Here is a 144179-nt window from a genome sequence, read left to right on the forward strand (position 1 = left end):
ACACTCTGATACACAGTCTTGAAGCTTTAGTGAGAACACAACTAGACAAATCCAATACAATATTCAAGTTGTGCAGAAGATGTTTAAGTGTATTTGATGGTCAAAAAATGGTGAATGGGGTTCAGGAAGTGAATGCAGAAATTGCCAAAAACAAGTTAATTGAACATTTAAAATACTGTGGCAACTATAAACCTGTTCATATGGTGATGCCCAATCCAAGAGAAAATGCAGAATTTAAAAAGTTTGAAGCCTTGTTGGAACACCCAGCATATATTGTCTGTGATTTTGAATCAAACCTCAAACCTCTTGCATTCTGCAATCCAGATCCAGAAGAATCTTCAATTACACCATACCAGTTACATGAACCTTCCAGCTTTTATTATGTGATTGTACAGGATGGTGTTGTTAGTAAAGAATATTCATACATGGGAGCAGATGCCATCAAAATATTTGCACATAGAATAGAAAATGAGTGCCGTGACATAGCATCTAACATCTTATTAAAATCAAAACCCATGTTGCCTTTAACAGAGAAACAGATTGAAGATTTCAACAATGCAGAAAAATGCCCGGTATGTAATTCTGAATTTTCAGATACAAATATCAAGGTGAAACACCATTCTCATACAGATGGTAAATTCAAAATGGCCCTGTGTAATAGCTGTAATATTAAGATCAAGAGACCAAGATTTGTCCCAATATTTTGCCATGGAGCATCCAATTATGATTTTCATCATCTGATCAGATATGAGGGGTTTGACAAGCAGAATTTAAATATTTTAGCTGAAAATGATGAGAAATATATTGCTATTAGCAAAATAATTAAAGTTAATGGTGTTCCTATTCACATAAGATTTCTTGATTCTTACAGAATTTTATCTGCTAGCCTGGCTACACTGGCCACTCAATTATCTGATGATCAATTCAAAATTACATGTGCTTTGTTTCCAAATCAGGACCTGAAATTAATTAGGAGGAAGGGTGTATATCCATATGATTATGTTACAGATTTTTCTAAATTTGATGAGTGTTCTCTGCCACCAAAAGAACAGTTTTACAGCAAAATCAGAGCATCTGGAATCACTGATGATGATTATCACCATGCCCAATTGATGTGGAACAATTTAAAATGCCAGACATTTGGTGATTATCACATGGCTTATTTAAAACTTGATGTGACCCTCTTAGCTGATATATTGCAGGCATTCAGAAAATCTTCCATGCAAAATTATGAACTGGACCCAGTGTATTTTTACAGTGTCCCGGGCCTAGCATGGTCTGCAATGTTTTTAAACACCAAAAAGCAATTGGATCTGATCCAAGATCAAGATATGTATCTGTTTATGGAGCAATGTATAAGAGGAGGCATGGTGCAATGTTCTCAGAGATATGCCAGAGCAAATAACAAATATATTTCTGGTTATGATCCAGCACGGCCATCAAATTATATACTGTATGTAGATGCCAACAGCCTCTATGGCTATGCTATGATGCAAAAACTGCCATATGCAGGGCTTGAATGGGTTGAAGATTTTAATATTGAGGATCTTCAGGACTTTGATGACAGTAATTATGGCCTATTCTTAGAGGTTGATCTGACAATTCCAGATAATTTACATAACAAATTTTCTGATCTGCCCCCAATTCCTGAGGTTCAGTGCTCACCTGGCTCTAAACAGAAGAAATTGATGATGACACTGGAGCCAAAACAGGGTTATGTCATATATTAGAAGAACCTCCAGTTCCTGATGCATCATGGTGTTCAAGTGACCAAACTTGGCAAAGTTTTGAGGTTCAGGCACTCAAGATGGTTGAAACCATACATTAATACAAATACAGAGCTTCGAACATCTGCAAAGAGCCAATTTGATAAGGCCTTGTTTAAATTGATGGTCAATTCTGTATATGGCAAAACAATTGAAAATGTCAGAAAACATACCGATGTTAAAATAATTACTGACCCCAGCCTGAGCAAAAAATTGGTTGCAAAGCCTAATTTCAATTATAGAAAAATTTATGATGAAAATATGGCACTTTTCAACATGAAAAAAACAAAGATTAAGTTTGATAAACCTATTTATGTAGGGGCTACAATATTGGAATTGGCCAAATTACACATGTTAATATTGTATTATGATGTGTTGAAACCTTTTTATAAGGATCGTGTAAAATTGATGTACATGGACACGGATAGTTTTGTTCTTGATATTAAAACAGAAGATGTTTATCAAGATATAGCACAGCCTGAATTGTTTAAATACTTTGATACCAGTGAACATACAGAGATTCAACAGCACAACAAAAAGGTGCCCGGCAAGTTAAAAGATGAGACACTTGGTGATGTTATTGTGGCATTTGCTGGGTTAAGAGCCAAGATGTACAGTTTTAAAACATGTAGTGGTGTTGCTGCCAAAAAGGCCAAGGGCATTGGCAAAGTAACTGTGGAAAAAGAGCTTGAATTTGAAGATTATGAAAATTGCCTCAAATCATGTAGCACAATCAAAACATCAGAATCCAGAATTCAGAGTGTGGATCACTTATTGACTAGCAATATTGTAAGAAAAATGGCTCTGGACCCACATGATGATAAGAGATGCATTTTATCATGTGGCATTCATACTTTACCATGGGGTCATTGTGATTTGAAAAATGGCAAACAATGCCCAAGCACAGAGCATGATTTGAAATAAATAAACATGCCTATGAACTTATTTGGGTTCAAAAAACGGGCTATTATGGAGCTGCCAACACCACAAGCCTCTCCTGATATAATATCTAAACTGAGTGGCTTGTTAATTATTCATCTGAACAGCATACTTACAGATATTGATGATGAAACAGGCAAAATATTGTACATATTTAACAATAATTTAAATCATTACCAATTACCTGTAGGTGGGCAATTGCAATTTATTACAACTCCTGAGGGTGACGTTAAAATTTCAGTAGGGAGAAATATTTACAGAATTAAGCACTCAAACATGGTTTCTGGCACTGTTTATACTGTTTCTGCTGGTGACTGCTTATATATTGAAGTCCCTGGATCTTATGACAAGCTTATACCCTTTTTTATAGAATTAAGAATCAGATACTCTATAATAAATAACCACTAAACAAAATGCCTAATGATATTTTTGGCCATACAAGACATGAAGATCACAGTGATGAGATTCTGATGCTTGATGTCAGAGTCAAGAAATTAAGAAGTGATTTACAAGCTTTACAAACTACACTCAATGCCAGTCTTCAATTAGAAATTACAAATTTGCAATCACAATGCATGGACCCTCTTCTTAAAATTGATTCTGAACTCAAATTGCTGCTTCAGAAATATACTGACCTGGCCACATTGGATAATTTTCAAAGTTTAGAAGAGGCTGTAGCAGCTCTTCAAGCCAAATTTAAGACCCAGGCTAACAACTCTGAGCAATTGAAACAACAATTGGAAGAGCAAATAAATAATGTCCAGGCACAGCTCCAAACAATTGTCAAAAGCATAAAATCACAAGAAGATTTTGATCTAGTGATTTCCACTCTAAAGGAACAGATTCAGTCACTCCAAATACCTAATCTGGACCCTCTGAACAATGCCATAGCCGAGGTTAAAGAAAAAATTGAGACACTTGAAAATTTTATGAACAATTTGCCATCTTCTGATGCTTTGAATGCAATAACTCGGAGTGTAGCAAATATTAAGCTGCAACTTGAAGCATATGAAGATTTTGGAAAAATTCAAAGTTCCATAACCCATCTTGAAGGTACAATAGCAGCAGTGCAAAGTGATTTGGCAAATGTACTAGAATCCCGATTGCCTGGGATTGTAGATACCCTTGTCAGTGTCCAGCACCAAATCACAAAGCTTGAAAACCTCAACACTGAATCTGAACTATCTCATTTTCATCACTTGATAGATGATATCCAAACAAAATTTGAAATTTTACAATAATCAACACCCTCTCAGGCAGATATAGCCCTGTTCCAAAATGTTATGCAAAATGTGGCTGATGCTTCTGAATTAAATAATGTGAAATTGGCACTTGAATTTTTGCAAAATACAGTATCAAATTTGCCCACATCACAGGAACTTAAAAATATTAAGAGAGCAGTGAATAGGATATTGAAATCAGAAGATATCAAGAATATCCAGGCAGAGATCAAACATCTCACTCAGGCAGTGGCCACTCTACCAACCAATCAACATATTAATGAATTGCATGCCCTATTTGAGGATATTAGAAGGCAGGTCCATGATCTTACAGCTCAAAATTCAAAATTGGCAGTTGTTGAAAATTTGCAACAAATTGTAGCTAATATCAAGCAACAGCTAGGAACCATGGAATCCAATCAAGCAAATGCTCTGTCTGTTTTTGCCACCCAGCTCCAAGAAATTGTGCAACAATACAAAAAACTTGTTGTGGACATAAAAATCAAGCCGGGCCATGATGATGTTGTTAGAACCATCAATGAGCATCTTGAATCTGTAACAAGCAGATTGCTCACAGCAGAAAAGGAAATAACAGGCATAATTGAAAATCCTAAACATACAGTAATTCTTGAATTGTACAGCATCCCCAACAAAGAATATGATTCTCCATTTACACCAGGTGGCAAAATATATATGCTGTCCCCTGCACAATTTTATTACCAATTTTTTGTTGGGGGCACATTGAGACCAATCAAGATCAAATATTGGCTGCAACCACAGGCACACCACTACCCCACCTTATCAATAACAAATGCTGATAACAAAGTGAAAATCACCAGTGTAGAGTTAGAGGATTTTACAGATCCCAATACATTAGAAACAGCCTATGCTGAAGATGATGGCTCTTTGGAATTTAAAATACATATTGGAGACAAATTATATTTAGAAAATCCTGCAGTCTCAGCTGCTGAACACCCCATAGTTGCAATATTCTTGTTTACATATTATGTCTAGAAAAATTATTGTTGATGAATTGCACAGACAGGCCAGACATAATTTTAAGAGACTCCCAGTAGTCACAAAGGGCATAGATGATTTATGGCAAAGCGACTTGATTGAAATGGCAAGTGGACAGTTGAAAAACTTAGACAAAATCAACAAGGGCTACAAGTATCTACTCACTGTAATAGACACATTTTCAAAATTTGCCTGGGCTGTGCCACTCAAATCCAAGACTGGAAAATGTGTTACAGAAGCCCTCAGGACAATCATCAATCAGAGTGGAAGATCCCCGCGCTATTTGCAAACAGATAATGGCAAAGAATTTTATAATTCAGTGTTTCAACAATTTATTAAAAGCCAGGCAATAAAACATTATTCGAGTTACAGTGACCTCAAGGCCTCAATTGTAGAGAGATTCAACAGAACCTTAAAAAATCTTATGTATAAACAATTTACACTCCAAGGTAATTATAAATGGATTAATATTCTTCCAGAACTTCTACATAAATATAACAACTCGGTCCATTCCACAATCAACATGAAACCCTCTGAAGTAACTCCATCTGATGAGCAAAAATTGATCAGCACTGTTTATTATCCTAGATACCAGCCAACAACAAGAAAGGCCAAATACAAGGTGGGAGATCAAGTAAGAATCAGCAAATATAAGCACTTATTCAAAAGAGGCTTTACAAGAAACTGGAGCACTGAATTATTTACAGTGGTTCAAGTTAAACCCGGGACCCTTAACACATATATAATAAAGGATCACCGAGGAGAAATTCTCAAAGGCAGGTTCTATGAACAAGAGCTCAGCAAAACTAAACAGCCTGACACATATCTCATAGAAAAAATCATCCGCAGAAAAGGCAACAAGTTACTTGTCAAATGGCTAGGACTTCCAGAACACAGCTGGATCGATGCAAACAAAATAATAATATGAGCACCTGGGATGTTATAAAGAGGCTGCCAGAACCTGAACAACAAAATAAGAGAAATGGAAAATTGCTGCCTGAAAATATTAGGTGTCTTATTGTTGGGCCATCTGCTTGTGGTAAAACTACACTAATGGTTGATAATTTTTTATTGGCACACAACTGGTTAGACTGGAAAAACAGGCACTTGTATATCTTCTCTAAGAGCTTGGAACAATTAAAATATCAGCAGCTGATGAAGCTATATGATGGATTGGATATAGTCACTTTTGAACCAGATGTTAAGCCACTTCATGAATGTCTCGATAATTCTGTTGTTGTGTTTGATGACATTATATTGGATAATCAAAACAAGGTTAGAAATTTTTTTACACAGGGCCGACACAAAAATATTGATTGCTTCTACCTGGCACAGACTTTTTCAAAAATACCCAAGCAACTGATCCGAGACAACAGCAATTTTATATGTGTGTTTCATCAAGATCATACCAACCTCAAGCACATACATGATGAATATGTAGGTGGGGACTTGAGCTACAATGATTTTTCCAAGTTTTGCAGCAAGTGCTGGAACCAGGACAGTTATGGGTTTGTCACAATTGATATGACAAGAACACCTAATACTGGCAAATACAGAAATAAAATTAACAATTTTCTAGACATTGAAACATATATAAATAACCATGAAAAGGCCAATAATTGATGATCTTAAATTAAGAGATTATCTTGTAAAAAGATTTAAGGGATGGAAATCAGAGAACCGAGGAATTTATGAAAAACACAAACAAACAGAACAGCCCATAATTGATGCTATTAGTGAATTAGGTAAAAATATCAAAACTGTTACAGAGCAAAATCAAAATTTGATCACAGAGCTTGTACCTGTAGCTGCAAGGAACATATTAGATTATCCATTCACCCCACTTTCCAGTATTCATACACCTAGTCCTATTGCTCCTAGAAGAATTGAAGCCAGTCAGGATCCTATTGAATTGGGTCTTCTTGCTCAAAAATATTTAACCACACCTAAAGACAATAAAGATGAGGTTTTTGGCTTATATGCTGACACAGAGCGGGATGGTAGCATCATACATAGAATTGGCAATTTCAGAGTAACATTTATGGGGGATGATCTGATTGTTTATTCAGAATCTCATCTTGGAGAAAAAGGTGCTTTTGTTAAGTACCCCGGAACACCTGGATTGTGGGAACTGATGACTAGGAAAATGCCTGGCAGCTATACAGATCAAGATTATGAATATTACAAAGAAATATTAATAAAATCAGATGCTCTATACCAGAACAATGATCCCACACAAAAAAGGGTTAAGTCAAGCAGTGGGGCAAAATACAATAATTTAATCAAGCCCATATGGTCACAAATCAAGACTGGCAGTGGAATCAAACAATACAACACCCTGCCTAAAGAATTTGTGTGGGTTGATGATGTCAGGAAACTTGTAGATAGGTTATTGGTGATAGCTGGGGAGGAAAATGCTGGGAACCACAATTTTTACAATGAAAAGGTTGGAATTATGGACATGATAAGCACAAAATTGTCTAATTTTATAGTGAATGACACTAAGGGGATTGGATATCTTATAAAAATTATTAATACTCTACCCCCCAAATTTTGGAATATTTCTGAGGGTCGGGGCCTTGTTAATGACATTATAAACAAGCTGCCATTTGAACTACACATTCCAGGCTATCAGTATTGTGGTCCCGGCACAAAATTGGACCATAGATTAAACAGAGGGGATCCTGGTGTTAATCCCCTAGATGCTGCTTGTAGAGACCATGACATAGCATACAACACACATTCTGATCTTGACAAGAGACATGTTGCAGACAAGAAATTAGAAGAGGCTGCATTTGGCAGATTTGTAAGCAAAGATGCATCTTTGAGTGAAAAAATAGCAGCATTGGGAACCACCATAGCTATGAGCACCAAACAAAAATTGGGGTGGGGGTTGTGAATATATATATAATAAACCTACAATAAAGGCCAAGGGTGTTATGTATCAAATACCTTATGCAGGTCTCAAATCTCTTAAAACTATTGACAGTCTTTTGACCAAAAAGCAGCGCAAGAAAAAAAATTCTTGTATTGCAAAGGGGCATGGTATGAAATTGTTGCTTAGCACCCCCCAATTAAAAAAATTACAGCAATCAAGAAAAAAAATCACATATGGGGGGATTTATATTTACTACCCCTGCCATCTTAGCTGCTCTCGGGGCTGTTGGGAGCTTGGCTGGGGGATCAGCTGCAATAGCAAAAACAGTAATAGATGCCAAGAAAAATAGGGCAGAATTAGATGAATTGAAGCGCCATAACCTGGCCATTGAGAAACAAGGGAAAGGTGTTAAGAGAGCCATGAATAAGTTTAAAAAAAACAAGAGCCGCTTACAAACCAAGATATTGAAGCTTTAATCAAGCCACTGGGCATCAAACATTTTAGAGGTGTGTACATGTCTGATTCTCTACCAGAACAACCACTCAACAAAGAGTGTGGCATTGTTAATTTGGATAAGTACAAAAATCAGGGCACTCACTGGATCTGTTATCTTAAATATTTAAAAAATGAGGCATTTGTGTTTGATTCATTTGGAGGTGTTCCACCTGAAAATTTAATAAAATATCTAAATTCAGCTAATCTTTATTACAATAATGCCCGTGTTCAAAACTTCAAAGATGTTAATTGCGGACATTTGTGTTTATCTGTTCTTAGATATATGTCTCAAATAAATAAACCATCAATTGAAGATTTTCAAAAAGCCTTGTGGTATCTGAAACATCATGGGGGTATTTCATCTCACCAGCCAAAATTCAATATTGAAACTCAAATTGCATGATGACATAGTGTATCCCAAAACAATAGCTCTCAGAGCATTTTATGGCATGTACCTAATCCCCAATATTACACACCACAACAACACAATTGCAGTTGGGGATGAAAAAATTGTCATCACTCCAGGGCAGTATAATCTATCCACTCTAAATGCTCAATTACCCAGAGGTGTAGTGTTAAGTCAAAATTCTGTCACTCACAGAGTAGAAATTGTATCTGCCACAGAAACAGTGGATCTGGACACTATAGGAGAGCTGTTAGGCTTTGAGAACAACACAAAACTTGAACCAGGCATCAAACACACTGCTATGAATATACCTAAATTCTTAGCCATAGAGACTCTAAATATTCACTGTAATGTGGCTGAGGGTATGATCACCAAATCAAATGGCATAGGCACTCACAAACAAACCGGCATCATTGCAACATTCAAACCTAATTCTGAATTTATGGAGCCAATCATCTACAATCCATCCCCAACATTATATTTTCCTGTGTGTCATAATAGAATAGATAATATTGAATTGATGGTCACTAATGAAAAAGAAGAATTAGTTGATTTTGCTGGAGCCACAACAACTGCTATCATAGAGATTAACATTTAAATAAAAATACATACAAGAAAAAAATGGAAAAAATTGAGAGTTATGAGCTTCAATCATTCCCTCCAAACAGGAGGACATTTGCAAATTTAAATCAACCCAACACAGAGATTGAGGTTGATCTTGATGTGGGGGATGGATTTATACACCCTCACAGAGCAGATTTATACATCAAATTTGATGTTGTAAAGCTCGATGGTACAGATTATCCGGCAAATTCAAATATAAGACTTGTAGACAATTTTGTGCCACATCTATTCTCTGAAATTGAGATCAGAAAGCATGGCGTTGTTATAAACAGAGTGGATTATCCCGGCATTACCTCCACAGCTTTGGCCACATTAAAATTATCCAAAACCGAGGCTTCTTACTACAAAATAGGTGGATTTGAGGCTGGTGAGAAAATATTATCTAAGAACCACACAGTGCTGTTCCCGATGCGCCTTTTGCCAGGATTCTTCTCAGATTACAAAGAAATTATGTGGAAGGGTGGGTTAAGAATCACATTTAGAAGAGCTGCAAATGATAATAATGCTTTGATGAGGTACAGTGCATTAAACCCTACAGGGGAAGCTCTGCCCAATACCCTACCTGATGCAGGCAAATGCATTATTCAGACTATGGAGTTAAGAATCCCTGTTGTTGAATACGAGGCCAGTTATGCTCTTAAATACAAAGCAGATATAATAAAAAATCCACAAATTGCTCTACAATTTTATACATATCAATGTGTACAGAAGCCCGCATCTGGTTCTTATTATGAATTTGATGCTACAAATTCATTCTCCAGTATTCAATATGACATGCCTGATTTTGTAGTGGTACTGTTTCAGACTGGAAGACACAACAATCAGGAAAAAAATTCAAGTAAATTTGATAACTGCAACATCAAGAACATATATCTTAAAAATGGCAGAAATGAGGTCTTTCCTAGAGAAAATTATAATTTAGACATGTCCAAGAATGATTTCCTCAAATTATATGGGGCATTTACATCATTCAAACGGGTCACTACTGGCAATACTGACATGTATTACACACCAGATGAATTCAAAGCACAGAGACCCATGTTTGTAATTAACACTTCAAAAAGGAAACAAGTTGTGGTGAATGACAGAACAAATATTAAAATTATCTGTGAATTCCATGAGGCTTTACCTGATGACACCATATGTAGTGTTATTCTCATAGGTGAAAAATCATATGTTTATGATGTAAGAAATGAGAGGGTCACAGAGCAATTCTAGAGGTCCGATTCAAACACAGAGGCCCTTTGATTATAAAACAATAATACCAACACTTTGCTGTCAGGAAATATATTACTTACCCAAATTTTATAGCACCTCTGCTCGTGGCAGAAAAGCTTTTATATATATTACCTACCCAAATAACACAGCACATCTGCCAAAAGCTTAAATACAGAAATATGCAATGTTTTGTAAATTACAGACTTGGGATTATATTATTGCAACAAGACCAAACCTAAATACAATTCAGTTTGCACGACAAATATCCAAGAAGCCAATACTAGGAATTTCCTCAATATGATGGATGGTAAGTAATTTTCCCTGAAAAGGGGGCACAGTGTAGATAATAATTTCTCTTTGAGTCCCATGATAAATAACATGTAATTTCCCTCTGAAAAAGCATAGTGCAGGTTAAGCCAACAGATATAATCACCCAGGCATTTACTAATTTCTCTTTGATGATGGATAATATGTTATTTCTCTCTGAAAAGACACAGTGTAGATTTTATCTGCTGGCATTAATTTCCCGGGCAAGCATGATTTATTGCTGGCCGAAACATGGGACTGATCAAAAGATTGGAAAAAACATAGAAGCAATTAATTATGTTTGTTCGCCCCTCTCTTATTGTATTGATCAGGCAATTTTGCCTGCATAGCTGAGCTGATATTTTCTTACCCAGACAATAGCAATAACAAAACTCTGGTGATTCCCAATAGAGAATAATTTTGCTCTGTTGTACAACAGAGAATTGCATTGTTTTAATATTAGATAAGCAAATTGAGCCTGGTGCCCAATTGAACTTAAACCAGAAGTAAATATGTATGGGTGGGTGTAGGTTTTTGGCTTAATTTCAGGTGTATCCAAAACAATATCAAGAAGAGCATATTTTTAACAGAATTATAGACAACAATCTCACAGAAGTGCCTTTTGTAAGTGTAGACAAATCAATCTGAGGAGGCTCTTCCTTTCACAGAAAATTCCCGAGGGCATTTTTACAAAAATCTTGGATTAGGCAGGGTTCCACACTAGAGCAAAAAGCTCATATGCTCATGTTGAGCTAGTTTTAAGTGTAAACAAATCTGCTTGAGGGGAGCTCTTCCTTTCTCGGGTTTATAATATTGTAAATACAACTACTAATTTACAGTCATTATTCTACTCCCTTGTCCTCCCTTCCTCAGATGCGAGAAATGAAGACGAATGCTTCCATTTGGTTGTTCGTTTCTCGTCTCCCGTTATCCTGGGTTATCAAGGTCCTTCTTTTACTTCCTTCGGTTCTGGGAGGGATGCAGGTAGAATATCGCAGTTACTGAACAGCGATGATTCTACTTCTTTGTCCTCCCTTCCTCAGATGCAAAATTTGAAGACGAATGCTTCCATTTGGTTGTTTCATTCTTCTCTCCTTTTATCCTATGTTATCAATGTTCTACTTCAACATCCTTCCGTGCTAGGATGGAGGCAGTTAGAATATCGCAGTTATTTAAGAGCGATTATTCTACTCCCTTCTCCCTCCTTCCTCCCTCAGCTGCGAAGTTTCACGAAGAACTCCTCCATTTTGTTGAACCATTTTTTTTCCTTTGTTCAGGGTTGTCAACATCTTTGAGCAACTTCCGTATGTTCCGTGACGGATGCAGATAGAATATCGCAGTACCTTAACAGCGATTATTCTACTCCCTTGTCCTCCTCTCTCTCAGATACGAAACTTTACTCCGAATGTCTCCCGTTTGTTGTTCCTTTCTTTTTTCCCTTTATCCTGGATTTCAATCTCCTTCTTCTACTTCCTTCGTTTCTAGGATGGATGCAGGTAGAATATCGCAGTTACTTAACAGCGATTATTCTAAAGTCTTGTCCCTCCCTCAGGTACGCAATGAACGAGGCATTGATCATTTGTTATTTCTTCCTGCTTCTCCTTTGTCTGTGTTACCTTCTGTTCCTGTTTATGAACCATATCTAAATGACATCCTCCTCAGTCCATGCAACTACAAAGAACAGATTTTATTTCTTTGTAGAGATCAGATCAACTTTTTTTCAGGTTTTTACAAATTGAAGTTCATACATGGTGTATAATATCCATTAGATGTTGAAGCTGTACATAATTAGCAGTTTATAATATTTATCCAATATGGAGGTATTCGATGTTCATTATTATAATATATCGTTTTACTATATGGGTGTATGTTTGAGCTAGTTGTGTTAAACAGATAAGATTTAGTTAAACTTCATGTTGTGTTACGATTTTGCACTTGGGCTCGATCGTATAATAAGATCAGTATATTCAATGAGGTCGATTTTCATATAACCTAACTCAAATACAGAGGCTTATTTATTTTAACTTTATTTCGTACAGACATGCGTTTTCTTTTCTTATTTCTGTTTTTCTTGGATTTTATTTCATATATTGAATCTCATCGAGTCTAATATCTGTCCCGTGCTTGTAGATCACTTGTTAGTGCCATTCATTGTGGAGTTTATAGAGGTGGGATCGTCCTAAGATATTTAATAAATGCTGATGTACAGATTAGGTATGGCGTTTCTGAGAAATTAATAAGCTTTATACTTTTGTGTAATTAATTTCTACATGTGCGTTGAATGTCAAGGAATTGTCCTTAATAGGGGAAAGGTATTCCGAAACTGTTCACACCTCCTCCAACCAATGTCATTTGTCACCTACTAAAGATGGTTTTCCTTTGCACTAAACGGAAACTATTTTCTGTAGAAGATGATGACGAAAGTGTAAGCTCCATCCTATTTGGGACACACGTAAGTCTACCTACCTACTTTTAGATTGATTGATTTAGTTTATTTTACTTCGCGGTTTGAGCCTCTTGGCTAATTTGCGAAGATGGGGATGAGTGATGAAATGATGAAATTGATGAATGGACATTCACAAACAATCAAGCCCGAGCGGGATTCAAACCCGGGACCCTTGGCGTCGCAGCGGGATGTACTAACCACTCGTCCACAGGCACCTACTTTTAGAAACTTACCTTTTATACCTGGTTTCTCCATCGACTCTTGAAGCTTTTCAACTTCAACATGTCTGACGTTTGGGAAAGCTTCATTCGCATTCAGACAACAGAATCACCATCAGTACTTCACTCCTAGACAATTGCATCTCTATCGTCGCCTCACTTTGGATTTGTCCGAGTTTTTATACTTTGCATAGGAATCGCGTGTTACCGTGTCATGTATGAATCCAACATTTGCACATGGGAAGTTCTTGATCTCCGCTCCACAGGCTCTCACCTGTGGATTCACCTGAGGCCGAGTGCCATTACTGCTCGACTAAGGATCTCGCCTCTGGAGCAGGGACAGCGTAAAAGATGGGCACACTCCGACCCAAAAATTATTGTGCCCCGCCTGTACAAATCCATGGAAAACAATAGGGGTGTGTGCAGTAACGGCGATTGGGTGCCAAAACTGAGGGGCAGTGGAAAAGGCTTAGCATTAAGAGGTCATAGTGCGGGAGCAAAAGAGTTAGAAAAGGGGTTAACTGTCCCCAAGCCCCCTAATCGCCGAAACAGAATCCAGAAAAGTCAGGCCTCCCCGATGGCTGCAACGATGCGTGCCCCGCGCTGTGGTCTCCATAGCTCGTTTAATTGGTACTTTCGAACTGTACTAGGTGACGTCACTACCGTCAAGACCATACTTCAAGTCTGCTCTTTATACCTCTTGAACACAGCCTATATTTTTCGTAAATTTCCTTCTTAACCTAAAATTAGACCAGGATTTCCCTACACCAAAGGAAACTTCCCTTCATGTAGCAGGTCAGAAAGTAGAAGGAACAAGCGAGTTCTCCCGTCAACGCTGTTGGCTGCTATGGACCAAGCAGGTCGGCTCCCTTATCCAACCGGGGAGGAAACCTGGTCCCCAAAATGATGCGATGGAGAACGACCAGTGGCGTACTTAAACCAGTCTGTAAGTTCATTAAATAATTTACTTGTACTTAAATTCTGCTTTAGAAGCTTATTTTAATAGTTTGCGTGATATAAATGAGAAATTACCCATATATTAAAACGAAATATATATAAAATTACAGGCTGAGTCAAAAGTCAGGTTATATAGGAAGTTTTCCTTGTCTCTTTAATTGTCCGTGAATGGTTGAATATCCAGTTACCTGGTGCATGGGTCCGTCGCCGTGGTCCCGTTCGGTGGCCACCCCGATCTCCAGAGCAATGGATTTTGTCCTTTGGGCTCATTTAAAGTCGCTCGTCTACTCAGTTAAGATTCAGAACATCCAGCATCTGAAGAAACGCACTGTGTAATGTGCAGACATGATTATGCCGGACGTTCTGCAACAGATTCTGAAGAACAGGAAACGTAGCGTGAACAAATGCATTCACGTTCAAGGTTTAAGCATTGAAGATATATTATAAATCCCTATGTAACCTGACTTTTGACTCACACTATATAACAAAAAAGTTAGTTTGCCGGCGGAAAACGTGGTAACATGAAAATTATGGCACTTATTCGAAGTTAATTCTTGAAATTAGTTCAAAGAATCACTTATAGTCGACACGCTAGCTATGTTAACGACCGGCTGGCTTTGAAGTCGACGGAACGCGCCCTTCAGCTCCAACAATCACATTCAACGCACAGTGTTGCCACACATCTACTCTCCACATCTACTCTACGCCACCTTGTCCCTCCGCGCACAACCGCCTTCCCACGGTCTCCATATTGAAGTTGAAAAGTACGGCAACAGCGTATCAGCAGTCCTGTGATTGAGACTCCACGTGCAGTAGACGAGCAGAATGACAGCTGCGCCCATTGGCTGAAGGTTGAGTGTCATTGGACGAAAACAACTCGCCCGCTATTTATCCCCACCCACGTTTGTGGCGGCGGGTTTCTTTAGTTTTTCGACGTTAACGAAGTAAGCGCGTGGACTATACCGCCTTCAGCCTATTGAATTGAACTTGTGTCCGGCAACACCCCGGTACATCTTCACATCTATCAAATTAGGAGCGCCAATCTGCTGGACACAATCTTACCTTGATATGTCTTGCGAAAATTCACTGTGCATTTCTCCCGTCATAAGGACATTTTGTTCCGTTGTTCACATGAGTATCTCTCTAGCACCTTATTAACATCTTCGTCCATCGTGCTGGACAATTTCTATGGCAATCTTCACAGTTTTTACTTGTTCGTAACTATTCCCTTGTTTAAAGACAATTGTCGTGGTTGCCAACGATTGTTGTCAACCTGGTATCATGACGCCCATTATTGAACACTGCAAGTAAGAAGGAATAATTTTAATTGACTCAAACCATGGTTTACAAAAGAGAAAAGTACAAGGAATGTGATACTATTACTAAATCGCATTAGGTCAGGACATAACAATTGTGCAAAACCCTAATTGTATGTGTGGCAATATGTAAGATAAACACCATGATATAGTATTTTGAGTTTGTTTTTAAGTCACTTTGTGTAGAGAAAAGCTAATCGGAACTGGACTTGCAGTTAAAGTGGGATCCGAACCGCTATGTGTCTCCACCGGGTATCGAACCAGGAATGTTATATTTAAGTGTGGCAGGTATATACAGAAAAGAGAGATATTTTACAAAAGACTAATAAACTGTGTAATTCCTCTCCCACTGTGATTCGAATCATTAATATATTAACCTAACTTTACAATGGGATATATAAATTGTTATCCGTTTTTAGAAAAAGTGGACTTTTAGTACAACAAAAGCAGGGGCGCTTTAATGCCCGGCGTCACTCTCGGGAGCACCAAAATCATATTTCTGATTATATAAGCTTGGCTATTTTTTGTTAAAAGAGTTGGATTTATGAAGACAAAAAACATGTGAAGTGACTGTTTCATAATATAAGTATATTACGAAAACATGTAGCAATATGAGCTAAGAGACTGCTGTTATTTTAAAGGACTCCCGCATAGCCAAATGGTTGGCACTCTCGCCTTTTGTACGACGAGCGGTCCCGGATTCGATTCCAAGTGCGAGATCAAAAAAAATCAGCGTTGATGTAGCGCCGTGAAGACAATTGGGGAACTACTTGAAAAGAAGTATCGTGCTCCGATCTCCAAAGCCAGAAAGCAGCGGCGATGGGACTAGAATCGCTGACCACGCCTCACCCAAAGAAGAAGCCGCTCTGGCAGGCACTTGCCCTTAGAGACCTGTTACGCTATGGAGTATTTTTTTATGTGGGTATTAAATAAATACATCTACATACAATATACATATTCTTTAATATTAATACATACATTAAAAATAACGCTACCATATTTTCTAGTTATACATGTATAAATAACATTGTCATAATTTTCATTGGGGGGTGGTGGATAATGGCCTAAAATGACATACTTTTTGTAGAACAGCTAAAAATCAGACAACACTGCAAGTTAGAAATCTGATTTTATAGTAGCCAATTGATTGATTGATTGATTTGGTGTTTAAGTCCACTTTATGCACAGTAAGGCTAATTGGGACTGGACCTACAGTTTAAAGTGGGATCCGAACCAATATGTGCCTCCACGGGGTATCGAACCCGGCACCCCTTGATTACAAGGCGACGACGCTACCACTGCACCATCGGGGAGGCCTATTGTAGCCAATTGTTACATCCTTGCTACAATATAAAAATAAATACACACCAACAAATGCAACAGAAATTGTAAAGAAAGTACCACAATATTACTTTCATAGGTACTCGTAGATAAGTTTATTGACATTTAAATGACTAGTGACGGCGATTAGGGAGGCGCACAATGCTAAACCTTATAACCCAAAGGAAAGTAAACTGTCTTCGGCCCCCCTTCAGTTTTGGCCCCTTGCCCCTAAATTTAAAACACAATTGCTGCCATTGACAATGACATATGAGATTACTCAAAAAAATAACATCGTTTAAAGAACCAACAAACAAGGGAGTTACATGTCACAATTTGTTACCAGAAGACCATGGATTACATATCACAGTCTGGCCAAATGAAAGTTCCTTTCTCATCCTTAATAGTGAGTTCCACACACTCTACGTGAACATAAGAGTAAGAAATGTCACATTTGCGCATGCCTTTCAAAATATCTTCCCCATGTTGATTCTACCTTACATAGAGTTCGTTTTTCCTTCGTTAATAAAAAGGACATTAGACTACACTCTGAACTAAGTTCTCTTTGGGAATGGGACAACACAGACTTTACATATACTTTTGCTTGCCGATACAGATATTTGTTAACTCTACATAGTGGGCCAAAAGTGTGGAACCACCCAAATAAAACCCAAACAGGCTGACACACATTAATGCAATGTCCCGACACATGATGTAGAGGAGGGGGAAAACCTTCCAGACCATGCAACCAAGATGGCCGCCATCTTTAAAACCGCCATCTTGAATAGAATCATATTTTCTTAAATGGGAAGTGGGTCATGTGAAATATGAAATTAGGTTAGAATTTCACGAGAAAAACAGTGGTGTGTTCAGTTTTACCATAACTTACTCATTCTCATGCTATTGTTAATTTTATGGACCTTGATGAAACAAAGATTCAAAGTTACATTTCAACCATTGAAACGTCTGGACTAAAGAGATAAGTGTTACATAAGATGTTCAAAGTGGTGGCCACCATGTTCGAGTGTTAAGGCGATCCTCCGTGCCCATTCCTCGTGAACCTTTACCAACACTTCCTGCGGAATGCTGCCACACGCTTCAACAATTCGCTGTTTCAGGTGATCAAGGTCCTGGATTTTTACAGTATACACAAGTGCCTTGACGTGACCGCACAGATATAAATCGAAAGGCATTAGATTCGGGGAACGTGGTGGCCATTCCACTGCACCACTACGGCCTATCCATCTGTGGGGAAACTGCACATCACAGTATTCTCTGGCAACACAAAGTAATGTGCTGGTGCACCATCGTGCTGGAAGAATTCGGGAAATGATCCATGCTCAGGCAACAACGACGGTACGACATATTAGTCCAACAGCCTCCGATAACGTTATGTTGTTAAAGTGCCATCAATGAAAAATTGTCCCACAATACGGGTACCCCACACACCACACCATACCATCACTTTTACTGATCCATGCACCTGTGATGGCTCCATCCAGTGAGGGTTTGTGTCTGACCAGTACCGGAGGTTTTGTTTATCGACCTCGCCATTGACGTAGAAATTTGCTTCATCACTAAAGAGTACCTTATGTGGGAAACGAGGGTTTCTGTGAGGCTGCTGTGTCGCCCATTCTGCAAATTCCATCTGGCGGTCTGGGTTCTCCTCCGTCAGATGTTGCAGAAGTTGGAGTTAGTACGGGTGCCACTTATGAGTAGTCAAAATCATGGTTGTTAAAGGTCCAGCAACCCGTAAATTCTGATGGGTTCTATTGGGTTCCGCTGCAGGACCAGAACCTTTTTTCTCGCACAATTTAAATTCGGTCCAAGTTGCGCATTGTAACATTGAAAAAAGGTTCCTGGACCGTATTTAAATTGATGTGGGAAAAAGGTTCCTGGACCTAATTGAAATACTTTACAGATAAAAAGATTTTTTACGGTCCAGATCCCATTTACGCTTGCTGATTATCTCTCCTGGACCGGAATTGAATTTATTTAAAATTCCTGGACCTTTAACAACCCTGGTCAAAGTGCAACGTATGGACGTACGACTCACTCCAGTTTCAAGAGATAGACGACTGGTGCTCCGCTGCGGACTCTTGCTGAATGATGCCAAAACAGCGGTGGTTGTTGCTTCATCTGTAGCCCTTTGTTTGTCTGCGACTGACCCAGTCGCACGGAATTTTGTCACACGTTTCACAACCACACTGTGTGTAATGGGTGTTCTTTGTGGATGGCGCTGGTTGAAATCCGCTCCGATAACACGGGTGCTTCGTTCACCTGATATGAAGACGATCTCAATGCGTTCGGCTGTTGATAATGCAATGATCATGCTCTGAACCTGTAACTACAAGAAGTGAGCAATAACATGAGAATGAGTAAAGTTATGTTAAAACTAAACACACCACTGTTTTTCTCGTGAAATTCTAGCCTAATTTCATATGTCACATGACCCCCTTCCCATTTAAGAAAATATAAAATATGATGCTATTCAATATGGCGGCTTTCAAGATGGCGGCCATCTTGATTGCATGGTCTGGAAGGTTTTCCCCTCCTCTACATCATGTGTCGGGACATTGCATTCGTGTGTGTCAGCCTGTTTGTGGTTTATTTGGGTGGTTCCACACTTTTGGCCCACCCTGTATAAACTATAAGGATGCATTATTATTACTCACTTTACAAATGAGTTAATTCAACCAGAAATATGTGTACCTTGTTTTTCATTACGTAAAATGGTTTATTGTTACTTCGTTATGATATTCTCATTTCTCCGTTTTTCTTCGCCTCAATAAGAAAGACTAATTTACCATAATGTGGTATTGTTTCCAATATAAAGAAATAGAAAGTTCGTGTTATGAACCGTGAAGGAAAGAATTAGACCAATCACTTGCATCGCCATACTAGGTAAGTTGGTTGTTGAATCGTGAGTTGCTTGAACGCGGAGTAAAGAATAGTTCTGAAGAAGACGGGATTATAATCTCCCACCCAGCTACATTCCTCTACTCTCGAAATAACTCATGGCAATTCCTATATTTCAGAAAGGTTCTTACTGCGGAATGTGTTGGAGACCATGGGCGTAACTTGGGACCTAATTTTGAGGGTGCAGAATTAAACTTGGGACCTAACTTTGAGGATGCAGAATTAAACTTGGACCTAATTTTGAGGGTGCAGAATTAAACTTGGGACCTAATTTTGAGGGTGCAGAATTAAACTTGGATCTAATTTTGAGTGTGCAGAATTAAACGGGCCTAATTTTGAGGGTACAGAATTAAACTTGGACCTAATTTTGAGGGTGCAGAATTAAACTTGGGACCTAATTTTGAGGGTGCAGAATTAAACTTGGATCTAATTTTGAGTGTGCAGAATTAAACTTGGACCTAATTTTGAGGGTACAGAATTAAACTTGGACCTAATTTTGAGGGTGCAGAATTAAACTTTGGCCTAATTTTGAGGGTGCAGAATTAAACTTGGGACCTAATTTTGAGGGTACAGAATTAAACTTGGACCTAATTTTGAGGGTGCAGAATTAAACGGGCCTAATTTTTAGGGTGCAGAATTAAACTTGGACCTAATTTTGAGGGTGCAGAATTAAACTTGGACCTAATTTTGAGGGTGCAGAATTAAACTTGGACCTAATTTTGAGGGTGTAAACGGGCCTAATTTTTAAGGTGCAGAATTAAACTTGGATCTAATTTTGAGGGTGCAGAATTAAACTTGGGACCTAATTTTGAGGGTGCAGAATTAAACTTGGACCTAATTTTGAGGGTACAGAATTAAACTTGGACCTAATTTTGAGGGTGCAGAATTAAACTTTGGCCTAATTTTGAGGGTACAGAATCAGACTTGGGACCTAGTTTTGGGGGGGCAGAATCAGATTTCGGGCGTAATTTTGAAGGGGTAGAATCATACCTGGGGCTTAAGTTTGGGAAAGAGATTCGAAACGTTTCCATCCAATAAAAACAGCATCCAGGATTATTTCCTAAATAACTGTGACGTTTGCGAAATTACAAATATTACTCTTTTTTACTTTGCTCCTCAGATCCCCTAACTTGTAAATTTGAATAAACCTGAAAAACTTGGGGATCAAGCGGGGGGCGCTTGCCCCCGCCAAGTTACGCCTATGTTGGAGACAAATGGTACGACGGGGAGCAGGGGCGGTGCCAGGAGGGTGCTAAGGCTTGCTTGCACACCCCTTTTCATCACCTATATTGATTCGAAACACTATTAACTTGCAACGTCATACTTCCATCAAACATATGGCGTCATTTTTAAAGTAGAATGTTAGATATTAAAATCAGACATCTATCATTGTATGCAACAGGCAAACTATTAATCCTAATCTGAAAAACAAGCCGCATTTACTTTCCTGTACTGGGAACAATTTCTACAGAGAATAAGCGTCTGTTGTCTTTTTTCGTCAGCAATATTGTTAAGAATTGTTTCTTCTTTTAAGACACAATATATGTCATTTGGCTTACCTTGAACAAGCTTCGTTCGTTTAAAATTACAAAACATGTAGTTGTGGTGGTGAAAGCAAGCAAGAATGAAGCAACATGAATGAACATACACAATGAACCCATTTTGGTCGGAACTCGAACTCTGAACCTTGTTCGGCAAGAAATACAAATATCCATAAGGCATGAGTGTTTCATTGGAAATATTCTTCTACTTCCGTCATTTTATCACTAATATATTTCTTTAATATACAATAATAAATCACAAACTTCCTAAAATAAATGAAGGGGCAGGGGGAAAAACAATGAATGTTTATTCGAGACGATTTGCCAGGAAATGAAAAACAAGTATTTCTATTCATAAATATGCCATTATATGTCAAAATAATTATTTTAAGTATCTTTTTACTCCCACAGATGTAGTTAACCATAGGAAAATGTTGCTGGAGAATCAGAGGAAACCAAAAAAGAGTAATAAGCAAAATTATGCCGAAAAATGTGGTTTTAATTCTACATTGCAGGTGTGCACTAATGAACAAAGACAAAATGAGAGTAACACTACAACATTAAAAAGAGTGATGTTTGTTATTTATCAAACTATCATCAAAATGAAAAAGTTGGATCAATCTTGGCGGTAGCTCACAAACTATCCCTCATCATCAACTAAGTAGTCCACGTAGAGATCCTCATCATTTTCTACCGTAGCATTGGTGGTTATCATGGTCTCGTAAAACTATTGAGCCTCTGGGTTGGTGAAAAATCGCTTCAAATCCTGGAGATCCTTGTACTTGGGCAAAGGAATGGGCAGCGGTCCATCGTACAGGTTTCTCAACATGGTTCTAGGTGAAGTATAGGTCCCTTTGTTGTTTTCTCGCTTCGGTGGTTGCCACATGACATCAGCGCGCAAGTAAGTGCCAAGATAGGTATTGCGGTAGAAAATTTTGGTAGGGTTTTCAGCCCGTATCTCCAAACAACGCACTGGCCTGTTAGGAAATCGACATTTTGGCAGGTAAATTGGCTTCAAGAACTCAGTCCACGTCTTGAAGAGCTCCTTCGTGCAGTTTACCACAGCAAATGGCGTTGGTTTGTGTCTGCTGCTCCTTATTACATCTCTCCATTCGTCCGGCAACTCAACATAGGACTGTTGATTTATGTAGTTCATGTTTTTATCGCACTCTAAGTAGGAGTGGCCCCTATTGGAAAAAACATGTTGATGGCATCGAAACGACGTTTTTCTGTCACGAGATGGTGGAGGTATCGAATGACAGTATAACTTAGTTAGTTCTTGTTCTGGCCGGCACAAGAATCACGAAAGATGACCACGCGACGAACTTTTTCCGGCAAAAAGTTGTGCACAAAACTGTCGACCATAGAGCACACATCATCTGACCCTTTATGAGCAACGGTCTCGTCGTACGTGAAGAAAACTGAATCACCAGAGGTAAGCATGTGAATATTGAAGCTGTAGAAGCTCAACTGACGTTTATAATACACATCATTGGTGCTAACGTTGGGGGTCGGTAAATTTTTCTGAAAATCCATGGTATCTGCAGCTATGGTGTCATCCTTCCTACTCTTCTTTTTGTATAACTTCTTGAAGAAATAAAACTTCTGAGCTTTCAGTAAATGAAGTTTGTGTTCTGTTTCCAGTCTTGAGAGTTCTGTTCTCTTTTTGATTTTTCAGAGTCATTGATGCCAGCTTCAACCACAGCTTTTTGCGACTTGTACGAGTCACTTCCTCTGTTGAGATGGGAACGTGACGTCAATGCGAACAGATTATGACATATTTATAAACATATATACAAGTTCCAACCACAACTGTACCAATCTAATTAAAGTTCTCTGTGACATCTTGCACATAATTTGAAATAACAAACATTTAAAAATCTTAATATCTCAACAAATATTAAGCAAACTTTCAGGTTCGTCACAAATAGTTCACAATAGAACTGATCACAACACTGCACGATTCAACACAAGCACAACGAATGACTGGAATAACCTTCCCGTAGCGCTAACCCGTTTCAGTGAGGCACACATTATTTAACAGAAAACACTCATCGTTCTTCCCCCGACGCTCGGACTTTCATCGTTTTTCCCCCCTTGTTCCGTATGTTTGATTGCGTTTTTCAGGCACTTCTCACCGTTTTCCCAAGCAAGGCCGTTCACATTCTTATAGTACAGCTTCTGAGCTATCAGATGGCGCTGCGATCTCAAAATGGGCGAAAAATCGACATTCATCGTTTTTCCCCCTGGCTTTTCATATATTTTTGAAAGTTTGATCAGCAACCAATTTTACAAGCAATATTTTTCGCATGACCTGAGAACACGCACACAGCAGAACCCTTTCATTTATCTTGCACGTGAGCAGCAGGGATAAGAATGATCATTGAAAATGATTGTTGAAAATAAATCTTGAAATTCTATTTTACATTGTAGGAAAGTTGAATATTGTCCCTTTATATTGTTATCTTGGTAAAAAATCCATTGGTCTTGCATAAGTTTATTTACTGGGTGTTCTTGTGTTTCCCAGCACTTGAAAACAAATTTATTTGTAATCCATTTGCATCTATACTTAAAAGGTTTCTCTATGGATTCTAAATAAACTCCAACATTGGGAGCTGAATTCATGAGTCCCAATGATCTCCTCAAGACTTTCCTTTCTAAACTATCTAACTTACATAGAATTCTTTCTGTAGAATTTCCATATATGTTGCATCCATAGGTAACACTTTACTATACCGGAGACGGATTTCTTCAAATTTACAGGAGAAAGTACTCACGCAAATAATTTTCTGTAGCGTTGTTGATGTTCGGGAATGTAGTTTTTATCCATTTTAATGCGAATGCATGTGGTTTTCTACGAAAATCTATTTCCGACGCACTATTACTGTTGCCGCCATTTGCTTTCTGTATGAGAGCACAATACGCGCTATTGCTGCTGCTACAACATGACGTGTCGAGGATGCGTCGTGAAGTTGTTGCCGGGTGTGGAAGATGCCGTAGAATTTGTAATTCCGATGTTGTCCGTATATGCTAAATAGAACGAAAGGTGTGCTAATGTAACCTAACCTAACAGGCCTAACCTAACCTAGTAGGCATACCTCGTCCCCGTGATTGTTCTTGGGGCTATCGTATGTAAGAAATAGACTTTATTTTCGTTAGAAATCCATTATTTCACCTAAAGAAATGTTCTGCAACGCAGAATAGTACGTTAGCAATGTAAAAAATTGCGAAATAAATCATTGATAGGTGTCTCTGGTATAGTAAAGTAGTACCCATCCATATTCTAACTTAGGCCTAAAAAAGTTTTTGTAAAGAACAGCATTATTCTTGGGTGAGCACCCCAATTAGTATTTGCTAAAATCTTTAGCATGCTGAAAATTTTTTCACCTTTAGCTTGTAAATAGCATATATGATCCATCCACATCAATTTTCTATCAAAATTAATTCCTAAATATTTTATTTTATTTTGAAATGGAATACCAGCAATTTGTGTCAACGTATTTGGAAATTTATGTTCACTTTTGTTATTAAAACATACAGCTGCTGACTTGTTCTGTGATATGATAAAGTTCTCCTCTAGCCAACATTTCACTTCATAAAAAATATTTTCTATTTTCTGAATACCTTCATATGGATTAAAAAATGATCCTAATATACACAAATCGTCTGCATACTGAATTATTTTTATTGTACAATTATGAAATTGAAACATTCCTCTCACATATATATTAAATAATAATGGACTGAGTGGGCTTCCCTGAGGCAATCCTTGTGAAGTGGTACGGGGCCCACTAAGTGTATCCTGAAACCAAAACAATATCTTCCTATTTATCATCAAATTCCATATTATCTTCATAATTATTTTCGGAGTATTTGTCTGATTTAACATATCAATTAATATATGAGGATTAACGCTATCATATGCACCTTGTATATCTATAAAGTGAGCAAACGTATATTGTTTCTTATACATTGCATTTTGAACATGCAATGTTAATGTTGCTAATGCATCAATACAACCCTTGTTTATCCTAAAACCAAACTGATTTGGATAAAAATATTGTTCTTTCTCAAAATACCACTCTAATCTTTTTAGTAATAATCTTTCAAATATCTTTTCAATTGTAGGAGCCAACGTAATAGGTCGATATGATTCAGCTTCGTTTGGATCTTTATTTGGTTTAAGTATAGGTAGTATCACATGTGTTTTCCAGTTTTGTGGTACATTTCCACTCCTCAGAATATTATTATAAATATTTACAAGTACATTTAATGCATTATCCGATTGATGTCCTATTATTTCATATGTTATTCCATCGTATCCTGGGGCAGTTGTTTTTATATTATTTAGGGTATCTCTTAATTCTTGCAATGTTATTTCCGAATAAAATTCATCACTGGAATTTATATTATTTAAAATCTCGGTTTTTTTTATTTCTTACATAACAAGGCGTAAACTTGCTTTCTAAATTTTCTTGCCAAATTGTTGTTATAGATGAAACTCTAGTTTTATGTCCTTTCCTAAGATAATTTATTTTTTTCCAAATTGTTTTTGTTTTAACAGATGGTGATAATGATTCACAGAATTCTTCCCATGCTTGCCTTTTGCTTTATTAAATATACGTTTTGCTTTAGCTATTGCTTGTTTTAAATTTATCCAATTATTTGGCAAAGGTTGTTCAGCAAATATTTCAGACAATCTTATTCTTTCTTCTTTTGCATCTTGACACTCACCATTCCACCAACTTATAGTAGGAAAGTTGCTTTTATTATTAATTTTCTTCCGTTTAGCTACAATATCCATTGCATACGTTATTAATTGCAAATAACGTTGACACGTTATATTTTGTTCCTGTTTAATATCTTCCATTGAGATATAAGAGTCCAAAATTACAGAATATAATTCCCAATCGATGTTTTTAACCTGCCACCTTCTAAATGGTAATGAATATATTTTAGGTACTGAGTGTGCATCATTTAACAGTGTAATGAAAATTGGCAAATGATCACTACCCCAATTCACAAAATCTACTTCCAAAAACAATTTATTTATTATATTATTTGACACAATAGTTAAATCTATGGCTGTTGGTGATTTACCATTCCATGGATAATGAGTAGTTGACCCATCGTTCATGAAATGTAATGATCGATCATCAACCCAGTCCAAAATACTACATCCAAATGCATCTCTATAGTTACAACCCCATGCTTCATGATGAGCATTCATATCACCTGTGATAATGACATTATCCTGGGCATAATATAATAATTCATTAAAGTGTGTTACTTTAATATGTTGAGATTTATAACTCGATGGAATATAAATTGATACTATTGTACACTCTAATGTGTTCATCTTAATTTTCACTGCTATTAATTCTACATTAAATAATTTTATCAACCCTAATGATTCTGGTAATGTTACTATCTTAAATTTTATACTTTCATGTATATATAAACCTACACCTCTTGTGTCTTTAGTATGTAAATTAGATATTAACTCGTAATGAGGCATTTGATAATATTGATGCTGTCTACCACGAAATTCGGACAAACTCAATATACCTGGATGATGCTCATCTATAATTTGTAATACTTCTAATCTTCTAGCTGTAAATGAATTTATATTCCATTGCACTATAAAAGACATACCTATTTTTCCTCTTTTACAAGTTTAGCTTTCTGATAATATTGCAATTATCTTTCCTATAATTTGTTGCATTGAAATTAAGATCTTCTGTTTCTTCCTGGAATCATTTAAATCACGGACTGATTCAATCATGTCTGGTAAAAGGTCCAACAATGACTGGTATATTTTCTTTTGTCTACAAGAAACTGATTTACGATCTGAATATCTTCTGCAATTTTTATTGTCCATATTTTGTTCTTGCTTACTAAAAGGGGGTTCTCAAATATACTGGATATTTGTATTTTATTTGTTCTTTTTCTGTGTCTGATGAGGATTAAGAATCTACATTCACATCCTTTTTGTTTTCCCGTGGAAGTTGTACAATACGTCTTGTAGCCGTCTTCATAATCTTCTTTGGAGGTGATGTAACAACTTTGTTGTATTGTACTCTCCTTTGCATGTTTCACTCATTTCGCAGTTTCCTTCGTGATAATCTTGGCCACATTTATAACACAATTTTTTACCCTTGCACTGTTGACCTGTGTGGGCAAATCTGAAACATCTATTATATTGCAACACTGGTTTCACACGTGGCACTACCACAACTATTTGTTTTCCAACTGCTATGTATTGTGGTAAAACTGTCCCCTTAAAAGTCACACATAAAACTTGAGTAGGTTCAAGCTTAAATGACCCATCATTCCGCCACATTTTCTTCTATATTCTTTCCATCTTAGTCACTTGCACTGGGCTTTCTATACTGCTTTCCAAATACTGCATTTCAAACTCTGTGGGTATTCCAAATACAAGGCCTTCCTTCTCCACTAAAGATTTAGGAATTCTGGCATTTACTCCTAACTTGTCTAATAACACTTTATTTTTCACAAAATTATTAGCTTCTTGTGACGAGTTGAATAACGCTCGAACTCTATTTCGTCCACTTTGATCTACATACTTTACTTTCACATTATTATCCATCAACATATATCCAACTTTAACTGGATGCAAATTTCCTAACTGTTGGTTTCTACTTTCTATTATCACTAAATAGGGTTCGTTGGCACCTGTGTCATATTGGTATATTTTGTCTTCATGATTGGAAGTGTGTTCCATCCTAGAACTTTTGTTACCCATTTCATTTTGTGTTGTATTGTTCTTTCTTTTATTCGGCCCATTTACTTTGTGTGAAGTGTCCATAACATCATTTCCATCGTTTTCTTCATGTTTTGAATCAGATGATATATCGCACTATTTCCGTCCTCAACAATTCCCTTTTGATCCATTATGATAAATAAATGAGAAAGTTAAAGCACATATCTATACAATCCAAAGGGATATTGAACGTTTGAAATTGTAATTGATTTGATTATTATCAAGCAACGTTTGTCCTTTTCTTTCACAATAGATTATAATCTAAACACTACTTAGTCTTACTACACAAGTCCTTCAATTAAATTCAAACACCACTCGATTCAATCTAGCGAACAATCTTGCTTATTGAACCAATACGCCATATTTTTTTCTACATGAAGTAACAAACATTTTAAAAATCTTAACTTCTTACAAATATGCCTGATCAGCCACCACCTGTTTTTTTCCAAATTGTCTCGATGATATTAACTGTCGAGCCATAACGCCAGTGGCGTGCCCAGGGGGTGAGGGTTGGTGGTGCTGCTAACTTCCCTTTTCTTTCTTTTCCCTTCTTGTAGCATTTATGCCAGCAGAGTAAAGTTCTGTGATATTTCAATCACTACCAGTGGCGTGCCCAGGATTTTCGAAAGGGAGGGGTTACGTATACTTTTTCTTGGTAGTCAGCCCTCAGTTTGTCATATTTTCCAACCTTTGACGTTCTTTTTTTAGGAATACTGGCAAAGGGGGGGTTTATAACCCTCATCAACCCCCCCCCTTGGGCACGCCACTGATCACTACAATTAGTAGGCTAAGTAAGTCAAAATCTTATCTCGCACCTGCATGCTTATTTATTTCAAAATATCAATAACAATAATAATAATAATTGTTGCATTCAGTAGCGAAACATGGTCTTACGAAGGAGGCAAGCGATGTTTGTTTTGTACAATAGCATGCCGGGAGGAAGGGAGGGGGTGAGGGATAAGTTATGTAGCCCAATTGGTCCAGTCAGTTTCATGAACAAAATAAAAATAATTAATTTGCCAAAATATTATACGATTTACTCTTGTGCTCTCTACAAATTAGATACTTTTTCTCAACCAATTTCCAGCCATCAGTTTATTGAATTTTCTTGTAAAATTTGTGAAAGATCTCACTTGAATTTCCGCGTAAATAATTTAGCAGTTGCCAACACTATGACTTAATAGTTGCTGTCAACACTGGTGACGTAATTTGAGCTGGACCAAGCTGGATGCAGGGTGCAGGCGTCCAGTTCCCGGAAAAACAAACACTCGCCCGGTATCTTTGCCCAAAGTCCTGGTGTCCACTGGGGTTGTAGCGAGTTGCAGTCTGCAAGTTCTCATTTCAGGGGCCTCACCGATGGTGGTGTAATCAAAGAGGTCCTGGGTTTGATCCCCTGTGAAGGATCATTGCACAGTGGTATCTATTCCGACGTAAACTTTAAGTCCAGTCCCGATTAACATATCGGAATATAAAATGGACTTTAAAACAATTTACTTTTTGTTTTGTTCACGAACCATCGGAAAACTGTATTACCTTTCCTATAGATCCATCAAGGCATTTGAAACCCTGACGTCGGAGCAGTGGCACTAGTGTCTTTAGTTAAAGTTACGGGGAAGCCTGTACTTCACTTATTTTCCGGCGTCCTAGATAGCTCGGTGCTATTATATATGTATGCAACCACATTATAAAATCACGGTGGTCATGGACAGTTTTATTATTTTGTAGGAAAGGGATAACATTTGTATTACGACACGGGATAGACTAGGCATCCCATGAACTGTAAATATTCCTTACAAATCTTCTGAATATTTCTACTGGAAATATTCCTTACAAATCTGAATATTTCTCTTGTACAAACGCAACAAATACAATAAGTACGTAATATGTGTGTGCAGTAATAAATACATTTTCTGAAGGCGCCTTTTCTGGCATCAGTGGTCAAAGTGGGGGATGCTGACCCCCAGTAAAAAAAGTTTCACAAAGCATACCCCCAATTAGGATAATTTGCATATTGAGCATCCTCCACCTACTATATTGTCTCCATGTTGATCCATACGAGGATATACCCCCTCGTATTTCCAAACTCGATCAAACATCCACATCCGTTTCCGGCTAGTAATTTCCCATTTCGAGTACTGTCTGCCAAGGGTGACAAGAGCCCCACAGATCATGCGGTGCGGTACTGGACTTCGGAGGGGGAGGGGGGAGTGGTCCCTTCAACAGTTGGTTTCGCAGTTCCATAACGTTAACAACATACATAATTCCTCTCCATAGACCTAACATGAAAATGAATATGACACTGTAGTAGAAGTTGTTAATTACTGAAGGGGTTCGTATTTGTTTGTCGACTGCCAAACAAATGTTTTGACCAATAAAATAATAATACAATGCTAAAAATGTACACAATATTTAGCAAAATCATCTCCACAACAAGTACAATGTTGATTGAATTGCTGGTTTTAGTCCACTTTATGCAAAGTAAGGCTAATCGGGACAGGACCTAAAGTTTAAAGTGGGATCCGAACCACTATGAGCCTCCATCGCGTATCGAACCCGAGACCCTTGATTACAAGGCGGCGACGCTCCCACTGCACCATTGGGGAGGCCCAACAAGTACAATGTCTACAGTTGTGCAAGAGTCTTCCTTCAAAGTAGGCTAAATAGAATGTAGATTCCGAGACGAATGGATTAGCAAACAAAAAGTGTCTACCTCACGATTTTTAACGTATTCATCACAGTGTAGGTAAGCGAAAAGTAACCATATTATTATTATTATTTCGTTTATTGGATTTTTCTTCCATATCAATGATGCTTCTGAATTCAAGTTAGATTTATTTATGTTCAGCTTAGTAGAAACTGCACACAAAAATGGAGACTATATTTATATAGGGTCTCCTTAATCCGTCTTGCCACTATCACTTACTTCATCTTCAAATACCGGATACAAAAGCAAAGTTCGGTGTGGGGTGAGGAATATTGGTATCGCCGTCACTGCTTCTGTTGGTTGGTGTTAACGCTTTTTGTATATTAACATTATCGACCTGTAAACACGATTTCATGGGGGATTCCTTTCCCGTGGGGGCACATTTTAGTTCAATTAGATCCAGTAGATCTATGCAGACTGCGGTAGCTCAGTCGTTAGGGCATCTGACTACCATGCGAGAAACCCGGGTTTGATCCCCGGCAGAGGGAACCAGGGTTTTTTCCACTTGTTCAAGTGTCTCCGGCGCCCATCCAGCGTCGTATAAAGTGGGTACATGGAGGAAACTCTGGGGGGCCAGGGGCGTGGTGGTGATCACATCACCCCCATCTTCGGCCATGATTAAGAAAGTGTGAGGTCCTAATTCCACACCCCCTATACGCCTTCATGGCGTGGTGCAAAGCACAGGGGAGCAGTTACTACTTACAGACTTTCCCGACTGAACTTTCACCAAGGCTTTTGCAACCCCCCCCCCCCCAATCAGAGGGTATGCGCACGCCTATGGTCATGAGCTTGTTTGGCGCATTGTTTCAATTATTGAAACTATCGTTACTTAAATCAAAGAGAAACATGCTGATGGGCAATCTGCTTTGTAATATTTATGCATTCCACTATCAAGGATAAAATTACTGTGTAATAATTATTTCAATCCAGCATCAATTCACTGCCGTGAACTGGCTCTGTCCGAAAGGTACAAAGTACAGACTTGAAGTATGGTCTCGATGGAAGTGACGTCACCTAGTACAGTTTGAAAGTACCAAGTACACAAGTGCACAGCTTGCAGCATAGATCGTTGCTGACTAGGTCATTTGATTTCCGCACTCGTTCTTCATATGTTTAAAACCACGAAGGTAGAAACTTAAATATACGTTATGAGCCACCAAGTTGTTGGTTAAAGTGGATATATATGTGTACGAACATTTGAAAATGCTATGTGATTTCTATGGTTAAAAACAAGTGATTGAAATGCGAGGAAAACAACGAGTTCTCAGTTTTAACTACTGATCATATTAGGCGCTGCATTCGAAGTGCAAGGACTTTCTCTTCCAGTCCACCACATCAAGACCGCAGTGCAAGACCATTCTGGGAAAAAGCTTGCTTTAAGTACAGTCTTGCACCTTTGGGACACGACCTCTATATTACCGGAAGAAAAAAGAATCAAATTTAAAGAGTCAAGATCATAAAACGAAATTTGTGTTCAAGAATTATATTAGAATATTAGGAAAGTTGTTTAAGAGCATTAAATATGAATTTATGTGCAATTTTCTAGAAGATTCATTCTCCTTATAAGATATGATTTTTGTTATTTAGTGTCACTGTTCTGCCACTTTTGGCTGACCGCGATGATGAGAAAACTGATGAAGAGACGCTTCATTCCCAGGCCTGGTTTCGAACCCGGGACCCCTGGCGTCGTAGCGTGCTGTGCTAACAGCTCCTGCACCGAGGTCAACTCCCGATATACGATCTTCGATTTCATATGATTTGTTGGTTTCAAGTACACTTTATGTACATATAGGCTAATCGGGACTGGACCTACAGTGTAAACCTGTCCATGTGTCAAGACCTGGTATTGAACCCGTGATACCTTGATTACAAGAGGCCGACGTTACCAATACGCCATCGGGAACGCCATGTGATCTTTACAGTTTTAAACTTACCCTGTCTGTCATTTTGATCAAGAATCTGTAAACAGAGAAATATCTATTTACCAGTTTCTTATTAATTTGCAAATATTATTACAATACTTTTTTCAATTTTCAGTATATACGAAATACGTACATACATCGTTTGAAGTGTAAATATTTAGGTGGGGAATGCCAGAAATTTGGGGATAACTGAGGGGATATTCCCGTGGTATAACCTGGTGAGAATGAAACATGTAGGGAGGGAGCTGCTTTACAAAAACTTTCCTAGCTGGGTGATAGTTTCTCACATCATCATAATTTTCATATTCAACTAATTTACTGAGGTAAGCTTTTCTTTTGTTACAGCTGAATCCAAAGACAAGAATCTGTGTTATTCAGGGACTGTGGGTGCCGCCTGTATCCTTTCAGTTTCCAGCCACAGGAAAACGAAACTTAAAGTTTCCGTATAAATGGCTCGGGCGTTGGGAGTGGCTTGCTTATTCAAAAGCTGAAAATGGTGCATTTTGTAAGTACTGTGTGGTATTCAGTGGTGAAGGTGCTGGTCGCGGATGCCAACATCTTGGCAAACTTGTCAAGACTAAATTTGACAATTGGAAAGATGCAGTGGAGGAGTTTCAAAAACATACTAACGCATCATATCACAAGTTTTCTACTTTGAAGGCAGCTGAGTTCCAGGCGGTTATTGACAGAAAACAGGAATCAATTGATGTAAGAATTGACACAGAATTGAAGAGACAAATTGAGGAAAATAGGTCTCGTGTAGCTCCTGTAATAGAAACTATTATATTGTGTGGTCGACAGGGCTTACAGAGATTCTGGACATATTAATTTGGAAACTGAGCCAACTGAAAATGAAGGGAATTTTCGTGCTTTGTTACGATTCCGAGCAAGGAGTGGCCACAATCTTCTGAAGAGCCATCTTCAACATTCAGCAAAAAATGCGACGTACATTAGTGCCAAGATACAGAATGAAATTGTTTCTGCGTGCAATCAATTAATTTTGAGACAACTAGTAAACAAAGTTAATAGTGCTAGAGGATTTAGTATACTTGCTGATGAAACTACTGACATCGGAGGTATTGAACAGTTTTCTTTATGTGTACGTTATGTTCACATGGAGACGGGGAAAGCAACTATATGCGAGGACTTCCTCCAGTTTGTACCTGTGAATGATTTATCAGGCAAAGGTTTGGCTTCAAAAATATTAAACAGTCTTGGCGATTTTGGTGTAGACTTAGCCTATGTTCGCGGACAAGGACATGATGGTGCTGCTGCAATGAGTGGCCGCTTCATTGGTGTCCAAGCACATATATCTGCTCAATACCTATTAGCTATATAAGTTATGTCCATTGTACCTCTCATAGCCTAAATTTAGCTATCAGTGATGCCTGTAACATTGGGCAAATAATAAATGCTATGGGTACAATGGGCAACGTGTGTAACTTTTTTGCTGCTTCACCAAAAAGACAGAATTTATTAATGTCGACTGTTGAGAAAGTACTGCCTGGTGGATCAAGAAAGCGTCTGAAACAACTGTGTCCAACAAGATGGGTTCAGAGGCATGATGCTGTGGTTGTATTTGTGGAACTGTTGCCAGCCATCTTCGAATCTTTAGAAGAAATATCGGCATGGCCAGATAGAGATGCAGCTACTTCGGCCAATCAGTTGCTGTGCTCCATTGAACAGACACAATTTTTGGTCGCATTGCTGTATCTAAATACAGTGTTCTCTATCAGTCTCCCTCTCAGTCGTTTTCTGCAGTCGCAAAATATGGATTTGGCGAATGCAATGACATTTGCAGAATTCGTAGAAAGTGAAGTGGAAGAGGTTCGATCAAGTACAAATGCAAAATTTAGTGAGATATTTAAAGCTGTCCAGGAAATATGTAACAAACAAGGTTTGGTAGTCAGCAGAAACACAGATGCAATATTCCTGCAGCTTCACCAGAAGATTATTTCAGGTCTGCAATTTTCATTCCATTTCTTGGCTCCTTCCTGCTTCAGTTGCGTGAACGTCTTGTTGGACAAAAAGAGCTACTGAGTAGTTTCAAGTGCTTGTTTCCGAACTCTGTGGAATGTCAGGAAATTGAGAAGAGAATTAATGGTAAAATTGGTAAAAATGTATAGCTCCGTATTGCAGTGTAATGAGATGACCGCTACAAGTGAAATGAAACTGTGGTATCGTCATCTTGCAGCAATGGAAAAACGTCCAGTAAATGCTCTTGAAGCAATTGATATGTGCAGTGAAGTAATATTTCCGTGTGTAAACACACTTTTACGCATATTATGTACAATCCCGGTAACAACAGCATCAAATGAGAGATCATTCTCAACGTTGAGGCGGTCGAAGACCTATCTTCGAAATACCATTTGCGAAGATAGATTAAATGGGTTAGCTGCTCTGAACATTCACCGGGGTATAAAAGTTACTTGTGACGACATATTGTCAGAACTCACACAGAAACCTCGACGCCTAAATTTCAGAATTTAAATTGTTGAACTGTGGTACCTTATTTATTACAGTCTTTAAGACATCAAGTAGTCTCAATATCTTTAATGTTGTAACAATGTTGAGGGTACATGTTTTTTGTTTTAAAATGGTATTCGAGCAATTAAATATAAAATATTAATAATTGAAAATATCCAAGCAGGTGCTTTTATATGATGCTTTTCTTCTTATCACAAGTGTGACTTAAAAAATAAAACATGAAGCATCCATGACAAATACATTCATTGCGTTCATTGAGGTAAAACCACAGTATATTAATTATTAAATTTATTACAATAATTATTTTTATCAAATGAGCTTTTAAAACTAAAATTTAAGTCATATTAATAATAAGTGCATATCATTGCCAGATAAAGATGACCTGTGAACTGGAAAATATGTTGGATTCATAACCCTCCCCCCCCCTTACGAAAATCCTGGGAACGCGCCTGCATAACGCCCCCTTCCAATCGCTCCGAGGGACACTTTTCTGTTTCTTTCATAAGTCACAATCACTTATTGTAACCGAATATCCCCCCCCTCCCTCTCTACACTCTGCCTGCAACGTCTACTCAATCATCAGGAAGCAGTCTTACCCGTCGTCGATCTTCAGCCGTTCAGATGTGTCCCCGCTATCTCCCGGACTCCAGTCCCGGCTTCGATGACGAACTTCTCCCGGTGACAAGACGTTTCATCAATTTCCCCCCCCCTCCCCCTCTTCGTCATAGTGCATCACCACACGTCCTAGTGCGCCCCAATACGACCTAGTAAGTCCAACTACGTCACATTGCGTCATGATACGTCATTACACGTCATGGTTTGTCCCAATGCGTCTTGTTTGTGTTTTAAGAAAGCATCATTTACAAATGGCACGTGCTCTCCCTTCTGATACTCCACCCTTGTGCGTCAGGATGAGTCACGTTGACTCTCGTCAGTCGTCAATCCTGTGAAGTGTGAAACCACAAAAAGAGTGTTCTGGATTCCAGTGTGTTTTCGCTAGATACCTTCCAAGTCTCCACAAATATAGTGCGTCCAGGTACACAGTCGTGTATCGCAAGAATCATACTGCGTTTCACATCCTCGGTGCGCCTCCGAATGTAGTGCGTCACAGTGGAGTTTCTTATACCAGTGTACGTCAAGTTATGTTTTTCACGTATACGAGTGCTTATAAGTGCGACATGCTGTGTCATCAGACTAGTCGATGGGCAGTGTCGTGCTTCTTTGTTGTTTATTGATGACACATGCGTAACTCCCACGTTGTGTTTTTTCTTCAATATGCTTTTATTATCTGTTGGATTTTCGTTTGGACAGCCACATCTATATATTTTTACATTTTTTTTAACTCACACCTTTGACACGTGGATTACGTCTGCCATAGACTGATTTTTTTTTTTTTTTACCTTCGCTACCCATGCAAATAAGCAATTCTTTTCAATATCGAATGAACACTTACTAGTTTTTCTACGGTGCATGGTGTATTATTTTTTTTTGTGCCGATTTTAATTTTTATGTCACAATGACAGGTGACGGATGTTTTAGTTCTTATTTTTGGTGGGTTTTTTTTTTGTTGTTGTTGTTGTGAATAAACATAGTAGTAGTTTACCTTTCCTTGGTCAACTCGCAACCATCGAGAGAATGGATGAGGGGAATGATGAAGTATAATGAGTGAAGTTCGAGAAGAGGCTCGTTTAATGCTCTCTTCCACTGTTCGTTAACCTGCCTCCTTCATCGATTGCCTCCAAGTTATCCCAGGAATGCGCTGCATTTCATGTTGCTTCAATACTGAAATCGTACAGGAGGTTACGAAAGTAGCCTCGCCGATAGAGGACTGGAGTAGTGTTGCCCACGGGACGAGACGGGACAGGCTTTTAAAAATTCGAGACGAGACGAGATTGATCATGTGTCCCGAGACAAACGAATATTTTCGAGACGAGACAGCATTTCACAGCATTTCCACGAGACGAGACAGGCCAAAGTCTCGTCTCGTGGGCAACACTAGACTGGAGGAGTAACAACCTCTAGTCCGGCATGAGTATAAATGCAAAGTCCGAAAGGACATCGCTCTCATTCGCTCACAGTTTTACTCTGAATCTACTTTGATAGATATACTCAGCGCGGGATAACAGAGGACAAGTTGGTCAGAGTCGAAGTTGGGACTCTGACACGATATGGACACAACATACAACTTTATCTAGCAGAAGACTCTACAAGAACTTCGGGCATTTATGATAGTGTGGAGAGAACATTCTCACGCATCTGTAATTCATATTTTCCTTCATTGACCGGGGGGAGGGGATCCCTTTTGAATTAGTTATGAACCATAAACCTCTCGCTTTATGATTTGCTACATCCCGGTGACTCTTGATCCCCGATCTTTATTTGAGTCACACTTCAATATATAAACATTATCTCATAGTATCACTAGACAGTCAGTAGAATCCCCCCCCCCCCCCAACTGGAAATTTCTTAAATACCACACTAAATGTGACTATCCCATGTTTGCTTTCAGTTGCAAAGAATAGACTGAATCAGCTTGAACTCTGTATTCCAACCATTTAAAAGGCTTGTACCACTTCTCTTTGTATTGCCAAATGTTTTCCGAGGAAAATGCGTTAATACAGGCTGTTGTGGAAGTTCATTTGGAGTTTCGGCAATATCACTAGGAAGAGATATTGAAACATTAGAATCACTTACCTACACGCCCCCTTCGATCGTGTCTTCTGAATCACTTTCAACTTCAACTTCAACTAGTGAAATACCGTCAAAATCCCATTACTCTAGCATCAGAATGACTTTTATGGAAAGCATTATCAAGTTTAGACTTTTTACTACTATCTGGTCGGATATATTAACTCGTTTACCAGACATGTTAAGTCCTCTTGATCTGCTTGCACTACACCCGACCAATTAAAATTTCATCTTCGCACAGACCCAATCACAAAAGAGCGTTGATTTACACGAATTTTCTCCAAATCAAGCCAAAAAAATATGTACGTGTATAATACGTAAATGCACACCACGAACTCCGCCAACAGCTCGCGTACACTAAATCAAAAGTTGCAAATGAACTACAGCTGTTAAAATCTATTTGTTCAATTGTAAATAAAATCCAAGAAAGAAAAAAAATATATCAAAGACACCGCTGCTCTAAGAAACACAAGAGAGCAAAACAACAATCGTCAACAATGAAAACCGATTGAAAAGCACTGCAGCATCTCCTAACCAGTGATGTGAGTAAACAACGATTGTCTATATTCTACGTGTAGACAATGTAAACTATGTAATCTACGTAAACAACGATTGTCTACATTCTACGTGTAGATAATGTAAACTATGTAATCAACGTAGACAACAAGGCGCTCTCCGTGAAAGGCACGCGCATCGTTCTAGAAGCAGCAACCAGCATCAATAGGTGGACATAGAGAGCGTGAAGTATTCCACTATCCAGAAATAAGTGTTTCAAGTATTTATTTACGTTCAACCAATTCACTAGGTATTAATTGAACTGCAACATGAACTTGTCGCGACATAACAAAAAAGAAAAAATGCGATGTCCGTAGAATGACAAGATTTGTTTAACTTTTTCCACCATTTCACACGTGGAAAAATCTGCTTTAGAGACACATGCACTTTCCTATGCAGTAATAAGACAAGAAAATATTTTTAACAAAATATTTTTAGCCTTCCCTTTTGTCAGGGTAAAAAGTAATGTCAGTTTTCACTATGGCTGCCATTTGTTTTTCTTCCGGTAGTCCCTTTCCCCTCGCTAGTGAAAATATGTGGGAGGAGCGCACGTGAGATCAGCGCACAGCAAGATTTCGCGGGACTAGCGCATAGGATCAAATGTCAAGATGAAGACAAATTGAAGTTGAGATCTGACCCCGAAACCACGTAAATATGGCATAGGAAGAACACGCACATATAAATGGAACACAAACAGCACAGAACTGTAAAATTGTCGGTACCAAACGCAAGTACTATTGTGAAGGTCGATGGCGGTTTCTGTGCTAATAGTACTGGCAGGTACACAAGTGGTACACTTGAGATATGAAGTGCACATCACTGGCAAACACATTTATTATTGTGACAGCAGTTATGAAATAAAATTATGATGCATATCGTACATCAGTGTAAAGATGAGATTTCGGAGAATTCGACTAAGAATAACCGGAGTAAGAAAATAATGCATTTCTATTCATTCCACTTCCGAGCACAGCCGAAGCCGACCCGAAGTTCAGCCGATCTGAAGTTGCCATGCTGCCGCTATGGATGGTGGGAAACCGTGGGAGACCAGCAGCCTCAGGCGATTGAACCGATGACGCGCATTGGCTGATATTTCTTTTGGAGCATTCGCTTTACTCGATTTCCTATTCCATTTATTCTTTACATTCTCATCTGTAAAGTAATTGTTATATATAGACGTATCCGAAATCTCATATTTACATTGATGTACGATGCACATCACAATTTTGTTTCTTAACTGCTGTCACAATAATTAAAGCTACCACTTCCGAACGAAAATGGTTTTGAATTGGATACGAAGAAAACTCGTTCTCTCGTTGTAAAGACTCAGTCCCAGCGCGTAGTCTGCTGTGACGTCACACTATTGGACTCTATTAACATGATGGGGGACAATTTGCCGGCTATGAAAATCAATAGAAGAAGAAGAGTAAGGTGAAGGTGAAGGTGAACGCACAGATTACAGCATTGGATTACATATGTCTATACAATAAGGGTGAACGTTTTCATGTTTTCAAAGTTATTTTTATCACGTAAAAGACATTTGTGAACTGCTAAAAAATAATTGAATTTCATGTGGCCTTCCTTCCCTACACAGTGACAGCTAGCTGACCATATCATTGGATAAACTTTGACAAATTGAACGTTTTGCGCAAATGTGAAGGTGTGTGTTTTGAAATCTCGCTTTATTTTAAGAGTACATACATGTAGAGAAATATTTTTCGTGTTAAATGCATTGCATCAACATTGGCTATATAGGTTATAATTTCTGTACATTTAATAAATATTCAAGAGTAACTTTAGGTATAATTACAGAATACCGGGAGTATCTCCGATTACTTTCAAATTTTGTATACTCACTAATTTCGACCTCAAAATCACGAATCTGCAGTTAAAAATTGGCGGTCACGTCTACAAAATGCAAAATACCGTGCATACATTACCGCTATGATTGCCAATATACTAATATCGTCACCAGTTTTGATGATGTGAACAAGTGAAGTTCGATATTCTTCACGCTGTCTACAGCGTTGCCACACTCTTATTTGGAGAGCATTGATCGTGGAAGAATGTCGGAGAACAGGAATGAGAAGATTGTTAATGTGCTACAGTTGGTAACACTTTACTATACCAGAGACGGATATCTTCAAATTTACAGGAGAAAGTACTTACGCAAATCATTTTCTGTAGCGTTGTTGATGTTCGGGAATGTAGTTTTGATCCATTTTAATGCGAATGCATGTGGTTTTGTACGAAAATCTATTTCCGACGCGCTATTGCTGCTGCTGCCACTTGCTTTCTGCACGAGAGCACAATACGCTCCGTATTGTCTGTATATGCTAAATTGAATGAAAGGAGTGCTAATGGAACCTAACCTAACAGGCCTAACCTAACCTAGTAGGCATACGTCGTCCCCGTGATGGTTCGTGGGTCTATCGTGAATTTTTGGGCTAATGTCAATGGTTTTTGGAGCTACCCATGGATGGTTTGTGCGAAATAAGGAACAACAGTAAGTACTCGTTAATGTAAGAAATAGACATTATTTTCGTTAGAAATTCATTATTTCACCTAAATAAATGTTCCGCAATGCAGAATAGTACGTTAGCAATGTAAAAAATTGCAAAATAAATCATTGATAGGTCTCTGGTATAGTAAAGTAGTACCCTACAGTTTCATAAATGGAGTATGGAAGATGATGGACGTGGCTTAATCAACAAATTAATGAATTTCGGTGTTCCGAAGGAAAGTGGTTACATGTGTCCACGGGGACATATTTTACAGTTATGCAAAGACAATGCGTCAATTGATAACTATCGATGGAAGTGTTGGAAAAAGGTTGAGTACAGTAAGAAGAAATCGCAGCCATGTAATTACTCTTTGTTTCCCTTAGGAAAGGAACATTCTTCGCGAGGTCGAAGTTGTCCTTGTTACAACGTCGGTGATGTTAGCACCGAATTGAAATGAGAAGTAAGCGACCGGAAATGCAGCTGAAGCAACGAAAGTGTGCATTTTCGTAAGACTGTGGGTATCCAATTGTTCTTTGAATATTATCTGTGATGAGACTGAGATTTCGACCACCACAGGTGTTGACTGGGCTTCCTTCTTTCGGGAGGTTGTGGAACATTCCTTTCACAAGGACCGTCAGAAGATTGGAGGTGTCGTAAAAATTGTTGAGATAGACGAATCAAAGTTTTGGAAAAGAAAGTATCATCGCGGACATCGTGTGGAGGGACAATGGGTTTTCGGAGGTATTGAAAGAGGAAGCGGACGGCGTTTTCTGGTGCCTGTGGAGAAAAGGAACGCGTAAACTTTGATATCTGTCATTAAGGAATGGAGTTTGCCTGGTACAACGATCATTTCTGACTGTTGGAAAGCATACGATCAGCTTCAGAATGAGGGTTTCAAACACCTTAAAGTAAATCACAGTATCAACTTCGTAGATGAAGAGACTGGCTCTCTCACAAACAGTATAGAGTCAACGTGGAGGAAGGCTAAAGCCACTATAAATTCTTTTGGAAAAAGGAAAATTTTTTACTCCGGTTATCTTGCAAAATAAATGTTTATGAATTTTCAAGCTAACTGGAATATTATACAATCCTACAACCTGCGAGAAGCATGAGGAACATGACGACAGTGACGCTGAGAATCTGGAGGGAGAACAGCATGTGGACTGCGGCTTTGATTAGAGGTAAGTTTGGCAACAGTGTTCGAACTTTCATTTCAGAAAAATGGCATCTTCCTTCCTCGAACATCGACAAAGCATTTGCTGTGCCTCACCAACCATTCACGGTAAGATTAGGTTAGGCAAGCATAGTTAGAATTCAGGGTAGTCATAAACATAGCTTTTGATCGCTAATCATTGCAAAAAAATGTTGCTTCCTTCATAAATCACCGGTGTTCACTTCGTTCACGGATCCCCTTATTTCTACTTATTTCGCATTTTCTAGACGTGACCGCCGATTTTTAACTGCAGATTTGTGATTAGGATGCCAAAATTAGTGAGAATGCTGAATTTGAAAGCAATTGGAGATACTCCCGGTATTCTGTAATTGCTCCTAACTTTATATCGGAATACTCAATTTTTTTAAGAAATTGCTTCCCCTGACTAGATTCATATAAACATTAATGCTTCTGGTACATAGGATGTCCCTCAGTATACAAACAAACTAATCTTTTGTTGTCACCAGTGGCTAACACTTCCTTCGAGAGAGGGGTAGGGGCACCTATAATACACCACCTTTCATATGTATGTACTTGTGTCGATGACGTGTGTGCTTAACTACAAGTGGTAACAGTTCCGAATGGTTAATGATTTTTCGCAAAGCTTTATAAGTACTAGGAAATGCTTTAGAATGCTGGAAATGATGAGAGTAAGTTCGAAGCTTAGAGAAACTAATTAACACAGTTAAATACTTCACTAAGTATTAGTTGCTGGGGTAACAGTTCCATATATCGGAGACACATTTCTTCATTTTTACAGAAGAAACTACTTACGGAAATGAATTTCTCTAAGGTTTGCAATGTTTGTGGAGGTATTAATCTTGGACATATGCAATTTTTTTCCAGGGAGTGACAAGCAAGGTATTTTTCCAAGAGGACAAACTAGGCATATTTCCCCTTAATAATGTTGTCACCTCAAAAAACACCACTTGAAATTATCACGTGCCTTCATCCCCATTATAATAATGGTTGTTTATTTTTACATGCATTACTAATTAAAGCAAGTCTAAATTTCTTGTTAAAGTATAGCTTCAGTTTTTATCTTAACCCAACTTCTGTGGATTTTTCATTGAATTAGAATTCTATTTTCATAATTTCCAACTATACATGAGTAGTGGGCGATTAAAAAAGTTAAGAAAAAGCAAGAATTTTGAATGTGCTATTTTGGTAGACACCCTGGTAAATTACTGTGACTGAAATCAACTTATATGTCTGAAATAATATATACTTTTAGGTTAACATTCATTTTCCGAGAGGGGGGGGGGGGGGTTGGCGACCATCCTTGGATGTATATACCCCTATATAATTTTATAGAAAATTTATTATTATCAAGCCGGTGAAAGTTCCAAGGAACTACGGGAAAAGGCGGTGGGGTACTTTATTTTGTTTGCAGTTGAACTATCCTGCTTCGTTCTCAGCAAATTTCTTGTTATTAATAGTGAATCATATTGGTGAATTATACAGTATGCCTTCCTCAATAATTGAAGGGAACAATACTTATGCTGGGGTGTCACCTCCTCTCCTCATCTGATAGGAAAAAAATGTATAACATATTTTGCCCATGCTACGAAGTCAGAGGTTTGTGCCATTCATATTCCATTTCATCAGTTCCTTATCATCGTACTACTTGTAAAAACACAAATGCGATGTAAAATAACCAAAATAGAAATAGATTTTGGGTAATAATTGTATTAGAATTATTATTATGTCCTGGCATAATTTCACAGTTCAAACAGCACTTTTCATGGCTGAGTGGAGCCAGTGTTGCCACAATATGAGGGCACAATTTCCCTTACCAAGGGGCAAAATTTCCCTTTTTGGACCAATTTTTCTCTTCACCTAAGGAAATTCCTGAGAAATCAATATGCCTGGCAACACTGATTCAGACACCGCTCAAAGCTCCTTACCCTTGCCCTCCCCCACACCTGCGAGAGTGATGCGGTTCTGCGCAAGCAGAAAACCATGTGGTTCCACTGTACGGGTTGATATGTGGTGAGCATGATGAACCCCCAGCCATTCTAGCTTTCCATGACCAGGTTACACTACTCGTTCGTAGCTCCCCAATTTCCTCACAATGGTGGTTGGCCACCGGTCCCATACACAGGCCGAAATTTCAGGAGAAAAGTTGTTACGCTTTGCCTAGGAGACTTTAACCTACTCTCGTACCATAGCTGGAAACCAAAGTACGAAACTTTAGATCACAAGGCCATGGTGCGAGACTAATAACCAGTGGTTGGAAGTAGCATGCTACTGTAGCTAGCTAGAAAATTTGTAGCGGCGCTACATGTTGAAAATTGTAGCTGTAGCATAGCTACAAAATGCCTGTAGTTGTAGTGAAAATTTCACTACAGCTACATTTATTCTTGGAATTCTGAGGTAAATTTTGAATGTGGCAACAGCGTCTATGAAAATTCGATACTAATGCTTACTTTTGCAGGAGGTTCATAAAGACAAGGTATATTACATGAAAATATGGATAATCTAGATTATAAATATCTTGATATCGCAGGTTAGAGATATTCACATAATTTATTTCATTAGTATCGAATAATTATAATATCCAGATAACTGACATATATGAATATATTCTAACAGCTACGCTTTCTTATGAACTGCATCGCTGTTTTTGGGGAGATAGATGCCTCGTTTGCGCCACCCCCGGAACAATTTCTGTGGATATCCATGGTGTAAGAGACAGCAAATGTCATTAATAACTGTAAAACACAGCTTGCAGTGCAAAAACAAGTGATTCATTTTCCACTACAATGACAAATCAATAGTGCCAGCAATCAATCACTCAGTACGTTAACAGCATTGATCATTCTTAGTATATAGGTTCTCACTAGCAAGAAGTTATTGTTACAAGAATGATAGACATACACTTTCTAGAATTACAATTATTATATAATATTTAATATTATTTACATATTTGTTCACAAATTAAAAAGAAATTACAATATGTTGAGAACACTCGGGTTTACACATCAGTTTTCTCAATTTTGTTTGTCATATTGTAAAAAGTACGTACGAGTTATTGACTTTTCTGCAGAGATGATAATTTTGTATGGTTAACATACAGTTCCCAAACGTATGTAGTTTTCCTACTTTTACGTCGCTTTTCTGGAACTTCGCTAATCACAACAATTAGGATAAATTGTTTATTTATTAATTCCTTTTTTTATAATCGTTTTCTGCCACTTTTGGTTAATTGTGAGAATGAGAAAAATGATGAATTATGAGCAGTGTGAGGAATGGAGAAGCAGGAGGTTCCCATCATCCTAACTTGACATATTTCCTAGTTTTTGTCTTGAATCCACTTTATGCACAGATAAGCTAATCAAGACTGCATCTGAACCACTATGTGCCTCCATCAGATATCGAACGTGGGGCCCTTTGATTAGCTACAAGGTTACAAATGTCCACTGTCTTTAGGGAAGCATTCCCAACGGGAAAGTTCTATTGTTGCTGCACTTGTTTCTCATTTACACCATAGGAGCATCCCCAGCTATTCGCAAGGTTAGAGCAAACATCTAATGAATTAGTGGAATTATGATAACAAATATCAGAATCTATTTTCCAGTAAGTACAACTATCATACTAGGGTCTTCTTTTGAATATCCATGCAGTTGTTTTTTTTATGCAGAAGTAGCGCAAAATTAGCAAGTAGCGCACATGAGTTATGTAGCAAGCTACTTTTTCATAAATGTAGCTGTAGCTAAGCTGCTTTTAAAATGTAGCATTCTGATCACTGCTAATAACTATTTAGGTAATTATAAACTTTAGAAGCATTACTATAGGGCAGAAACTTGATGCAAGCAAGAAAATTTTCAGATCTTGTTTCCTTACAAACTGATAACAAAGTTTAATTTCATAAGATGCCAATATTTTCATGTATTATTGCTTAATTTTATACAAGTCTTCCTCTTTCAATGACTGCCAGTCCCCGTGGTGGAGTGGTTAGCACATCACGTTTCAATGCCAGAGGTCTCTGGTTTGAATCCCAGCTTGGGCACGGATGTTTGTGAGTGTCCATTCATCACATCATCACTCTTTCCCATCTTCACATTTAGCCAAAAGTGGCCGAAAAGCAAAGTAATATAAAGCAACTCAATTAACACTTTCCGGTCGGGAATCGGATGTGATGCAAGCAGAGTAAAACACCCGTTCCCGGTCTCCAATTGGCTATAATACGATCACCGTATTTCCGTTGCATTTAAATTTAGTTGCTCGAACCTTATGCGATTATCGTTGCACACGCTTGGAGATAGTTCTATTTTTCGCCACCAGAGAACATCTTATGTTGGTTGGGTAAAGGCTTACCGTTATTTCGTTGTTTTTTTTTATATATATATCGTGCACAGTGCGTGTTTATGCTGATTTATCAAAAATATGAAAAATACGTAATTTTTCAATAAATATTGCAATGCGTAAATTACAAAAATGTAACATCTAATTGAGTTATCTATTAGAACAGAATCTAAGCTTTCATAAAAAAAAAAAAAAAGTAAAGTTTTCCCCTGTGCATAGCACCACGCCATGAAAGCGTATAGGGGGTGTGGGGGTAACGCCCCACACTTTCTTGATCCGGTCGTGAGTGGGGGTGATGTGATCAGCATCACGCCCCTGACCGCCTTTACCCCCCAGGGTTTCCCCCAGGTATCCATGTTATTCGACGCTTGGTGGGCGCCGGGGCCGCTTCCACCGTTAGAAAAGTTCCCGGATTTGAACCGGCCGGGGATCGAACCCGGGACCTTGAGCATGGTAGTCAGACGCGTTACCGACTGAGCCACCGCGGCCTAAGCTTTCATTTGATATATAATAAATTGTGATACCATTAATAGTGTATTTTTCTGTATTTTTTAAAAAATGCCCTAAAACGTCCATCCACAGGTAAAAGACATATGAAAACAGTCAGACCAGAAAGTGTTAATAGATCTTTCAATGACTCCTTTGCCTCAGTACCCAGAGTGATGTACACCCCCCCCCCCCCCCCACACACACCTTTTCTATGGCTGCCTAGCTGAATATTCTATAGGCCTACGATAAAATTTCAGAAAACGAAAACAAGCATTTTAACCCGTAAGGCCATACATATGGATCAAAATTACCCATCTGTTTTTTAAATATATTTTTTGATAACTTTTGATGATTGTCTGAGGCCACCCTTCTCAGTACCATCACAGTGAACCCATCATAGTTTGAGAACTGTGAATCGGCTGTTAGTTATTGGCACAGGGCTGTAGAAACACTGCCTGGTAAATTTCACCAAACACATGCTCATACATTTCAGTTTGGTATTTCAACATGTTCTCGTTTATATATTAGGTGCTTCCAGAAAGTAAGTTTCCCTGGGGTCGTGCACATAAAACATTATTTCATTCAATGATTTATTGCCACAGATACAGCACTTGTCCAGTTACTTGTCAACATAATTCTCGCCAGAGTTCAGGCACTTGTCATAGTGCGGGACCAACTTCTGTATACCTGCGTCGTAGAGGTCTGCCGCCTGGGCACCAAACCACTGTGTGACAGCCGTCTGAACCTCTTCGTCGCTGTGAAAATGTTGACCGGACAGGAATTTTTCAGGTGCAAGAACAGGTGGTAATCACTGCAAGGGAGATCCAGGCTGTACGATGGATGACCGAACACCTCCCAACCGAACCTGTCCAGAGGGCTGCAGTGCACCTAGCCATATGCGGCTTCGCATTGTTGTTCAGCAAGATCACCCTGTCACTGAGCTTACCGCGTCGCTTATTCTGAGTGGCTCGTCACAATGTCCCCAGTGTTTCACAGTAACGGTTAGTGTTTCCAGTCTCACCTCTGGGCAGAAACTCGATGAGCAGAATGCCTTGTCTGTCACAGAACACCGTGCACATCACTTTTCGCGCCGACACAGTCTGTTTGAACTTCGTCCTGCATGGAGATCCACTGTGACGCCAATGCATGGATTGCTGCTTGCTTTCTGGGGTGCTGTATGCAACCCAAGTTTCATCCCTGTGATGATCCGGTAGAGAAAATCATCATCATCATGGTAATGCTGCATAAATGTCAAAATGAATAAAATGTCATTAATCATTGAAGGTATTACTATTTACATGCTTTAAAATAAGTAAAATTCAGACTTAAGATATAATTTTTCTTCTGGGTATTTTTTACCCAGCACCTATCCTTACGTTGTGGCAGAAAGCACTCTTCTTATTGTATTTTCTTTCTCATCTTTTCTCAACTTTATCTTCGCGTAATGAAATAAAAATGTTCAAATTTAATAAAATTAGGTTAATCACTAATGTAGAGATAGCATTATTGATCGTCTGACTACCATGCTCAAGGTCCCGGGTTCGATCCCCGGCCGGTTCAAATCCGGGAACTTTTCTAACGGTGGAAGCGGCCCCGGCGCCTACCCAGCGTCGAATAACATGGGTACCTGGGGGAAACCCTGGGGGGTAAAGGCGGTCAGGGGCGTGATGCTGATCACATCACCCCCACTCACGACCGGATCAAGAAAGTGTGGGGCGTTACCCCCACACCCCCTATACGCCTTCATGGCGTGGTGCTATGCACAGGGGAACACTTTACCTTTAGGTTAATCATTGATGGTATTATTATTTTGATGCTTTGAAACAATTAAAATTAGGACATAAGAAACTATTTCCTTCTGGGCATTTTTTACCCAGCACACATCCTTAATTAAATGCCTATAGAAAAATTTAAATTTCTTAGGAGTCTGGGCCACCAAAACAAGAACCCACCTCATAATATTTTCTCCATCCCTGTGCCCATCTGAATGAAATTGTCTACAGGGCATTGACTTATTGATGTATTTAACTAAAACCATTCATCTGAAGAATTCTTACCGAAGGAACTTGAATGCTGGGAATTGTCACTCGTACCACTGAATGAGGTACTTATAGCTATGTAGAGATAGCATTATTTTGAGTACAATAATTGCAACATATCAAAGAATTGCCACTTTCACTCATCACGTGACACTTTATCTTTGTTTTCACTATGTTGGCCAGAATGTTCAGTACCTCCTGCGCTACCCCTGGGTACGTGGAGTGCTTGCCACTAGTTGTCACAGTTCAAAGGGACCTTAGGTGTTATGTGTGGAACAAGGATAGTAAGTGTGGTGTGTTCATACTTCCTGTTCTTTTTCAGTGAATGTACATTTAACAGGCTTGAGCAGGGGTAGGAAACTACAGGGTGTCCCATCGCCATGGCACCTTAATTTTTTTAATTCAGTTATATATTTTTTTTTTAATATTTTGAGTTCGCTAATGGAAATTTGCATTACCTTTTTTCATATTTTTCATATTTGTGTGTTTTCTGTATCACGTTTATCATTAAGTCAGAAAATAAAACATGCCATTTAAATATTTGCACTGTTAACCACTTGCCTTACTAACCCGAATTATCTCGGATGTGGTACTCTTCCGGCAAAATATTATCCCGAGTTATCTCGGAAACCTGAGGAGTTTGAATGTAATTTTTTTACCGGCCCGTACTAAGTCGGGCGGAACTTTCATGATGAATTGGGTAGGTGGAGTTAGTTGCAAGTCCGGCCAACAGATGTCTCGAGCGTGCACTAATTTTTGTGCCTGCCTTGAGGCACCAAGAAGTGAAGAAAGACAACAGCTTTTCTGCATTGCGTGACATTCGGTTGCTTGCAAGAATGCATTGTTCGGAAGCGTTGATTCGGTTGGAACTTTCTCGTCCTTTTGGCAGCAAAATGAGTGATATAAGCACAGACATAAGTGCATCAGAGTGTAGTGTAAGTGCTAGTGGCAGTGAAACAACGCTAACTGACTGTGATGATATTTCAGTCAAAAGTTCGCATTCTAATGTTAGTTTGACGTCTGTACGAGTGTGGCAAGAACTTGATCCTGAATAATTACTTCTTTTGTCTTTTGAAATCAATATTATATCATTTATAACATAAACAATATACCATTTTGTTCGTTGCATTATTGTTAGTAAATATCACAATTTATATCACATTTAACAGCTCCGAGTATACTCGGGTTAATAAAGGAATGCCTATTTGGAGTAGAATATTTTGATTATTTTTGATTGTTGTACCAAAAATCATTGTTAATGTAATTTTGCATGTAAAGTAGTAGTAAAATATAAAATTAAAAAAAGTGTAAAATTTTGACATCAATTTGGAAAAAAAGTCGTAAGGCAAGTGGTTAATAGTTGTAGTTTAAAACCTGCAGTGATATGGTAGAGTCGTCCATATATCAGAATGTATTGCATAGTTATTCATGCTGTTACCAGTTGAGCCTTCTTTATGAATGCCACTCCAGCATTAGAATTAATTACTTTTAATCCAATCTTAGTAATAAATAATTAATTGTTTTTAGATCACGTTTTGTAGCTTATCTTAGTTGGATTCATGAATTTCTTAGACTGTATTTGCAAATAATAATAATATGCTTGCTCTTGAGATAAAATCGCTGGTGCCTGAATTATTTTTAGTTTTGTTTACTCCTGGGCTTAAGTATTGAAGCCTACATGTGAGCCTCTTGAGTTTCTGGAGGCTGTGACCACCGTGGCTTCCCTTAGTGGCCTTGAAATTTACTGTATCGTATGAAAGTCAGACATAAATATGTTTATATCATATTGATCATTTATGTAATTTGTCACAGTAATTTTCAAAGTTTTTCAGAAGTTCAGATGCCATTTAACATGTGGCAGAGCTTGTTAAGTTGTCTTTTGTTTTCGCCACCAAAATTTCCAGCTGGTCATTTGTGCTCTTTGCGGGTGTCACTTGATCAAATTTAATTTTTATTGTCATAACTGGCTAAAAGTGTTAGTAAAGCAATGTAAAATAATAAAAATACAAATTTATTTTGCCAACCACTTAAGTCTCACTCCTATTTCTGTAATACACTGAACGATCAAATTATTAGGAAACCGAAACCTGGCGTGTAACATCTCGTGACCAATGATGTGAAACCACATAGTGATCACGTCATGAGCAGCTCAAAGACAATGTGTTGACCTCTCCTCTTCACTGCAGATGGTAACATTTGGCAGTTATGGGTAAATGTGATTACCTTGTCCGTGGGCAGATAATTGGGGCCCAGAGGTGTGGTGCCAGGATCTCAGCAGTAGCCACTCTTGTTGGCTGTTCCCTTACCACGGTATCGAGGGTGTACCAAGAGTGGATGAATCATGAACAGACACCAAGCAGAGGATCAAATTGCATCCAACCATGTGTAGTTGATCAGTGAGGAAAGCATGGGGTGTCACAACTGATATTGCAGCAACAATGTTCCACAGTGGTACATTTTATCCACCAGTACAACAGCAGGCAGGCATGTCAGATTTCCCCAATAACCATGTGACATTCCTTGCATCCACTTGGCTTCCATAGCCGTAGACCCTGTTGTCCCCACATCATCATGCCTCACATGGTAATAGGAAAGGCATCGATGGACCTTGGACTCTAAACTCACTGGACTGTTGGTAGCGTCGTCGCCTTGTAATCAAGGGGTCCCAGGTTCGATACCCGGTGGAGGCACATAGTGCTTCAGATCCCACTTTAAACTGTAGGTCCAGTCCCAGTTAGCCTTACTGTGCATAAAGTGCACTTAAAACACCAAATCAATCACTAGACTAACCACATCGAACATGTTTGGGATATACTGGAATGGGCTGTGAGAGCTGCTTCCACTCCTCTGCAAAATGTGTATCAACTAAACAAGATGCTTAAGTTGAACATGGACGATCTGAGCCACCTTGTGGAATGTGTCTCCCGACGTCTGCAAACCATAATCACCCGCAAGGGGGGGGGAGCATTATTAGGTAGGTGTTCCTAATAATATGATCGTTCAGCGTAACGTAACTGCATCAACTTTATTATAATTGAATGTGAATTTAAGTAATCAAATGAAATTGGTTTCTATTACAGAGAAATCATCATTGAGGCAATATAGGATGGACAATCAGTGTTGCATTTCAGGTATGTAAATAAGATGATAATTCAGACATTTAGGCCCCCAGTTTTAAACCATGTACCAGTAGTCGACATGCTGATGTTAAGATCAGTGTTTAGAAAGTAACTTTTAAAAAGTAACTTGGTTATACTAACTTTTAGCTGGAAATTTTTTTTCGAAACTAATTGCATGCAATAGTAGGGGGGGAAAGAGAGTTCACCAACCGAAAATGGGGCTCGGTGGGGCTCGCCTTAATGGATTTCTCTCGTAAGGCATGAGCCCCATTTTCTCGCAGTGTTGCCAGCTCACCCCAAGAATATTCCACCATGATATTTTACAGACGAAACTAACCTACGAATGGGAGTTGGCAACACTGGCAACATTAATTGCGGTTCAATATTGCCAACTCACCCTAAGAATATTTCACCATGATATTTTACAGGCGAAGCTAACCTACAAATGGGCAACACTGACTAGTGGAGGTGGCCGGGTTCTGCAATATTAATTGCGGTTCAATTTTGCCAACTCACCTTAAGAATATTCCACTATATGATATTTTACAGGCGAAGCTAACCTACGAATGGGAGTTGGCAACACTGGCAACATCAATTGCGGCTCAATATTGCCAACTCACCTTAAGAATACTTCACCATATGATATTTTACAGACAAAACTAACCTACGAATGGGAGTTGACAACACTGGCAACATCAATTGCGGTTTAATATTGCCAACTCACTCTAAGAATATTTTACCATGATATTTTACAGGCGAAGCTAACCTACGAATGGGCAACACTGACTAGTGGAGGTGGCCGGGTTCTGCAACATTAATTGCCAGTGTTGCCAACTCACCTTAAGAATATTCCACCATATGATATTTTACAGGCGAAGCTAACCTACGAATGGGAGTTGGCAATACTGATTAGTGGAGGTGCACGGGTTCAAGAACATCAATTGCCAGTGTTGCCAACTCACCCTAAGAATATTTCACCATGATATTTTACAGACGAAGCTAACCTACGAATGGGCAACACTGACTAGTGGAGGTGGCCGGGTTCTGCAACATTAATTGCCAGTGTTGCCAACTCACCTTAAGAATATTCCACCATATGATATTTTACAAGCGAAGCTAACCTACGAATGGGCAACACTGACTAGTGGAGGTGGCCGGGGTTGCGTCCGAATCAGCAGCAGATGTCACCTGCACCGTTACATCCGGGGACTCAGCTAATTTTTGTTGTCCGAATTTGCGGTAGACGTGGAGTCGGAGGGAAGAGCAGAGAGGCGCGACAGATGCACGCTTGAACTCGCTGTGATGCTGCGCTTGGCAGCCATATTCTAATTTTTATTTTGTACAGGCAACATTTACTGATTAGAGGATGTAAAACTCAGTTATATTTTTAATATTTTATCGATAATGAATGCAGAAAAATTGAAAATGATAAAATAGCGTGCTATATTTTTAATATGAGTAGTTAGGTGGAAATTATTTGTTTGTTTGCGCCCCACGCAGTGGGTGAAGTTCGGACTGTCACCTGGCGGGAAAAGTGACAGGCGTACTACAAGGAGACATGCAGATTCAAACGACTTGGACGTGACTTCGACGGCACGCGAGAGCAACGGGGAGAGAACGGGATGGAGCGCTTGCCAATCCGGACACGGCTTTTGTAAACCTCTCTCGCGGGAACGATGTGCCACACACACGTGCGCGCGCGCGTGCCTGTATTGTGACGCAAGCAAACAAATAATAATTGTTGTTTTTTAGGATGCCTGGCCCCTAACCCCGCCAGGGTGCGTGGTGCCCAACCAAAAAGGTTCTAACGGCTGCGGCTCTAAATAACCGCACCTCTGTAGGGTTTCACGTGTTTTTTTTTTTCCCCAAACTTCCATGAAACCCTACAGAGGACCTCCGTAATGCATGCAACGTGTACTAACGACTCTAGTGTTATTTTGATGTTGTAATATTTTTGGATATAGAGTTTTATTGTGAGATATAGATAAAAATAATTATGTTTATTATAATATTTTTTGATGAAGATGGTGAATGTATGTGTGTGTGTTACAAATAAAGTTGCATGCTTTTTTTTCTAGTGTGTGTGTATGTGTTTTTGATGTTTCGACAGCATCTGAAACGATAAAAAAAAGAATTTTATTGTTAATTTTCTTGTGTAAAAAACAACAACAAATTTTTTTTGTGCAAATTTTCTGATTTGTTTCTGATGCTATAGTGCAAAAACTGATGAGAAAAAAGATATTGTAACTGATAACTGATGAAATTGACATTTGTAACTGATCTTGAACTAGTGAAATTTTCGTATTGTGCTATTGAAAACTGATTGTGCTAGTACAAAAATTTCTTATTGTGCAAGAAAAAATGTTAAAAAACTTGTTAAAACTGCTCTGTGACCCTCTCGTTCTTCACGTCGTGGACGAAGGACTTCTCTGCAATCAGGATGACGCTGCACACGGTGTCCTCGGGCAAGGCTTCGTGGAACTCGCAGACGACCATGATGTTGGTTCGATCGTTGACCACCACCTGCTTTCTCTTAGATGTGTTGATGACGAACATCGGCCTGCGGGTTTTGAATTCACTGGGCGTGTAGTACATGTCCATGCTTCCCTCGGTCACGCGTTTGAAAGAGGTGTAAGCTTCGTAAAGTTTGAGATAATCGTCTTTGGTCATGTCGAGGTTGTAATTCTCGCGCGGGAACACTTCGTTGCGTCCAATTTTGAGATAAACGTTCTTGATCTTGCAGTCGTCGAACTTGCTGGAATCTTTTTCCTGGTTGTTATCGCGCCCGGTTTGAAAGAACACTACGACGAAATCTGGCATGTCGAACTGTATGTTGTTGAACTGAGTTGTCACGTCGAATTCCATGTGACTTCCCGATGCCATCTTCTGCACGCACTGGTAACCGTGAAAGTGAATCGGCACCTGCGGATTCTTCAAGATCTCTGCTTTGTACTTGAGGGCGTAGTTCGTCTCGTATTCCACGATCGGCATTCTCAATTCCATGCTCCGTATGACGCACTTGGCCGCTTCGGGTAATGTGTTGGCTATCGGCGTGCCGTCAGCGTTCAAGTTGGTGTATCGCATCAGTGCGTCGTTGTCGTTGGCCGCTCTTCGAAACGTGACGCGCAATCCCCCCTTCCACATGATCTCTTTGTAGTCCGAGAAGAATCCCGGCAGCAGACGCATGGGAAAGAGCACCGTGTGACTTCTAGTCGATATTTTGGTCCCCGCTTCGAATCCTCCCGCCTGGTAGTATGCTGCGTCCGTTTTGGATAATTTCAATGTTCCCACTGCCGTCGACGTGATGCCTGGATAATCTATTCTGTCTATGACGGTGTTGTGTTTCCTTACCTCCACCTGTGAGAACAGGTGAGGCACGAAGTTGTCCACGAGTATCAAATTTGCATTGGGTGGAAATGCGTCTCCGCTTTCCTTCTTCACCACGTCGAATTGAAGATAGAGGTCTGCTCTGTGAGGATGAACGAACCCATCCCCTACGTCCACGTCGTATTCGATCTCCCTGTTTGCTTCGTTGAGATTGGCGAACGTGCGACGGTTGGGAGGGAAAGATTGCAATTCGTAACTTTCGATTTGCTCCATTTTTACTATGCGTGTTATTTATTATACGTTGATCTCCACGATGGCAGTGGTCGTTGCACCTGCGAAATCCACCACGTCTCCTTTCTCGTTTGTCACCACCAACTCTATGTCGTCTATGCGGTTGCGGCATACTGGAAAATAGATCGGCGAAGAGGGTGTGTAGATGATCGGTTCCATGAATTCGGAACTGGGTTTGAATGTGGCTATGATGCCTGTCTGCTTGTGACTTCCTAACAATCCGTCCGAGGATTTCGTGATCATGCCTTCCGCCACGTTGCAGTGAACGTTTAGAGTTTCTATGGCTAGAAATTTAGGAATGTTGGTTGCCGTATGTTTGATGCCAGCTTCGAGTTTGGTGTCGTTCTCGAAACCTAAAAGTTCTCCCATGGTGCCCAGGTCCACGGTCTCCGTTGCCGACACGATTTCCACTCTGTGCGTGACCGAATTTTGAGAAAAGTACGTGCCTTTGGGTAACTGAGCTTGCAAAGTGGAAAGATTGTATTGGCCTGGCGTGACGACGATGTGTTCGTTTCCGACACTAATTTTATTATTGTGCTGCGTGACGTTAGGTATGAGGTACATGCTGTAGAATGCACGCAGAGCTACGGATTTAGGATAGACGATGTCGTCGTGCAGCGTGAGTTTCAGGATCGAAGATTCGCTCGTGAGATGGAACACGCCCATCGTGTTTCAGGTTCCACAATGCTTTCTGAAAATGTTCCACCGACGGGTTATTTATTTTAGACATGTATGCGAGAACAGAAAGGCATAGGTGGCCGCAGTTAACATCGGTGAAACCCTGGATGCGTTTGTCATTGTAGTAGAGGTTGGCAACACTGAGATACTTCACCAACCTGGCAGGCGGTGTGCCACCGAACGAATCGAAAACAAATGCATTGTTATCGTCAATTTTGAGGTAGCATATCCAATGTGTACCAGGATTTTTGTAACTGTCCAGGTTGACCACGCCATACTCCTTTTTCTTCACAGCAGAGGGTAGAGAATCGGACATGAAAACACCCCTGAAGTTTTTTATTCCCAACAGTTCGATTAGAGATTCAATATCGAAGTTGGACAGGGCTTCTTCTTTTTTTTATATTTTTTTAAAGCATCGAGGTTGCTTTTTTGTTTTTTGGTTATACCTTTCCCTTTCTTCTCCATGGCCAGGTTGTGACGTTTCTGTTCTTCCAACTCGGCTTTGTTCTTTTTTGAGTCGATGACGGTTTTCGCGATGGCGGCACTTCCGCCGGCCAAACTTCCAACAGCCCCCAATGCTGCCAGGATGGCTGGGATGCTGAATATGAAACCTCCGATTTTTTGCTGTTTCCGCGAACGCTGCAAGCGTCTCAATTGAGGTGTGCTGAGAAGTAATTTCATTCCGTGTCCTTTCATCAAGCAAGAACGTTTCTTCTCGCGTTGTTTTTTGGTGAGTAAACCATCGAGGGTACCTAGATTTTTCAGATTGGAGTAAGGTATCTGGTACACGACACCTTTGGGCTTCATGTTGATGCTCTATATGTTATCTTCACGGTATGTTATTTATATATATGTTTTGAGATTTTTTTTGTTTTGTGTAATTTTTTTCGGTATGTTATTTATATATAAATGTTCTGAGATTTTTTTTTGTTCCGTGTAATTTTTTTTCAAGGATATACTCCGCGCAGAGCCGTTACACAAATTCTATTACGTGCTTTGTTTTCTTACCAAGAAGTTCTTTTGTACCCTTGTACACGATTTGAGTTTTGTTCTCGATTAAAATAGCTAGCTTCTCGTCGGATAACATGTTAGCGTATCGATCTGGTAAAAATAGACTGTATTGTGCGTTGAGCAACAAACGCGCCTTGGGACCATACTGGGTAGAAACAATTGAACCGGAAGTTATCGTGTAAGGTTTGTCCACTTCTAATTCCTGAATTTTTACATACTCTACTGACAAATTTAGCATTTGTTTTAATGCTTGAAAGTCACTCATTTTTTCAGTCGTCATATTGAAGAGAAATTTTCAGTGTGTGTGTTAGAGAAATTTAATTTTTTTCACAATGTGTGTTATTTATATACACTGAAGATTTTTTTTTTTCACGATGTGTGTTATTTTATATATATTTTTTTCACGAGATTTTTGTATCGAAGATTTTTTTGTCTGTGTTAGAGGAAGAAAGTTTGTGCTTCGGAAAATGCGATAATGTGCGTGATGATATCTTCCGTCTCTTGTTTCGACTTATGCCAATCATCTGTGAATCGTCTTCTCCCCAGCCTCGCCTCGTGCAGTTCATCTAACCTATTGTTTAATTTTTCCCCTGCGACCGAAAAAAGAGTGTCGAGATCGCCGCACCTCATGCCGCTAATTTCCCGAAGATAATCCTTAACAGCCATTTCACAAGGGATGCGAAATTCCGGCGTTGATCTCGCTATGATCAAAAATTTTCTTATATCCTCACAATCTCCATTTACTGCATGTTTGAATATTTTACACAGCAGTTCGTGTGGCAAGACGGTTATACCAGACATGATGTGTTTTTTTTTTTTTACTGTATGTTATTTATATACCCCACCCAAGTTTTTGTTTTGTGTTCATGGCGATGGTGGTGCCCAGTGCTGCAACTCTTTCTCCCAGCGAAGCGTCTCTGCTAACGAATCTTTCGAAAGCTGCGTGCTCTAACTTTCTGTCTGCTTCGTGACGTGCATCCAGATCGGTGCGAGTGGTGTTGTAGGCGATGTCGTGATCTTTGCATGCAGCGTCCAACGGATTCACACCCTTGTCTCCTCTCTTCAATCTTTTCTCGAGTTTGGTACCCGGTCCGCAGTACTGGTAGCCGGGTAAATGCATCTCGAAAGGTAACTTGTTGATGATGTCGTTCACGAGTCCCTTTCCTTCGGCCACGTTCCAGAATCTTGGAGGCAGCGTGTTGATGATTTTGATGAGGTAACCTATACCCTTGTCGTCGTTCACGATGAAGTTGGAAAGTTTTGTGCTGATCATGTCCATAATTCCTATCTTCTCGTTGTAGAAATTACGATTGCCTGCATTCTCCTCTCCTGCAATAACCAACAACCTGTCTATGAGCTTGCGCACGTCGTCCACCCACACAAACTCTTTGGGCAGGGTGTTGTAGAGTTTGATGCCGCTGCCTGTTTTCACCTGGTTCCATATCGGCTTGATGAGATTTCTGTACTTCTCGCCGCTGCTCGATTTCACCCTATTCTGCGAGGCGTCGTTGTTCTGGTACAAGGCATCCGTCATGATCAAAATTTCCTTGTAACTCTGGTAATCTTCGTCGGTGTAATCTTTCGGCTGCTTTTTGGCAACAAGTTCCCACAGTCCCACCGTACCCGGATACCTGTTCCAACTATCCTTCTCGCCTAAATTAACTTTAATGTCGTTGCCTTCGAAGGTCACCTTCGATTTTCCAATCTTCCAAACCACACCGCCGCCTTCGTTGCTCTCCATGCTCGGATACAATCCGAACACTTCATCCTTGTCGAATTTCCCCGTGCTCAGGTAGTCTCGTGCCAAAGGCCCCAACTCGATCTTATCCAAAGACGACGACGTGCTACCTATGGCTCGACGTCGTGGCGGTACGTCTCTTAGTTCGAACGGCGTCGAAGGAATGCTCGAAATGGGCGTGGGTACGGTGTAACTTTTAGCTGCAAGTGGTACGAGTTCGTTGATCAAATTTTTATTTTGTTCCGTGACGCCTTTAATTTCTTTACCTAGATCGCTGATGGCGTCGATCACAGGTTGATCTTGACGTTTCTTCTCTTCGTAGAATCCGCGATTCTCGGATTTCCAACCTTTGAAGCGTTTCGCGAGGTAATCGCGAAGCTTGAGATTTTCGTCTTCGATTTTTCGTTTCGTCATAACGTTATTTATACACGTCGTTTCTCACAACGTTGCAACGTTTAGAAAGTCGTTGATTTTGTTTCTGTATTTTCCGTCGTTGGGTTTTCTCGTCATGTCGATCGTCGCGAATCCGAAATCGTCACTGTTCCAACAGTGGGAGCAGCAGCGTTCCGAAAATTGATTGTAGTTCATGTCTCCGCCTACGTAGTCATCGTATGCGTGCTTGAGGTTGGTGTGATCTTGACGAAATAAACATATGAAATTAGCGTTGTCGCGTACTAACTGTTTTGGAATTTTGGAAAACGTTTGAGCTAGGAAGAAGCAATCTATTCCTTTGTGACGACCTTGCGTGAAAAAATTGCGAATTTCATTTTGATTTTCCAGGATGACATCGTCGAACACAACGACTGAATTTTCACGGCAATCGTCGAGTGGCTTTATTTCCGAAGCGAACGTTGCAATGTCCAGACCATCGTACAGTTTCATCAGTTGCTTGTATTTCGCTTGTTCGAGACTTTTCGAAAATACGTAGAGGTGCCTGTTCTTCCAATCTAACCAATTCGGTGCGAGGAGAAAATTGTCCACGAGCAGTGTTGTTTTCCCACACCCCGAAGGACCTACGATCAGACAGCGGATGCTGTCGGGAAGCAACTCGCCGTTCTTTTTTCTCGTTTGACTTTCCGAATCCGGTAGACGTTTCACCACGTTCCATGTACTTACAAGATCACTTCGTTCGCGTTGATCCAACTTTTTTCTGGAAGTCCCAGCCATTTCACCAATAGTTTGTCACCTTTTCTACGCAATACTTTCTCGATGAGGTACGTGTCGGGATGTTTTGTTTTAGAGAGTTCCTCTTCGTAAAATCTTCCTTTCAAAATCTCATCGCTACTATCTTTTATTATATACGTGTGTCGGTTTCCGGGTAAAACTCGAACCACCGTAAAAAGTTCCGTGCTCCAATTTTTTGTGAACCCCTTCTCGAAGGTGCGTTTGAATTTGCTGATCCTCACCTGGTCTCCAATTTTGAATTTTGATTTCTTGCTAGTCGTGGGAGTGTACTTTGGACAGTAAACTGTAGAAATTAAACGCTGCTCGTCAGATTTCGTAACGTCAGCTGGCTTCATGCCTATCGTTCTGTGTACTGTATTATTATAGGTGTCGACGAGTTCCGGCAGTATGTCGACCCATTTGTAATTTCCTCGAAGCGTGAATCGTTTCCACATGTGTGTTTTCAAGGTTCGATTAAATCTTTCCACGATGCTGGCTTTGATGTGACTGAAGGTTGAATAATGTCGAATGTCGTGTTTCCGAATAAACTTTTGGAATACGGCATTGTAAAATTCCTTCCCCTTGTCCGTTTGCAAGAACCGAGGTCGTCTGTCGCTTTCGCGAAAAATTGTCTTGAATGCTTCCGTGACGCACGTTCCTGTTTTGGCTTTCAAAGGTAGAGCCCATGCGAATTTCGAAAACGTGTCTATGACGGTGAGGAGGTACTTGTTGCCCTTGTTCAATTTATGCACATTTTTTAGATTGCCGCTACTCATCTCCACGAGGTCACTTTGCCAGAGGTCATCGATTCCCTTGGTTACCACAGCTAAACGTTTGTAGTTGCGGCGTGCAGGTTTATGCAATTCTTCGACGATGGCTTGCCTAGACATTTTTTAGAGATTACGTTTGAAGAGAAGCACCAGCGTGATGGGATTCAAAGAGGGTGGCACTTCGCTCGTGTTTTGAATGATCAGCTTATCGCCGGCACTCACGTCGAAAACGGTGAGATCTTCGTCTTCGTGTATTTCATATATGTTGCGCGTTTCGTTCCAACGTGCCAGAGGAATGTTTCCTGCTTTCTGAACACCACGATTCGATATCAAGGTCATGGTGGGAACGCTAGCTTTTCTGCCGTGAGACCAGTACGAAAATTCGTTTATCTGAATTGTACCATCGAGGAGAAACTTGTAGTACGGATGATAAGGATGTAACATGTACAGTTTGTTACCTTCGACGAACGTGGAGATTCTCTGTTGATTGGGTACGCTGTTGATTTCGATGGCTTGCAGAGAATGCAGTTTAGCGAATTTAGTATCGACGCTAACGAGGTTGCTGTGAAGCTGTCCCAGTGTATTTTGTACGGGCAACAAATGTTCGACGATGGTATCCGTTACTGTAGAAAATGACGGTTTGATTTTCACTTCCACGTTCAACTGCTTGTAGTTTTCGTTGAGTTCTTGTAACTTGGCACCGAAAGAGGCCAGCGTCGATTCCTGCGTGGATTCCAACACTCCAACTTGATCTCTGATGTTGACGACGATACTCTGAAGGTTCTCGACTTGGTTCAATTTCGAACTTTTCTCGGTAAGATCGTTCACGATGCTTCGCATCTCGGTAAACTGCGTGTGAAGGTCGGCGACGCTCTGCGAAGTGGGCAGCGTCGACACCAGCGAAGCAAGTTCGTCTCGAATCTGTTCCACGTTCGCCGTTTCCGTTTCCAGTCGTTTCAGCATACGTGATATGCTTCTTTTCAAAGTGTGCAATTCTTTGGAGGTGGGGAGATTGGCAACCCTACTCTCGAGATCGCTCAACGAACTTTTGATGTCGCTCGAATCGGATAGTGCCGTCACCGCCGTTTTCAATTTTTCCAAATCTTCGCTCGAAGGTACGCTCGTCCGTAACGATTCCAAGTCACCCTGTATGTTGTCCAGTACGTGATGAAAATGAGCAAGGTTCGATTCGACGTTTAAATTTTCTAAATATTCGATCTTCTGCTGAACCGTGCTCAACGTGTCTTGTATGCTCGTCAACGCACTTGCTTCAGCGTGAATATTTTTAATTTCTTCGTTGATCAACTCCAGAGACGCCTGAAGCGTAGCGATGGTGGTTTGAATGTGTTCGAAATCTTGATAAGCCTCCAATTGAATTTTTATGTTCGCGACGCTTTTGCCGATGACCTGCAGTTCGTCTGACGATGGTAGGTTCGTCATGGTATCTTCCAAAGTCTGTAACTTGGATTTAATTTCTTCCAACGTGTTGGCGAATTCTTCTTGTAATTTGGAAACAACAACATGCAAGCGTTCTACATCAATATCCTTCACGACGGTTTGAAGTTCAGAGAAATTTTTTTCGATTGCGGAAGTTCGTTCTTCGATTTCGAGTTTCAATTTTTCCAAATCTTCATTTTTCGATTGAAATTGTTGTAATTTGGCCAAATCATTTTGAAGCTTATCCACGCTCAACTGTATATTTTGAACGTTGTCGTAAGAAGGTACGTCGACATAATTTTTTATGAGCGTTTTCAGTTCGGAATCGATTTTCAGAATGGGGTCCAGACATTGCGTTTGGAGCGTAGCAATCTCCGACTCTAAACTTTTGTTTAAGGTCTCCTGCAAAGCGATCAAATCGCTCCTCAACTTTTTAATTCTGACGTCCAACATGAGAATCTCTTCTGCGTGGTCTACACGTTTGGTGTGGCCGAAAATATCGTTAGGCATTTTGGTTAACGGTTATTTATAATAGGATAGACGATTCGTAATTCTACGAAGAGAGGAATAAGTTTGTCGTAATCTCCTAGGAGTTCAACGTATAAACAATCTCCTGCAGAAACATCGTACGTAATGTTAGAAAGCATCTTGTCGTGCTTGATTCGAAAAATGTTCATGCCGGTAGATATTTTGATTTCGCCTACGTTTTCCGGATTCACGGTGATTTGAAGTTTTCCATCGATCGGAATTTTGTAAAAATGTAAATTGTTGTTGAAGACGTAAAACATCTTGCCCACATCGTCATCCAATTTCGTCCAAATGCTGTTAAGGTGAACAATCAGTAGACCGTTGAGTTTAGTTAACATGGAAGGTAGAAATTCATGATCTGTCGTCGCGCGGTGTACAGTCTCCATGTTGGTTTGTTTTCGGAAACCAAAGAGATTCATAGGTATGCTGGTTATTTAAGAATACGGTCAAAGTTTCTTTTGTAATGACAGTCAGTGTTTTTTTTTGTAATAACTAACAAAATAATTTTTTTGTTTTGTTTTTTTTTGTTTTTTTTTGTTTTGTTTTATGAATCTTCTGTTGAAGATGGGCATATGTTGCAGGTTTTGCTTTCTGCTAAGCGATAGTGCCCCCACGGCAGTGTGTGGATTCCACATTGGAGAACGCACCTCTTGTCGTCGTTGGGATCCAGGGCAATCTTCCTCACTTTGTTGGTGGTCAACACATGGTCGACGCTCTGGATGCGCTGTTCTGCTCTTAGAACCGACGACCTGGTCTTGAGGCAATCCACGAAGTCCTCGAATGTAAGATGCTCCCGAACCACCTGTCTGCCGACACCCTTGGCCTTCTTGGTAACGCCACCCTCGGCTTTGATGGTATAGGCCTTGGCGCGAAGACCTGCAAACTCGAGAATCACATCTCCGTCCTTCTCATCTTTGAGTTTGCTAGGCACCTTCTTGTTGCGGGCCAGGATGTCGTACTGGTTCGGCTGGGGATAGCCCGAGGTGTCGAAGAGCTTTTCAAGAGCTGGAACTGTGGCTATATCCCCGTATACGTCGGCTGTGCGAACGTGGTACACCAAGCTGTCCGTGTCCGTGTAGAGAAGCGAGTTGTTGTGGCCGTAGTGTGGACGTAATATGTCGTAGTATGTCTCGAACATGTGGAGCTTGCTCAGATCCAGAACAGTGGCTCCAACGTAGATGGGCTTGGTGAGTTTCACCACACCTTGCCTCATGTGAATCAGAGCCAGCTGCTCGTTGTAGATTGTTCGAGACTTGAACAATAGACTCGCGACAAGCTGACGACATCGCTCTTTCCTCGTCACCAATTTTATGTCCACGCGATTTCGTACATTCTCCATGGTCTTGCCAAACACCGCATTATTCATGAGCTTGAAGAAATCCTTATCAAGCTCGGACGTGGCTGCGGTGCGGTGTTCGGTGTTGACTTCAATATATGGACGCAACCACGGAGAATGCTCGAACTTGAGGATGCGGTGAACTGCGTGGACCGTGACCCCTCGCTGCATCAACCATCGGAGATTCTGGTAATGCAGGACGTAATTCTTCTTGGGTTTAAAATCCATGACGAGCTTCGTCTGGTTGGAATCGGGTGGACACTTGAACTCGGGTGCAGGGGGAAGATCGCAGAACAAATCCTGTAGCTTCTCGGAGAACTCAAGGTCCACCTCGGCGAAGAACCCATGTTCCGAATCGTCGAAACTTTCGACGTCGAATTTGAAAGGGTCAGCCCACTCGAACCCTCTAAAGGGGAGTGGCTGCATCATGGAGTGCCCGTACAAGTTATTCACGTCCGTATGCATGATGTAGCTCGACGGTTGGGAGGAGTCGTAGCCAGTAGCCATGTGATAGTTGTTGGCGCGCGCGTGCCGTTGCGACACCTGGACCATGCCACCCCGGATAGCACGTTCCACAAACAGCACCATGTCCACGTCCGAAAGAAGCTCCAGCTCGATTTTCGTCACCAGAAACATGGCCGACCACGCCAGTCCGGGGAGACTATAGAAGTAGGCGGGGTCCAGCTGGTAGATGGTCTTTGCAGTCGCCCGGAATGTCTGGAACACGTCGGCGAGGAGCGTCACATCAAGTCTGAGGTAGGCGTCGTGGTAGTCTCCGAGAGTTCGACAACCCAGCTCGCGCCACATGGACTGGGCGTGGTAATATTCTTCGTCGGTGATGTTCGAGCCTCGTAGCTGACTGTAAAACTTCGCCTGGGGGGGTAGCGACGTCTCCGCGAACTTGGCAGGGTCTGTGACGTATTCGTAGGGGTAGACCCCCTTACGCCTGAAGAGACCGACGTCCAAGTTCGGAAAATTCGCAGAAGTGATGCGTATTTGCTCGTCGCTAAGCTTCCCCGCGAGAGCATCGAGGCTTGCTGGGAGAAACCTGAGAGAGTCGAGGAAGCGAAGCTCGACGGTAGAGCGTGATCCCGGGATTGGCACTCGTTTGCTCACACTAATGTAACGCTCCTCGTTCTGGGCGAGAACGTTGATTCCCTCGTTGTCGTACCCAAGATGCTTGATCAGGTGGTGAAAGTCGTACCCCGAGCCGTTGTGGAAGAAGATCGGGATAAATCGCGGGTCCCGGGCCATGAGATTGCATCCGTTGCACCAAGGACCAACATACCTACCGTTAAAGTGGTCGTGGTGTTGGACTTTACGGTTGTTGGCGGTGTACTCCTTGACGCAGACAGGGCAAGCGATGGCCTCGTCGTGTCTACGTTGATCGTCGGGGGACAGTGGGAGCATAGACTTGGGGGCCAATAGTATCTTTCCTATCTCGATGGCCTCGACAACCATCCTCTCGAGGAAGTGCTTGGCTGCGTCGGGACCACGGTACACGTAGGGCTCGGGGGCGATGTGTTTATTTCGTCGCACCACAACATATGCAAAACTGGATGCCTCGTGGAGTTGGTAAGGGGTGGTGGAAGAAACTTCAGGATCGGGATCGCAAGTGGACAGGGGTTTGAGGAAGGCCTCGAAATCCGCAATGATGATGGCGGGGTGCTCTACCATGGCACCGTGCATGTGGAAACGCTCCACGGTGCCAGGTTCGGGCAAGTCTGCCAGCCCAGGCTCGTTAGTATTGCAATAAAGTTTGTGGCGAGCGAGTTTTTCGGCAGCGATGTTTTCTTCTTGTAAGCTCTGGTGTTTTTGTCGTTGGTTGTCAAAAGTGATCAGACACCTTCGACAAACTTCTATGCTACCATGATGCTTGCTTTTTTGACTCGACACCAACCGGGAGAGCGAGCGAATAAGAGTGTAATGGTGATGGGCCTTGTTCTTGATGAGTAGGAGATGGATTTCTCGAGCATCATTGTCGTCTACGTCGCTCACCCGGATGGGGTACACCACTTTTTTGTCGATGAGGCCATAAACATTAATGGCCAACCGAGGGTTGTGTGTACGGGCCTCGAACTTGCGAATATCCGAGACCTCCACCGGGTAGTTGATCCCAGCAATGGCATCTTCCAGCTCTGGCTCGTAGGGTAGGTAGTGGTTAACTCGGTGTGGTTGTTTTTTCCAGTGAACAGGGTGCAACGCTGCAAGCACAGACCAAACGAAGCACTTGGCGTCACTGTTCTGAATGTTCAGGACGGCCTTCTTTTCCGCAATTGCTTCTGGTAAGGGGACGTAGCTGGAGGCGGAGAGAGGCACAAACTTGGAAAGTTTGACGCGCAGTTCGTGAGGCTCCCCACACAGCGAACCCCCCGAGCCCTTGGCTTGATGTTCTTCTTGCTTTGCCACCAGCTCCTCGACAAACTTGTTGTAGATGTCCTCGAGGTTGTCGACATCCGCCAGATGCAGCGTCCTCGCCTTGGTGTTGTGGCAGAAGCTGTAAATTTCATCAGATGGCCTTTTGTACCAGCAACGAAGCGATGCGTAGAATTTAGTGGAGGCGTGCGTAGCCAGTGCATTACTAAAAATAGAAACTATTTCTGCTCGCTTCTCCTCTAAAAAGCTACGCACGTCGCATGAGCCATCCGACAATTGAACGTAATCTCCTAATATTCCCCCGAAAGCAGACCGGTCTGCTTTTGGAGGCTTGACGCGTTTAGCGGGTGGTGCATTGATGGAGGCTGCTTCTGCCTTCCTCTTGGTGGAGGTCGAAGGCTGGGCCCCAGATATATTTTTGCTTAGACAAGTAAGCTTATGCTTCTTGACATACGCAATTGTAATATGTTTATTGCATCCGGAACACAGTTCGGTGGCAGCCAAATGCTTGCCTGGCACGCAGGTGCGACAATGTCTTGCAAAATATTTGCTTGATATGGCTGTTTTGCACACAGGGCAATTTTTCATGGAGCGCATTTTTTTTGGGGGGTATGTTTATTTATATATGGGTGGTGTTGCCTTCCTCAAATATGTGCTTTAATCAACTCTATAAAAAAAATAAAAAAAATATATAAGAAAAATATAATTATAGATAGAAAAATAAATAAATATTGTATGCATGTGTAATTCTATTTAGCTTATTTTTGTTAGACACAAATCTTCTTCAGATTTTATTGCCCACTAATATATTTTTCTACCAATCTAGTAGATTGCACAAAAAAAATTTGTTGTTGTTTTTTACACAAGAAAATTAACAATAAAATTCTTTTTTTTATCGTTTCAGATGCTGTCGAAACATCAAAAACACATACACACACACTAGAAAAAAAAGCATGCAACTTTATTTGTAACACACACACATACATTCACCATCTTCATCAAAAAATATTATAATAAACATAATTATTTTTATCTATATCTCACAATAAAACTCTATATCCAAAAATATTACAACATCAAAATAACACTAGAGTCGTTAGTACACGTTGCATGCATTACGGAGGTCCTCTGTAGGGTTTCATGGAAGTTTGGGGAAAAAAAAAAACACGTGAAACCCTACAGAGGTGCGGTTATTTAGAGCCGCAGCCGTTAGAACCTTTTTGGTTGGGCACCACGCACCCTGGCGGGGTTAGGGGCCAGGCATCCTAAAAAACAACAATTATTATTTGTTTGCTTGCGTCACAATACAGGCACGCGCGCGCGCACGTGTGTGTGGCACATCGTTCCCGCGAGAGAGGTTTACAAAAGCCGTGTCCGGATTGGCAAGCGCTCCATCCCGTTCTCTCCCCGTTGCTCTCGCGTGCCGTCGAAGTCACGTCCAAGTCGTTTGAATCTGCATGTCTCCTTGTAGTACGCCTGTCACTTTTCCCGCCAGGTGACAGTCCGAACTTCACCCACTGCGTGGGGCGCAAACAAACAAATAATTTCCACCTAACTACTCATATTAAAAATATAGCACGCTATTTTATCATTTTCAATTTTTCTGCATTCATTATCGATAAAATATTAAAAATATAACTGAGTTTTACATCCTCTAATCAGTAAATGTTGCCTGTACAAAATAAAAATTAGAATATGGCTGCCAAGCGCAGCATCACAGCGAGTTCAAGCGTGCATCTGTCGCGCCTCTCTGCTCTTCCCTCCGACTCCACGTCTACCGCAAATTCGGACAACAAAAATTAGCTGAGTCCCCGGATGTAACGGTGCAGGTGACATCTGCTGCTGATTCGGACGCAACCCCGGCCACCTCCACTAGTCAGTGTTGCCCATTCGTAGGTTAGCTTCGCTTGTAAAATATCATATGGTGGAATATTCTTAAGGTGAGTTGGCAACACTGGCAATTAATGTTGCAGAACCCGGCCACCTCCACTAGTCAGTGTTGCCCATTCGTAGGTTAGCTTCGTCTGTAAAATATCATGGTGAAATATTCTTAGGGTGAGTTGGCAACACTGGCAATTGATGTTCTTGAACCCGTGCACCTCCACTAATCAGTATTGCCAACTCCCATTCGTAGGTTAGCTTCGCCTGTAAAATATCATATGGTGGAATATTCTTAAGGTGAGTTGGCAACACTGGCAATTAATGTTGCAGAACCCGGCCACCTCCACTAGTCAGTGTTGCCCATTCGTAGGTTAGCTTCGCCTGTAAAATATCATGGTAAAATATTCTTAGAGTGAGTTGGCAATATTAAACCGCAATTGATGTTGCCAGTGTTGTCAACTCCCATTCGTAGGTTAGTTTTGTCTGTAAAATATCATATGGTGAAGTATTCTTAAGGTGAGTTGGCAATATTGAGCCGCAATTGATGTTGCCAGTGTTGCCAACTCCCATTCGTAGGTTAGCTTCGCCTGTAAAATATCATATAGTGGAATATTCTTAAGGTGAGTTGGCAAAATTGAACCGCAATTAATATTGCAGAACCCGGCCACCTCCACTAGTCAGTGTTGCCCATTTGTAGGTTAGCTTCGCCTGTAAAATATCATGGTGAAATATTCTTAGGGTGAGTTGGCAATATTGAACCGCAATTAATGTTGCCAGTGTTGCCAACTCCCATTCGTAGGTTAGTTTCGTCTGTAAAATATCATGGTGGAATATTCTTGGGGTGAGCTGGCAACACTGCGAGAAAATGGGGCTCATGCCTTACGAGAGAAATCCATTAAGGCGAGCCCCACCGAGCCCCATTTTCGGTTGGTGAACTCTCTTTCCCCCCCTACTTGCAATCAATGATCATTAATTGTAATTAAATAAATAGTGGACTCCTTTTAATTGTTACGAATTATTCAGTAATTCGAACAGAAATTTATTCTTCTTGAAATTCCTATTGAACTAATGCTAAAAATGTATATGTAATTTGAATTTTCGAACCTTTTATTTGGATAATTGAGATTCAGCTGTAGGGAAGAGAAAGTTTCTGTTTGCTTATATGCCGCGTTCACCCCCTCCTCAATAATGTGGGATTTCCCATGCCTTTTGTGTATGTGTGTTCATCCTTGAACTCCCTCACCCCCAGACAATAATTTGTAAAGAAGCTAAATGCTATAAATGAAATTGGAAGATTTTCTTGACCATGTAAAAATAAACAAACAAAAGCAATCAAATTTCATGAACTTCTTTAAGTGAAAGCAGGAAGCTAATATTATATGTGTATGTGATTTGTGTGTTAAATCAGTGTACTTAAATGTGTTTTCCATTTACTCGTAGCTAATTTCTTAATTTATATTGTGCACCTCCCTCATGGCATAGTGTTAACGTCATCACCTTTTAGTCAAGGATACCCAGTGGGAGGCACATAATGGTTCGGATCAGACTTTAAATTGTAGGAACAAATATACAAAGTCTGTTAACTGTTCAATTATTTTATCGTTTATCTATTTTCACTCTTGGAAGTTTTCTACCATTTGTTGCCATTGACTTTGTTTAATCCTCTGAAATTTTCATGTTATAATTTGTAAGAATTGATTGAAGTTTGAAAACAATCCTTTGTAGATCATCCTCACTTGCTGCCATCAGTATGTGGTTGTCTGCAAATATTACTGTTTGTACTAGCATGAAGATATGTTTCTTTCTGTAACATTGGGACCCCTTTCAGAATCGTGTATAACCATAATACTACAGAAAAAATTACTAACTTTTACATTCTTTCATGGTAGAGGAGACAAAAATCAAATACAAGGTAACCAAAAAAGTTCTTGCCGTTTTTGACGTCCCATTAATCATGCGCTCACAGAGAGGAACCGAAATGACGCACGAGCCTGCCATGCGATCGGGAGTTAGTCTGACCATCGACTGTCAGTAATACAAGCACGTTGCACACACACAGCAGTCATAGCTCATCCAGCTCGAAGAGAAATTCCATTCGGGAGATGTGAGCCTTTCGGATGAACCTCGCAGTGGGCGACCACATGTGTTGGATGACGAGACCCTGAAAGCAGCCATCGAGGAGGACAGTGATCTAACGTGTGATGAACTTGCAGAAAGGTTCCATGTTTCCACTGAAACAATCAGACTGCACCAGCATGGGATAGGGAAGTCATACAAGTTAAGCAAGTGGGTACCCCACACATAGTCGGCAGCCAACAAGGAACAACGAGTGACAGCCTGTTTGTCCTTGCTCACTCGGCACCTGAACACACCCATATTTGATCGCTTGCTCACTGGTGACGAAAAGTGGATCCTCTATGACACTCCCAAGCGTACCAGACATTGGTTGTTGCCACGTGACCCTGTTCCTCACCTCAAGACCACCTCTGCACCCACGAAAGGTTATGCTCTCTGTATGGTGGAATTGTCGGCAAGTGGTGCATTACGAGCTCCTTCCACCTGGTCAGACCATCACTGCTGACCTCTACTCTCAGCAGTTGCAAAGGGTGCACCGTACATTGCGGCAGAAGGAGCCGGCATTGGTGAATCGCAAGGGTGTGCTGTTCCTGCACGACAATGCCAAGCCATATGTGGCATAGAGGACCCGGGAGACCCTTCAGCAACTTGGTCGGTAGACACTGTGCCATCCACCATATTCACCGGACCTTGCACCAACAGATTACCACCTGTTTCATTCCCTCGACAACCACCTCCGTGGGAGATCCTTCGCAAATGAGGGAGACCTGCGGAACACACTCACAGACTTTTTGCATCCAAGCCCGCCGAGTTTTATCACCAGGGTATTGTGCAGCTGCAGGAACGTTGGCAAAAGGTGTTGGATGCTGATGGAGATTACTTCGAAACCTAAAGGTACATCTGTCCACTGTATTGCTCTTTGTTTATCACTGCTCTAGAACGGCAAGAACTTTTTTGGTTACTTTGTACATTGGCTGAATTTAGTCTGCTTTTCATTTCCTAATCATTTTTCCAGTGCTGGCTTTACTCATAAGAAATTAAATGTGAAAATAGATTTGAATAATTTGTTTTCTGTCATTAAGTTTTTATCCTTACTTAACACTTACAAGGATAGTGCACAGCTTGGGAATTGAGTTAGGGATGGGACTTTGTAGTGGTTGGATGCTCTATAGGTACTGACATGCCAAGGTGCTAATGTGCACTAGCCAGCCATTTCTGTAAAAACGCAATTGTTTTGAAGATTTCCATTTGTGCCTCATTAGGTGAATATATTGTCTGACTTCCAACTGATAGCATATCAGTTTCATGTGCCGAGGGTTATAGCGATTGCTCTTGCTTTTTTCTTTTTTCTTTACTCAAGCAACTATTTATTTGGGAATTTTTTTTCTTTCTTTTTTTTCTGTGCGAGTTGTTGAGAAATATTTTGTTTTCTATTCTTTTTATGATAATTACCACTCTGTACCATGTGCAAAAAGTGTAGTGACAGCATTGCTTGTGTTTACCTATTGCTGTACTTAAAGAAACATTGAAAAAAAAATAGTATCCCCCCAAATTAAATAAAATTCTATTTCATACATATTACAATAAGTTGTGTTACATAAAATGCAATAAGCAGTTGCTCAAGTTAATAAAATAAAGTAAGGACAACTGGATGGGAATCAAACACAAAACTCTTGGCACGTGAAACTGATACGATACCACCTGACCACTCAGAAGTCGGACAATGTGCTTCACTAATGAGGCACTGTACTATTTTATTTGTTCAGTAACATGTACAACTCGTTCAGTTAGACTCCATACAGTGTGTTCTATCATGGAAATTCTTGATGATGCGAGGCATCACTGAGACTTTCAATACAAGATATACTTAAATTAATTTAACACTTGCTATGTTCTTTCACATCTCTGTGCATGGTACACTTGCACTACATTTATGTTCAGCAAGACTTCCCAATATGATAATCTTCTCTTAGCCACAGATATGAGACACTTAATAAGACAGTTGAGACTGCTGTATACGTAACTCAGTTCTGCATAATTATGTTTTGTACGTAAATTACTGTAGGTCCTGGCAAAATATAATTTAAAAGTGTTAAATAAACCTTATGTGTACATAATACATTTATATGTAATTTGGTGTTATACGTACTAATTTGCATAAAATGCAGTTGATTTGTACGTAACCAAGCTACAATGTCACAGAAGTATACAATTCCTGTTGTTACAAAATCACAAAGCAAGTTTCAAATACAAAACAGAATAGGCGAGCATGTCTGTGGTCGGTCTCGAGTTGCGAGAAAGACAAGTGTGGCACGGCGGTGTCACAGAGAAGGCAAGAAGTTACATGAAATCTGAGGAGAAAGATTTGCCCCAGTTGTTCAGAACATGAGATGCATTTTTTTTGTACATAATCATGATACAAAAGTACACACGTTAAAAAGATGCTGATAGCTAACATTTGCCATGCTCCATAATAAAAACAGAACAACGGTTCTTTCAGTGAACGTTTTCAGTTGCTACTGGTCAGCCATGGAGAACAGAAGGAGAGAAAGTTCCACACTTGACCAGAAAGTAATATTTATTTGGGAAGTGGATGCTAATCCACATAAAACTAATAAAGTGGCAAATGTAATGTATTTAAGAATCAAACTTTTAAATTTGTAATTTACCACTTTATGACAGAAATAACCTGTATTATACTGCATCTTGTTCTTCAAAATAGATACAATTAGAGTATTTTAATGATGATATGGCATGGTACCTAAATCTGATTTGTAAGTAATTCTCAGTTGTACGTAGTATTTTCTCTTCACCTTGACATACATATAACTCAGGTTCAACTGTAATAGGTTTTCCCTTAAATATCTTCTAATGGCACATGCTAGAAAGAGTATGCTCTTACCTGTTGATAACAGGAACAGATTTTTTTTTTTAAAAAAAAAAAGCAGAAAATTACATTGAAACAGAAGGGATATTTCTATTCCTCTTGTTTTGCTTCCTTGTAAACATGATCCTGTGACATCACATACCAAATATAATTGTCTTAGAATGAATTTTAGGTAAACTGCATTGACTCAAATATCTGATAGTTCCAAATATTTTGCTGTTACAGACTCCATCGCCTGAAGCACATTGTGAAAAAATTAAATCCTTACAAGTTTTCTATTAATGTAAATGCAAGAAAAATGAATGTATAAATTTTTGGGTTGTGCAGAATGTGGTTGGTATCAAGTTACTCCCCACGCAGCAAATTCTATATGATAACATAGTTTTTGATGTAGCTCACTAATCATTCATCCTCTATTCTAGAGCAACTCGCTACTCATGGTGAGCTCAATGGTAATGTGCGAAAGGTAATAACTATACACTTGATGGCAAAACACAACACTTGAGTTTAACCCATACAGACTGGATCAGCATGGTGAAAGAAAATACCGGTTTCTCACTATGTGGAGAAGCTCCCTCGTAGTGTCAAACCACGGACTGGTTAAACGAGATGTCTGTGTGTGGTGCAAGTCTGGAAGCCCAGACTTCTCTCCCTTTCTCCTAGACTTTTAGCTCGTACTTCTGCACCCTCTGATTGCTAATTTAGAACTGACCACTGACCTCTCTCTCCCCAGACATTTATTCAGATTGATTTTACTAAACAAATGCAGAGTCAGACATGTCGTCTCTTCCCTGATTGTGATTGTTTACATCTGTTTGCAACGATGGCTTTCAAGGAAGCTCGGCAATATCTGACAAGACATCCTTACGTGGTTCTAGCAATTTCCTGATTGGAAAGATAATGGCTAAATGTCTGGGATTTTAGAGTTCGTTGTACATTACATTTCAAAGATTCTACAGATTGTTACGGTATGCAGTGTTTGCTTTTGGAGCAAATTATTTAAATCTTGTTTGATGCTAATATTTCATTTGCAAATATTCATCTCCAAATACACACGCACGCACATATACAAAGAGAGAGAGAGGGAGTGAGGGGTGGATTCAGAACACAGGGGACAAACTTCAGGAGGTGATTCCTGACAGGACAAGGAACAAAAGAAGTTGATATGAACATATGTTCAGAAATGCATATGTTCCGAGATAGATGGCACCACCTGCCATAATGCCTGAACTCCCTCTGTGTGTGACATGGCTTGCCATTGGTTGTTGAGCATTTTGAGCGGTTGTTGACTTGTGAGAGAAGGTTTGAATCCTGACCACGGCATGGGTCTGTGTCTTGATCCATTTCATGTATTCATCTTCATCATAGTGATTTCTAATGAGGCAGAAGAGCAACGTTTTATAACTGAAATTCAAATATATGATACACAGAATAATATGAATTCGGAAAAGTAGATCCGAGTTTATCTAAACAGAATAGAAAATGAAAAGCTGTATGGTACATCCATATATATTTCTTTCAATAAAGTGCAAGTTAGGAATTCAGTGAAATGAAGCAGCAATGTGAGGATTTGGCCAACATATTTCCAAAATGAAACATTCTCTAACATTCGCATTGGTGTTAGTATCATCACAGCAACTAGCAACCATGTGTGAACAATTTTCACTGTTTACTTCTATCGTAGCATTACAGAATTAGCCGTGGAACTCACTTACTACATATTTCAGGCATTTTTCACTTGGTTTATTGCAGTAGTTATAAAAGGCAAAAATTCACCATTTGTTACATTACAAATACAGAGGTTGTTCGCTTTATATCTGATCATTGTCGATTCGGTGCTGCCACCTGGCGTATCATGCTGGAACTATGGGTCTGCTGGCGGGAGCAGTGTTGTGTCTGACCTTGTAGGTGCGCGAGTGTTGGTAGTGAATGTTATCAAATGGCGCCGAAAATCAACCGGTATTGGGAGGGTTACGTAATGGCCCTTTTCCATGCTAAGTTTTCATACGTATGCATTGTGAAACACTCAGGGTGAATACTGCGAAAGCTATTGTGGCCCGTTACACACAACAGGCTCTCTTTGCGAAACATTCACCCACGAAAACCACCAGGAGAAGGGCTGCAAGCAAAGTGTCACATACCGTGACATTGACGGCAAGGGGCGCAGCAACTTTGTTCGTCAGTGCAGGGAAAGTTTCCCTCATGGCTTTATGGTTGTGACGGGATTTGGATATCAGGGTAAGTTGATGATACGCAAGGTGGACAAAAACGTGAAGGTGAATGCCAGATACTTCCAAGACTCCATTCTGACACCTACCTATCGGAAAGACATCCCACAATTGTATGGAATGGACGCGAACCAGGGGATGATCCATATGGACAAGGCTTTGAGTCATACCGCCAGAACATCACTACGTTTTTATCAGGAAATGGCAGAGGAATTAGGAATTCATCATTTCGTTTGAAGACATCCTGTGAAAAGCCAAGATACCAGTCCAATGGATTTTTGCGCATTTGGACTGTTGAAACGACGTCTTCAACATCGCTGCCCACGTACCCTGGATGGTCTATGGAAAACTTGCAGGGAGGAGTGGGACAGAATTCCCATGCCTGTCCTGTGCCGGAGCTTGCTGCAATGGAAACTGCAATGATGCTGGGTGATAGTCCACAATGCTGGGGGTCCAATAGAACATGATCAGTGGTGGAGGCGCGGTATCTCTTAAGGTGAGTACCCGTCAAAGATGGTCGGATATAAAGAGAACAACCTTCTGTACAGTATTTTTTCTGGCCTCTTTTATGCAGATTGATCCTAATTCTTTCTTCTTCCATCTACAAATAAATGAATGTACATATTCCAGTTACATCTTGTTATGTTTGGAGATTTGTTTTTCAATTGTGTGCCCAAGATTCTTTCCAAGGGGAGTTGACAGCATCTTACTGCAACATATTACATTGTATGTGGAGTGTTTCAAGCATAACCCAAACAAATTTTTGCTGCCAGATTTAGTCCCCTTTGTCTTTCATTTATTCCAAAATCTCAAGAAATGGCTTGGGAAGAAAACTTTTTTGGGAACAGTGAAGTGGTAATACTGTGGGTGGGTTGTAAATTAGTTATTTAGCAGATATTGAAAAAAATGTTTTTTTGTTTTTTTTAAATCATATAATTTGATTAAAATGCCAATGGTCATGTGTGCTGTCTTGAAAGTCGATCATGTTGAAAAATAAATTAAAGTTAGTCAGATTAATTTGTATTTTTCTTTTCATTTAACATATCAAACCACCATTGTAAACACAAAGCATTCCCTGTTTGTATTGTACAGATTTCAAGTAGATTCACACAGACAATATACACGGGGACACATGTTCTATCTACCAATATCAGTTGGCAACTCTGTTGGAAAGCAGGGGCACAAGTCTCCCATCCTTAGGCAGCTGCAAGTCTTGCAGTCAGTCTGCCATGGAACGTTCACCTGTTGAGACAAATTGTGGCAGTGGAGGCATCCATCCGAATGCAGACTGATTGCAAGATTTCCAGCTGCCTAAGCATGGGAGACTTCTGTGCATGTGCCCCTGCGTTCCGTCAGGGGTTGCCAACTAATATTGGTAGATGCAGTATGCATCACCCTGTATATTTCAGTTGTAAGTTTAAATATTTCTGTTAACAACAACAGTAACAATTAAAAATTTTGAATGAGAGGATGCATGCATAACATGTAAGAACATATGTCGGCACTGACAAGATCCTTTTCATCCTACTGGTTCGGCTTAGATCAATGTCTGGAAGGAACTTCACTCCTTTTCCTTATCTCTTCTTTCCTGATTTTGCTAGTAGGGGAGCAGTGAAATCTTGAAATTCGTTTATTGTGTGTTTGTTATGTTAATATGTTTCTGAATTGCATGCTTACATTTATTCTTTTCATTTCCCAGGATAGTTCCATGTGTTACTTACCTCATGAAACCTTCATCGTGGGAAGGAGTTTGAATTTAGTTGTGTAATGTTGAGGAGTGAATCACCACCTAGTGACAGTTGCCAACTTGTTTCTACGGCACTTATAAATGATCTGCCAGATGAGATGATCCTAAAAGTATTTTCTTATTTGTCAGTTGAAGACTTGTGTTGTGCTGCCAGTTTTGTGTGTTTGCGATGGAGAATGCTCTCACATGACCCATTGCTATGGAGGAAATGCAAATTTTGTTGCGATGAGAATGTAAGCTCGCAGTATGCAACATATGTTCTATCGAATGTGCCAATGTTGGACATGTTGCGTATCGAGAGCCATGACGCAGATGAAATCCTAAGTGCTGCATTTGAAGGTTGTCAAAGAATTCAGAAGCTCGTTATTAGGTTTTGCAAGTCAATCACTGCCAACTTGGTTCAGAGGTTAGTGAATAGGTACCCCAATATCACTTTGTTGAATTTGGAAGGTAGCGAACTCGTGGATGTAGAGTGTTTTGAAGCAATTTCACAATTCGTACATTTGACGGAATTGAATGTGTCGCATTGCAAGGTTCTAGATGGAAACTTGCTTCGAAAAATAGTGTGTAAGTGTAAATTCCTTGAAGCATTAAATATCGATGGCATTGTTCACATTGATGACAGTGATATAATGTACCTAGTAGAGGAAATGAAGGACACACTGTTAAATTTGAAATTAGATGGTGAGAACTTAACGGATGCTGCGTTTGGAAAACTGGAAAATTGCAGGAAACTACAAATCCTAGGGATATCATTTTGCGATCAGATGACGGACAAGAGCCTGGAGAGCATAGGGAAGTTGCAATTGATGTATTTAAAACTGAGAAGGGGAGTGAAATTAACATCTGTAGCTTTAGCTTTATTTCTCGCCCAACAAAACTTGAGAGACTTAATACACTTAGATCTGTCCGAATGCTCAAATTTAGATGACAGAGGAGCAGTGAGCATTTCTCTGAATTGCCCATTGCTTCAGTTCCTGGCTCTTAGATGGTGCTGGGATATAACAGAAGACGGACTGGAGTTTATAATCAAAAGGTGCCAATTCTTGCAAGTGCTAGATCTTCTTGGTGTGGTGCGAATCACCGGAGCATGTTTCAAACTTATTCCGGGCCATTTAACATCTTTGGAAATGTTAAATCTAGAACAGTGCACCAATGTCGTTGACGAAGTGCTGATAGATCTTGCAAAGGTGTTACCTGCATTAATAGTAACAAATTATTATGGAGATGCTGTAACAGCAGATGACTGACTCTTGTATAATCTGTCAAAAAACTTTTAATTGGTTGATTGTAATTGTTGAGAAATGATATTTGGTATGTGTTGTTGTTGTAATGAATAATATGTGAACTATAAGGGTGAGTCAGTGGAAAACAGGCCACCTCGTATATCTCAACGTGTAGATGCCACGACTCCACAAAACTCCTACCACTGGAAGGTGGGTTCCGTTGTCGCCTGATAGATGCAGTCATGTTGCAGGCTTGTATAAAGCAGTGCAGTCGTGCTTTTCCTGGTGGCGGAAGATTCTAGTATGCTAGACATTCACCGAAGAATGACTGCAGTGTATGGGGAACATTGTTTATCATACAGTGAAGTTCTTCCTTCGCCAAACCTCCGACTCCACTCCTTAACCCGCAACAGAAATAAACAATGGTCCCCATACACTGCCGCCATTCGATAATGAATGTCTCTTGTGCTAGCACCTTCTGCCATCAGGAAACACATTACTGATCTCTGTTCTTCCTTACTGGCCTCCATTATATGCCGGACGGCAAGTCCCTGCACGTCTGCACTTCACATGGCTTCACACAAGCCTGTAACATGACTGCATCTACCAGGCCACAACAGAACCCCTCTTCCAGTAGCAGGAGTTTCGTGGAGCCGTGGTATCTACACGTCGAGATATACAGGTGGTCTGTTTTCCACTGACTGACCCTTATACTATTGTTTGAGCTAACTCATTTTTGTAAGAATTTATAGCTTAATTGTTTGCATGTAGAAAGTCGGTAACTTGATAATAAAACTTAGTTCCAGAGAAGAGGAATGACAGATGAATACCTGTGATATCTATAATACAGTAATAGTAATTTTAATCAAAATTGGGACCAGAAGTATATTGTATACTCGGATCTAAGTGATTCAATCATCCCTACAAGCACAATCATAAATATATTTTCTACTTGTCAATACATGTTAGTTCTACAAATCCACGACTTCTAAAATATGTAAATGGCATTACTGAAAAAGATATTTTCTAATATGATACTATTTTTGTGCATTATAGATATGGTAGATATGAAACTGTTGATTATGATGAATGAATGATGTCCTGTTCATAGTATTGAAATTGAGTGTTGCGTCTGTATGAAGCAATAACATTGTCCATAATATAGAATAGTGTAAATACAAAATACATAATCACATGTTAAAATGTGAAACAAAGTCCAGTTTCTATGTTTTTGTAACTATTCGTCACCAATTCATTTATATTCCATATAATATTACATATGCATTGTTACTTATACATTGTAAAATATTATTGTTATTATGAAACAAAGATTGTGTAATATCACAGATGAATTTGAAATAAATGGAATTGACTATCAGAATATATTTGCGAATATAAAATATCATACATATATTTTACCTCATTATATTTACAAAATATATATCCTTACAGAAATATTTGTGTGTTTTGGCATAGACAAGAGCCTCATAATAAAGTTACTGGTTGGTTTGATGAAAGTGAACGAGTATGATGCACCTTTGGCATGTAAAAGATGTAATAAAAATGCAAAAACCATTTTAAACAAGGCAGTTGCACATGTCTACAGATACATGTGAACAGTCACAAACACTTTTGGCTTGTTAACACCCTTTTGACTTTGATGCGGTCACTACAACCGAGGAATGCCCATGATGGTGAAAAACACTTTTGCCAAATTTCAGCGATGGGTAAGGATTAAAATATTACTTTTCATTTCCACACAAGGCACAAAAAGTCTTAGATCAATTACTTTAGTCTTTAGCGGATGGAGCCTAGTGTGTCTGTATTCCTGTTGAAACTGGCACCTTTCCAATCGTCCAATTTTCAAACTTGCTGCAAATTACCAAAAAATTTGTAGCTCTAGAACCAATTGTCGTACAGAGATGAAATCTGTTTTGCTTTCTTCCGTAAAGACAGGGCTTTTAGCGGAGGTCAAATTTATACGAGGGAGAATCAAATGAAAACCGCAAAAGTGCCATTAAAATCTTTTTTTTCTTTCCATGCATTTGGAAATTTGCAGACAAAGTCCTTGATGTCTTTCCAAGCTGGTAGTACGAAGCAGTGCCGGTAGGTAGGGTTGGATGTGAGTAACAGCTGATTCAAGATGGCGGCACCACTATGCAGTTGCACCAAGCAGGAACAGCGTGGAGTTATTCGATTTTTGTGGAGTGAACGTGTGAAACTGGTTGATATTCATCGAAGAATATAGACGAAGTATGGGGACGCCTGTGTGTCACAGCAGCAAGTCTACGATTGGTGCAAGAAATTCGCAGAAGGTACGACTTTATTGACTGATGCTCTCCGTCCGGGTCAGGCTCAGCGAGTTGTGACAGAGGAGTCCATAGCTGCAGCAGATCAGCTTATTCAGGAAAACCGGCGTGTCACCCTGGCTGAAGTGGCTTCCTTGCTGAATATGAGCTTCGGTTCAGTAGAACACATAGTGCATGACGAACTCCGCTACAGAAAAGTGTCCGCCAGGTGGGTTCTCGAAAGCTGACGCAGGAACTGAAAGTCAGTCAGGTTGACGCATGTCAAGAGCTGCTGAGGTGTTATGAAGAGGAGGGTGAGGATTTTCTAGCTCACATTGTCACCAGGGATGAAAGTTGGGTGCACCATTTTAACCGGAGACGAAACGTGCAAGCAAAGAATGGCGACATTCGTCTTCGCCGAAACCAAAGAAGTTTCGCAGCCAGCCCTCTGCAGGGAAAGTCATGTTGACTTTATTCTGGGATAAGAAAGGTCCTATTCTGGAACACTACATGCCCCCACATACGACAGTGACTAGTGCCACCTACACCGACCTTCTCAAGAACCATTTGAGGTCAGCGATATGCACATAGCGAAGGGGATTGCTCAGTACAGGTTTTTTCTTCAACATGATAACGCTCGTCCTCATTCTGCTCGTGCAACCATGAAAACCATCGATGACCTACGCTTCAAGTACCTACCACATCCGCCATACTCACCAGATTTGGCACCATCTGATTTCCACATCTTTGGTCCATTAAAGGAGCACCTTGGAGGGCAGAGGTTCAAGTCTGATGAAGACGTCCAATCGGCGGTGCACGAGTGGCTACACAGTCAACCGAAAGAATTTTTCTCACGCGGTATCGAAGCAGTACCCATCCAATGGCATAAGTGCATTGAACTGGGAGGGGACTATATAGAAAAATAATGTACAATCAAACATTATCCCTGCATTAAAATAGTGGGAAAAAATTAATTGCGGTTTTCATTTGATTCTCCCTCGTACATTGTACATTACATGAATGTTAAAGGAAGAAGGAAAAGAAAATTGAAATTTTTCAAAAAAATTGGCTGTACCCCACACAATAGACTGAAGTGAATTAAACTGTAGTATTTGGCAGATGGACATTCCTACAACCTAGCAAAGTTCCATTAAAGGCTAATGCTTCATGTGCAAAAAAATAATAACAATGTATAATAGCAGCAGTGTTGCTATCTTACAGGATTATTTCCAGAATTTCAATAGTAAAAATGTATACATTGTTCTGTAATTCAAGGATGCCATAACTGTATATGTGTAGTAATGAACAAAAAGGACTAAACTGAAATATCATTTGTAGTTTTCAGGAAATGGCATGTTAATTGCTGCCACGTGGTCTGGGCAAATTTCAAACTTTAGGCCTTTGTTTTGGTAATTTTATTGCAAAGAGAAACTCAAAAAATTTATTACAAAAATTACCACACTTCTATGTGAGCACGTTTAGTGACACGAAGAATGCTGAACCTGTATTCACGCAAAGCATTAACATTTGGCACCTTCGTTGAGTGAACTGCATCCTTAACGTACCCCCAGAGGAGTGATATCTGGGCTACATGGCAGCCAGGGAATAGCCACAAACTTGCTCAACTGTCTTGTCGGAGACACAGTCCAACACATTCCCCGTTTCCAGAAAACTTCTGTACCATGCCCTGATGCTGTTGTCCATTGGCGGCTTTTTGTTAAAGACACGCCAAAACTTAACGCTGCACCGTAACAATTGATTTTGACTTCGCAAACCATACCACAGCGTGTGCTTTCTCTTGAAAAGATGCCATTTTCACAAAAGAGACGACAGCTCCGCCAAGTATGATGCATGCGAACTAAAGAAAAAAATCACACACACTTTATCGTATATGGCACCAAATGCAAAAGACTGGATTTTCGTAATTTTTAGCATTGTGTCGAAACCCCAGAGGTTCATCGTGTACACCCTGTATTGCGAGGGCTAGCAAAGGACTACTTCAATCTCCACTTGTTAATAATAGTAACAATGGATATATTGTTTTGAATTTTTTTTAAATATTTCCACAATGTACGTATATAAAATAAAAACATAAGGACCTGCTGTAATCTAGTATGTCAATCCTTTGTGTGTATACAAATCAACAAGAAATACAGAACTGAAATAGCATGTGTAGTTTTCAAGAAATTCCATGTTTAATTGCTGCCATGTGATTTATATTACATCTCAATGGAAATACACGTGATGGTTAGATTTATCCCATCCGTCCACTAAAGGTTAATTTGAAATTGTCAGGGAATATCAGGTAGGCAGCCTGTGTGCATAGTCTGATGGTGTTTACCAGCTTGTAAGGGTCTTTCATTAAGAGTGATACTTTTTAAAATTTGAAAAAAAATTAACCACTCAATGTATCAAAGTAAATTGTGCTTTATTTTGAAGCTTAGACATTGCAGTTATGTTCTGAACAAAATATCGTTCAAATGTCCACCACGGCTTTGAACACACTGACGCACACGATGGCTCCAATTGTTAATCACTCTGTCCATCATTAGTGGCATTATGTCTGCGATAGCCTGACGAATGTTCGCCTCCAAGTGTTCCGAAGTTCGTGGCTTGTCAGCATAGACTTGGGCTTTGATGTAGCCCCAAAGAAAAAAATCCATGGGTGTTAAATCACACGACCGTGGCGGCCAATTCACACATCCACGTCTTGAGATGATCCGGTCGCCAAACTTCTCCCTCAGCAAATCGAGCGTAGCATCAACTGTTTGGCACATAGCGCCATCCTGCTGGAACCACATGTTTTCAATATCTATGGTCTCAAGTTCTGGCCACAGAAATTCGGGTGACATGGATCTGTAGCGGTTGCCATTGACGGTAACTGTTCTTCTCTCATCATCTCGAAAGACATAAGGTCCAATGACGCCGCCACGCCATAAACCGCACCACACAGTGAGTTTTTCTGAATGCAATGGCACCTCATGGACCACTCGTGGGTTCTTCTTGCTCCAATAACGACAATTTTGCGTATTGACGAAGCCACTAAGACAAGAATGCGTCTTGCCTGAGAAGATGATTTTTCCACTGAAATCAGGATCAGCTTCCAACTGCTGTACGGCCCAATCAGCGAACTCACGACGCAATCTGTGATCGTTTGGCTTCAACTCTTGAGTCAATACAACTTTGTATGGATGCAGGCCCAAATCCTTTCGCAAGATTCGCCAAGTTGATGTCTCAGATAGCCGCAACCGTTGAGATCGTCTTGAAACTGACACATTCAGCTCTTCCTTAATACTGGTTGCTACTGCTGGGATATTGTCCTCACTTCGTGCTTTAAGTTGACTTCTTGGTGGCTTCTGGTCGTGTAGAGTGAAATCCCGCTCAAACTTGGCAACCGTGCGGCGTATATCCTGAATAGAGAAACGGTGATGGCGACCAATTCTCTGGTGAACAAACGATGAGGACCCACAACTGAGCTGCCACTTTGGTAAAATTTTTTAATGATTTCTAAACATTCAGGAAGAGTGAGTCGATGCATGATGAAACTGCAAATTGTGCTGGATATTTTCACATCTGGAAGCACACAAAAAAATATATTAGAAACTGGAAATTACAATTTTAAAAAGTATCACTCTTAATGAAAGACCCTTAGATCTCTATATAGCTAGATATGCCTATTCATAGCAAATTCATTGCCAAGAATTTACTAAGGGGAGGTGGCTGTACACTGAATTCTGCCTTTGTGAAAAATGAGGTTTTGCACAAACTTCATGTAGTACACAACAATGATATTTAATCAAAATTGTGTCTGTTTTGGAGCAAAAAGTGTTCCAAGTATCAAAATCGGTTACTATGAGAGGCAACGCCTGCCTGATTTGACTTTGTAAGTGTTATTGTAATGAGATTTATATGCCTAAATGTAGATCTTTTTGTTAATAATTACAACAAATTAGTAAGGACACAGTTTGTATAGGAGGTTGAGTTTGACAAGATGTGCTGTGATATCAACTGATGATTTCTTCATTATGCCATTATAAATTTTGTGTGGTTCATCGTATACACTGTAATGGTATTGTCCAATTCAATGTATGACCAATATGTCATTGCGAGAAATGTATATCAGGGTGGCTACTCACTGGGAATTACGCATGAATTGTTGGCTTCAGGAATTATGCCTGAATTCTGCATGAATTTTTATCCATAGACATGAAAAATTTTTATTATTAAAAACTTTTATTAATCCAAATCCCATTGAATTTATATATATTTATAAATATCGTGAGGCAAGTTTTACACAGGTTAGCTTTATTTTTATTGAGGGAAAAGAAAGCTGCGTGGAAAATTCTTATACAATTAAAAAGTATATGTCGAATCTGGGTATGTTAAATGGCAAATGTAAACTCTTCAAAAAGCAAGTAGCCCTGTGTATGTGCACACATGCCATGAAGGCACATGGGGTGATGTGAAGGTATACAGCTCCACATATTCTTAATGTTGGCCATAGTTTGGATCATATGATCAGCATTATGCCCAGCCACCTTTACCCCCTAGGTACCCATTTATAGGAGGCTGGGTGGGCCTCAGAGCTGCACAGAAACAGGGAAATGACTAAAGAAATTTCAGGTCCAGATCACCTGCCCCAGGATTCGAACCTGGGTTTTCTGCGTGGTAGCCAGATGCTCTACCAACTGAGCTATGGTGGCTCCTATGTAAACGCCACACCTTAAATTAAATATTTGAAATATTTAATTGAACTGAATTAGAATTTTGGGATACATTGGAATCACATTGGCTCTTTATATTGTTAATACGTATGTTTGTGTGTGTGGTGAAAAGTGGTAATACATAAGGTTGAAACAAAGAAAACATCTGCTTGTATCCTTTAATTTTTGGAAACTTTGCCTTGAAAACTGGGAATTATACTTGAATTTTATCATGGTCCTATTGTAGCCACCCTGTACCTTGTGCTCATAGTTTATTTCAATATTTTATACAATTAATACATAAAACATTTGTCATTTGTAATCAATGTAGTTATTTTCTGGACATTAATATTTCCATTCGACATTTGAAGCGCTCAATCTCCTGTTGCTATAGTTCATAGCAGCTGTAAACCATAAGGTATGTAAAATGTGTATATAAAGACTGGTAACATTTTTAATTTATTGCACAATCACTAGAAATGATGTAACTGCCCTATTCATGTTCATGAAAAAGAACCTCAAATATTTTTGTTGCTGTTTTCTTACATCCAAAGCTTGTAGTTCTACCACAGTTAGCATTACTTGTAATGATGGCATCCGTCTCTGCATCAATGTTTATAAATAGCAAAGTTGGATTGGATGTGCTGGAGAAATTCCCGTAAAGGAACTCAAAGGTAGAATTAAAGAAGTTATCTTCATGGTAACAGAGGATATGCTAAGAAAAGTGTGGTAAGAGTTTGATTTATTATGAGAAATCAAAATTTAAAAATAAAATATTAATTCAAATACATGTGGTTCACATATCAAGTCTTTATGATTTGATGAAGGTTTTCTTTTCAAGAATGATATATGTAAGTGAATTCAACAATGGGAAAACCAATTGGAGAAAATTGGGTGGAGAGAGTCAACGTACTGACGAACTTCAATGCTAATGAGACAAGGGTAAAATTGGTTTTAAGTGGAAGGGTTGTTTATCGTCCCAAAGTGAAGAACCTACGAATCATTGTCACATAGCAGAATGTCAGAGGTTTAATCATTTGTTGTCTTTGCACAGTTAATTAAGTAAAGTTTTAACCTAACTTCATGTACATACACCATATGTGTGTATTTTGGTAGTGTCTAGCATTAGACAAAAAGCCCCGTCTGAGACAACTTATCATACCCCTTCCTTACAAGATATCAATCAGATAAGACACTTGCACTCTCTTCTTCCCACTCCCCCCCCCCCTCTCTCTCTCTCTCTCTCTCTCTCTCTCTCTCTCTCTCTCTCTCTCTCTCTCTCTCTCTCTCTCTCTCTCTCTCTCTCTCTCTCTCTCTCTCTCTCTCTCTCTCCCCCTCTCTCTTTCTCTCCCTCTCTTTGTTCTGTTCAGTAACGAGAGTGAGAACTGTTTTTGTTAATTTTTCAAAATTATTCTTTCAAAAATATTTGATTATTACATGATTCGATTTCATTTTGCTGCTTCATTTTTAATGCATAATTTTTCATTTTGTTATTTGCCAAGTAAATATGTTCTTAAAGGGTAACCAAGATGAATCTCTTTTTCTTTAAAAAATAAATATGCAACGTTTGTTTTTCACGTCTTGAAACTTCAAGCTCACCAGATTCTCCTGGAAATATTTCTCTAAGACGGGGGGCGGGGGAAGGCATGATGCTGATCACATCATCCCAACTATGGCCAACGTCAAAAATATGTGGAGCAAAATGCTCTGTAATGTAGAATTATTCTGTAGCTTCCTCATGGTATATATTTTTACAGGCAAGCTATTCAGAACTGGACATAGAGAATGTTCACCACTAGAAATTGAATCGGGGACACCCTGATTACAGAACGATACTTAATACTACACTTTTGGGGATGCCTTCAAAGAATGGCATAGTGGGAGATATTGTCCAAAAATTTATTAATACTCTGATGGGGCCAAATTTTTCCTGAGAATGTAATTCTCAAGATTACATGTTTGTTTTTCTAATTCTTGTTAATAAAAGCATAGTAACAAAACAGACTGCCCCAGTTCGATTCCTCGTGAAGAAGCATTGCAAAGTGATTTTATTCCAATTTGGACTGAAGATCCAGTCCTGGGTAGCTTATCTGAGCACAAAGTGGATTTAAAACAAATTTTGCCGAACTTTTTAAAACTACGAGGGACAGTTTCGCACCATGTGGGCATTTATTTAAATAACATCGAAATGTGAACTGCTATTTTAAAAAATGACAGAGGTAAAAGAGATCATGATTTTCTCCCCATGTTGGAAGTGCAAGCTGTTTTTCAAGTTGATTATTAAGCCAGATGATGAATAGAATAAGTATTTACAGGATCCCTTATAATTATTGTCGAGATGCAACTTCAACTTTAGTTACATCTAATCAAATGTGCATTTTGACATTTCCAACCGTAAATGAAATATTGAACCTGTTCTTTTTTCCGTTCATGTGTTTTCCTATGCCATTGTGTATGTGTAGGCCTATATATAATATATATTTCCAGCATATTTCGTGCCATTCCCTGAAAAATATTCTGTATCCGCATATGAGTGAGAGTATAACCACTTCTTCCATTGACAAACATTCCTAAAAAAGTGAAAAGAACGTGAATTGAAAGTAAAAAATGGCAAATATGGGATTGACGTACCCCCGTCCCTTCTTACAGAGATGGTCTCCTTGCAAACTGGATTCATTACAACCATGCACATAGAAATAGTGCCTGCTTACTCCCTCTCAATAGAAATTAGATGATGAAACAGATTTGATTTAATTTTATTTTTTTATTTAGATTCGCTTTTCTGCAACTTTTGGCTAATCTTGAACTGGTAACAATGAAAACTTGGACAATGTAACCTACCTACATGTTTTCTAATGAACATATGTAAAATACCAGCAGCAATCCATGAAAATCCATGGAATTTAGTGATTTATTTTACTTCCCTTTTCTGCCAGCCTTGGCTAATTGTGAAGATGAGTATGAATAATGATAAAATGAACAGATGAATGGACAATCACAAACACACATGGACAGCAGACAACACCAAGTCCCATAGAGGATTATACTGGCCATGGGTCAAGAGGCCAGAGCCTCGTTTAGGGTTACCAGATTGCTGTAAGGGAAATGTAGAACATGCTGCCCCAAAATATAGGACACAAAACATTCTCAATAAATAACACATATTTCTATAGAACACATTACAAAGTAGATGAAAAATGACACTTTTCAGTTTTAAAAAATTAATTCATAATGAATTTTTAAATGCAAAATTTCAAAACTTGCAATCATACTAATCAATGCACCTCTTAATACATGATGTAAGTGTTACATCTCCAACGAGACAATTTTTATCAAAATTTCAGGTTTAGTCAAACTATATTTATGTTAGAGGGGACAGTCAAACTCTTTGAAATTGTAGGGACCAGTACCAAACAAACATTTTGCAGACTTTATGAAAAAATAATTTATCCCGTGAGTCTGTTGGGCTGATGGTAATGAACATTTGAATTATGATCTGTAATGGCAAACAAATATTTAGCAATTACCGTAATTTAAAATGGTTTGAGAAGTTTCATCTTGGGTAGTTTTTACTTCAATAACAGGGTGTCTACCAAAACAACACATTCAGAATTCTTGACTTTTTCTGGACTTTTCTAGACCTTTTTCCATTTGTCTTAATGTTATTTAATCGACCCCTACCTAGGTAAAGTTGGAAATTAGTAATTAAGAAAATAAATATTTATTTAATGAAAACCCCTACCAAAGGACCAGTTAAGATGAAAACTGAAGCTGAATTTGAGAAGAGAATTAGATCTGCTAGGAGGGTCACTATTTATATTTTGAGCCTAACAATGAAAAAACAGGAATTTGGCATTGAAAACTGCTTTATTGTTTTTTGAAGTATTCTCCTTTATGGTCAATACACTTTTGCATTTGTTCGAACCATTTGTCAAAGCAGTTTTTCCAATCTTCTTGAGACACCTCCATAATATGGTTTTTGAACGCATCAACGGCGTCTTTCGCCGACGAAAATCGTTGTCCACGCAATTTATTCTTGACATTCGGGAACAAGAAGAAGTAATTGGGTGCCAAATCAGGACTGTAAGGCGGATGACCCATCAATTCGATTTTTTGACTGTTCATAAAGTCTGTTGTTAGACGAGATGTGTGACAGCTGGCATTGTCTTGATGAAGAATGATCCGACGGCGTTTGTTTGTTTTCCGTATTTGACAGAAGACCTCTGGCAAACAAATTGTTGTGTACCATTCAGAGTTGACCGTTCTACGTTCCTCTAAAGGCACAGTTGCCACATGACCAGTTTTCCCGAAAAAACAGGCGACCATTTGTTTCGATGTGCTTCGAGCGCGAACAACTTTTGTTATATTGGGTTCATCTTGAAACACCCATACAGTCGACTGCTGTTTACGTTCCAGCTCATATGCATATATCCATGATTCGTCACCTGTTACAATCTTATATACGTCTTTTGAAACACCACGATTGTATTTATTGAGCATTTGTTTGCACCAATTGACGCGAACGTCTTTTTGAGTTTTTGTCAAATTGTGTGGGCCCAGGCTCAAAATATAAATAGTGACCCTCGTATCTCGTATTAATACATCCTGAACTGTGTTTGGCAGACAAGCGAGGTTTTGGCATCTGAACTCTCAGCCAGTATCAGTTGTCAGTTGTCTCTATATGTTTGTGACTGTCCCTTCATCCATCTTATCTTACCACCATTCATCCTCATCTCCGTGAGTAGCCAAAGGGACAGAAAAAATGAAGTAAAATAAACTAAATCAATCAATCAGTCACTATGATTGCAAAAATTCTTGACCACAAGAATAATTTATTGCCTTTTTATAGACTTCACCATGACTTTCTTGACTGGCAGACACCCTGAATAACTTAGTTCTCTATAGCCATTTGCAATCAAATTATATTGAATAACAATGGGCAACACCTTGTTCCATCAGTATAAACCCTAAGGCAAGAAATTCTGTTCAGGCATTGAACAGTGACGTTATCAGAAAGTCATCCTAAAACTTTGATCATTAGGTACTTCCGTTTTCCCGTTTGTTTAATAGCAGGACAAATTTTTTTCTCTTTGGGCAATGACTGAATCAAAATAAATATCACTATTGAGTTTGGAAGCGCAGTCCATAGACGTGTAACTTGCATGATTTTTTTCTGTTACCTATTTTCCTAATTAATAATATGTGACGCTCAAAATGTATGACATTTATGATATTTTTCAAGTTCCTCCCGGACGCCGGACATAAGGCTAAAATATAGGATATGTCTGGGAAAGACGGACGTCTGGTAACCCTAGCCTCGTTAGTCTGTAAAATGCAGTCCAGAGTGCACTACGTGGAAGTGAGGTTGACATTTGGGTGTCTTGATAAAGGGCCACCCCTTACACCCCAAAACTTAAGTGGAAAACAGCTTGTTGGAATGCGATGAACACTCTGCTGTCTCAGGTTGGTCAATTGCAGAATGGTGTCCTCCTTTAATCCACAAGGCTGCATACGTTTCGACAGGAGAATCTTCGATGATTGGACCACTAATGGGCACGAATGATTTTTCACTTGTTTGTTACATACCTAGGTAGTTAAGAAATGATGTACTATATTCCTTCAATTCCATTTTCTTTGTGGGGGTGGTAAATTATTTTTTTTTTGCCGGGGATAAACATTTTGTGGGAAGGAAATCCCGGCATTTCCCCCGTTAATTTGCACACTGCTGTCACTTGTAAAATAAAATGTGTTATCAAATGTCTGCTGTCGTAATTGTGCAGTTGCATGACAAATGTTGAGGATGGTATTTTTTTTTTTATTTCCAGACACAGAAGCGAAATTACGGCAACTGGTTCCTTCCATATCGACGATAATAAATCTTGCAGAAGTGGAGGACGCGTTGGCATTCATTGTTCTGAAAGCAGATTCTATTGTGAAGACGTGCGATTCAGAACGATATTCCGAAGCAGTCTCATTGTGTGAAGTTGCGCTTGATGCCACCTGGGAGCGACTGAACACAGGACACTGGAAAGATGTCCCTTTGACCGTTCGCAAGGTTTATGCATATTGCAGCCTTCTTAAGGCGGTTCTGGTCCTTGCCAAAGCCGAGTGTTCAGTCAGCCAGACGTTACAAGCAGCTCTCTCTTCTGTTGACCTGGGTCTGCTCTTGGGAGCACCATTACCAGATGGAATTCTTACGGCAGCTGCGAAAATTCTGTCGCAAAACCTGAAGTGTCTCGCACCCACCACCACTTCAAGAGAGTCGTGCGAACAGACTTCGGTAACGTGCGCCAATAGTTCCGTAGCTAGTGTCCCAAGAGTGTGCAAGTTTTGCAAAGTGCACGTACTTGAGAGACCATCACTGGAAAGATTCTGCAACGATCACTTCACTCCTTCGGTTCCCGTAAAACTGCTGAACTGCATGGATCACTGGCCAGCTCGGAAGAAGTGGAGCGTCGAGTACGTCCAGGCGATCGCAGGCCAGCGGACCGTCCCCGTGGAAATAGGAGTGCACTATGTGGACCCGGAGTGGAGCCAGTCCCTGATGACCGTCTCGGAGTTCATCCGCAGATTCATCTTCCCCGAAGGCCAGGATAAGGACGTGGGTTACCTGGCGCAACATCAGCTGTTCGACCAGATTCCCGAGCTGCAAGACGACATCCGCGATCCTGAATATTGCTGTTTGGGCGAAAGGGAGGACGTCGAAAAGAACGCGTGGTTTGGTCCCGCAGGCACCGTCTCTCCGCTTCACCAGGATCCCAAACACAACTTCCTGTCTCAGGTCATGGGTGAAAAGCGCGTTTTGTTGTTTTCCCCAGAGGATTCGCAATATCTCTATCCCCACTCCACGCGCCTCCTTTCCAACACCAGCAGCGTGGATCCAGAAAACCCAAATGTAGATTTGCATCCGGAATACCCGAAGGCTACCTGCTGGGAGTGTCACCTTCGTGAAGGTGAAATGTTGTACATTCCTCCTACATGGTGGCATCATGTTCGAGCACTAACAACAAGTTTTTCTGTCAGTTTCTGGTGGGAATGATCAATGTTCAATATCGACTCTTATGTTCTTGCGCTCTAATGCAGACTAGGGGTGTGCGGAAGAGAATTTTTTTTTGGTCAGGACGGGAAATTTTTTTAATCCCGACATTCGGGACGGGAAGTGTTCGAAATTTCCCGAAGCTCTGAAAATCTCGAATTCTACAAGTCATTTCCAATTTAAGTGATTGTTTTTACATTTCTGGAATAAAACCAAACAATTTCCGGTAAGTTCCACACACTTGAAATGCAGAAAACGTTGAGAATTAACAACTTTCTAAAATGACCATTCGGTGTTTCCCGACTGCTCGGGATCCCGAAAAGTCGGGAAGTCATTTCCCGAAGTCGGGATCGGGACGGGAAATTTATTTCCCGATCCCGGTCCCGACTTTTCGGGATCCCGTACACCTCTAATGCAGACACACACAATAATTTTTGACTTAAAAAAGCGTTTCTAGTTTCAGTACATTTTCGTTTTTTACATCTATAATGTACTTAAGAAAACAGCATTTATGGAGCAAGAACAATTTCGTTCCAATCGAAATATTGCTAGCATATATTTGTTTGATTCTTTTACATTGCAATGTTCTATTATTTATTAGTTTCTGTGCATAGTTTGTATTACTTTACTTGGATATTAGTCGCTTCAATTGCTAATGTATAAATAAATTGTGTAAATATGGAATTTAATTTTATGATCAGTATTGTACAAACAGCGAAAATAAACACTGTGCAAAGCGCTTGAAGTGAAAATTGTTATACTGCACGTAACTCCAACTGGCGGTTGACCTTGATGGCTATTTCTGGCTCTTTCTTTCCCTCCCAATCATTTTCGGGGGCGTGTGGTCCGATGGGTGTCAACAAATTCAGTTGCGAAGGGAAAGCTGAAGGGCTCACATCGCTCTCCCGAAGCAACGTTGTCAAAGGTACATCTGTTTTTGCCACTTGTCTTTATTTGCGTGATTGTAGTGTGTTTGCGTGTGTAACTCCCTCGTGTAGAACCACGTGTGCAGTTGTACCATCAAAACCCCGCTGATTTCTGGTGCTGGCAATATCGTTTCCCGAGAAAACACTCTCACGCTTTACAGTACATTTGGCAACATATGGTGGACCCAACGCTCATTTGTTTCGTCCCGCGACAACGTTCGGTACCTTGTGACTCGAAAAGAGCCCGATTTCAGTCGAAGAAAATTCAACTGATCGCTGAGTCGCAGTTTCCCAGCCGCCAGTTGAAGTTGCGTTCAGTATAGGTGAGATGTTCGTTCAAGCATTGAAGCTAAGTGGGGCTGAGGACAGATGCTCCTATGTTCAACATGGTGGCAATCAAACAGCTGGGAGCAGTGGCAGCGATTAGGGGCGCAGTTGCCCCCCTCCACTTTTTAGCACTTTTGCCCCAGAACTATGCTAAACTTTATCTACCAATGGAAAGTAAACTGTCCTTAACCCCCAGTTTTGGCACCTTGCCCCTCCCTCGCCGCTGGGAGGATAGGTTGCTTAAATTTTCCTCGCTGGGTGCCATTCCCCTCCATTTCTAACAATAATTTTTCAATGTTTCTTAGTGTTATAAAATCATTCATAACTCTAGCGTCGCCGCCTTGTAATCAAGGGGTCCCGGGTTCGATACCCGGTGGAGGCACATAGTGGTTCGGATCCCACTTTAAACTGTAGGTCCAGTCCCGATTAGCCTTACAGTGCATAAAGTGGACTTAAAACACCAACTCCATCAATCAATCATTCATAACTCAATTAGACTCGTTATTCAGAGTTAGATTTGTTATAAACCCTTCTTTCATAATAAATATACAGGGTGATACGAAAGGTACGAAAAGTACACGATAGTAAAAACAAAAGAATATCAGTAAAAATGGGGTCGGAGATAATTGCCAATATATGGTTACGATCCGCTGCTGACTTGATTGTATGCTTTTCATGTGTGATATGCGTTAGTCCTACTTCGCAAAAATACACAAATAAAGGTTCACTTCTTTAGACATTACTGTTTCTTATATTGCAAAGGACTATTGTACTGTGCTGTACAGTATGTTACATGTTCGGCAATGTTCAGTTTTAACCTTTAGGTGCCCAAGCGTCTCGATCGAGATACCCAAAAGTAACCCTCAATTGCTCAAGCGTCTCGATCGAGACGCTGTGTCAAGGTCGTTTTGAGAGTTAGCCCCCTCCCCCCCGCCACATATACGCCGAATTTGCAAAAATTTCATATAGTCTGAATCTCTGGTTCATTCCGCGTACAACGGTATATCACTCATCTCTCTAGGGCAATTAGCTTCCGAACTACACTCATTTTATTGAAACTCTGCATTTTGCTCAAAATCGGCTTGGGCAACCGAGGCTTACTATTGAAAAAGGGCTTGGGCGTCAAAAGGTTTAAACAAAGAAACCTCGGAGTGCGCAAGGAGACAAGCGTACAATGTGTACAAACAAGTCAGCGGCGGATGGTAACTATACGTTCGCAGGGCCGGATTAAGGTGAGTGCTATTTATGCTGCAGCATTAGGCCCAGATGAAAACAGACGAGAATTTTCCCGAAAGCTGAACAGTTTTCCTTTGCTATATTAACCTGAAAATAAATCTTAGAATGAAATTTGGAGCCCCGATTTCGGACGTCTAGACACAGGTAGTAAAATTTTCACCTTGAAAGTTAGTTGTATACAAAAAAATCGACGGTATGCGCCATCAGGCCGAATTTAGTCTTAATCCGGCCCTGGAGGCATTTAAGCTATCGACTACAAAATCATGAAATATCAGAAAGTCAAATTCAATGCCTTAAAAAATGAACCGAATGTGAATTTAGACTGCAGAAAAATATAACTATTGATGAGCAACAGGGACTGTGAATTTCACAGGAAAGTAATGCACAAAGAATGGCACAATCTTTTTTCAACTCTTTCTGATCTCAATAATTGTTCTTGTTCGAGCTTCATTTTCTAATCTGTTCTTCACTGTTGTGTCTGTAAGAATTGACGATATCATTCGTTGTTTCCCTTTTCGATTTGCTTTTCGTTCTCCAGCCTTAGGGTATGGACGTAACTCTTCTGGGCTTACTGACACACGATGCAATTCTTGATTGTCACTGCTGGTGGAAGGGCTGGCTTTCAATCCCAAGACGTTGGTTTCAGAGATTCTACTTCCATCAGGTAAACGATCTTGCTCGTTTTATTCGGTCGTTGGTCTATCAGTTACGGAATATGGTAAATAATCTTCTTCAGTAAAAATATCTGGATTGAATGGCATGATTCCCGTTGATTGAAAGCCTGATATAATATTTTTTGGTGTTAGAGCATTGGGTAGTGAACTACTAACGACTCCTGGTATGTCGTATATAGTAAAGGTCTTCCCTGGATTGCTGGTCATCCACCTGTCAATTGCTGCAAAATAAAACTTCTTAAAAGGTCCATAAACCGATCTGTCCAGGGGTTGGAGTTTGTGGGAAGTATGAGGCGGAAATGACAACATAATGATCCCGTTGTCCTTGCAGAAATTCAACACTTCAATCGACAAATGAGAATCATGATTGTCCAGTATCAATAGACATGGGTGATCTTTACTTGCCTTCACGTGGCTCTGAAAGTGTTTCATAAACAGCAAAAATGAACACACTGCCATCCATCCTGTGGGATATGAAGTTCCAATACAACCACGGGGTCCGCTCTGAATAAAATGATCTTTAAAATAGACCCTTGTAAATATGAACATTGGGGGCACGGAGTTTCAAATCGCATTTACGGCAGTGACAAGTGTTACAATTGTGCCCCTCTCTGCTGGCGTTGCCTTGGCTACTTGACGTGCACCCCTTTCTGCAACGATTTTCCCAGGGCGCTGAACAGTGTGAATACCTGTTTCATCGGTGTTCAAAATATCTTCGCTCTCAAATTTGTACTTCTCCAGAACAGCTTTTAAGTTATTGAAAAATATGCTACGTTGTGTCGGTGAAAGCTAGTACCACGGCTTAGACTCGTGCCTTCAGGCTCTCTAAGAGACAGTCTAGGATGCCTTTTCATGTATGCAGTAAACCATTCTTTCGAGGCAATTTTATTATTTATCCAAGTGTCAGGAATTTTCACCTTGTTAGCTACTGCTAATTCACATGCAAACTCTCTGATGTTTTTAGGCGTCAAACCATAGTAGATCCTTGAACAGTGGACAGTGTATTCCTTTAGTTGAAGTTCTAAATCTTCAATGAAGACCTGACGATGTTTGGAGTAACCCATTCGTATTTTGGTATCCTCACTTTGGTTTACCTCATAAGAGTCGTTTTGTCGATCCCATATGTCTTTGCGACTTGTTTCAGTGACAAGGTACAATTCTTGACATCGGCTAAGCTTTCTTAAATGTTTCAATTGGTATTTCTCCTCGAATGCCGGACCATTTCCTGTAAACAAACAAACAAAAAAAATAGAAGCAGCTGGGGTAAGTTGATACACCGTATCAACCCGCCCCAATTCAGCTGTATCAATTTTCCCCAACCGGCGCCATTTCGATTAACGAACTATAACGTACTACAGACAACAGAAAAACAAACAACAATAACCGAGTTTTCTTACCATTCACCAAGACAAAATAATTCACAGTTCATGTAAGCCCACCAGGAGACTTCAAGCAACATCCAAAAAAGTTACTTTACACCCTGAAAAATACATTTGGTCGGATAACTTCGCCCACAAAATTGTTCGTTAGCCATGCACACGCTCAGACCATAGGGACTGGTGAACGGCGTCTTCTGTTTAACGGACATTACCCAGCGCATGCGCGTTCCCTCGTAAATGGCAATATATCAACTTGCCTCCGTCTCAACTTGCCCCGATCTACCCTCCGTCTCAACTTGCCCCGATCTACCCTACAACAACAAATCAATCAATCTGACGTTCATTATATTTAATTGCAAAAACGGGAATGTTTAATATCTTATTGTTACTTTAACTAAAAAGTAGCAATATTTAATCATATCCAATAATTGTTTTCTTTACTTTTCATTGACTTTTGACACTAGTGAATTTGCATTGCTTCCATAAAATAATATTTTCATATCATATTTCATTCTATAAGTAAGCAAACAATAGCCTATATGTTAAGTATTTTTCATACAAATATTTGTAACGCTATCTTTATGTCGTAGCCACTTTGTTTATGATTTCAGTAATTTTGGATATATTTAAGTATGTCAAAATAATACACGCATTCAGGCTATATCAGATTAGTTACTTAATTGGAAGCACCAGCATCCTATAAACTCGTTAAAAAAACGCACACAAGTTGCCACCCCTGTCATGGCCCCCTTTCCGTATTTAGTGCGTTTTCTGACAAAAAAATCATAACAACAACAAGGGTAAATTTACAGTACATGCCTGCGAACACAAAGAATAAGAAAAAAAATCTGGGGCTTGTATCGCTAAAATTAGGTATCAATCAGAAAAGCTGGTTGCCAAATTTAAATTTTATTGGTGCTAAACGGCGATACTGCGAAAGCGCGCTCGTGCTTAACAATAGGTAATAATTGCACAATTATTGCACAGAGCGCGGGCTTTTCACGCAGGATGAACGAACTTGAGACAGCAGTTATGGCGACTGCCTGGAACGATATCCTTGGCCGTCTCAACAGTACGAGCATTAGCCTCCAAGATCCTACAGTCAGAATGAATACGGCAATTGGCTTGATGGCATCACTGGTCGACACGGTTCAGTTTGCACCGTATAGATTTGACGTGTATGAGCAGATGGCGACCGAAAAGGTTCAACACGGCGAATGCAAAGATGAGCAGCGTCCAGGCCGTAAGCGAAAGCGAATGAGACGTATCTGGTCATGATCGACAGTCTGTAGCTGAACTGAAAAAGCGGGTGAAGGCATATGACGATATTTGTAAAACATTCGGATTTCTCTCGGAACTAACGTCATTGAGCATTGAGCAGATCGAGGAAAAAGCAAAGAATCTCGGCGGCTGAGCTGGTACAGTTTGCTACATTTATGCGCACTCAGAAACCGGTGACTGTGAACGAATCAGCAGAGCTTACCATGTGCAGGCTTCTGTTCGTTGAATCTTTCTCAGACATTTCCAAACGTCGAGATTGCGTTGCGCATCTATCTGTGCATGATGGTGTCCAATGCCTCCGGCGAACGGAGCTTCTCAAAGTTGGGAATAGTCAAAGGAGAGCTGCGGTCTTCAATGGGGCAGGAAAGGCTAAGCATGCTGCCGCTTATGAGCAATAAGCATGAGCTGCTTCGCAGCCTTGATTTCACTGACACGATCGAAGAATTCGCGCTTGCTAAGGCTCGAAAAACAGCAATATAAGTAAGTAGCACTAGCGCACCTCTCATAATCATTTCATGGTACATTATCATAATCACAATAATAATAATAAGAAGAAAACATCAAAGACAAGAAAAACATTAAAATAGAAAACTATATATATATATATATTAATCACAGTATGTAAGTGCATCAGGCCCAATTTCGTCTTTATCCGGCCCTGTACATTCGCAATTATGTCGGAAACTGTACCTGTGCGACCCCATGTTTACCGAGACTTTTTTCTTCTACTATAGTTCACTCTTTACCATTTTAGTTTGCGCTATCAATTATGATACACCCTGTATGTCATTGAACAACCAAGTGAAATCTGTTGTTGTGAATTCAACGTACAGAAGAGGAAAATGAAGAAGAATTAAAACAGAAACCAGGGAACTTAAAAATCATGAAAGTACGAGATGTGAATCCGCCATGTGACTATCGTCCAGTACTGCGACAGTTGTGAGAAGGACATAATAAACCATTCTAGATCTATCCCGTCCCTGCTAAAAACCTTCAACTTGACAGCAATGAGCCAGAGTATCCGAGGGAGACTGATTCAAAATATTGTTCCGGTGGGTATTGTAAATAAAACTAGATCCTAATGTAACAGAATTTATCCACGGTTCCAATCGAAATACATGAAAGCAGAACAAGGAGACGAAACTTCCGGTACCACGTGGATGAAATACGCACGAAGGTGCCCGAAGATGCATTTGAGAGTTGACTTGTCCAGATCACCGTTCCACTTGCAGTGCAGGTACTCCTCTGCCACCTCCTGCGCCGACTTTTCGATGCACGTGCAGTTGGCGCGCAGATTGACCGTGAAGACAACCACCGCGTCCTTGGCTGTTGAACTACGACCCAGCAGCCCCGGAAGAACCTTGGCGACGTTGCCGTGAGCCGCCTGGAAGTCTTCCACCACCACAACCTTGTTCCGCAGCGCCTTCTGCATGGCTTCGTAGAAGAACGGCACGGACGTCTCTTTGGCGAAAGAGTAGCCCGTCAGGCCATGCACCGTGCAGCCGCTCTGCACGCCTTTCATCCTCCTGAGGCTGAGGCCCAGAAACTCGCTGAAGCACAGAGCGACGCTCCTGCTCTTCTCTGACGCCAGCAGGAAGAACACGAGCGTCTGCTCCGACTTGCGGCACGTGTGCGTCGAGATCGCCCTCATGATGGTGCACCACGTCTCTTTCGGCTGGGTGGGGAACTTCTTCTCCAACCACACGAGCTCCGACTTCACGTCGTCCCACGTGATGAGTTGCTGGCAACCGTAGAAGTACTCCAGTGCGTAGAACGTCGTTAGGAAGGTGAGCGCGCCTCCGATGATGACGCAAAAGATGGATGAAACAGACATAGCCTTTTTCTGCAAGAATCAGAAATTAAAAGCGTGAAAACGCTAACACAGCGGGAGCAAAACATCAGTCTGCGTGGCAATGCTTGGGCTCACATTTCGCAACTTGGTTGTTAACTACTCCATTCTCCTACTCGCTAGATCTGTTGGCTGGTATTTTTAGTTTTTAGTCGATGTGTCTCAAGAGTGTTTTTGCGTATATGCTATGTACTTACACAACACAGGCATATAATGTAAAAAGGATAACGCTATTTCCTGTGCATTGCATTGCTACGAAGGCCCATAGCGGTGTGTAGGTATGGGGCCTTGCACACATTCTCAATCTTGAGCGTGATGGAGGTGACGCGATCAGCACCTCTCTCAGGCGGCGATTGAGTACCAAAACTGAAATGGGGGGCGCATGGAAAGTTTTTTTTTCTTTTGGTATACAAAGCTTAGCATGAAGATGCCATAATGCGGAGCGAAAATTGACAAAAGTGGGGGAGCAACTACCCCTAATCCCGCCACTGCTGCCTGAAGCCATTGATTAGAAGTCGGGTGATGCCCAGTATCACTTTATGCAGGGGTATTGTCAGCGAATCTCCACATATGTATTTCTTGATTGTAGTATAATAACATAACAGATATTATCCATGAAACTATAGTGTAAAGTATAGGAAAAACCTCTAATTTGGTAGTGCCATAGAAGATATTACCGTTACCGCAGTATTTTAAAATTTGAAATTTAGAATCTTTTGTTAATTGAAGATATTTTGTATCACTTTCGGAAGTTTCTGTTATTGGTAGTAGTAAAGAGCATTCAGACCCGAGGGTAAACAAATCAATATGAGAGAGAGGGAGAAGGAGGGAGGACATTTTGTGGGGAGAAGCACCGACACATCTTTCACGCTGTAAACATCATATTTAAAATGTGTCTATTGCCTTCAAACTAATTTAATTGCACATTTTTTATCGTGTTTAAGTCAGTAAGAGAAGTCGATTTTTATTTTTTTGTTCAGGATTTGTAGAAAACTGGGACATTTTTACTCTGAAAAGAAATCCGTCCAGACGTCATTATTATTATTATTTAAAAATAGAACATGTCCGGGTACAAGTGGACCTTGATTTAGAGTTGCTTTTCAAATCATGTTGATAAAAAAAAAAGAGCTTAATTAAACTGCAAGTGTAAAAAAATGTATTCAGTGACGTCGTCAGAAGAGAAGAGATTATCACTACCCTTTCCCCAATAAGGAAGTAAACCTCAATAAATAAATGCTCTTTTATCCTAAATATACAGGGTGTTCATATGAAACCTCCCTGATTTCCAATTACAATTATGAGGAAACTATTCGACATATAGCCTTGCTGTTTGCGGCATCATGGAAAGCAACTCAAAATGTTTATTTTTTAAAAAAATAAAAAATAGTGCACTTCTACGTCGGCTTCTTTCATAACCCTTAAAATGTCTAGTCAATACTCGATCTCTACCAATTCTTAATTGACTTTACGTCTGGTGGCTCCCGCTCAAACGCACATCTGACACATCTTTGAACTGAAATTGGGGCTCTCTTTTGTGTTGTTATCATCGTTGCTAATTACTCAGCACCTAAAAAAATACTTTTGAGTTGCTTTACATGATGCCGCAAGCCGCAAGGCTCTATGTCGAATAGTTTCCTCAAAATTGTAATTTGAAATCAGGGAGGTTTTATCTGAACGCCCTGTACATCTTTTGTTGCCTCGGCACTACATTGCATACTGATAGCCATGGCATGTAAATCAATCATGTTTTTCCCTACAAAAATATTTATAAATTTTACATGTTTGTTACCCATTTGACACCAATCCCGTCAACAGGAAGGGGCCTCCCCGATGTCGCAGTGGTAGCGTCGCCGCCTTGTAATCAAGGGGTCCCGGGTTCGATACCCGGTGGAGACACATAGTGTTTCGAATTCCACTTTGAACTGTAGGTCCAGTCCCGATTAGTCTTACTGTGCACAAAGTGGACTTAAAACACCAACTCAATCAAACCGTCAGACTACTTTTGGCAATTTCACTAGGTAAAGAAAACAGTTCGTAAGCCTCAAGTTACCAAATTTTCGTTATGAAATTAAGTCTTAGTCGTAAATACACTGGGACTCCCAGATGATAGCGGTAACATAGTCGCATTGTAATCAAGAGGTCCCGGGTTTGATACCCGGTTGAGACTCTCAGATTCCAAATAACAGAACTAAAGAAAAGGTTCACCTCGCTAGACATTACTGTTGCTTTTATTACCAAGGACTATTGTACAGTATAGTATGTTACATGTACAGTGGGATTCATGAGTATTACCATGCAAATTGTCCATGACTATTTTCATTAATTTTTCTCTTACATCCTAGATGTTTTTAAGCGATGAGTTTTTATGTATGCTGGTGCAGAAGTTGTCAACAGCTTGTTTTGAGTTTTCTTTTAATTCTTGAAGCTCTTATTGAGTCAAATAAATTGCACGAATATGGTGATGGACAATTTGCACGGCAATACTCATGGATCCCACTGTACGGCAGTGTTCAGTGTTAAACAAACAAACCTCGGAGTGCGCAATGACACAAGTGTACGATGTGTACAAACAATGAAGTCACTTTTCACAGTTTCAGTTTGCGCCATCACTTTTGGTACACCCTGTCACATAAAACAAAAAAGTGGTTAGCACAACGGAATACGGCGCAAGAGGTTTCGGGTTCGATTGCTGGCCTGGGCTGTGACGAGCACAATAGTTACAATGTTGTGGTATGTTGAGTTATGATGAGTTTGTAATGTGAATTTATGAACGTACGTGTTGTGTTATGTTGAGTTATGATGAGTTTGTAATGTGAATTTATGAACGTACGTGTTTAAAATGAAACAAATGACTATCGAATATAGTAAACAGTTTGTAAAAAGTTATGTACCATATCTAAGTTATGAATACAAGAAATATTAATATTGGAATCTAGTTTTATGTTGATACAAATGTGTAGGTTTCAAAAAATTTGGCGACCCAGTTTCCAGGATTCGAATTAGTAAGTGTTTAGCTATACGTTTTTTCTTAATAATATAGTTAAATAATTACAGATAAAGGGAAAAGATCAACACGAAAAGGACAAACTATTGATGAAAGCTTGATTTCTGACAATGCGGAAATCAATGTTGAAAATTTGGGTTGTTGTAAGGATCCAGATAAGAATGCTAGGTGTATAACTTGTCGCAAATGTGGAAAGTTATATCACCATAAATGTCTACAGTTAGCAACGTTACATTCCAGTAATTCTGATACATTTGATCAGTACTTGTGCAAAGTATGCGATCCGATGTTTAGCCAGCATGGGACTGAACACAATGAAGATAATAATTTCAATGCATTATTGGAGACAATAATTCATAAAATGGATGACGTTCAGTTGCAGTTTACAGAAAGTCAGGAGCAGATGAAACAACAGCTTACAGACAGCCAAGCGCAGATTAAACAGCAGCTTACAGACAGCCAAGCACAGATGAAACAGCTTACAGACACCCAAGAGCAGATGAAACAACAGCTTACAGACAGCCAAGAGCATATGAAACAGCAACTCACTGATCAAATGAAAAAGTTTTCTGAAAGTCAGGAGTTAATAACAGCGACTCTTTCAGAAAGTTTCAATCAGTCTCTTGTTACTTTTCGCGCTGAACTCCGAGAAGAAATAAAACAGGTGGCTGATGCTTGCAAAATAAATACTAACGCCCTTAAAAATGAGGTTAAAGAGGAATTAAGTGGTGTGCAGTCTACTATAGAATCACTTATTGCAAAGACTTCTTCTCATCAGGAACATCTCGTCGAACTAACGTCACAAGCGGAAGAACAAGCCTGCAATATAAGTGCTGTTAAAATTACACTAAATGAACAACAAGTATCTATTTCTCGCTTAGAAGATGAGATTGGTGTAATTAAAACTAAAATAGGGCACATTAGTAGTACAAAAGTGTTAGCTCCTGAGAATGATAATGCACCAACCGTTGATAAAATATCTGACGTGTCTGAAGCCAATCAAGTCGATGTCAATTCTCAAACTGCACAAATTACTCCAATAACAGCTTTAACTAGAAACCATGTTAAGAGAAAGAAGAAATTTGTTTCTTTTAAAGGCAAAAATACAAACGCAACTTCATCCGATACAGATGTAACAGATTTTGGGAGTGAAGATTCGAATACTACGCATGTAAAGCAAATGTACAAGGGCAAGAGAACGAAGAGAAGCAGATTAGTTAGGGAGCGTTATCAGGCCATCAATAATGTTAATTCTAAAAAGTGTTCAAGTACTTCTTTCACTAATTCATATGTCACACGAGATTTATGTGGTTGTGATAATTCGTTACAAAGGCAATTTAACACCGGTTCTGTTCACAACTCGCCTGACAATTGCACTAGCAATGTCCATGCTTGTTTCCCGGACTGTTCAACAAATGCTACGACTACGGATTCTATTAACTGTAGCATTCATACCAATTCCTGCCCATTAACAGTTTGCAGAAATAGTTGTGTTAGACAATAATTCTGAACGAATTAATGCAACATATAATCGCGGCAGAGGTTTTGGTACTGCCAGAAGTAATGTACACTTCATAAGTCCGAATAATCAGGATAGCACAGTAGTAACTACAGTACCGTTTGACCCAATGACACCTCGTCTTCAGAATTCGATGACTTCGTTGAATAACCGTCCTCCACAAGCAATAGTAACTGGCTGTAATGAGACTGCAACGCATATTAAAAGTGAGTGACTTGAACCTACTCCCAAAGTTCGGGGGAAATTTAGAGAAACAAAGTCCTAGAGACTATATTGATCAGTTAGTTTCAACATTCAATCTAATGGGAGTTCCGGAGGAATACAGGCTGAATAGTATATATAAGTGTTTTTACGGCAAGGCTTTGTTATGGTATAATTCTCATAAGAAGAGATTTTCATGTTTTCAGGATTTCGTAGGAAAGTTTTTGCATCACTATGCTTCTGAACAAGTAGTACAAGCACAATTGGCAGCTCTACGAACAAGAAAATATGATCCTAATGTTGATGAAAACTTAGCTACTTTTGCATTAAAACTCTATTCTGCCTATTCAAATTTGGAAGAAGACCCATCTGAATCTGATATGATTCAGTTAGTGTTGCGACAAATACCGAGAAATGTGTCAGAATTTGTGTCATGTCATGACATACCAAGTATGGACAGACTGATATCTATTTTAGACAGAATTGATTTGGTTCATTCGGGAAAAAACAAATCATTTAGAGTTCCAGAGGACCAGGAAGAATTTATGAGAAGAAATAAGACAACCAAATTTCTGAACAACAAATCCAAACAATCATTCAATGTTGGACAAGTTTCTGTCAAAACGTAAGATTTTCGTAAGACCAGAAATTTTACATCTTCCCAAAATACCGAACCTACAACAATTGGTGGTGCAAGTAGAATTTCGAGCAACGTTCAGCAATCAAATCCATGCTCAAATCAACAGATCCAAAATACTTTACGAACAGATGAAGGCTTTTCATCTCCGAATAGTGTTCAACCAAATACACAAAGTGGTTATAACAAACGTCCAGTAAGGAACCAACGGGGTAGATGTAATTGGAACACAGTACGAAGCAACACTCAACAATCTAAACAACAATCTCAACCTTCTTTAGCTGAACCGTGGTTAAGGCCTTCGCAGAGTATGCAGGTGAATCCATCTGTACCTTTGGCTCAGTGGAATGCAAATAATTTAAATTCCATGGTGCAATATCCTACTCAACCGTGGATATTCTCTCGCTGGACTACACCATTTACTTCTTGCAGTAGTACAGTAACTCAACCAAGTATATATCCAGCGAATAACTCTTTATGGTATGGTAATAATTCCAATTTGTTACCACAACCCGGGACTAGCAGTAACGTGACCCAAAGTCAAGTACCTTCGAGTAGTGGAGTGTGCAATTTAACAGGAACGACTGCTAATACAAGTGAACACTCATCCTTAAACATGTAAGGCAGAGTAATGAGCTCCGGTTCCTCTGTCCAGTTAATTACAAGGAGCATATTCATCACTATACTCCAACATCAATTGAAGATAATGTCAATTTTCATAGCAACACATCTATTGTTCCCAACCATTCGGAAAAGGAAGTTCTTACTATAAACTTTGTACTCGATTGGTATGAAGCTGAACCAGAATGGGTAATGGACGATGACGGTGTTCTTGTTTCAAACAGAAGAGTTATTGTGTTGCCAGGTCAAATTTGTGACTTAAACATTAACTGTATTATTGATTGTGGGAGTCAAGCAAATTTAATGGATTATGCAACTTGGTTAAAATTGAAAACTATTATTCCTACTGCTAGATTAGATTCAGTGGAAAATGTTAAATTATTTTCTTTTGCTGGTGACAAAAGATTTAGAGTTATCGGTTCTAAGAATATTAGTTTAATAATAGCTTCAGAGCACTTTCATATAGAGTTATATGTTATTAAGCAGTTACATGCTGAAGTAATATTAGGATTGCCATTTCTTTGGCGCTTCGGAGCAATAATTGATTTCAAGAAGCAAAATATCACATTATCAAGTGATAAAGGAGTTCAATCTAATTATGTTTTAGAAACGACTGACACGTTCCCTTCATGTTCTCTTCAAAGTAACTTTGTAACATTTTATAAGAATTCTGAGGAAGAAGAGGATGAAAACTACTTAGCATCAGAAACAGATCTTATAGCTACTTTAGCTGATAATAGTTTGTTGATTGCTACTGATGAAATGTATGATTTATTTTTTAAGTTATTGTTAAGTTTCAGAACATTGTTTTCTGATAAACCAAGGTAAGCTAAAATAGAGCCTTACGAGATTAAATTAAATACAACAGAAACAATTGTGGCTCCCATATATCATATACCTATAGCTCGAAGAGATTATTTGGAGAAGGAACTCACTAAATGGAAGTCTTGGGGAGTCATTCAAGAATCGGCTTCACCTTATTTAAATCCGCTACATATAGTACCAAAAGCTGGTGGACAGTGGCGGCCAGTGGTTGATTTTCGTCGTTTAAATAAACATGTGATATCTCCTCTAGTTCGTGTGAAACCGATTAATGAACTACTTCAGAGATTCCAAGGAGCTACAGTGTTTTCAACCTTGGATTTATAGTCGGGTAAAAAAGGTAAAGTGCTCCCCTGTGCATTGCACCACGCCATAAAGGCGTATAGGGGGTGTGGGGGTAACGCCGGGTTATTTCCAAATTCCACTTACAGAGTGATCTTACAAGTATACAGCATTTTCATACAGAGGCCGACAGTACGTGTTTAAATTCTTGCCGTTTGGCATAACGTCAGCTGTATCTGTTTTTGTGGAAAGAATGAATCAGATTTTTAATCCATCTACAAGTTCGTTCCTTATTTGTTACATAGATGATCTTCTTATATTTTCACCTGATTTGTCTTCTCATAATGAGCAATTGAAATATGTGCTGGAGACACTTCATAAGGTAAATATGTCTGTAAAATTGTCTAAGTGCAGGTTCATTAGGACTGAAATTAAATTTCTAGGACATATAATATCTGGCACCGAAATAAAAGTAGATCCGGAGAGCAATAAGGCAATCTCCGAATTTCCAGTTCCAAAATGTAAGAAGGATGTTCGTCGTTTTCTGGGTTTGGCTAACTGGAGGAGAAAATTTGTGCGAAATTTTGCAACTGCTGCAGCTCCTTTGTATCAATTACTGAAAGGAAACTCAAACTGGTGCTGGACGGAAGATCATCAGCAGTCCTTTAATAACCTAAAGAAATTAATCCTATCATCTTCATCATTAGGACAACCTGATTTTAATAAGGAATTCTGTATTAATGTTGATGGTTCTAAGATCGGCGAGGAGCAGTACTTTGGCAACCTGATGAAGATGGAAATGTAAATGTCATTCAGTATGTCAGTCGCACTTTGAAAGGAGTTGAAACCACGTACAGTACACATGAAATAGAATGCCTTGCTATTCTTTATGCCGTGGAAAAGTTTACAGTGTATATTACTGGAAGGCATTTTACAATCTACAGTGACCACAAATCGTTCTGCTGGCTTGAATCAGTAAGGACACTGAACCCTAGATTGAACCGATGGGCACTTAAGCTACAATCATACAACTTTACAATCGAACATGTATCTGGTTCTCAAAATCCAGTTGCTGATACGTTAAGTCGTTATCCAATTAGTAAATCACCAGTGACTACGATTAAAGAAATGTACGTAAATCACTAATCTCTGATATAGAACCCAATTTCTGGCGAAGTGCACAAGAGAAAGATCTGCTTTGTTCGTCGTTAAGAAGAAAATTGTAGTCTCAAGAAGTAAATCTGATAATTAAAAGGAAGTATTCCGTTCATGATGGCATACTATTTTTCAAACCTTATGTAGATGATGATTGGAAGATAATAGTTCCTAGTGCTTTAATTGGAGATGTTTTGAATAAACAGCATGATTTAAAGGGACATTTCGGCTATTTTAAAATTTACGCTTTTTGTAAAAGATTTTATTATTGGCCTAAAATGCGTAAAAGTATTAAGGACTATTTAAGAAACTGTCTTTCATGTGCAAGGGATAAGCAATGCACCTTTAAAATTTCAAAGGAAGAATTACATGTGTATTCAACCAAACCTCACTACTTACTTTCAGCCGACTTAATTGGTCCATTACCTTTGTCTAAAGGTTTCCAACATATATTAGTCATTGTAGATGTAATGAGTAAATTTGTGATGGTTTATTGTCTTCGACGTGCAACCTCAAAGGAAATAATGAACAAGTTTGGAATTTACTTTAATCATTACCCAAAGTGTAAGGTAATTCTCACCGACAATGGTTCGCAATTTAAGTCAACTGAATTTAAAAGTTATTTGGATTCTGTGAGTGTTAAACATGTGTTTAACTTCACCATATGCACCTTTTGCCAATCCTGTCGAACGTTACAATAAAGAGCTGGTGAGACTATTGAGAATGTTTTGTAAGTATAACCATAAACTTTGGTTTAATTATGTGAATATTGTCGTTCATCTATTGAATAATTCAAAATCGGAAACAACCGGTTTCACACCATCTGAACTTTTTATGCATGTTGATTATCACGATGAAATAATAGACAAAATAAGTTGGCCAGATGACTTGAAACATTTACCCTGGAAGACAAAGTGTATAATGTCTGAAGCAAATATAAAACAGAAAAACCAAAATATTAAAAGGGATTTTAATGAACCTAAGCATCCGATAAAATCTGGTGACCTGGTTCTTGTTAGAAACCATCTTAAAAGCAAAGCTATTAGTGATAGCATTCACAAATTTTTCAGCTTGTATGTTGGTCCTTATCAAGTCAAGGAAGTTAAGAATAACCAAGCACATTTAATATCATTGTCGACGCCAGCAAAGGAACAAAAGCAGAACTTAACAAATCTTAAACTTTTTAATTGTACGGAAGAAAAGAGAAGAGAGCTATTGAAAGAAAAAAATGAGTAACCCAAATGATTTTTGTGTATAATGTTGTATTTATTTTCTGTGTTCTCAATGAAATATTTGTGTATATTTATGAAAGTCATAAATTTTGCTTCTTTGTATAAAGAGAATATGACAAAGAAAATTGCCTAAATTATGTATGAATGGCATGCTTGAACGCAAATATTGTATTGCGTTAGTGTTTGTAGAAAGCACTGTGTAATCGTGACCCTTTTATTGTAAATTTTCTTCTTGTTCGACAGTTTAATGTATATTGATAATTGTCTCACGCAGAATTTTTTTCCTAAGAGAGGGGGATTATATTGTGACGAGCACAATAGTTACAATGTTGTGTTATGTTGAGTTATGATGAGTTTGTAATGTGAATTTTTGAACGTACGTGTTGTGTTATGTTGAGTTATGATGAGTTTGTAATGTGAATTTATGAACGTACGTGTTCAAAATGAAACAAATGACTATCAAATATAGTAAACAGTTTGTAAAAAGTTATGTACCATATCTAAGTTATGAATACAAGAAATATTAATATTGGAATCTAGTTTTATGTTGATACAAATGTGTAGGTTTCAGGGCCTGGGTGTTCTTTGTGAGTTCATTAATTTCATCATATCACCAGTCATACTCATCTTCACAAATTAGCCAAAAGTGGCACAAAAAGCGAAGTAAAATAAAGCAAATCAATCATATTGATCAGAGCTTTCAATACTGTAAATATTTCTCATCTTATCACGCTAGTCTCTTTTCTTTGATTCCTGCTCGCAAAAAAAGATGAAATATCTTAAAAATATTGAAATCTTATAATCCTGAATAGTAGAATATTTTTTCATGGACCTTACAGAACATACAACAGATCTTGTCATATGATTGTGACATACCTAAAAATGTATTATTTTTTTCAAGGATAGCCATGTACACCCAACGGCGAAAGAAACAGTAGGCGAATTGTCTACCACCATTTTAATTCGATCTGTATTACACATTGTGATGCCAATGAATTGAAATAATGACGTCAATAAGCAGAGAACAATGTCTGCTTCGAACCAACATAGTTTCATTCCTTAAAGCAACACAGGATGTAGAGTAAAAAAGTAATTAAAATAGCGGTGGACAATTTGCCTACCATTATCTTTTCCGTTGACTGTACAAATGAATTTCACCTCATATTGGATATCGGATTACAAGTGTTACTGAAATACAGTAAAAGGCGTTTATTTATACTCTATTTGAAGACGTGAACATTGGTGTAAGACTAAAACTTAATTTAATCTGTAATTTTTTATAATTACAACTTTATGGCATTATGTATATGTTAGTTCAGGAAGGGGCCTAATTCTAGGCGCCTAGAACTTCGTTTTCCTAGCCTAAATTTCTACGGCTAGACATTATGTAACTATAAGCATCTACCATTAAAATTCTACATAATAATATAATGATTAACTAAACTTTTAGTGCCGTTACATCTGTCATTTAATTTCCGTGGAGGGGGCTCTCTCTTTCTCCAGTGGCGTAGCGGCCGCCCTCGCTTGCCCTGCAATGCGGGGGGGGGCAGTGTTCTCCTGAAATTTTATATAATCGCAGAAATTCAACAGATGGCGTTGCTTATTAAAAGAATCGATTTACGAAACAGAAATCTGGTTCCCAGTAACATCATATGACGGCGTCTGCGATAATTAGCAGTGGTGTATTCGCGATTAAAATTACCACCTGAGCGCTAGTGTCGCTTCCAATATGGCCGCTCTAAGTAGGATAACTCTTTGTTTACATTCAGCAGTAGCACGAAACAGCAGCGTGTTGTCATGGTTGCTATGGAGGAGAAACGTTTAAATTACGCGATATATTTAAATATTGCGAATGCGATGTGAATTCCAGGAACTCTAACGAAGGTGAGGCTGTGATGAGAACGAAGCATTTAATTATGATAGGCAAAAATAACAGGGAAAACACAGACGAAATTAATGTATACGAACTGGTTCTTCAAAGCAATGCTGTATCATCTGCACCTCATGTTGTAACTGGGATTCTCGAAAATTATTTGAAAATAAAGAAATTGAAATTGACCTATACTTGAAAAGCTGGCAGGAGAAAATTGCGAACATATCGTTGCAGTTCTTTCTCGATAATATTCACGATTTCATGGCAGGCTATCCTCACTGAAAAATGACATCGTACTAAATGAAGCAGGAACATTAGCATTTCCATTTTCTTTTTCTGGATACATTTGACATTAATTCATTCTCAAACTATTTTCATCTTCTCTCTTAATCGACTTGCACCTGTTCCAAATTTCACACATACATAATACATGAATGCATTGGGTAAGACGCTTCATGACTTTTCGAAAAAGAAAAAAGTTTTATTTATAAAGTACAATTTAAAACTTTACTTTCATGGCAATCTCTCGAAAAATAAAGTGAATAGACTCGTGCATTCTTCGTAATTTCCTTGCCGAATTACAGTGTTATTCCCCATGCCAATCTTCTGTCAATCAATTACGATTCCCCTGATTTATTTACAAATTTCATTTTGTTGATTCCACGGGGTGGAAATACATGAAAACTTCTCATTTGTTCTGACCCATAAAACGATTTAGAGCACAAAAAAACCTGAACAGTAGATCTTACTCTTTCGCATATTCCCCATGCTTTAAACGACTTCAACACAACGTATCCTACTTAGACTAGTTCCTGAAAGCCCCACCAGATGGCTTATCGGTTAATTTTAATCGCGAATTATCTCAGCCAGAAGGATTCCAGGTAACTTGTCATATGAGTCCCCTCGGAAATGCAGAATTAACTTAACTTGCTCGCAGATGGCCATCGATAATAAAGTATCCCTTACCTTTATAGCTACGTAGTTTGTCGAAAACGCAGCGTAGCGTGTCAATTGTATACAGTTATGAATACAGATTGTCCCACAAAGGGGTTTACACTATTTGAATGTTAATAACAGAGAAAGTATTACAGATAACGTGATGAAACTTGTTGTATCTGGATCTGTCATGATTAGTGCTTGTTGCCATCCATTTGTTTTTCTTTAATTTCAGTCCAGTTGCCAGTGACAAGTAATTGACAAGATGGTTAGGAACCTTTCCGTTGAGCAACGGAAGTGGATTTTAAAGTATTTTTGGAAATGTGAGAACATGAAAGAAGTGCAGAGATGATGGCGGGCATAATTTGATACTACGCCACCGTCACGTATAACAATTACGAAATTATGCGACAAGTTTGAGAGGGAAGGAACTGTGTGTGATCTGAAGAAGGGACGGTGTGACAGGAAGAAATCAGTATCGGAGGAAAGAGGGATGGAAGCAGTGGTACAAACTTTCACAAGATCCCCCAAGAAGTCCATGTTCTCACATTTCCAAAAACACTTTAAAATCCACTTCCGTTGCTCAACGGAAAGGTTCCGAACCATCTTGTCAATTACTTGTCACTGGCAACTGGACTGAAATTAAAGAAAAACAAATGGATGGCAACAAGCACTAATCATGACAGATCCAGATACAACAACAAGTTCCATCAGGTTATCTGTAATACTTTCTCTGTTATTAACCTTCAAATAGTGTAAACCCCTTTGTGGGACACTCGGTATAGTAGAAAGTTTTAGTTGCTCCTTGATCAACCATACGATGCTTTATTACTACACAATAAACAATCAAACTCTGTAATTCATGACCTTTTACCACTAATTTTAGTTAACACGTGCCTATAAATGTAACTTCCAACTAAATGTTTTCAATGGGGACCCCAAGCCTTTCCATATTGAAGTAAGAGCTGAAATGAATTTCCCACATTGTCCAAACCTGTTACATTTTACTTCAAAAGGGCCCAAAAACTCAGTAGGAGGTGGAGTCCAGGGCCAATTATCCCTAAAAGCCAATATCCCCTCCTCTGCTTTTGTGAAATTTTGTGGACATTTCTGTCGAATCAGTTCTTTTCCTATGTGTTACGATTTTGAGATCTGCAGTGTTCGAAGTGAATATTCCTATCTGCGAATTTCCTTGTTAGAGTTTGGGGATAGAAGGATGGATTCTTGTATGGATCATTGTGAAACAATGCAGTAGATGTAGGAGGATGCTTATGCAAATTCGAGCACTGATGATCTATTAATAAAACGGTCCTTGTTTCATGAAAAGTCTTGCAGAAATACATGATCAATGGTCTATCAAAAAGAAATGGCATCGTTAAAATTATGAAAAATAATATTGAGGTCCACTAACACCAAAATTAAACACCGTGTGTTTGGCAACAACCCTTATTTTAGGGGGGGGGGGCGGCTCAGTCCTTCCAAGTGGAATTTCATTGAGTGACAAATTTTCAGTGACTGGAGTCCCATCGCAGCTTTATTATCAATCTCTCAAGACTTGGGTACGCTGTTATTTTTTCGTAGCAGATTGAAATTGACTTTGTGATGTTAGATCACCACTGACAATCTAGAGGTTTGATTCAATCGCCACAACTGAAGTGATAAGTTTGCTTGAGTATTAGCTACTCATTAATTAGTATTAGAAGGCTAATGTGAGCGGCTCTTACATTGAATCTTGGCCTGGCTCAGCCAGGGAATAGCATAGAGACTGAAGGTACATACAACTCAAAGTCCAAAAGAAGTGTGTTTACTGCCCTTTAAAGAATTCCTCCTAAACAGTATTTTTTAAATATCTGTGTATTATATGTAACCTCGTTAAAAAAAGTTTCAAGCAAGAAAAAATACAAAGGATCAGGAACAAAATATTTGGCAGTGGGAAGCTCGCCCCTCCTCCAAAAAGGATTCCTGGCTGTGCCGCTGCGTTGGAGTCCAGATTCTTCTTCCAGTTATTTACCAGAGATTCAGACCATCCTGGTTTAGTTTCAAGAATGTACTATACTGATTTATAAGTGGATAACAAAAAATTGGAAATCATTTTTTGTCACTAAGGGGTCCCCAATATTTGAGAACTGCGCTACGCCCCCAGAGAACTGCGCTACGCCACTGCCTTCCTCTGTTCCCCTTTCTGGGCACCTATGTGTAAAGCAATAGAGGGAAACTTACTTTTCGAAAACCCACTTGGACCGAATATAATCTCAACGCTACGTTGCCAGGTGTGGAAGTCGTCAACTAAGCTCCATCCTTTTCCTTACAGCTATGTTTACAAAGGCATTCCACTCCATGATTTAGTCAATTGCTTGGTAAAACAGGCAATTTGCCTACATATAGTGATTTGTGTAGGTAGAACCAAACTACTTGTTAATTTTGTTTTGAGGCCATTTAGAATTCTTATATTGCTCGGAAACAAACAATGGTTTTGATTTATTGTTAGTACTCCAGTGAAACATTGGGGTATAACTGATCGCACCCGTCTCAAACAACGTTTTGGTCAACCCCCGCCCTTCGACTTCTGACGTATGCGCGGAAAGCCTTCATAGTTTTGTTACGCTTGTAAAGTTTAGTTCTCTTAGCATAAATACACTGCAATTTTTCGGAGCTTGACCAAAAAGGTATTATTTATGCTAATAAGAGAACTAGAGCTAAGAAGCTTAACCTAACAACGATAGCATTTGCCTGGCGCCAGAAGGCGAAGGACGGGGCTTGACCAGAAAAGTTGTTTCATAAGGGTGCGATAAGTGAGACCCGAAACATTCCTAAGGTGACCTTCAATGAATTCCAGCTGGAGAAATACACATGCTACCGCCTTATATAGAAGTGGCGATAATTTCAAACGTGGCACAGAGGAGCACGTTACTCTAATAGTGTACTAATGAGTAAGAATCGGCTTAAGCGTTTAGTAAATATTTCATGCATGTTTTACATGCTCACTTTCAACCACATATAATGTACAAACAAATGTGTAATCTTCAAACCATGAAATATTTTAAACAATGTAAAGCTGTAAAACCTACTAAAATAACTTCGGTGATTTGTTTTAGATTTTGCATGAATTTCGATTTTGACTTAACATGAACGAACGAGTTGTTTGTGGAAGGTGGCAGGCTCCCAAAGTCATAGTCTGCAATAATTTGCAATGTTAGTTTTATAACCATTGACGTAAGGCTACCAGATGTTCGATTTAGTCGAGAGTCTTTTCAATTGCTGTCCTGAATATTTTTTTCCGAACTGCAGTCGTGAAGCGAAAATGTCTATTTTTTTGGCCCCTCAAGGCGGGGGCAATTTCACGACTACGGTTACCAGACAAGAGAAAAGGGCATATGTCTCTTCTAAGTTCGGCGCTAACAACCTAAACAAATAAGAAACATGGGATGAATTAAAGAAAGAACTGATGATAAAATGGCAGTAACTTCGGGAAAATTAACACCTAGAAAGACAACAGACGTATTTCTGTGAGAATTATGGTCAAGCGAACGAAAATAAATATTTCAGCTTCAATGTGGTAACAGAGAAAGAAATACACACAGCAGTACATAATATTAAATCGAACAGTGGCGGAGAAGACGGTATAAACAATAAAATGCTAAAAACTGTGCTGCCGTATGTACTAACGTCATTCATACACACTGTGCGAATTAAGCTTTTTGCTTTTTTTTTTGGGAGGGGGGGTGGCCACTCAGTGGCGTAGTCGTGATTTCATTTTTGAAGGTAGGTTTTCTTTTGTATGCAAATTTGTGTATTGTGTATGTTACCAGATAGTAAACTAAACATTGTCTTGCAGTTCTATGTTATGATAACATTTACATGTAATTTAGAAACACTTAGTATGCTTTAAGCCAAACTCATGGACATAGGCGTGTGCACGGGGGGGGGGCAAGGGGAGGCAATTGCCCCCCCTAATCCCGGACGCTCGCAGATTTTTTCACGAAGGGACAAGCAAGGTATTTTTACATGGGGCACATTACCCCTATAATAGTATTGCCCCCTCAAAAAACACCACTTGAATTTGAAATTATCTCATTCCTGCATCCCCATTACATAATAATTAACGTAAATTACTATGACTGAAATCAAATTATACGTGTGAAATATATACTTTTAGGTTGACATTAGTTTTCGAAGAGGGAGGTGTGGCAATCCTGCCCCCCCCCCCACCTCCAGACGTTCCAAGCCCCTGTATTATTATACTTTCACCTAGAATTTTAGTGTAGAGGAATGTTATCGCTGTTATTAAACAATATTAGTTATACTCTTAAAGAAAATTAAGTATTTTGAAGCCGATGAAAGTTCGAAGCAACTACGGGGAAAGGAGGTGCAGTGACACAACCACAGGGGGATATTGCCCAATCAATTCTAGGGAGGCAAACATTGAAGTAAAAGAAAGCAAGACTAGCAGAATCTAAGAGTAGCAGGACAAAAGATACTCAAGATTGAATTAGTTTTCACGTCTTCCTTGCATTATTTCTTCCAGACGGCCAAAAGCACCTGCAGAGAGGCAATTGTCCCGTCGACTTGAAATATTATACAAATAAAAATACATTTCGTAAAATTTTCTTGTCCGCTTCGCTCGCAATATTTCCTTTTCTTTCAGACTTGCCAAGTTCAGAGACACAGCTAGGGAACGGCGGGAGTTGTCCCTGGGCACGGAACAATCTGATTGAGAAGATTTCTAAAAGAGAATGCCATGGCGCCCCATGAATTTTTTGTACCCTATTAAATCAATACTGTTTCAATTTGCAAAAATTTGGATCGAATAATTTTCTTGCTCGCTTCGCACGCTGTTTGTCTTCTGTAATGCATTGTAAATTACCGGAGAGAGAAGTAAGAACAACTAAGTACTTCAGGCAGTTGTTGCTATATCACTTTGGTTTGGGGGAAAGGAGTGTGCAAATTTCAGAGGCAATTTATATCATTTTTGCTGTTGGTTTGATATGGGAAGGATGAATTAATTATGTAATGTATTTAAATAATATATATATATATATATATATATATATATATATATATATATATATATATATATATATATATATATATATATATATATATATATGTAATATATACACACATATGCGCACGCACACACACTCACACACACACACATATACCCATCAATGCAATAAAACTAAAACAGTGAGAAAAATGAGGTTTTTCTTTCCCGACTAAACGTTCAAGGCTTTTGCCCCCCTCCCCTAATCAGAGGGTCTGCGCACGCCTATCGAACTAGTAACAAAGATAATTTGACCAAATTTCTGTTCAAACTTAATGTCCATCTTCTAACCTACCTACAAGTTTCTTGTGAACACTTTAATACATGTAAAATATCAGCACTATGCCATGAAAACGTCAGTGGAAAACGGCCTGCTGTTGTCTCGGCTTGGTGAGATTGGTCAGTTGCAGAATAGTGTCCTTCTTTAATCAACAAGGCTGCGTACTTTTCGGCAGGGAAATGTTTGTTGACTGGACCATTAATGGAAATGAATGATTTTTCAATTGTGTTTTTTACATGGTTAAGAAATGGTATACTAGGTGCCTTCAATTCCATTTTCTTTGGATAAAAATATATTTATTTTGCCATGGATATTTTTTGTGGGTAAGCATCCCCCTCGTTAACTCTCACAGTGTTGATACATATTATCAATCATTCTTTGTCTACTGGAAGGAAGCACAAGTCTTGCCACTACAAAATAAACCAAAGATATGTTCCTTTAAAGCCCTAAGGCCCATACGTCTCTTACCTATGATGATTTCAACCCTATCTGCGTGATAGATGGCAAAGAGTATGGCCAGTATGGCCGTATTTGGCGCTGCATTCGAAGTACAATTCAAATGACTTTCACTTCCAGTTCACGACTTCAAGACCGCACTGGAAGAGCATACTCGGAAGATGCTCACTTAAAGTATGGTCTTGCACCTTTCGGACACAGCCTATGGACCATATTAGTGGTGACGTCAACAGCAGATAACTGAGCACGACAGTCAGAACTGCTACACCCCATCGTGTATGTATTTAAATGTTATTTACCACGGCTATAGAAATATCTTAATCTCAGGGGATAGGTTCTTTATTCGAGAATTTCAAATAAGAAAGCATTTTATAGCCAAGAGGATATAGTTAAATGTGGATCTATATTCTGAAAACTGTACACAATACAGAGAAAAATATATAACAAAGCTTGTATGTACATAAAATATATATGTTGATTCAAAAATACATAGGTTATGTTCTTCTTATTTATATATGTATCATTTAAAGGAAATCGCCTTCTTCATCTTTTTCAAATAGAAATGGATTATTCTTCCAATAAGAAAGGCTTCTTCTTCTTTTCTTCTACTAGTTTGGGAAGAGGCTTCTTCTTCCTTCCTATCCTTGATTTGGGAAAAGGCTTCTTCTTCTTTTCTATCTTTGATTAGTGAGTTTGAGTTTGAATTTGAGTTGCTGTTTTAAGTCCACTTTATGCACAGTAAGGCTAATCAGGACTGGACCTACAGTTTAAAGTGGGATCCGAACCACTTGTGCCTCCACTGGGTATCGAACCCGGGACCCCTTGATTACAAGGCAATGACGCTACCACTGCGCCATCTGGGATTAGTGAAAAGGCTTCTTCTTCTTCTTTTCTTCCTTTTATCTTGGGAAAAGGCTTCTTCTTCTTTTCCTTCTTTACTTAGGGAAGAGACTTCTTCTTCTTTTCCTTCTTCTAATTTATTTCTTTCCTTTCAAATCATAATCTTATTTATTGCATATATGTATCTATATATGTGTGTATATATATATTTATGTAATCTTTCGTTATATGTACATTAATTCCAATAACGTCATGTGACCTCTTGTACTTTATGCCTTATTTATCTTTTCTTTCCTTTCCTCGTGGGTCTTTATCATTACTTCCCTTGCAATTCTCATAGCTGCATTTACTAGATGACAGTACGTCTATGAGCTCTGGATTATAGTTATTTTCTCCTTTTGAAATATCATATCGTAAACCCAACGGATCATTTGGCTGGGGCTTTGATAGTTTCCCCACCCTCATGTCTTCTTCGTTCCAATATATATTCCTTTACTCTCTTTCTTGCTCGCTTTTCCCGCTTTTTTGGCATTATACAGCAACACAAGCTATACTTATAGAAATATTAGGGACGTCTAAACTGACAGTAGCGCCACCTTCTATGTAACGACGAAAAGGGGAATAGCCTAGGATCGCCAACAGCAAGCGCTGCCTATGGCCCAATGCGTCTAATAAATGAGCGCAACCGTAAGTGCTTCGGGGCTTCTAATTGGACACAGCGCCACCGGGGGACGGACAACCGCAAAAGCTGACGACTTTCTCCTCCTCAGAGGTATTAAATCAAATTTTGATCACTAGGATCAATAAGGATACATTTCTGAATTCATTTGCTCACTTATTAACTTTCCTAATTGTTTCATATGTGAGCATTATCTTATTTGCTATTTACAACATTTTATTCACTCCTTCTATAATTTTTATACTCTTCCTTTATGTATTTTGCATTTACTATAATATATATAACCACTCTTCTCCGCTCCTAGTTTCTACAATTTACTCTACTCCTCTTTATATGGCGTGCTGTCATCTATCGTCGCTCTCGGGAAACATTTCTTCCTTGCATTTCTCATTGTCTCGTCGGATCTGGCACGTGACACAATAAAGATAACACGTGGATTTGGCCTACTTTCTAACATTGTTTTTTCATTGCAAGGCATAGCTTTAAGGATTGGATTGGGACAGCAGTGATGAAACAAAATTGTGATGTTTATAGTGCATCATTTAAAGATGAGATTTTGCAGATACGTCGATAAATTACGCATCGTTACAAAGCATGAGGTAAAGAATTACTTGAATAAGAAAATTATGCAATTTTAAAGAAAATCCAGCCATTCTGCTTCCGAATACAGCCGAAGCTCAACCGAGCTCAAATCGTAGCCAATGAAAGTGACCTTGCTGATGGGGATGATGGGAGATAGAATTCTCACGTGACTTCAGCGGCACCGCCAATTGGCTGCAGTTTCGGATCGGAAGCTGGGTGGGAGCATTCGCTTTATTCGATTCCTTACTACAGTTATTCTTTACCTTATCTTCTGCAAGGTATGCGTAATATATCGACGTATTCTCTGAAATCTCAACTTTACATGATGTACGATACACACCACTATTTTATTTAATAACTGTTGTCACAATCCTTAAAGATACCCCATGTAATGAAAAATACAATGCTAAATAATAGGCCAAAACCACGTGTTTCCTTGTTTTGACTCAAATGTGCTCAGTGACGTCACACTAATGTGATCCATTCCTTAAGAACTCATCTCTATAGGAGTCTGAAAGCGTACATGTGTGTGCGTGTGTGTGTGTAAAACTTGACCATCAATAACAAGATATTTTAATGAGGTTTTCTCTGGAAATCAACCAGTCGATTTTCGGATAGGCTTCCGAGCTTTCGAGAGCTAACGTCACTCATCTTCGGGATTGACATCAATTCAATTCCTGAAGATGAGAGTGACGTTAGCTCTCGAAAGCTCGGAAGCCTATCCGAAAATGACCTAGAAAAAACCTCTTCATCATTCATCGCCAGGAAAGCTTCAAGAATTATTATGAAATACTTTAATATTTATTACATTTCTACAGATCAGTACACAACAATATAGAGATATTTATAAACAACAGCGAGGCTCTTACACAATATCGCCCATTTCAGGCACCAAAAGACAGGTAAACCTTGTGAAACACCACGTGATCTCCCGCAACAAAGCTTTGTCCGAGCACTGCCATATCTTCTCCAGCTGCTCCCTGGCGATGTCCCTCGGAGGTACCTTTAGGCCCACGTCCTCCACTTGCATGCAGACGACGAACACCGACTTCGTCCTCCTTCTCATCTTCATGAACGACGCCAGCGCCGACACAGGCAGGGACCGCAAGTCGTCCACGCCACCTACCACCACGTCGTTGTCGCTTAGGGAAAATATGCTCTTCTGCATGGTTGCTTGGTTCGCTCTGTTGCCGCAGCATTCGCAAGAGTGGGTGCACAGAATACTCCTCAAGCCAATCAGCCGCTTGGTGGCCTGTGCCACGGAGCAGGATATATTCTGGCCAGTGTTAGAGATGCCTTTCGGGACCAGAAGCAGGATGACGGACGGTTGGGTGGACTTGAGATCGGCGAAGGAGAGAATCGCCTTGGACAGTGTGCTCCACGTGTGCTGCACCTGAGACGGGTAGCACAGTTTCAGTTTATGGATTTCCATGTCTACCGAAGCTTGTGACGGGCTCGCCGTGTAATAACATCGCAAAATTGCATAACCAATGGAAGCCGCCAGAATGACTACGCCGTAAGCGGACGGAAAGTATTTTGACCCGGGTTTGCACTGAAAAATAACGAAAAAATACGAGATCAATTGTGAAAATTGTGATGCCATACTCAGAGGTTGGATTCAGGTCAGTACCCATGGGGTCATGCAAAATTTTACTTTGAACGTATAAGAACCTACAAGAATTACGTTGACGGTTTTTCAAATTTTGCATGAATTTCGATTTTGTCCTTGTGCAAATGAATAGGTTGTTTCCGGATAGAGGTAGGCTCTAGAAGTCTGCAGTCTGCAATATTGGTCTATTTTAGTTCTATAACCATTGATGCAAGGCTATCAGACGTTCCGATTTAGTCGGGATAGTCCATTCCTTTTAATCCATGGCCCGACCTTTTCGCCTCGGCTCGGTGACAAATGTTTCACATAATTAGAATAGAGGAGAATTTTCTATACTCTTACATTGTGACTGCAATACAAAAATAACCATATAAGGGGCATTTAGCTCTCCACCCGTACCGCAAGGTCTGTGATCCCTTTTAGCCACCACTGAGCAGGATAAAAAAACTTTGTTTTCTTTCTCCGGGTTTTCTGCAACTCAGAGGCGTATATTCGGAACTATCTAGGCTATCTGCGAAGCCCAGACTAAGTTAATAAAATACACAAAAAATATCTATCAGAAAATGTGCATAAAAAGATGAACCTGATTTCTTAGAGGAGTTGGAAACATTGCCTGCTTTCTCTGAATTCGCGAGTCGGCTGGCCCATTGCCGGCGGGCAACTCCACGGGGGTCACAGTGTTCAAGCTTGACAGGACCCCGATCAATGTTGCAAACCAATTTTTCCCAGCATGTAATTTCCCCATGATCGGGGAATTGTGGAGCCAAACTGTTACAGGAGAGAGAACAGGGTTGCATATGGCAGGGGGAATACCCTCTGAACTTCCTCAACAGTCTGGGTCAATGTTGCAAACCAATTTTTCCCAGCATGTAATTTTCCCAGGAATGGGGAATTTTGAAGCCAAATTATCGCATCAAGGGGGAAGTGTGTCACATGCAGGGACAAGAACATCATTGAACGCTTGCAGAGGAGTTGAAAAAGAGGTCGTTGACCTTCAAACAACTAGAGGTACAGTGGGGAGTAGAAACTTGTTGGCTGAGCGGGAATGGTTTATGAGTGCATCTAAAAATTACCGAAATGAAGGACCAGTTCTAGTCTAGATCGCGTCGAATGGTCTTGGTGCGTGGAATTTATTTAGAGGCAGCGTGTGAATACAGTAGTGAGTGGATTGTATTTTTGTGAATTATATGTGCTGTGTGTTGTGTAGTGAACTGAAATGAGGGACATAATTAACAAGCTGTCTATTCGGCTTACGAATGACGATAAGCTCCAAATCGTTGTGGATTTTTCTTGTATGTCCACTTTATGAACAGATAAGCTAATGGGGATCGGACCTACAGTTAAAGTGGTATCTAAACCATCATGTATCGAACCCGGGACCCCTTAGTTTCAAGGCAACGACGTTACCACTGTGCCAACAAGGAGTACCCGAACATAAAATCGTGAAAATAGGTAGGTTGAAATTTTATTTTTGTTCTCGTTTGTAGGCCTACATAATATTTCACAATATGGGCCTCTTATTTACGCAAATAAGAATGAAATTCTTGAAATCCCTTCCTTACTGTCAGTGTAGATATCCATGTTTTATTTGTGAGGTGTATATTTTTAATCAGAGTCACATCACTTCAACCCGCCACCCCAAATGAGTTAAAATAACAAAAACACCCCCAACAGCAAATTTTTGCCCATTCGAACACTATGATATGGTGTGATAGCCCAGGTTCTTAATCCAGTATACGCCACGGCTGCAACTGATGTCGATTCTGCCATTCAATGGCTTAGGGTTAATTAATATAAAAAACCCACTTCACAACAGAATTGTTGCTAGATTTTCGGGTCAAGAATTTTGCCTGAAGTACTTTTAACATATATTGTTATTTGTCCAAAACACTCAAGAAATTAAGTACATTATTATTTACGAAATTCTGTCGATCGGAAATTGCTTTACTGCAACTTTTTTATTTTCTACTTGTAATTGTCTTGAACATAAATACACAGTAGTGTGACCGTACATCAGACAACTTTCACAGTGTGCAGAAGACATCAAGGTCAAAAAATTCGATCCTAGGAGCATGGCGCCGAACGATCTAAATGAAAAAATATATAAAAGAGAGCACAATATAGACTATTAGAAGAAAAACATTCACAAACAACCCAAGCTCTAATAAATGCCATGGCGCCCCATAATATTTGTTGTGCTATATTAAATTAATATTGTTTTCAGCTTACAAAGAATTAGATCTAAAAATTTTCTTGCTCGCTTTCCTCGCAATTTTATTGTTTTCTGTAATGCATTGCAAATTGCCACAGAGAGAAGTTATAACTACTAAGTAATGCAGACTCTTGCTGCTAAACAGTTTTCTGTTAAATGCATGAACACCATTGTTTGGAGGAAAAGGAGCGCGGAACATTTCAGAGATAATTTATTTATTCCCTATGGTGTGCCCATGTTGCTGCGTTATATATATGTGTGTGTGTGTGTGTGTATACACACACCCATGAATGTAATAAAACTAATAAAACTAAAACCAGTGATATAAAGTGAGGTTTTTCTTTCCCGACTGAACTTTTATCAAGGCTTTTGTCCCCCTGATCATAGGCGTCCGCCTGTGCTGGCAATCCTTTTTCCAAGGTGACTGTGTTAGCCACTACGCTTAGGAGAGGCCCGAGTCTCTTGCAGCAGCTGATTATGCATTTGAAGAATAATGACGTTGGATAAGAATTTCTATACTTTCGTAGAAATGGCCTTTGCGTGTGCAGCACTGACGATTTGTTGGTACTGAATATAGGAGAGCTCCCACGTGCTCAAGTGATTGCGCTCTCGTCTTTCGTGCTAGAGGTCCCAGGTTCGATCTCTGGTGGAAGCTCAAAAATTTCTGCCTCAGCATCGTTAGGACAATTGGGAGCTACCTGAGATCAATATGGTAGCGAACTCTGGTCTCGAAACCAAAAGGGACTCGTGCTGTTCACGCGTAAAGCGGCCCATACATAGCCATAAGATTACGTCGAAGTTATAAAATTTTGCACGCAACGTAGAAATCCGACAGTATTTGGGAAGCTGCGGATGGTACGCACCGTAATTTTAGTAAAGATTGGCTGGGCACAATTGGTCATGATAGAAACAGGTTAGTCTTAGGAGGAACCACATTGGTGTGTTCCAAACGGACGTCTGCCATACTGAATTCAACTCGAAATTTTTAAATGGGGAGGTAGTGATGTGATATGACACTGTTTTCTCACACCTGGAAAATTATATATGTGTTACAATCATGTAGTCATAACTTTTTCCTGATTAAAGATAGGTTGAAGAAACCTTCACCACTGCATTTCTCGAGAAATTCTAGCCTAATTTGATTCTAGTCTGACTGCCATGCGCGAGACATGGGCGTGCCTTTGCAAATAAATGACAGAAATAAAAATACATATATTATTACCAGAACTTGGATTTTTATGTAGATAAAACATGTTAAATATATAGAAAAATCGCTGAAATATGTACAAAATATGTAAATATACTGCAGCATGCAAAAATATGTGCTGATATTAAAATATCTAATATGCATATTATTCCTCATTTTTTCTTTTTTAAGTTCCTGGCAGTAAAAAATGTAATGATACTAAATTAATTTCTCAATATTATTATATTTTAAGAAGTTATCTTGAAATAATGAAATTATAATGTGCTAAACTACATTGAAAAATTCATTATCGAAGAACATTGTTTGATTCATTGAGTTGGTATTTTTAGTTCACTTTATGCACAATAAAGCTAATCGGACTGGACCTACAGTTCAGTGTGTGATCCGAACCACTATGTGCTTCCACCGGGTATCAAACCCGGAACCCCTTGAAATTGATAATGCGAATGACAACAGTCACACTATTTCAAGAATCAGCAGCAGTGAAGAACAAAGTTATCTTGAATGTGTGTTTTGAAGCTTAAATTACATGAAGTGAAAGTATGTAATTACGCCTACATAAAAATGTAGGCCCCAATTATTACATTATTTTTGTTCAGTTTAAGGTACGTAGTATACGAGTTTCAAATAATTCACAGCAAATTTCTGTTTTAATCGAAAACTCGAATATTTTTTAGTGAAGCGCTCTACGACGCCAGGGGGCTTTGGTTCGAATCCCGGCCTGGGCATGGGTGTTCTTTGTGAATGTTTCTTCATCAATTTCTGTATATGTTTTTATCCTTATCTTCACGATTACCAAAAAGTGGCAGGATAGGGAAGACGTAATGAACCAACTTCAGGAAATAACGCTCGGCCGACAAACGACTTTTCTTTAAACATAGAAGATGATTGAAAGGAAAGTTCATTAAAGCGGAGAACGCTTTCGCCTTGGAATCAAGGGTCTGGGATTCTATTCCCGGTGGAGGCACATTGCACAGTAATTTGTGACACACTTTAAACGCTAGGTCCAAAATCAGATTAGCCTATCTGTGCAAAAAGTGCACTTAAAACAAACTTTAAACCAAAGTTTCCTTTAAGGTATTAATAAGGCAAGATATAGTAGAATTCCTTCTAATGACGATAAAATTTACCCGCTACTAACGAACATAAATTATCTATAATTCTACTGTATATATTTATATATTCCTATTTTTCAATGCCTTTTGCAACTACATATCCTAGTACATTTTTGCTTTTAACTCTGCTTATGTAGAAATAAATTCAGAGAGGAGTTTATGTCGAAACACTCGGAAGCTACTAAATGGAAGGAAAAGGACTTTCTGGTATTTTTGCTTACATATTTAGCTAATTAATTCATTTTAAATGTAATCAAATATAAGTAAAAAGCCCAATACATTTGGAAAAAATGAGACATGAGATTATAAACCACATTTTTTCAAGTAAATCACTGTGTTTTGAATTATATGCAAGATTTTTCAAGTGTATATGCAAGAAGTTTTTATTCTACTTACAGATGGGTTTCATGTGACGTCAGAATTCGCACCGAGGCCATGTTTGCGGCCGAGTTGTTTGTATTCTGCAAGGAAATACCCACCACGTAGGAGTGGGATCGATTCTCTTTCCACATAACGTTCGTTATACCTGCTCTAACTGTACGTTTGTTGTTAGAACTGTGTAAAATTTCGGTAACATTGCATACAATTAAGGACAATGTTGTGCCATCTGGAAATGGCGGTAATTTTTCGTGTTCAAGCTCTTTTTGCAGTCGACACAAAAAGATATGAAGAAAAGTCAAAGTTTTGCGGTGTAGATCCGTGTGTACTGGACGATAACGAAATGAAACCTTTGGCCAACTCTAGTTCACGTTTGTTTAATGACTTGACCCAGCTACCTGGAATCAGTTCGTTTTCGTATTTATCAGTGGTTCGGATTCTGCTTGAAATATTTACATCCAGTACAGATTTACTGATATTTTCAAGGGTCTGCCATTATCCTCTGTTTCCCTTTAAGGTTTGTTTAAGCGCTGTAACTTAAAATGTTGAGTTGCACAAAAACCGTAATTTGACTCCTGGTTTTAAAAATTTTGGATATGCTGGCCTCCTTGGCGGAATGGTTAACACAACGCGCTACGATGCCAGGGGTCCCGGGTTGGAATCCCGGCCTGAGCATGGGTGTTCTTTGTGAGTTTCCCTTAATCAATTTCATCATACCATCACTCAGCCTTGTCTCCACGATTAGCCAAAACTGGCAGAAAAGCGAAGTAAAATAAACCAAATCAATCAATTAGTGTTGCCCACGGGACGAGACGGGACAGGCTTTTAAAAATTCGAGACGAGACGAGATTGATCATGTGTCCCGAGACAAACGAATATTTTCGAGACGAGACAGCATTTCACAGCATTTCCACGAGACGAGACAGGCCAAAGTCTCGTCTCGTGGGCAACACTACAATCAATCAATTTGGGATACTCTGATGTATCATTAATATGTTTTAATCAAGCAGTGCTTTTTTTTCTGACAGTACGCAAAGCGTACTACCGGTACCTTTTCTCATGGATCGGCTAAAAATTACAAATAGTTTGTGTTACATTACGAAATATAAATAATCAAGTATAAAGGTAAAATTATCAAGATGAATTAAACTTTGAAGATTATCATTTTAACTTCAAATTTATCTGAAGTATCAGCACCTTTCTACCAAACAAAAACAAAGAAACACTACTTGCAAGTATGATTAAACACACCAGCTTGATCCATTTGTACTAAAGGTCCCAGAGAAAGGTGATATATGAACTTCATTCCATAGTCTGTAATATTTGCTTTGTTCATTAATTTTGGCACAATATATTCTCGCCAATCTTCTGATCAACAATTATCAAGTTCCGCGACTGGAAATTGGAGGATAGACGTGACTTTCTGTTAAACAACCGAATACTGCACAATGTACCATCGTGAACAAGGGTCAAATCTCCCACCCGCCCGCTTGAATTCCGTATACTTACAAGATCCGGCCGTAATCATGGCTGCTCGATCCCACAATGCAACAGTTTGTGACGTAGGTGAAACACACCTATTATCACCTACTCTCCCAATTTGTTCCCTGTGTATTTCTGACAGACAAGACACATGTTAATTATTATTGTAATTGTGATACTTCACTCTAATTTCTTGTGAAGTCTGAAAGAATTATTGCCTTGGGAATGCCAGCGTTCATTGTCAACTTCTAAAGTTTCTATTTCTGATAAATTAAAGGTCTTCAGGGACAACAGGGTCGGGTTGAAGCTTCACCCCCTAAGTAGTATAATTGATGCTATAACAAGCACCACTTATAAGTGTAGAAAAGAAGAGGTTATTTGATTGAACAACCCGATTTGCCTACACTTAAAACAATGCCAAGAGGGGCTTATACCCCAATTCTTCAAGTGTGATATGCTCTGAATTTTTAAGAATTTTGAATTCTAGTGTAGAAATGATGAACCCCCCCTCAGACAGATTTGCCTACACTTAAAACTATGCCAAGTTCCCATATCATCTTATTGTTTATAGTGTGTTTTTCTGTCAAAATCCCAGGAATCTTGAATTCTAGTGTAGAAAAGATGAGCCCCCCCTCAGATTGATTTCACCATGTGTACAAAGGCTGAATCTCTCAGTTTGTTGTCTATAAGCTTGTCAAAAATATGCCCCCCTTGACATTGTATTGGCTATACTTGAAATTAAGCGAAAAATATTTATATTTTCATGCAAGCAAAACTTCCCGATCAATACAATAGGACAAGAGCGGGCATGCATAATTAATTGCTTGCATGTTCTTTCTAATCTTTTGATCAGTCCCATGTCTCGGCCAGCAATAAATCATGCACGCCTGGGAGATTATATCTGCTGGCATGCAAGACATATAATCTACACTGTGCTCTTTCATCTTTCAGAGAAAATTGCCATGCCAGTAGATATAATCTCCAATTTACTGGAAGAGCACAGAACTTCACTCTTGCATGCCCGAGCCAATTCAAGTTTTGCCTTCTTCTGATAATATATACCGAGAGAGAGTTACAAGAATATTTATTGCACATTTCAAAGTCCCACTTTGAATTGTATTTGAGCTTCCCTGCAATAGGCAGAAGTGCTATAAAAGCTTCCCTGCAATGCAGTAGTGCTGTAAGAGCTTCCCTGCAATAGGCAGAAGTGCTGTAAGAGCTTTTCTGCAATAGGCAGAAGTGCTGTAAGAGCTTCCCTGCAATAGGCAGAAGTGCTGTTAAATTTAGGTAAGTAATATATATAAAAGCTTCCCTGCAATGCAGAAGTGCTGTAAGAGCTTCCCTGCAATAGGCAGAAGTGCTGTAAGAGCTTCCCTGCAATAGGCAGAAGTGCTGTTAAATGTAGGTAAGTAATATATATAAAAGCTTCCCTGCAATGCAGAAGTGCTGTATGAGCTTCCCTGCAATAGGCAGAAGTGCTGTAAGAGCTTCCCTGCAATAGGCAGAAGTGCTGTAGACATAGTTCCATGGCTTATATCAAGAGGCCCCCAGGTTTCAAACCTGGTAGAGTGTATAGGCCTCCCTGACGGCAAAGTGTTGGTATTATTGTCTTGTAATCAAGGGGATTCTGTGTTTGAGTCGGCTCTCTAGAATTGCTCTGTGACTCTCTCATTTCTTACATCATAAACATATGATTTTTCACCTATGAGAATAACACTACATATGGTGTCATCAGGTAATGCCTCATGGAATTCACAGATAATTTTAATATTTGTCCTGTCATTAACCACAACTTGTTTTCTTTTTGAAGTGTTGATTACAAACATGGGTCTCTGTGCTTTGAATTCATCTGGTGTGTAATACATGTCAGTATTGCCAGTAGTGACCCTTTTGTATGATGTAAATGCCTCATATAATTTAAGGAAATCATCCTTGGACATGTCTAAATTATAATTTTCTCTAGGAAATACCTCATTTCTGCCATTTTTAAGATATATGTTCTTGATGTTGCAGCTATCAAATTTACTTGAATTTTTTTCCTGATTATTGTGTCTTCCAGTCTGAAACAGTACCACCACAAAATCCGGCATGTCATATTGTATACTGGAGAATGAATTTGTAGCATCAAACTCATAATAGGTACCAGATGCAGGCTTCTGTACACATTGATATGTATAAAATTGTAGAGGAATCTGTGGATTTTTTAGGATATCAGCTTTGTATTTAAGAGCATAACTGGCTTCATATTCAACAACCGGGATTCTTAGCTCCATAGTCTGAATAATGCATTTGCCCTCATCAGGTAGGGTATTAGGCAGAGCTTCCCCTGTAGAGTTTAATGTACTGTACCTCATCAACGCATTATTATCATTGGCAGCTCTTCTAAATGTAATTCTTAAACCACCCTTCCACATAATATCTTTGTAATCTGAGAAGAATCCTGGCAACAGGCGCATGGGGAACAGCACTGTGTGGTTCTTAGATAATATCTTATCACCAGCCTCAAATCCACCTATTTTGTAGTAAGGAAGCCTCGGTTTTGGATAATTTTAATGTGGCCAAAGCTGTGGAGGTAATGCCGGGATAATCCACTCTGTTTATAACAACACCATGTTTTCTGATCTCAATTTCAGAGAACAGATGTGGCACAAAATTGTCCACCAATCTTATATTTGAATTTGCCGGATAATCTGTACCATCGAGCTTTACAACATCAAATTTGATGTATAGATCTACTCTGTGGGGTGTATAAAGCCATCCCCTACATCAAGATCAACCTCAATCTCTGTGTTGGGTTGATTTAAATTTGCAAAGGTCCTCCTGTTTGGGGGGAATGATTGTAGCTCATAACTCTCAATATTTTCCATTTTTTTGTATGTATTTTTATTTAAATATTAATCTCTATGATTGCAGTTGATTTTGCTGGAGCCACAACAACTGCTATCATAGAGATTAATATTTAAATAAAAAATACATACAAAAAAAATGGAAAATATTGAGAGTTATGAGCTACAATCATTCCCCCCCAAACAGGAGGACCTTTGCAAATTTAAATCAACCCAACACAGAGATTGAGGTTGATCTTGATGTAGGGGATGGCTTTATACACCCCACAGAGTAGATCTATACATCAAATTTGATGTTGTAAAGCTCGATGGTACAGATATCCGGCAAATTCAAATATAAGATTGGTGGACAATTTTGTGCCACATCTGTTCTCTGAAATTGAGATCAGAAAACATGGTGTTGTTATAAACAGAGTGGATTATCCCGGCATTACCTCCACAGCTTTGGCCACATTAAAATTATCCAAAACCGAGGCTTCTTACTACAAAATAGGTGGATTTGAGGCTGGTGATAAGATATTATCTAAGAACCACACAGTGCTGTTCCCCATGCGCCTGTTGCCCAGGATTCTTCTCAGATTACAAAGATATTATGTGGAAGGGTGGTTTAAGAATTACATTTAGAAGAGCTGCCAATGATAATAATGCGTTGATGAGGTACAGTACATTAAACTCTACAGGACAGGGGAAGCTCTGCCTAATACCCTACCTGATGAGGGCAAATGCATTATTCAGACTATGGAGCTAAGAATCCCGGTTGTTGAATATGAAGCCAGTTATGCTCTTAAATACAAAGCTGATATCCTAAAAAATCCACAGATTCCTCTACAATTTTATACATATCAATGTGTACAGAAGCCTGCATCTGGTACCTATTATGAGTTTGATGCTACAAATTCATTCTCCAGTATACAATATGACATGCCGGATTTGTGGTGGTACTGTTTCAGACTGGAAGACACAATAATCAGGAAAAAAATTCAAGTAAATTTGATAGCTGCAACATCAAGAACATATATCTTAAAAATGGCAGAAATGAGGTATTTCCTAGAGAAAATTATAATTTAGACATGTCAAGGATGATTTCCTTAAATATATGAGGCATTTACATCATACAAAAGGGTCACTACTGGCAATACTGACATGTATTACACACCAGATGAATTCAAAGCACAGAGACCCATGTTTGTAATCAACACTTCAAAAGGAAACAAGTTGTGGTTAATGACAGGACAAACATTAAAATTATCTGTGAATTCCATGAGGCATTACCTGATGACACTATATGTAGTGTTATTCTTATAGGGGAAAAATCATATGTTTATGATGTAAGAAATGAGAGAGTCACAGAGCAATTCTAGAAAGTCTCTGCATATTACATTGTCTTAGTATTAGATATATGAGTTGAGGCTGGTGTCCAATTAAAATATTGATCATATTCCAGGTAACATATTAACAAATTGGGGCAGATATAAACCTGACTCTAAATATGAGTTAATTACAACAAACAAGCAAAATGTGTCAAATATCAAACCTGTATGAGGAGCAATGCAACTACACATCTGTACTCCTCAGCCACTCTCACAATACTAACTGATATGTAATGCAATAGCTCTTGCATCATAATTTGTTGCATAATATTGGATAATAATTTGTTGCACAACATGATGCAAGAGCTATTGCATTACATGTGTGTTTGTGTATGTGTGTGTGTGTGTGAGGGGGGTATGTATGTGGGTGGGTGTGGGTGAGGGTGGCTTAATTTTAAGTGTAGCAAAAACAATATCAAGAGGGGCATATTTTTAACAAGCTTATGGACAACAATCTCACAGATGTGGCTTTTGTAAGTGTAGGCAAATCAATCTGAGGGGCCTCATCATTTCACAGGAAATTCCCGAGGGCATTTTTACAAAAATCTTGGATTAGACAGAGTACCACACTTGAGCAATAAGCTCATATGCTCATCTTGAGCTAGTTTTAAGTGTAGCCAAATCTGCCTGAGGGGGCTCATCATTTCTCGAGTTTATAATAGCATATTTTATACTACTCCCCTACAGTGCTCCAGGTGTTTTGATTGAGCGCGGATGAGGAATGAGAGTCCCTTCGTTCTTGTGATCTCATCCAGACAAGTTTTACTTGAACAATGCCAGCAAAGAACAGAAATTATGAAGAAAAAAATCGCGGCTAGTCATATGTAGATATTGATATAATTAATCAATACAACAATTATTTATTTTTCACTGACATAATTTGTAAAATTGCTAAGGAGTTTTCCAGCAAAGTGGAAATATGGCCGGTCTGGGAAAGAAGGCCTAATAATATAGTCACATCAAATTTTGTATATTTACTAAACTATACTCTATCCCCGGAATCTGTGGAGCAAGGCCGCAAGAAGATGACAAGCGTGACACTTGATTTCCTAGTACATTTCCCCACCTTCCATGGCCGAACTAAGAACAGGAATGTGGAAGCTGAATTTTTATCATAACCGTGTCGAAAGTGGATATATATTTAGACTCCTTTAGGTTGACCAGACGTCCTATTTTATCCGGACATGTCCTCCTTTTTAGGTGTCTGTCCGGCGTCCGGGAGGATTTTTTAGAATTCTGTAAATGTCATCCTTTTCTGGAAAGAGCATAGCATCGACCATAGCAAATGTGCTGCATAGAGAATGCTTCCACACATAACGATCATCATATCACTTGGAATGCGTTAAGTATTCAAGCAATGCTTACCTGTCATCTGGGAGCCGAACACGATCACATAGGCACTAAAAACCTCTCAAATAGGCACAAAAATGATGAAAATAGGCACTTAAAAAGGAACTATATACTAAAAAGTGCACGAAAAAGACACCCTAAAATTAAAAAAATATATATTAAAATGGGTAATGAATGTGAACTTATTTCAATTTTCTTTTTACAATATACAGTTATACTGTATTAGCACTTCAGTTTATACATAAAAGTGGCTAACGATTTACAAACTATTAATACTCTTGATCGAAATTCACATTTGTGGGGAATCGTCAGTTAAAGTAATTCTCACAATAAGAGCTTGTGCTAACGACTGTGAGGATTTGAACAAACGATGAAATAAACAATTTGCGTCATTGTGACAAAAAATGTAAACAGCGTTCGAATTGAGAGCCTCAAATCTGGCGAATACCAGATAACATCAACAAAGCCTTCTTCAATGTAGCGAAAGCCAAAGGCACGTATTAAAAACCTGAAGCATGCAAAAATTACAGAATAGCAGTTTTTTGGCACGATTAAGGGAAATAGATACTAACCCTCGAAATAGGCATTTATAGGCACTATAAAAATGCGTTTTCGTACTAGAAATACCATGAAACGAACTTTAAACATTAAAGTCTGTGTTTTACTACAAATAAATAAAATAGGCAAAATTCCACACCCTAGTCATTATTCGTTGCTTCGCCCTTTGAGAGTGCAGGAATGCACACAATCTGTAAAAGTAAAATGCTCCCCTGTGCTTTGAACCACGCCATGAAGACGTATAGAGGGTGTGGAGTTTGGGCCCCACACTTCCTTGATCGCGGCCGATGGCGGCGGTGATGTGATCAGCACCAAGCCCCTGGCCGCCTGTACCCCCCAGAGTTTCCTCCAGGTATCCACTTTATACGACGCTGGGTGAGCGTCGTAGCCGCTTGAACAGGTAGAAAAAATCCCGGATCTCCTCCGCCGGGGATAGAACGTCTCTCTCGCATGGTAGTCACCAGTGGCGTACGCAAGGGGGGGTTACGGGGTTTAACCCCCCCTTTGAGCTTTTGAAATATTATGAAAAATGCTGTGGAAAAAATAAAAATGACCAATTTATCACTGTCAATGACCTGCGGCAGTACTACTCCTACTAATAATAATAATATTATAATAGTTTGAATTATTATTCCCATGCGGCACGGAGAAAAGCACAGCATTCTAAACACGCGTCTTTAAGAGTGAATGCCTTGAAAATAAACACGAATTCTTGAAAATAATATATGAGGGCAACTATGATTTTAAAGAGCAAAAAAGTTGTTTTGTATCTCGGCTGCAACAATGTTCAATGATCATGTATTTTTGTGTGTGAACAATGAGCATTAACTAAAGAAAGTTCTTGGTTCGTTGAACTTGGCTAATGTATAGACAATGGCTAGGCCGACAAGAATAACTCAGTCACCAGTCCGCCTTCCCGCAGCACGTTTGAATTTCTGAATTCAAACGACAATAAGCTTAACTATTGTAAACTGTTTTGTTGGTAACAACAGTAAGACAATCCAGATGTGAATTTCGGGGATATTTATGCGGCGACAAAGCCGGAAAAACTCCAACCAATTCCGGGAATCGAATCCGGATCTCCCGCATGGTTGTCAGATGCCCTACTGACCAGACCCCCGCAGCTTCTTGGATGAGTTCCGTACTTTCATTATTTCAATTTATTTTAATATATTTTCTTCTTTTTATGGATTTTCTTCACACTTAAAATGTCTCATCTCGTTGATTAGACAATTATTTCGTAAGAAAGAAAAAATGCTGTAGAATTTGTTAAAAATCGAATTACTAGAAATTAATTTCGTTTTATTGCTTTCATAAAATACTATATGTATGTAGATCTCTACTACTTAACACTAGTAGTGGTATTAGTAGTATTATTAGTAGTAATTCAACTAATTAATTATAAGTATTATTAATTAATTATGAGAATTTTTATTTAATTAAAGTATAATAAAACAATGGTAATGTGAATTTGGAGAAAGTTTTAGATATAACCCCCCCTGATGAAATCCTGCGTACGCTACTGGTAGTCATACACCCTAACGACTGAGTCTGTACAGTTCCTTTTCAATTGATTGATTTGGTTTATTTTACTTTGCTTTTCATCCACTTTTGGCTAATCGCGAAGATGGGTATGACCGATGATATGACGATTTTGATGAAGGGACACTCACAAAGAACACCCATACCAGGCCCGGATTAGTATCCGGGACCCCTGGCGTTGTGACGCGGTGTGCTAACCACTCCGCCACGAGTTATACATAGGAGATACAGAAACGCGTAGTGAGAATTTTGATTATTAAGTAATATTTACTTTCATGAAATGACGAATCGAAAGTGTAAATTCAACAATGATCTTGCAAGATAATATCCGTCTTTTATAAGGTTGGAAGAAACGAATAAGAGGTAAGTGTAACGTGGCTGTTACTTTCCCCTGCTGTTCAAAGAGTGCTAGAAATGTTCCTGGTATTAAAATCATATTTCTTGAAACAATCTAAATTACCTAAAATTTTAATTCGGTTTTTGGAATTAAGTTAAAAATAAATCTTACTTGTTACATTTGTATTCACTTGTGGAGATATTTCATTCCAATATCCAAGAATTAGAAAAGGGGTAAAATAATGTGCTTCAAATATAGATATTCTTTATCATTTGTATAACAGATTAGGAGATTGCTTTCTTTGTCACGTAACGTAGAATACTTTGCGGATTTGCACGGTTGTATATGCGCGCCATTAGTCAATAGAAAACTACCTCAATGGGCTGTTTTGCCATGGAATTTAATTTCTTAGATGACCTATATAAGTTTTAGAATGAGGAAAATGAGGGACACAAAGAAATTCCTTGCTTGCGGATCATGCGGGAAAACAATTCAAGAGTAGTGTTTCAAAGTGTGAGCTAAATTTACTGAAGAACTATTTTGCACTATTTATCATCAAAGTGAAATTTCCAGTGTAATATCCAGACGAATTTGCCGGGGCCACGTAGACGTTTGCGGGGGCCCAATGTCCCTTTGTCCCTCCCTAACGACGTCCCTGACAGCAAATAACGTTGCCACTTCTACTTGTGTGAAGAAGTTGGAAGAACCATCTTGCGTACGTTAGAAACACTTCTTGCCAATTAACAAACCCAATGTACGAATTATTATTTTGACTGATGAAAAATGAAATAAATGGACTGTCACTCTTGCCACGTGAGAATTTTAACTTAAATATAGTTGGTTCCCAGTGTAACGCAGTTACTTTACGAAAGTTAAATTTTACCTTGAAAATATGTAACTTGGGGAAAGGGCTAATTTGGCAATTTTCCAACTCGGTGTCTTCTCTACATGTTAAAGTGAAATTTTGTTCAATCGCCCAAGGCAAGGAAGCTATGCTCCGTTGTACGCTAAATTTAAAATATTTATGCTTTATTGCAGATTGTCATTTCTAATTGGACGGGAGGACTTCAGTAGTTTGGCTGGATTGTAAAATAAGATTAATGATAATTCAATTCCATAATTTATTTGTTGTAATAATATAAATATCTGAAGACTTATAATACGTTCCAGAAACATAACTAAAACACATGCAAGCCTACATATGTTCATTCTATTACAATTTTAAACACACTTTCCTTTAAATAACATTGTGCAGTACGTACGTTTTATGTAGTTTTGGGTTACAACTAATCATAAAATTGAATGAAAGGTAATCTTAAGCCACCACGGTGTTCGTATGTCTGCCTGCCTATTTGTCTGTCCGATGGTCCGTCCATGTGAAGTATCAGTATGTCACATACGACCAGAGTTATACAAATTAAATTTGGTTGACTCAAAGAACTGCTACTGAATGCAACGGAAATTAACTTCATGTCTAGTTGTAGGAGACAAAAATGTATCTACAATCAATATCACGAAAACTAGAAAATGTTATGTTCTAGATTTTTTCCAAAGTTGGAAGAACTAGCAAATATTCATTTAAAACGACATTTAGCTTTCGAATTGGCCCATCCATATGCCAGTAAATTAATCGAACGTTGACAAACGTTTCTTTTTCATGTTGCGAAATCTTTGAAAATATTGAATATGCAATATGAATTTTCCCCAACCTTATGCAATTTATAAACACACACACACACAGTTCATCCAATTGATAACGCCAGTTTTACGTTTGTTCATCTGAAAGCAGTGTTTGTACGTTTCATAAGAAAGGTTAATGTAGTCAAATTAAGCCCCTTTTCGCAGTGAGCTAGATTTCATGCTAGATCGATTGTGTTTGTTACAACCTGTCCTGTTTCCCGCGCTAGCGATCGCCCGACAGTTTCGGTGCCAATGAGAAACGAGGAAAAAGTCGTCTGCTGGGCAGCGAGGAGCGAATGGACGTAGACGCTGTTTTGTTTGTGTCTTCTTGAAGAAGCTTGTATTGTAAGCGTGGTGCTGATTAGTGTGCGTTTTAAAATATCCAGGATGGAGTTTATTCTGGTGATATTTGCTTGTGTCCTTTTTGTGTTTAGTGTCATCTTAGCTGAACATTCAGGAAGGGGAATTGTGTATATTTGTGCATTTCCGCGTATTTTATTCACAGCCTGGCTTCGGCTTTCCCCAGCACGGAGTTCACGCGGTCTGCAGCTGCAATGCCGCGTGGTTTCTGCCAGAAAAGCCAGCGTTCAGCAAGTGCGGGAAGCGGGACAAGTTGTAACAAACGCGGTATAGGAACCGGTCTAGAAATAGTTGTCTTTCGATTCGCTGGAAATCTGCGTTCGGCAACTGAACCGTGTTCTATTTCGCTACTGGCTTCTTGCCTCGATGCTAGAAACAATCATTCAGAAACTAATGAATGTTATTCAACTTGACGTCACCACGCAGTGTACTCTGGGAAGAAATCGGGCAAACAGATTTGCCTGTGTTAAGGGCATGAGAGAGGGTTTCCGCGAGGCTCTCGTCTCTGCGGCGGCTGCGAGCACTGTTGCCAACTTAGCTCTTTTTGGGCCAGATCCGACTCTTTCGTGCACTCGTTTGACTGTGAACTGGGGCTCCCTCTCCCTGCCTGACTATGGTGCTATCATTGCCTCCGACCCACTTAAACCAACGTTTGCCATAAATATAATTTTTGCACGTGATATTGCTATATTACCCCCCCCCCCTTACCTCCCCAGCTACTTTCTATAGCGCCGTGGCTGACATAAAAATAACATAATATTGTAATCCGGCAATGCTTTGTTTTCGATTTCATACGGTGGATCAGTGACGGCCGGCGGCAACTATGATGGGTAGTGCCAACGTGATCAAGAAATCGGAAAGAAAGAAACTCCGCAATGCTCACCTCCCGCTCCCTCCTTGAGGTTTCACCACTGTCCAAAATGTTTATCCTCGTTTGGTAACGTTGAAAACAATGTGTGTTTAAGTAATAACGCACTAATCCGGTTCATCTTCACTCACTATCCTATCTTTATACACTACAGGACACTTCCCTAAAAACACAACAATTACAAGAGGAAGGGAAAAACAAATCCTCTCACCTTCTCCTCCCCCATGCACACGTATTCCAACTGCACGTCGAAAATATCTTTGTTGTGAAAATAAATTGTCGAAATGCCGAAGGAAACTCGCATCATCATAGGATTTTTTACTTCTATATTTTTAAAAAGTCTGGATGGCCCTCTAGGCGCATCTATTTATTATCAAGATGTTCATTTAACTTTGGAAAAATACTAGGTTCGTTTCTCCGAAAGTAGGCAGAAATTACTTCCCCAACGGGTCATACAAATCAGTCGTATTTAGCCACTTATCTCTGAAGGTGGCAACTGTGCCAACATTGCGAAAGTTCACTCGCCGTGCCAGGCGAAAACGGGCACGGCTGGTGTCTTATGGGCTAACCCCGCCCCCTGCCACTTTGTTCTCGGCTCATGGTGGAAATGTTCCCCGCTGGGACTTCTTCAACCCTCTGCACGTGTGTCAACTTTGTTAGACCAGCTCTTGGGCGGCTCGGACCGCTGCCTCGCGAGGGTACAAAACAGCTGGCGATGCAGTGAAGAGATTGGGGCGGTCGTCACGTCAGCTTGACCTATTACAAGATTCGAATCTCCTTGTCTGTAAACTATCAATGTATTAATTTAACAATACTTGGGCGAGGTATGCGTTTCTTCTGAGGGTAGTGCCATGGCACGGCGGCTCTACCCCTTGAGCCGCCGCTGCGGTGAATTATTGAGATTGGCGATGCGGCCAAATCTAGACGGTGAAAACTAAGAATAAGTTGTCATCACTTTAGAGTTAATGGTAATTGCAGCACCTCTCCCCCTCCCCCACTTGATACCTAGCATTGCCCTAGGAGACACTTTATCGAGCCTTCTTGAAAGTCAGTTTCATGTACATTTAAGGTAACATTTAGCTCTTGGATTGACATAAAGAAACATGCCATACCCCATTTGACTTACCAACGCATATAGTTATATTGTGTATTTATTAGTTCACTTCAACATGCGCATCTCTTGTAGCGCGCACATCTAATCGAAATCCCAACTCTGTCCATACACTCAGACTCCGAGCATATCCATATGAACTGTGGCAATGGCACCCCTTAATTTGGCCTTCAAATCATCAAGATCAATTACAGGAGAGATGTACACTGTGTCTTTGACATAGCGTGGTGTAATGTCCAGGGGTGTAATGTCAAGGGATCTAGGAGGCCAATCCAACGTGCCGGACATTTCCTGTCCATGGTATCCGTCACGTATAATGCCCAGCGTGGTGGTGCACCATCTTATTCAATACTTGACAAAAACTTTAGGCGTTGGTGAATCACCTACAATTAAGTATATTTCTCTTTGTCAATTACAAGCTCTGATTTTTCTTTTCATGAACGCCTTTTATATTCTTGTGCTAAACTTACTTTTAATTAATCCCCATCCTAAAACGTACTTACAGAGTTACCATCTAAACGCACGGCCATGAAGATAGGGAGACTGGGCAGAATTGCGCTGGTGCCACATACGGAAAAAGCAAAGCGAGAGCGTGTCAAAAGTCGCTGGTTCCCGCGCACTGTGTGGCAACGTCAACCGGGCTGCGTTTCCTAGTTCGAGCGTCAGACCGAGCTCTCACCGGAACACTTTTGTGTCATCCCTGACCTTTCGGGAAAATACTGTCAGTTTGTACAGGTATTACATGGATTACAAAGACCAACTCTACAACGAGATCTTTCACTCTCTTAAACCTCCGAACACACGGGGTCTCGCTCCTGCGTTGCAACAGCGCGAACATCTGCCATCCACCTAATTCATGGCCATGCGTTTAGATTGAAAATTCTGGATAAAACCTTGATTTTATCACATGCTTACCTGCACATTATTATTATTCCTTGGCTGTACGCAACGATGATGCACAGAACAGTTTTCTGGAGCAGGACAGGTCCTGGGGTTTTTGGCCATTTTACTTCAAATATTTACGTACTTCCGTTGATGCATGGCCTCAAGAATTCTTTCAAAAAATCCTTGTAAAAGGTCAATTCTAAATGGATTTTAGATTAGTTTTTCTTTACATTTCTCTCCTCAAAAATTTAGACACCTACAATTGCAGATTCTGTGGAAACCAAAAGATCCTTTCCTTATTGTTTCTGCAACAAAGGTTGACATGCATCTAATTTTACAAAATTGCTAATTTCTAATACAAATCGACAAGTTATCCCCAAATTCACGGAGCTACGTACCAAGGGTGGATATAAAATATTTTATAATACCGTGGTTCGTACGAAAAATTCAATGTCAGTGGAATTGTTCTTTTTAAACCTTTCGCTCTCATTCCTTCGCGTTTATTCCTTTCGCTCTTGTTCCTTTCGCTTTTAATCCTGTGTTACGTTTCGCGGTTGTGCCCTTTCACGCTTAGTCCGTTTCGCGCTTAATCTCTTTTGCGGTTATTCCACCACCCCAACACAAGCTTACAAAATCTCGCCTTCTTTCCAAAACATCAGTTTTCTTCTCTGATTGATGTCGAGTCTGCAAGTCACAGAATAGCTTAACTTGTTAGATTTTTGTCAAAAAAATTAGATATTACCTGTAGTTCTTTTAACAGAAAATATATTTTTAACTAAATATACAGTGAAAGAAAATAAGTAAATTAGTGAATAAGATATTCTGCATATATCGGAACATACTTTACTGCAACTTTTTGCTACATGAAATTTTCTTAAACATAAATACACATGGTGCCATGTACAGTCTTGGACACAGCTGGGTTGTAACGACCCTATTGAAGAAGCACTGAAGCAAGCCATCCATCTCTAACCACCAAGCGCCTTGTGACTAGACAACAAAAACAGATTTGCAATTCTGCGGCTTGTATACCAGTCACGGGTATACATCTCTGTGAATTGAGTAGTGATGCCAAAGAGAAATACGAGATGAAGATTGTCGATCGTAATGTCTCGTGTTCTCGACATGGAATAATACTCGGTCCACGTTACGTTCCAATATTTAATGTTGTTTGGGAACGAACCTGACGGACTGGGTTTATATTTTCACTCCTTTCATTACAGTAAATTCCATATTTTACAATTATATTATTCCTTTGAACAAAAATAATACCCAGAAAAACATCGAAAACACGTGCACGCCACTCTTGTCAGTCATTCACGTGAAAAACACACAAAGCTAAGTTTTAACTTCCAAGTGAATGTCCAAATAACAGTAAATAAAGAAGCACGATGTGCGAAACATGGGATATTTCACAGAAAGAATGCATCTATTTTTGATATGGTTTCTATTAATAGACAATGAAACAATTATGATAGAAATTAAGAAGCATTTTCGTCTTCAGGTGTTGAGGAAAGAAACAGACTGACTGCACTGACTGCACTTTCCCCCTCCTACGAGATATCTGAATTGGGCGTAATGTTATATACATGACACCGAACCGGTTTCAATGCAAACGGGTGAATTTTGTGTGGGGTTCAGTGACGTAGGCAGCCGTTTTCCATTCGATTTCAGTTTGTTGACACACGCTGAATGAAACAGGATAAGTGAAGGTGTGAAATATGGCAGCCCCTTGGTTTAACGAGCAAGATTGCCAGGTCGTGTCTGTTGAGAATTCCTCCACAAATGTTATCTTCCAGAGAAATGCAAAGGCCTTGCCACCAGGGGGAACATACCATGAAATAATATTTAGCCCGTCAACATAAGAAATTTGCAAATTAATTTTTGGCAGAGAGAGATAAATAGATAGAAAGAAAGAAAGAGAATAAAACAGAGGAAGAAATGAAAAGAGAAAAGAAAAGGAAACAGGTAGAATAAAGGAAGAGACAGAAGAAAGAAAGAAAGAAAGAAGGGGAGAGGAAAGAAAGAAAAGAGAGAGAGGGAGAGAGGAGAGGAAATAAAGAGAGAGAGAGGGAGGAGAGGAAAGAAAGGAAAGAAAGAGAGAGGTATAGACCACAGAGGAAGAAAGGAACTTAGAAAGAATATAAGAATTGATTGCATTATTCTTTTAAGTCTACTTTATGCTCAGAAAGGCTAATCGGAACTGGACCTACAGATTAAAATGGAATCTGAATCACTATGTGGCTCCACCGGGTATCGAACCCAAGATCCCTTGATCACAAGGCTACGATGTTACCACCTCAACTTA

General features: G+C 39.5%; 3 protein-coding genes across 6 annotated transcripts; 1 reads left to right on the forward strand and 2 right to left on the reverse strand.

Moving 5' to 3' along the window:
• Positions 1 to 40187: 40187 nt before the first annotated feature.
• On the forward strand, positions 40188 to 93727 carry JMJD5 (Jumonji domain containing 5). 4 transcript variants are annotated; one of them, XM_083138240.1, is made up of 3 exons: positions 40188 to 40386; positions 52360 to 52410; positions 91916 to 93727. In XM_083138240.1, exons 2-3 carry the CDS (start codon positions 52386 to 52388, stop codon positions 93127 to 93129), a joined length of 1239 nt encoding a protein of 412 aa, XP_082994366.1. In that variant the 5' UTR covers positions 40188 to 40386; positions 52360 to 52385; the 3' UTR covers positions 93130 to 93727. The 4 variants fall into 4 exon arrangements, with proteins under 4 accessions (XP_082994366.1, XP_082994367.1, XP_082994365.1 ...); XM_083138241.1 differs by lacking the exon at positions 91916 to 93727 and adding an exon at positions 77826 to 79281; XM_083138239.1 differs by lacking the exon at positions 40188 to 40386 and adding an exon at positions 42338 to 42411.
• Positions 93728 to 100042: 6315 nt separating this feature from the next.
• On the reverse strand, positions 100043 to 115505 carry LOC146000117 (uncharacterized). The gene is made up of 2 exons (XM_083137465.1): positions 115301 to 115505; positions 100043 to 100792 (listed from the first exon to the last, which is right to left on the reverse strand). Exon 2 carries the CDS (start codon positions 100781 to 100783, stop codon positions 100043 to 100045), a length of 741 nt encoding a protein of 246 aa, XP_082993591.1. The 5' UTR covers positions 100784 to 100792; positions 115301 to 115505.
• A 6254-nt stretch (positions 115506 to 121759) lies between these two features.
• Positions 121760 to 142130, reverse strand: LOC146000118 (uncharacterized). The gene is made up of 2 exons (XM_083137466.1): positions 141902 to 142130; positions 121760 to 122513 (listed from the first exon to the last, which is right to left on the reverse strand). The coding sequence occupies exons 1-2, from the start codon at positions 141989 to 141991 to the stop codon at positions 121827 to 121829; spliced, it is 777 nt and encodes a 258-aa protein (XP_082993592.1). The 5' UTR covers positions 141992 to 142130; the 3' UTR covers positions 121760 to 121826.
• Between the last annotated feature and the right edge of the window lie 2049 nt (positions 142131 to 144179).

This window comes from Lepisma saccharinum, chromosome 16 (assembly GCF_977018435.1).
Source record: "Lepisma saccharinum chromosome 16, izLepSacc3.1, whole genome shotgun sequence".
Classification (NCBI taxonomy): domain Eukaryota; kingdom Metazoa; phylum Arthropoda; class Insecta; order Zygentoma; family Lepismatidae; genus Lepisma; species Lepisma saccharinum.

Bases quoted from the DNA above. Each gene is read 5' to 3' on its own strand.
- JMJD5 (XM_083138239.1), top strand. From the start codon at position 42,339: ATGAGGAACATGACGACAGTGACGCTGAGAATCTGGAGGGAGAACAGC. The intron at 42,412-52,359 runs GTAAGTTTGGCA...TTTCTATTACAG, and splicing joins GACTGCGGCTTTGATTAGAG to AGAAATCATCATTGAGGCAA. The intron at 52,411-91,915 runs GTATGTAAATAA...TTTTATTTCCAG, and splicing joins CAATCAGTGTTGCATTTCAG to ACACAGAAGCGAAATTACGG.
- LOC146000117 (XM_083137465.1), bottom strand. From the start codon at position 100,783: ATGTCTGTTTCATCCATCTTTTGCGTCATCATCGGAGGCGCGCTCACC.
- LOC146000118 (XM_083137466.1), bottom strand. From the start codon at position 141,991: ATGGCCAAAAACCCCAGGACCTGTCCTGCTCCAGAAAACTGTTCTGTG. The intron at 122,514-141,901 runs GTAAGCATGTGA...GTTATTTTTCAG, and splicing joins GGAATAATAATAATGTGCAG to TGCAAACCCGGGTCAAAATA.